This window comes from Trachurus trachurus (assembly GCF_905171665.1).
Source record: "Trachurus trachurus genome assembly, chromosome: 5".
NCBI lineage: Eukaryota > Metazoa > Chordata > Actinopteri > Carangiformes > Carangidae > Trachurus > Trachurus trachurus.
The window spans coordinates 33,051,510-33,167,575 of record NC_139896.1 but is presented as its reverse complement, the minus strand read 5'-3'; the positions used below and the strand labels follow the sequence as shown (position 1 = coordinate 33,167,575).

Here is a 116,066-nt window from a genome sequence, read left to right as displayed (position 1 = left end):
TTCATGATGAATGATTGTCCTATTAAGCCACATTATGTCATCTACTGATGGAGCTTTGACTCAGTGCACTGTCTGTGACGTTTGTCACTGCGAATCATATCTGTTCATATACTGACTCCTAGTGGCCTATTACAGTAAAGAATCAGCAATTACCTCGAGTTAACAAAACGTCCCCCTAGATTTTCTGTTTTTGTTATTTGTACATTTTCCAACATTTTAAAAACATCTTTTAATTCCAGTCTTCTCAAATAAGTCGAATCCACTTTGGATAAAAGTTTAATTCACAAAAATACATTGACCAATATAATGAAAATGTACTAAAATGTACTTTAATAATCCATAAAAGCTGGAACATCATTGACAGAAAAACACAAGAAGCATTATTAGAGTTGGTTTAGTATAATATATTTCAGCTTCAAGAGACATAGAAATCAATCCTTATTTTTCCCCATATTTCTTCTATAAAAGGCCCATTTTTTCTGAAGCATTATTATGCAAAAAATGGCATTAGAATATATTATGGGAGCTATGAAATCCCAGTGACTGAGTATAAAATTAAGTCACATCAAAGAGAGATATTTGCAGAAGAGAAGTCCATGAACAACAGGGCGAACAAAGAAAAAAAATATAATAAAAATAATAATACATATTATAGACCTTGATCTATCATCACTGACTTGACAGGCATGGAGAATAGGTGTATGGCTATAAAAAATGTCTCACTTTTCCACTTGATTTCACTTGAAAACATCTACACTTAATAACTGATGCATTTTTTTCATGCTCATTTTTGAAGAATATTTATAATCATACAACTAAAGAGGTCAACTTCCATGTCTTTCAAATACAATATTGATATTGAAAAAGATGAAAAATACTGAATCCAAGTTCTAACTTTGTTTTCCTTCTTAAACGCTTTTATTTTCCTTTTGTTAAACTGTCAAAAAAAAAAAGAAAAAGAAAATAAGGGGCTGCTCTCTGGCCATGTAGGCGGCTCATGGACACTTTTTTTTCTACTGTCATTATCATCAGTTTGTGGTGTTTTTGTTTTGTTGGTGCAGAAATGGAGACCGTCCGTTCAGGGTTCACACTGAAACTGAGACACAGAGGAAGGTCCTTGGAGGCGAGAGACCAGAGTCTTCTCTCTCTCACTGTCTTTTTCTATCTTTTTTCTCTCCATCTCTATCTTTCTCACTCTTTCTCTCTCTCGTGCAGATCATCCTCATCTTTGATAGGAGCAGTTCAGTCAGCTGATTCACCGTTTATGGCTGATGGAGGGAGGGGTCGGGGGTCGGGGCTGTTGGAATGCTGGCACGTTCCAATCAGGGCAACAGTTCTTCATTACAGCATTTCTGTTTAAAAAAAAAAAACACAAAAACAAAACAGCGCTGTGGTTTAGTCCTCATTTCTGTATCATCTATAACTCACACCAATAAATCTCCCTGACAATGTCTAAACACCAGCAGTTAGCAGTCACTGCCCTCTGCTGGCTGCTCAGTAACATCACATCTTAGGGCACATTTGAACAAGATGCAAAAAAAACAGTCAAAAAAAAAACAGTTAACTTATCGAATTTTTTGGCTTATGCTGAGACTGCAGTGTGAGCGGCGCATTTTATTTATTTATTTATTTTTATTTTGCATTCATTTTTACTTTTAATCTTTTTAGTCTTAGCATATTTATGGTATAATTTTAGTTATTTTTTATCATTTCATTTAATTATTTGGTTTTATCCAATCCCTGGTGTTTCCTCACGGCAAATTGTAGAGTAAGATAGCGCTTCAGTTGCCTTCTTTTAAGCTTTATAACCGAGTGTGTGCGGGTGTGTGTCTGTGTGTGTGTGCGCACGCGTGTATGTAGCTGCGTGACTTTGGGTTTTATTTTTGCTTTGTTTTGTCTGCTTTTATGTCTTTTGTATGAAAAGTGCTCTATAAATAAAGTTAAATTAACGTTACGTTAAGTAAATTCTCTCTAAAAAAAAAAGAATATATCAAAATGTATAGAAATTATCAAATTTTGTTGAGCTTTGTAGCAAACGTGTTCCCCAGGTTCTCTGATGGTTGTGACATATTCCACCTTCGTTTGATGGTACCACCATTGCTATTACTCCTGAGGCTTGAATATTGCACTCTGACATATTGTGATTTGTGATTAACTGTTCAGCTCTACTACAGCGACAGATAAGAATAATTTGTCCTTATTTTCATTATTTCTCTGAAGTACTCCCTCTACCAGCAGAGTGTCTTGCAGCAGAGGTTTGCTTCCAAGTGTCAACACATGGCCTCAGCCTCAAAATTATTTAAGAGGGCTTACGTAAGCTTTGTTGCTGCATTTTCAAGGGGAGAGCTTGCACAGTGAAGCGTGTCAGCATTGGGCCAAACTGATGGGTATTCTTAGCATTGGACAGCGTTTATGAACAGATGGTTCGGTATTGAACACAAAATAACATAAAATTGCATAAACTCCATGTCCGACTTATTTTTTTTTGCTTTCTGATTCCAAATCTAAGTTCACTTAGTGTGTGATTTAGCAGCATCTAGTGGTGAGGCTGCAGATTGCAATGACCTGAAAACCCTAACATCACCCCTTCATCTCCAGGCATCTGAGGAAACCCAGAGTGGCCTCGAGGGAACATTAAAACACACACGACTGTCTCCAGAGCCGGTGTTCAGTGTGTCTGTTCTGGCTCCACTGTAGAAACGCAGAGGAGGATTCACTCCCGTTGTGAATATGAAAAGGCTCATTCTTTGCTAATGAAAACGCAATGATTCTTAGTGTCAGATTAAACAGTAATGAAAACATAATTATGAATATTATATACCTGTTCTCTGCCCACAGATCTAGCCTACACACTGATCCTTTAAGGACAGTTCTTGGACGATTTACACCACCCAGGGTTTTGAAAAACATCTAATGTTCTCTCTGTCTCTGAAAAGACTGTAAAAATTTAGATTTGACTTCATCCCATTTACGTAAATCATATATTTATATTAGTGTCTCTCACACTGGAGCAGGAACGAAGGCTTGCAGTGAATGAGAGAGTTGAGAAGGACGAAGAATGTCCATTTACCAATTTCCTGTTCCATTTAGTAATCCCTTCTCCCCAGAAACACTTTCAGGACAAATGGAGGTGTAAGGAAGCTCAGAGTGAACACTGCTTTATTTTGCTCATAACGTCTGACCAGTTGCCATGGCTTACAGTCCAAGGATCCCTCCTGATACCTTCCAAAAAAGACATAGGAGGGAGTGTGTCGAGCTCCTTCGGGGACGCATAACAAGGGTACATGAGCAACGGAGGAAGATGCCTGTCTGGCTCTGCTTTGGTCCTCCTCCGCATTTATCATTTTCTTACTGCCTGATCTCACAGTAGTGTTCACATTTCATATTCACATTACATATAATTACCTGTTTCATATTTGACAGTGTTTACATCTATATCCAAGTTGCAATTACAGCCACAGAAAGCCACAAGTTACAATGAAATTAAATGAGGATCGATCAACACGTCCGGGATTTTTAACACCGACATGTTCAACAAGGCAGTAAACCATCCCTCAACATCAGCACACATCAAATTACACTATTGTGTAAATGTCCATTAAGTATTTTTTTAGCAATTTCCTTGGCAGTTGTGATGACACTCTTTGAAGACATGAGTGCTTGCAAGTCATAAACATGGGAATCTCTCTCATCTTTACCTTCCCTCCAACATGAGACGAATGCCGTATTAGTGCAGCTGCTTTTACTGCCCTCTCTGCTCAGCTTGACACACCAGCGCTGCTTTTAGCTTCGTCCTTAAAACAAGGTTTGCGTGGTTGGATGTTGAGAGCCAGTGGCGAGAAGGTCTGCGTTTGTCTTATCAAATCCCTAACGGTCTAAAGTTTTTACCAATGGCAACATCTGAGGGTGGGGCACAGGTTGAATAGAAATAGAAATAAGCATATGCAGAATCCTGCAAATCCATGCCCGGCTGCCTCCTGGAGTGGCGGCCTCTCCGGTCATTTATGGGGACTCCCAACTGGGCAGGGAATGCGTTTGACTGGTCTCAGGAAATAGAGGGGGAACTAACTAGGGGATGAACCAAGAGACCATTTTTACTGCAGACATTCTGACTGCTCAGGTCTTTAACAAGAGCAATGGTGGGTGTATTCGATTTAAGAATTGTGCTATTATTCTGCTTATGAGCTTTATACCTGTGACAGGTCCAAATGTCTGCCGTGAAAAAGGCCCAGTGTCCTGTCTGTCAGAGAGTTGGGTACAAAATTCCCAGCTGAAGCGCCATTCAAAGGGTAAAACAGAAAACAGAACTGAGAGCTCAATTACAGAGTCTATAAAGTCTGATGAAGTCTTGTGTCACGGTGATAAAACAACATGTGGGTACATCCGACTCAACATGGTGCCAAGTTAAGGAGTCGCTTTCTGGAACTAAGCCCAAAATGTCTGTCTAGAGTTTTCCAAGAAACATGGGGCAAGTCTGGTCGCTTTTCCGCTGTTTTGCTAACCCTCCTCTCAGCCATGTGCATTTGTTTACAACAAAGCCGGCGAAAAATCAATCCACGGAGCAGTGGATAACGTTATATATCACATACGATTTTACGACATGTATATTTGTGTAGTCTTAACCGTCATAGACAAAAGATTGGTGGTTACGGAGCACGTTTGTATCGTGGTGTGTAGAGACGAGAGCTGGGACACCGGGGCAGCGGCCAGGTACTACACTGATGTTGCAAGGTTGGTTTTCAGACGTGGAAGGCAGAGAGCCTCCGTTCTCACTCGTAACAAGTCATGTAGTTAACTATCACAATTACTCCGGAGCTTTTTAATTAAAGGGACAATGAGGAGTTTTGGAAAAGCGAAGCGTTTTCACACTACATTTATGAGCCTCCGCGCACCGTGAAATTCTTTGACCGGTGCAAGACGGACTCATGTTTTCATTCATCAAGAATTAAAGTCAGAGGTTGGAAGACGATCAGATACCGTCGTAGTTACGACCATAAACGGCGATTCGGCGGTGTTATTCTCATGACTCGCCACAAAACCGAAAGTAAAGAAACGCTGGTCGGCTCGCCCAGCATTTCCACCACCACTAATAATAACAAAATAACGATAGAGAGAAAACGATATATTTATCGAAAATGGGCCCATTAACAAGTGTGGGTAACGTAGATTCATCCACATTAACGTGAGACTTTTTTTTATAACCAAATAGAAACTCCTCGTTGTCCCTTTAAAGTAAAAATGTAGCAAAGCCACGGGAGAAATTCTGCTTAATTTCTCTTTAAATCTGTACTGTCTTCCTTTTGGCATACATCAGAATCAGGTTTTATTGCCAGGTATGTGTGAGCATACATACAAGGAATTTTTCTCCGGTTCTTAGCTACTCTCTAACTGACTACTACAGTACAAAAATAAATAACGTTAAATAAATAAACAAATGTAAGATATCCTACGCAGAGCACAACTATAAATACTCATATCCATCACCTACAGAATAAATATGGCATCCCGCCAGAGGCCCGCTGTCAGTTCCTGGCCCCAGGGAATACAGTACCATCAGACACACAGTTCAAAGCTCATGAGGTCATCAAACAGGGAAGTGGCCACAGAGTGAAATGTCCCTGTAACTTTCTCCCTGCCCCGTCCCAGGCTGGCACTGTAACCCTCTCTCTCTCTCTCTGGCAGTGTATAGTGAGGTAGTGTGTTGTGAGCAGTGGAACAGTGGGGCTGTAATCCCATTAGTGTTGGTTCATTGGGCTGGCCAGCGTGTGAACGGGGGCAGTGGGGACAGACACCGCCCCGGGGCCTGCTGACAGAGTCCCCACTCTCACACACTCTGGACCTCGAACTGCCCACAACACAGATGGATTCAGACGAGGAACGCGGTGGGTGGCTTAGCGACCCTGATGTCTGGGCTGGGCACAATGGTACTGTCTGTTTCGCTAATCCGGTGTTATCGGCAATATCAAAAGTTTTTTCTTTTTCCCCCCACACTGCAAGTTAAAAGTAACTGAACAAGGTAGATGTAAAATCTTTGTCGCGGGTTTGGCAACGCTCAAGCTTTGTCCTGACAACACTGTTCAACTAAATGTGTGAACAGGAACTGAGAGACACAATGAGAAACTACACAATGACCATAACACCTGAAAAAACAAACAAACATCTAAGCTGGTGGTTCAGGTAGAAAAATGTAATTCCTTGAAAAAGAACTTACTTCTAATCAAAAGCACATTTTCATGTAACATCTGAACACCGTTAATTGCATCTGCACATTTAACCAAACTAATACAAATTCTTTTTATTTGCTCTTTATCTTAAAGAGACCCCGAGGAGTTGGCTTTTGGTTATAAAAGAGTCTCACATTAATGTGGATGAATCTACGTTACCCACACTTGTTAATGGCTCCATTTTCGATAATTATATTGTTTTGTCTTTATAGTGATTTTGATATTTTTATTTAGTGGTCGACTTGCCCAGCATTTCCTAGTTTCGGACGTTGCCCGGCGGGAATAACGCCGCCAGATTGCCGCATTCGTCTTATTCGTCTTCGAACCACCGACTTTCATTCTTGATTAATGAAAACATTCTTGGCAAATGCTTTCGTTTTCGTCCGTCTTGCGCCAGTTCAAGAATTTCCCATTTTCCATTCTACTCACTCTTTAGATTAGATTAGATTAGATAAAGTTTATTTGTCCCCCATGGGGAAATTTGTCTTATTCAATGGCAATAGATTGCACAAAGATTCAAGTCTAGCAGAGAGTAAACTATTTATCTGTTTTTATATCGGTGCTGTTTAGATCTGGCTGTTCTGCGGCCTGTGTGGGTGCTTTCTAGAAACAATACAGGAGAGTAAAGCAGAAGAGGTTTACATGAGGACAGAGGAAGCTCCCTATGTGCACCTTATAAGCTGAGGACAATGCCATAGTAACTGGAGATGATTTGTCCATTCAGAGACAGGGATCAGCTAGAGGACAGGATCCCTAACCATAGTTGAGTCTACATCTTGCACGAGGACGCTTCAGCTTCAGATATGACAGCTTGTACTGACGTCCTGCAATCGAAGGTCAGAGTCTCGCCACTCATTCTGCCATCGTGCTGTCCATTAGTCTCACTTACCAAATGAAGTGGTGGTCAAACAGAAGGCAGCCGGAGATTAAGGCTGGAGCGTTTTCTAAAGAAGGTTCTGCATCAACAAGCAGGCCAAGTATCACAAAAGAAGTATCAAGGCCAAAAGCTTCAAGGAAAGAGAAACCTCCATAATCATGAACACTTAACGCAGAAACTGTGTCAGTGTGAGATGAAGCATGTCACCTTTTGCCTGTACATCAGAGTGCAACACAACCATTACCTCATCGAGGGGAGACTGCTCAAATGTGTGCTCCATTATCTCCGTTTGAATGATTCATCGCAGCGAGAACACAGAAACACATTAAGTTGTTGAAACTGATTTTGAGGAAGTGTTGCGATTCGACAGACTTTTCCCCCCCTGACGTTGAATGTGGCCATGGGAAGCAGCTATCATCAGCACACCACTGCCAACAGCAAAACAACCGAGTTGGTTTCGAGCCTTCAGACTTCACAACCTTGAATGTTTGGAAACACTGAGGCCCGACTCAGTAATCGCCATGTGAGGGTGGATGCACATCATAAGATCTCACAAGATTTCCTCAACTGACTGAACCTAAACTGATCTTCTAAAGGAAATTTTCCACATTAGGGTCAAAACATTCTTTACTGTGACTTTCTAAATCACTGCAGGGATGGTTTAACTGGGGTTAAATCTTATCAGAAGCTCGTAGTAAAGAGTAGAGCGAGGAGTTATATATATAACCCAGCAGAGCCAGTGCCTTTACCATTTCTCACTGTTAAAAGGTCATTACTGGCAGAGCTGCAAATCAATAAGCATGACTTCTTTGTGGTGATTTTGGCAGATTTACCGTATTGCGAAACATAATAGGATTTCGATATAAAAATAGAAACCACTGTGACGGGTGATCTGGTTCACTTTGCCCACCTCCAGCTAAAATAACACACATAGTACACACATGGATTTGTAAAAGCAAAACAAATACTCCAACAACAATTACAGTACAAAGGAAAATATATCCACTTTGTCACCGAAGGCCAATTAAAAAATGTGTGACTGCTCAGATTTGGGATCAGGGACCAGCAGCCTGGGTTACTGAACATGACAGTTTTCAGACATCCTCGTCAGCAGCATTCGGCCGAATTGTTAAACAAAAAAATGTATAATACTGTGAGAAAATTGAAGAAAGAATATGAGAAGCAGAAGCGATTCTGATTTTTCTGGAATCGACCTGATGGCAGATCAGGATTTCCTGAAACCAAACCAGCTGCAGCCGTCTGCTGAGGTTCTTGTTTAAATACAGCCACCACAAAGTGACTCATTCACTCAACCATAAAAAGGCTAATGAAAGCACTTGCTTTACCACCCAAATACGTTTTGGGTGGTAAAGCAAGTGCTTTCATTAGCCACAGAAATAATACTGTTTGTTAAAGGATGACAACTGCAGTCATTTATACAAAGTAACAAGACACATCCAAACCATGAGCAAGACGTCCTGTTAATAATTCAGTCAAGGTCAGCTTTTCTTCCATTACAGAAACTTATTTTGTTGTCATTTCTATTTCCACCACCTACAGCACCTGTTGCACCCCCAGCTGCCTGAAGGGGGGGCTAACACTCTGAACTGCATCTCCAAAAATGTTTCTCTGATGTTCCTTAAGCCCTCAGATCCCTGAGCACAAGAAGGCACAGCAAGTGTTGGCATGATGCACAGTTTTCTGGAAACGTATATGGGGCTTTTAAAAAACTATTTAAAAATAAAAAATAAAAATAAAAATCACCACACCAGGAGAGCAGGTGGCTGTAGACAACCGGCCAAACACCGAGGGCAATAACGATAAGTGAAAAACCGTCTCCGCCTGGACAATGGACAACGATTCTATTTTTCATTAGGTTGAATTCAATCCTGTGAAAGGTTGTGCTTCCTAATGAATGTCTGCATCATTTTGAAATGAAGATATTTTGGATTCTAAACAATTTTAAGACATTTTGTATCCTTAAATTAATAAGAAATCAAGTTTAAGGCCTTTTGAGACTTGTTGACCTGTGGATACCCTGTGAGCAAATAAATGTGAGTTGTGCACGATGGTGCTGCTTCATGTCGTACTTTATCTTTCATCAGTTTCTATTATGAGTTTGTCCATCTGTAGTTAAGATGACACAGGAAGAACGAGGCTATTACATGAAAGTAATTAACCTGACAGCATATCTGCACGTCATGTCCTTATATATATGGCAGCTGCTACACACATGCACACGCACACACCTGGCTCAGAGCTGCTGCAGGGGCTGGAGGGGGGTCTTTAAAGCAGGACACAGTTGGATTTCTTTTTTGCCTTCTTCTTTTCCACTGGCGTTTTCCTATTTATCTGTCTGACCAGGTCATAGAAGATCTAAGAGAGACAACAGGAAAAAAGACAAATGACACACTTGTTAAACTCATCTTTCCACTTTCATACAGTACAACCTCTCCACAGCTCTCTTAACAAATCACTTAAAGCATTATCACTAAGTGGATTGATGTCACAGTGTCAATCACTGAGCAGCAGGTTTTCATGCAGTTAAGGGTTATTACTACTAACATCTGAGATAAACCTTACTATTGCTAGGACAAAATATTATAATATACAGTAAAAGTTATTTGGCAATTAAAGGGATAGTTCACCCAAAATTCAAATTTCACTCATTATCTACCCTCATGTCGACTAAGAGCTGTGAGAAGTTTCAGAGTCCTCCGTCCCTTCTCTGAGTTACGGGGGGGTCCCACAGCAGTATTTGTCCATATAATGGTTGTCAATGGATACCAACTTTCTTCGTTGAAAAAGACAAACCAAAAAACATCCAAATACCTCCATACTGCTCGTCTGTAATGTCCCTCTTGTATTGAAGCCCTGACATGATAAATTGTTCCGCCGGTCAGTGCAAATCACGCGAGATTTGCACTGACACAGGAAGAGCAGTGAACTGAGACACTGGGAGCTTCCGCTACAAACAAGCTTAAAATATAGACTTATTTATTTTTTTTCGGAACAATTTCTCATGTCGGGGCTTCAATACAAGAGGGACATTACAGACAAGCAGTATGGAGGTATTTGAATGTTTTTTGGTGTGTCTTTTTGGACGAAGAAAGTCGGTATCCATTGACAACCATTATATGGACAAATACTGCTGCGCCGACCCCACCGTAACTCAGAGAGGCCACGGAGGACTCTGAAACTTCTCACAGCTCTTAGTCCTCATGAGGGTAAGTAGACAATGAGTGAAATTTGAATTTTGGGTGAACTATCCCTTTAAGAGTTATAATCAATTTAATACAATTCTTGCCGGATTAGTATGAATGTAGTGAGGCAGGTGTGAGAGAGCTGGTTGTTTACAGTGCAGACAGGGTCAGCAGTGGTTTGTTTCTGTGCGCACTCACATCGAGGACGTTGATCTTTGACTTAGCAGAGGACTCTAAAAAGGCACAGTGGTTCCACTGTCTGGCCAGGTTCTGGCCCTGCTCCTTCCCCACCACACGCTCATCCTCCAAGTCGCACTTGTTCCCCACCAGGATCATCGGCACCTGAAGACAAAACAAGGAAAAAAAGAAAAGAAAAAGAATTAATCCTCCTGGGGCAAATTATGTGATTGTCTTGTAAAAATAAATTAAACCTGCTTCATGAAAGCAACTAAAATAGATTGAGTTAATTAATTACTTACAACAGAGGAAAACATAATTAAAACACAAAATTATCAGTGAGGGGTGAAGACAAACACCTGATTTGATCAAAGGCATATGTGTGTGACATTTATTTTGAGTGCTAAGTCCATGGCTCCTTAAGTAAGTCTACAAAAATAAATAGAGGAAAAGGAGGGTGAAGAAGGAGAGAGGAGAGGAATATTTGGTGAAGGGGGAAAATGTCGAGTGAGCCAATAGAAAGGATAATAAAGAAAAGCAGGGGTGGTAAGTGAACATGAAATACAAGAAGGAATTCAAGTGGTGAAAACAAGGTGAGTGAGACAGGGAGTTATGGCAAAGTAGCAATTTAAATGTTTTTGGTACAAGTGTTAATATGAGACCTGTGGTTCAATGTCAATTCCAAAATCAAAAGATATAACTGAACACATGGGGAAAATACACCAAAATTCAAAAGTGCCTAAAAACAAAGCACAAAGTCCTGATCACGCTTGGATGCTGCGAACACATTTAAAGCTCCACTGTGGTGGGAAGGTGGTTTATCGAAAAGACGAAATGCAACACAGACTGTTGGAAACGGGCTTGAATAAATTGGCGCTGCAGCGTCTGCTGTGCTTCTGTGAACACCACATCTTTATAGCAGCAGCAGCAGCAGGAAAAGACGGAAGAAAGAAGAAAAATCGACTTGTGTCCAGGTAGTGTGTGCTTTCACACCTCCTGCACTCTCGCACAGGAAATTGAACCAACAACACAATGACTCTCAACAGACCTGAGTGTAGTCACATCAGTGAGTTCAATAATTGCCTACCCATAAAGATCAATATCAGGGCAATTTTTCACAGCAATGAAAGTGAAGTACATGTTCAATCTCAATGTACAAAAGAGGAGATATAATAATTAAGAACCCCATTCATTTCAATCTGGAGCCTGATTGTGGGAAGGTCACAAACAATTCAGAAAAATCGATCCATCCCTCTGGGAAGGCAAAGAAAATCGTTTAGCTTACACAACAAGAGATTTTAAAAAATCAATATGAACTACCCATGAAAGTAGTTTATTTTTGTTTTCTTTCTGTAGAAAGGAAATCCTTTCTTACTTAAACTAAAAGCAAAACTGCCAGACATGAGGTCCAGCTGGTCCTGGAATCTCCCAAACACCCAGTACTTCTTCTTTTGTGCACTCGGCCAGATGTTTGAACAACCAAGGTCAAAAAAACAAAAACTCTCTGAGGAAGAGAGAATATTCTGGGCAAAGCTTCAGCCCTAGCTGTCACACTGGGCAGAGCTGGGGGGCAGTCAGGGTGTCGGGATGCGTCTCATCCTGCCTGCTGTTTCCTGACCGGCTATCTAGGGAGCACGCTGGCCCGGAGGAAGCCATGGCGGCCCCGCCCAGCCGGGATAACATCGCTTTCCTTCCTGAATGTTTTCGAACATTTCAGTTGGATTCCACGCTCTGGCTGCTCCCTGGAATTACATGATAGTGTCAGACTGTTTGTTTGTGAGAGCACGCATTTGCCCATACTCACATTATCACATCTAAACAAGGCTTTACAATAAAGACCTTGTGACAACACACAAAGTGTCAGGGCTCAGGTTGGATGACAGGTCTCTCTAAAGTTTCACAGGATATTCATGCTGATGTTGAAGTGAAGCAATTAACGGACGTAATCAAACTAGTGGAAAACTTTGCTAGTTGCAGCACGTCAGGCGCCAATAACATATCAGCTGGGGAAATCTATTTGTGGTGGGCCAGCGACAAATAAATCCATGCCTGGGAAATCCTGTCTTCACTACCCTCTTCTGAACCAGAAACAGCCCCCAGACTTGTCTTGTGGCTCTGGAAAAACTGGAGTTTTGTAAGCAATATGGTAGTAACCTGACATGCGCTAACTTGCTCATACTTCAGACCCTTCCCCACCCACAAGTTTACTGTTCGGAGGTTGTATTTGACAGCGGTATGCCCACATTCCTGGTAATGCTTTTTGAAGCTATAGAATGAATATTTGAGGGTCTCTTTTTTCCCCCCCTTTTCCCTCTCTCTTGGTCTCTCTGGGCTGTGGGGCAGACGACAGGAAACTACGATGTTTAGATTAACCCCACGGAGGTTGCTGCTTGATGTTTGATATCCAAACAAGCCTTCGCACTGGACTGCTGAATGACATTTCTCCCAGGGGTCCTGGGAGAAGCGGTGGTATGCCCTCCTAATACAAACTCTGAGCCAAGCTGGGATGAAAAGGATGGAGAGAGGGGATGGAAGGATGAAAGTATGCAGGGCAAGAAAAAATGCTCCGTGTCAGCAGCACACGAGGCAGCGTTAGCCTACTTGAAGAATCTGCACAGCCCACAGAGACGCTGCTCAGACGCTGTTAACATGCTACAGACAGGTCCTATCCCGCCCACAATGGCATGCTAGAGATTGGCTTGCGGGGAACGTAGAACAGGACGCTATAGACTAGTTTCAATGAATGGAGCCAGTCGCTCCGAATGGCATGGTGCGTCACAAGCATGGAGTCGGTTATTAGTACCATCCTAGTCAGACAAGCAGAGACTGAGATGGCCCGGAAAAGTCATAAGACCTCTCTTACATAAGAACTGTGGAAGGAAGTAAAGGGAAGTGAGCTTTTAATACACTGGTGACTACTTTATTCTTGACTCCTAACGACTGTATTTAAGGAGATGGAATTTGGCCCCACTGTGTTCAATGTACAGTCATTAAAAGGCTTTTTTAATTGAGCTTGGCAACATTAGGTGCGTCTGTGCATTTTGCCAGCTTTGCGGTAAATGGTGCGTGGCGGTGCCGAGAATGGGAACAGCTGTAGCAGCAACTCGAGTGTCTGCTTCAGCTCTGCAATGGCTTTAAAGCTTTCACTGAATAAGAAATCTGTCCTCCTGGATGAAAAAAAAAAAAAAAAAAAAAGTAAAACATGTTAAGCATTTCCTTTGGTCGTGCATTCCTGCAAGGGGCAAAGAAAGATAAACAGATGTCACTGCCGCCATCATAGGTAAAAAAAAAAAAAGGCTTAAACCACCACTGGACTGATAGCTGACAGAGTGGACGTAATTGCTAGATAAGCACAACTGTTTAAATAAAGGGGATATAAAAAAAGAAGGCAACCGAGAAGAGAAGAAAAAGGGACATCAACTGTTTTCTTGCATGTTGGGGAGCCACTGATCCTGCAATCCATCTGTTAGCCTGAGGCTAACCTCAGCTCCTTAACCACGGTGGCTCTAATGAAGCACCACAGCCTCACGATCCAGTGTGTTTTTGATGAGCTGAGGCTTTCCTTGCACATCATCCCTGACAGTCCAATCACCAGCACAGAGTGCCAGACCACAGTAAGACCACAAGGCAGGCCATAGAGAGGAGGGGGATATGCAGAGCAACAGGCACTGAAAAGGCCAGTCAAAATACAAAAACAGGAGTGGGTGGGGGGGGGGAGTATACTAGCGTTGACACAGATGAAGAGGAGCAAGAGGAGGACAGATAGATAGATAGATAGATGGACAATAAAAACAGACAAAAGTGTGGTGAAAAGCTTCTGGACCACACTGCAGAGGAGCTTCACTGGTGGTTGACAGGGAACAGAGAGCAGGAGAGGGGAGGAAAGAGTGAGAGAGTGAGGGTTATGGTAACATTCATTCCCTCCAGAGATCACCAAAAAAGGGCATCTTAGATTCTGCTGACGCACTGCCCCACCAGAAAAGGGGTTGGAGGGTTTACTCACTCCGACTGCCTCGCAATTTACCAGAGATACGGAAAAATGGAAATGTGTTGGTGACAAACAGCACAGGGGCATGATAATTACATGACACATCCTCTTTTTATTTGCCCTGTCCCACTGTGTATTTCAGAAAGAAAAGAAAAAGCAGTTTAACATCTCCGAGTGAGATAAAGACGTTGCCCTACTTTTTGTTTTACTAGACTGTGATTAAGTTGGGGACCAGTGTTGTGTTTCCATGTTAAACAAAGATGAAGTAAACAAACCACAGGGACCTCCATGACGGTAGTATTAGCTAATGCTAGCCTACATGCAGTGCACAAGTTCCACTCAGTGCTTCACTCATTGTTTGTACTCCACAGACAACACAGACCTAACACCACGACACGGCCAGCATTATGTTGAGGTAATTCAAATTTATAATTACTGGCATAAGATGCAACAATTACAGTGTTGAATAGTATCCATAGCAACAGCGTGATCAGGTCCGTGAACAATGTAGGTGGCTGAGAACATGAAAGTGGGGCACTTGTAACCTATCTGTACTATTTCCCTCTGTATCCGGTGTCTACGACATATCCCGTTATTACATAGAAAAGAATAAAGTGCGAGATAACGATGTTAAAATGTGCTGAGCTGAACTGAGTTGCTACTGCATACTGCGTACTTACATCCTCTGTGTCCTTTACTCGTAGAATCTGTTCTCTCAGGTCCTGGAGGTCGTTGAAGGTGGACTGTGCTGTGATGGAGTATACCAGGGCAAAGCCTTGGCCGTTCTTCATGTACAAGTCCCTCATCGCTGTGAACTGCTCCTACACGGCGGAGAAAATGCAGAGGAAGAACAGGCATCAGCTCTGTCATATTCCTCCTGGTATTTTAGATCCTGTTTGTTGAAGATGATTTACTCAAAGACTGTTACATTTAGCATAAAGTCACAACAGTGTGACCTGCTCCGACATCCGTGACATACAGCAGATGTTTCTGAGCCAAAAATGAGTCAGCTGCTTTTCAAGTCAAGAGAGGGAAACATTTGATGTGTGGGGGACTCACTGTCCTCGTCTTTCTTTATAATAAACTTTAAAATGTGCTCGGGTTTTGGATGGTTTGTCACACAAAGCAAGCATTTTTTAAATTATCTGCAGATATTTTATAGATCATCAGATTTCATCCAATAATCATTGATTAGGTGCAGCCCTAGTTGATGCATAAAAGACTGTTGGCTCTCTGTCAAATTCTTTTCACGGCATTGTGCAGACGTGCAACACTAGCAGCCCCCGCTGACCTCCACCTGTTGCTTGCCCACCATCAAAACAGTAGCAACCTACTTACACCATTTAAAGTATGTTATTTAACAAGTTTGAACTAGATAGACATTAGAACAACCCATACTGAGGAAGCATAGACTTGTGTAGGGGGGAAACGTAAGGTTATGATAACTTGGTTGCTAAATCTTTGAATGTTATTTCTTTACCAGTAAAATCCAACTTCTTCCTTTATCTCTATACGTTTACATCCCATCAAGTGTAAGTTATCTGCACCAGTCCTGTTTTTCCTCAAAGTGAATGACCCTTCTAGAAAGACCAGTGCCTGTTCAATACAGTGACTCATTCCGGATACACAGAAAAGCTGGATATTGACTGAGCTTTTAATGGCAAGGAGCTGACTTACTGTGCCTGCTGTGTCGAGAATTTCAAGCATACATTGCTGCCCGTCTACCTCCACTTGCTGGAAAAGAAAAGAAAAGAAAAGAAAAGAAACACAGCAATACGATTAGATAATGTAAAACTTAATTTCAGGTCACTGGGCACATCATATTCCATGTTTAAATTCCTGCATACAATAAATACAAAGAGACAACTAACCTAAAGCAAAAGAGAGAGAAGAGAGAGAGAGGGGGGAATAAAAAATGCAAAGCAGGAGGAGAGAAAGAGAAGGAAAACAGAAATGAAAGGGGTTACATGAGAGAAAACAAGAGCACAATATCATGACGTGAACTTGCAGAGCAGCTGCTAACAATCAGCTCATTCCAAGCAGGCGCTCGCTGCCTCTCCCTCTCTCCCCCCCTCACGGGACACTCACCTTTCTGTATGAGTCTTCTATTGTAGGGTCATATTTTTCCACAAAGATTCCCTGTACAAACTGAACTGTCTGCAATAGAAGAGACAGAACAAGCCGACATCAGATCAATGTGACCTTTCAGGCACAGGAACAAAATGTCCACAGAAGAAAATCTGACCCCAAAAGCGCCTTGTCTTTAAGCTCAGATATGTGGAATGATGACGTTCATCAGAAGAGTCAAAATAAAGCCACTGTAAATTCATTCTATTAACACAGTGACTATATGCAAATGCAAGGTTTGGACTGAGCTATATAAAGCACTGAGCTTAGTGGCAGGTTTACATTCAGGGTAGACCGAGTTCACCTGGTAACGTCTTAAGGTCTCAACATGTCAGCCTGCCAGTTTGAGGGATTAATCCGACTTTGACACCTGGTCCAAGTTGGATAAGCTGGGCATATAACATTTCACAGAAATGCATGTTGTCCTGACAACTCTAATGAAAACAAGAGACATGAAAGTTTGACATTTTGTGTTTGCTCTTCATCAAACCCATGGGAAAAAAGCTGAAAAATGGATTAAAAAAAAAAAAAAAAAATCTACCTTAATGGAATTTTTTTTACAGTAAAATGGTGCATGATTCCTGTAACTAGAAATCAAGAGATGGATGAGAACTACTGGCTGCAGCAGACGTAGCTAGATGTTTTTTAAAGAGAACTGCATAAAACTGGCCGAGAAGACAGTAGGCGTGTTCAAACACTAGTGAGGAAACACAAGTAGAAAACCAGGAAAAGGACACTTTCATCTGTTCTCTTGTGGTTTCCTGTAGGATAAAAAAAATAAAATAATCCACCCTAATTTGCCTTACCTTCTTTTGCCACCGGCGTTTGTCTGAAAGCTAGTAAAACATTTCATTGCCATTTCACTGACAGTTGTCTGAGAGAGTGTTTAGGAAACACACTGCACAGGAGTAGAGACAGAGGGAGGCAGGAAGGGGGTCAGGGGAGTCTGGATACTCACCAGAGCGGACTTGCCCACACCTCCAGAGCCTAACACCACTAGCTTGTATTCACGCATGGCGGGATCGCTTCACTGGACAGCCCAACAGTCTGTAGTGGACAAACAAGCAGAAGCAGAATGGCACAAACAAGATGAGAAAGGCGTGAGAAGAAAGAGAAATGAAACTAAAAAACTAAAAGTTCTGCTCAAGTCAAGTCAAACTTTCTTTGTCAAACAAAACAAAAGGAATTTTCCCCCTGTCTGGTCTCCGGATTTTTTTCCTCTCTAGTAAAAGAGGGATTCTAGTCATTCCTGGAGGTTATGGACAAGACGCAGCACAACAATAGAGGGAACACCCATAAGTGGAGCTGCTTCAGGGTGGAGGAGGTGAAGAGTATGTGACCCCTCTCTAACACGAACCAGCTGTGAGGTGTACGAGTGCGGGGGGAACTGAAGGGGAGATGATACATGGATCTGGCAGATATTGCTCCTAATGACACAATCATCTGGCCCTCACACACCAAAACACACCCTGCTGTCAGATTTTTAGCCATTGACTCATTTTTGCTATTGTAAAAAAAAAAGGAAGAAAAAAAACGGCAATATAGTGTCCGTCGTTTTGACTAATGACAGAAAACAGCTGAGGGAAGTGGAAACTGCATTGGGGAGGAAATTGTGAAATCACTGGAATATCCCTTTAAGAGACATGCAGGCTTTGAATCATTGGCACACATTGTGGCGTAAAGTCAGACGAGTTAGCCAACTGGGTCACTACAAGCTGGGCAGCAGAGACTGCCTCACTGAAGTTTAGTTGTAGCTGGATGCAGAGCGGGGATTTCTGCTGCTCTGTCTCCTGACCTGACTTCAGATCAACTCATCAAACTGTTGGTTGACAGCGAACAGCGTTTTAAATGAAGAAGGTTAAAACATTTTTACCAAACTAAAGAAATAGATTAAATTGAACAACACTTTTCCTTCAACAATATGAAAAACTGACCTTATTCAGTAATGGATAGACAGTAGGCTACATGCTTATAATTAGACGAGTTGTGACGTGTTGAGAGTGTTGACATTACCCCCCCTACCCCCCCATGTAAACACAATTAATTTGTTATTTTGATTCTGAGATATTTGATGGTTTAAAAACACATCACCACACTCAACTAAGGAGACACTTACAGCTAATGATGATTATATTATGACGATTGAATAACAAGATTCATTTCTTAGATTGTTGATCAGTCGTTCCCATCAATCAGTCCAAGGCCACATCTTCAAATGTTTTGCCTCATCCCACTAATGGTCTAAAGCCAAAATATATTCAGCTTTCAAAGACATAAAAGCAGAGAACTTATCAGATTGGAGAAGCTGAGACCAGAGGCTTTGCTTGATGAATTGCATATTCTTCTGTCGTTTGACTTATCAATTAACAAACTAATCGGTGCTGACGTTGCCAACCCTCGGTACCACACGTTTCAATAATTGATACAAGCTTGGCATGTGCCTTCGTCATTTGCAGACTTCCCTCTGTTGTGGAGAGAAAAGAAACCATGTTAAACCGTTCAGAGAACTGGTGGCTTAGTGAACCTTGGTCCTGAAGAAGAGGGTGTAATTCTTTTGGGTCAGTGAAAGTGCAGCTCGTTTGGCATCATGACCGTGGTGGAAAATCAGAAAGTGGCTTATGTTAAAAAAAAATCAGGCCCCAAAGACGACTGTATAGCCTGGCTTGATAATCAACCCTTTTTTACAAACCATCAAAAGCTAATCGCCAGCCACTGTGGGAAGCAGATGATCCCTCCTACACTGTTCTTTTTACAGCACACTCCATCCAAATACACAGGGGAGGTGGACAAAGGACTAAGGACCTCCAGTTTCAATCACAAGCAGTGACCATGCGGGATATGAAGCCCCGACTGTGAATAATTCATATTCACTAATCCCTCCGCACACAAAGAAGTTCTCCTCGCCTTAGGGAGGAGCCGCTGGAAGGAGAGGAAAAAGAACAGGGCTGCACGAGTGCTATGCAAACGCTCTCTGCTGCGCTCTCATGTAAACACTCGAGTGCAGAGTCAAGTGCATGCACAGTGTCACATATACAATGTCGTACAGACAATGTCACACTTTGATTTAGGCTCGGCCTCACTTTGTCAGCTATCTGCACACATCATGTTTCTTTTGCATGGACGCTGTGGACTGACCCCGGTGAAGACGGATGACGTCAGAGGCCCACTCCGGCTGTTAGATTATTACAGTATGTGACTGCTTCAAAAGGTCGTTAGAAAGGACGGAGCCCCTCCGAAGATGAAGGTGCCATCTTTAAATTCACTCCTTGAGCAAAAGTGAGGTATATACAGGGTTCCTACACATTTGATTTCCAAATTCCATACATTTTCCATACCCTAATTTCCAGACTTCCTGTTAAAAAAAATTCAAATAATTTGTGACATTTGAGTAATTAGATGTGTATCATGTAAATAAATTGTGCAATTAATCTTTTGTTTTCATTATTCTGAATGTGTATGCCATGTCACCAAATAATTTCCAAGAGATTGTAGCTCGGTACAATAGCACATACAAAATAATTAACCCAAATAACGTCAGATAAGACCAAACCCAGATTAAGATAAATATATTTCCATAGTTTCCATTTTCCATACTTTTCCAGACCTGGAAATGTATAAAATCAAAATCAACGTTTCCATACTTTCCATACTTGCGTAGGAACAAAATATGCCATGGTTTTTTTTTTTTGGCCAATAAATTACCCGAGTAGATCCGTTAAATATCTATGTACAACCGTTTAAAAAAAAAAAAAAGTTCTGTTGCTACTTTTCTTTGTTGTCAAAACAAGGACAAGTCACCTTTGGCTCTCAGAATCACTTCTGATAACATTTTCCAACCCCAAACATGCAAAATTATCCAGTGAATCTTATTTTTCCTTTTTGAATAATACCCTGAACAAAAATACGTTTGTGTTTGTTTTAGTACGTTAAGTGAATATGAGCCAAATGCACTCCGTAGTGTTTTTACACCATGTTGATAGTGAAGATAAGTGTCTGAATGCCACTGAGATTCACGTGTTTCGCAACCAGTTGAGTGACTAAATGGGGAACTAATACAGATCATTCTTTCTCCGTATGTAACTTTAAGTGCTCAGCACAGCAGAAAATTGGCCAACCTAAGCATTTTCCTTTCAATTAAGATTTTTTGAAAGTTTGGCATGAAAACAACTTGTTGAACAGCGTCACACAGCTCATCTGTGCAGCAGTGTTGATGAAGTCGCTACTTCAAGAATGTTTCTAACCCCTGCAACATTCACCTGTGTTTTTATTTCATGTGTATGTTATAATGCTGTATGAGGCTTGGCAGGTCATCTGAGGATGAGACGACTTCTGCCTGCAAGTAAAGACAAAGTTTTGAAGCTGTCACGCTTCATTGAGCATCAAACTATTTTTTTTTTTTTTAAAGGCAAGGTTGCAAGTATGTTACCAAGCTCGAGTAGGAGTGAAGGACAAACTCTCTCGGCCTAAGTGTCTTGATTCATGCTCTTGAGGATGGCAAAGTGGTTGTGCTTTCTCCCCGCCAAGACATACCACCTTCCTGAAACCAAATGACAACACTGATCAACACTCAAAGATTTTTTTCCCTTAGCATTCATGCAGTGAACAACACCTGTCTCCTTTGAAATCCTGTCTTTTAGAGCTTTCCATAGCTGCAGCCTTTTCTACCCAAAGGCAAAAACAACACCAGTGGCTGAAGAGGATGCTCTTGCTCCGACACCTATTCTGCATACAAATTTTCATACCAGGAAAACTACACACACATACACACACACGACGAACTGATGTCCAGGCTCGCAAACGCACACAAACACACAAGTGTGCCCCGCACACACACAAGGCCATGTAAGGACATCTCCCTTTAACACCAAACCCTCTCCTTGTTTCCACCGCCCTCGACTACACACTGTCATTCCCAACAAAACAAACACATCGCGGCCAGGCCGGTCCAGTCCTCGGCTCTCGTAGTAACCCCAGCAAATAAGGAGAGAGGGAAAGCCACATGCCACAGAAAACATGCTCCACCATGACATCACTGCATCACTCACCCTCTACAGCCGGAGGTATGTATCCATCTAAGGCTGGGAATTGGACGAGGTGGGTGCTGCTAGCGGGGATATGCGAGTCCGCATCAGCTACAAAACTCAAATTAGAGAGCAGGAGCCTCCACGGCTAGATAGACTACAACACTCGGGATCTACTACTTCCTGTTCTGGTGAGGCTAATCCGACAGCGGAGAAGCTGTCACAGCAACTGACTCAGCAGGCAGCGTGATTGACAGCTGCCCTCTCTATCTTCCACACAGTGCGGATGGTGAAAATGCACACATCCGCTGCTTAAGCTAGCAGCATGATACCAACTCTTGCGGCATCTTATTTGCTTGCTTGTTAACCCACATGACAATTACAGCAGCTACACTGTTAAAAAAAAAAAAAGTGTATCCCCCTGAGGTTTAAGGGTAGAAGAAAACAGCGTGAGATAATAACTGCTCCGACAGAGTGTGTTTTGAAGTTGATAAGCTCCTGGTTACTCATTACCTCTCTACCAAAACCACACTTCACGTTAAATGTTCACAGCAAGCTTAACACGGGAAACCCACAAAGTTTGGGGGAATAACCCAGATGCTACCCACGAGAGAAAACCTGTCAAAGAAAGAGAATGAGCAAAATTTACGGATAACTGACGCTTCACTTTTAAAAGGCGACTCATTTGAAACTTATATCCTGGCCGATTCTTGTAAGTGAGGATTTCCTGCATGGTTTCTATCAAAAGATCTTTTTCTCTCAAACACAAGTTTAAAAGTGTTCAATATTTCGTCATGATGCTTGTGTTACAGCTTTTCCAAAAATAATGTTGAACAGTGTCATTTTGTATTAATTAGAGGTCAAATAAAAAGACACTCACAACCTGCACAATTTAGCTCTTGATAATAAATCAATGAGTGATAAATATTCTCTGTGGTTTACATTTCTTTAACAGAAACTCATATGATTAACTCAACACAGTGAACTGAAATGACAATGACAATTTCAGTCTCCACCAAACTACATTAGTCCCATAATGGAGCTGTAAAACAAAGGTTCATGTTCCTATTCATGTTACACGACTACAGGATTGCCTGTGGTCTACATATTTACATGTCCAGCTGACCTGCTGTGCCCTAGTTTAGCAGTTAATTGGAAACAACTAATTGAAAGTGTAACAATTGAGCTCTGTCTCCAATTTACCTGAAATTAGTCCCACGTTACATAATTCATCCCAGAAAACTTCCCAGAAAGTTAAGAGACGACAAGCCCATCAAATAAAGTGCTAGCAACAGAGCTTTAAAAAAAAAAATAGAAATGTATTCAGTTATTATTTCTTTTTTAAAAAGCTGATCCTCATGTGAAGGGTATGACCTGCCTTCAGGAATCGACTTTTATAGAGACGTTTCCAATATCTACCTTCAAGAGAGTACGGCGACATTTGTTCATCTCTTGTCACACTTAATTAACAACCTAGTCTAAACTAAAAACTAAAAACCTTAAGGCTTAAAGAACCAACTGTTCCTAGTATACAGCCGCATTGTCCCTGCATCTCTTTTGAGGCCCACCACAACCTTGGATGACCCCATGAGTCAGAGCAAAACTTCAGTTAGGCATTCTAAACTTCGCTGTGACTTAATTATGACAAAGATCTGTAACTGACAAACACCATCAGCCAAATGCATCTGTGTCACTGGGGCCTTGACCTGTAACCACATCCTCTTTCCAGAGCACAAGAAGGCTTCATGCTGATAGGATGGAAAAGGAGTAGCTGCCTACTAAAATAGCCTCTTCCAGTCTCTGTTCCTGTTCAAGACTCCAGACAACAGGCTTGTATAGAACAAGGGGAAGTGGTTTTAATAGCTTCTATCTCAATATCAAAACTTTCGGTTATGAAGCGGCAGAGGGCACAGGATGAGGGAGGTGTATTGGCTCCATCTACAGAGTGAAAAACTGTGCCTTCGACCCCCCCTAAGAGAAATGTCTGCTTTATAGAAGCATGGGAGGATCGGCAGAATCGAAATCTAAAACTTTTAAGGACCTTTTCAGCACCACATTAAACCCAAGTGTGAAAGTATGATGGAGAACCAGGAGGGACAATGTGGCTGACAAGTTTTTTTAGCTCCTCGCGTGAGCAGCTGTGACAGTTTTAGCTACAGGAAACTCAACAGAAAAAAGTCCATGAATGCATTATTACAACAATACTACTGATTGTTTAAAATGGTGCATTTTGCTTCCCTGAAGCCCTAAAATTGGATTCAGAGTCAATTTATGACTAAGATCGCTGCCTGTGCGAGGCAACACAACATATTTAAGATTTGTAAATCAAATTTAAGTCTGTCTCATACCTCCCGAGGTCTTCTTTTAAGGGAAGCTGGGTACAATGTTTCATAAGACTTTCTAAGATCTGCTGATGCCCTCCTGGGATAATCCATTATCAATAAAGTAGTTCGAAGATGATGAGTATTGTAACGTTAACACACCTTTCCTGTTTCTCAGCGCTCTCCTCTGCAGCACATGAAAACCTGCAACAGGCTTCAAAAACAAGCTCGGACCCCAGACAAGAGAAAATCATCTGAGCTCTTGTGTTATCTAACTGTGAATCTACCTAATTTGCTTACAGCAGTAGCATATGTTTATCACTCCAGGTCATGCTAAGTCCCTGCAATCTGTGGCTCTGACTAACACCACACACAGACCGACACTCCGTCGATGTGTGTGCTTATAACAAGCGCAGCTTCCCCCAACATTAATCAAAATCAGTTCAAATCAGAAAACCCGCTTACAGATAAATCCTTAAAAAAAAATACCATAATCTATAATCCTGGCCACTGAGCCCAGCATCTGCCCATAAACAGTCCAGTTACACACCAGCATCTACTCTAAGTCCCGTTATCCAGCTCGTTAGCAGGAGGCTGCTAACTAGCTGACTAGCTCCAACTGCCTGCGACGGGCCGACACTTCACGAACCGCTAGCTGCTGCTCGTTAGCAACCGAGCCAGCTAGCTAGCCGACACATTCCCGTCCTCGGTGTGTGGTCAAAACACAGCCGGGCTGTCGGCAACACGCAGCAATCAAACGCATTTCACAGCTCAAACGTCCACCGGGCTTGGCAGGCTCCAAACCGAGCCGCATGTCGGTGTTATTCGCTCGGGAAAGGCAAAGCGACTGCTAACGCTGCCTGCCCTTCCGCCCGGCCTTGACTAAAATGGGAGTGCACACTCCCGTTTTTGTACTTGCGGACAATTCTTCTCGTTTATCCGACAAATAAAACACACGCTGCGCACTCTACCGTGTCTGCTTATTGTCCCGCAAGTGTCGACGTGACTTGCGCCCAGGCAAACGACTTCTTTGACGGCGTCTAGCAGCTGCCAAAGTTTGGTATTTGCACTCACCGTTTCTCGCTCGCTGTCTCTCGCCGCTCCGCAAGTGTCAGTTCGCCTCCGGCCTGTGCGCGCACAGACGTCACTCCCCACTATTTCTCATTTTTCTTAAAAGGGCATGACACATGGGCCACCCGTCCCGCATCATTTGCATGATAACGGACTGCAGAGTAATGATGAGTGTTAATACAAATATACACCCACACACATATACACAGAGATTTTATTTATTTATAGCAAGTGATACATTTCAAATCAGCTGCACATTTGGTCCGGGATTTAAAGGATAAGTCCAGTGACACTCCCTATTACTCTGACTGTCGAGACATCCCATCAAAGGACAAAACCCACTGATGAGCTGAGCCTACAAATAAGGAATTCCTATTCACAAACAGCATCACCATCAAGCTATAGCAAATATATAGCCTATATGACATGTATAAAAAAAAGTGTGGTGATGGCTGCAGGAACAAGTGGACTAAAACATCTGCACCAGAGGTCAGTTGTGAAAAAGAGACAACCTTGTGAAGTGCTCCCATTTTTTAAATTTATATATCATACATGTGCATGCATAATGCATACAGCAGGTGTTGCATTATTGAAATGACCACTGTTACATCTCAGTGTCATAAATGGAATAGAGTCAGCACAAGGCAAGACTATGTTAAGTTGCAAGTCTTCATAAATAGCTGTTTAGTCATTTCATTGACATTTTCCTTGAAGAGATGTTGATTGTGTTTGATATCATCTACTTAGAAGCTCCTCAAGGGAGTGTCTATCAAAAAAGAAAATTAAATAGCAATCATCTTTTATCGCTTGTTAAGTTCTTTTTACAGTAAAAAAAAAAATCTCATGTGACTGCGCTGAATATTTATGAGTTTTGCATTATGGGCTGGAAACAACATCTAAATGTCAAGATGAGATTGTCAATGAATAAATAAAGACAAGCATTCTTCTTGATTTATGGCATTTTTAAGATCAAACTATTACTTTGATTAATCAAGAAAATAAAATAATAGTCAGCTTTAGTTTACTTCCAGACCTAGTAGGTGGATATACAAGATGTGTGGTAGTAAGGTCTTCTGATGGTCTTATCATTCAAGATTTCTATTATTTTTTATTTTTAGGTTAAACCACAAGACAATTGTTCTTTTTAATTTTCTGTGGAAATGATTATCATTATCATTCCATGACGTGTTTGTCGAGAGAGCACTGCCATGCGTGAACAATCCCTGACCCCTCACACATATTGAACTGATGATGTAGCAGTTGCATCATTGTCCCCTCCCCAGCCCGCCAATCATCCAGTGTCCTTCACCTGTACCTACACCAAGCTGGCTTCAAACAGATAACAGGTGGGTGACACAGACACACAGGAATGCCAGAGAAAAGTGTTCCCTTCTGTGTCCTGAGAGTCAGTCACACAGATTTGGGCAGGTGAAGAGAAGCACTGGTGTGTGGATATGTTTGGGAGGAGCTCCCTCTAGTGGAAGATAAACAATCCAGCAGTCACTCTTTATCTAAACCGTTCATTATTCAAACCAGAACTCTACAAGACAGATTTTACAATTCATTTTAATGTACCATAATACAATCTGTCATACAGATTTAATACAGTATATGCATCAATCCCTTGCTCGAGTTTTGCCATCTATTTGTACTGTCTATGCCATCCTTTGTCATTAGCAGTCTTCTTTCACTCCTCTGTGTTGAATGCAAAAGCACTGTCAGATAGAATACAAGAATCCGGTACACCTCTTTACAACCTCAAATAAATAAAACACTTCAAAACAAACTAATATTAAGGAATAGCAATGTATTTGATAGATGTTTGCCTTCATGTTTCGGAATAAAAATCAAAAAGGCCGGCCAAATGTCAGGGGCCAGCACAAGCAGGTGACATATGTTAAGGCAAATAAGGACTAACATGACTGAACACGAGCAGAAAGGTTTTACTGTATATACACATAAGTATTATACTTATATATATATATATAAGTATAATTTATTGCGTTCCATGTGTGACATGTGTTTTTGCAAGATTCAACATCATCCAGAGTTTGTCTGTGCTCGACTCCCTTGTTGGGCTACATGCAGTTTATATGAACAAAATAGAAAAACACGCCCCTAGAAGCACACCCCTCTTTAACAGACAATATTGTTGGGTGAAACAGACGCACATGACAAGGCTGACAATGGCAAAAGGCAGAAATGTACATGGCTCTTGAGAGAAGGAAAATGAAGATGTATTCTGTCCTTCACTTCTGACACAGTCCATATAAAACCAGGTGCAGTTTCTATTGTTTGATGTGTGGTATTTTTTACATCCCAATTTCTTCTTCTAACTTCAGCAAGGAATTCAAAAAGGCCTAGTGGATAAAGACACGGGAGGGGGGTGCGGGGGGTCCTCTCACTGATATTGTCTGTAGTCTCCAAAGGAAGGGGTGGGCATGGGAGCAGGGGCGGGTTCCTCTGCAAACTGGGGCCCTGGAGAGAAACAACAGGTCAACTTCAGAGTGTGAAGATAAGACAGCCGATCAGAGGCCTGTTAATTAAGTGACAATAACCTAATAACAGTCGAGGAAAAAAGCTGTACAAATTAGGGATGTCACAACTTGTTTTCACAATTAATCGTGGTATTAGACACCACAATTAATTAATTGTAAAGATTCCTAAATACCGTCACTTTCCAAAAAAAGATAATATGTCAGAACCATGTCGACAAAGTGAAGGTAAATGCACAGATAGTGATACTGGTAAATTTACATGTATGTACCTACGTAACACTGAATTGGTAGGAATTTAGATGTTAACGTGTCATTTATAATAAAAAAAATAAAAAAAAAGATGCAAATAAACTTAAACATTTGGCATAGATTTGAAACAGTTCCCATGGGGGATTAATAATTGGTCCTATATTAATAGATACTTAAAATATTTAGTGTAAACAATCAGTTATGTAAGTATATTTGAGCTATATTTGATTTTACACATTCATAGTGTTTAAAAGAAATTGATTATTGCATAATAATCGACTCGTAATACCGTGATTATTTCTGACAATAATCGTACCAAGAAAATCTATAATCGTGACATCCCTAGTACAAATATTTTTCAATTTAAGAGGGCGTATAAGCAAAAAGTAGGGAAATTATATAAAAACATGTCATAAAAAGGAATAGATATGGATTTTGATTTGTATATTGTTGGCTGTAAACTGATTCATTATTATGGCATCTGATGTAAGCAGGAATTGTAAATTCTCTTCATCCTGGTCCTTTCCAATCCCAGGATTGGAATGAACAAATAAAATGAACCTTAAACCATTATAACTTGATCAGTTAGTTCTACAGTGCCAACTTAAAATATGTGAAGCTTCACTCACCAGTTGGGAACTGTGAAGAGGCGAACCTAGTGAGCAAGATCCCAGCACCCTCTATCAACGCCAGCAGAATACCTCCCATGGCTGCTGATCCCACCATGGCAACTGGACCGTCTACAGAGGAGCAGTGAAAAGGTCAACCACTGTTCAATTTTCATCATGTTTTAAAAAGGTAAACAATGAAAGGTAACGATAAAGATACAGAGACTGTGGGCTGTTTTCACTCATTTATGCCTGATTAAACCTCTAAAAGCAGAGCAGACACAACTAAGACAAGTTGAACAAAGCCATATATCAATCAAGCCTGATCTGTAACAACCAACATGGTCCTGGGAAGAGCTTGGATCAGGTGAAAAATCAAGTGGGTTGCAAAAGGTGAGCAGAATTTTGATTCAGTTTCCATGTGGACGTATGAAATCACACACAAAGCCCAAACAAAATGCAAGCTCCTCTAATCAAGTGAAAGATAATCTGCAAACAGGCCTTACTGGAACAGCAGTGCCATGATTGTTTCCCAGGATTAGTCTTGTAGTGTAAAACAAGGTGACATCTGATCTGATTTTAATGCTACATGACCACAGCTGAATATAGGGTGCTCCTTGCGACATGGGCTGCTGTTTGCCTTGACGGTCTGTTGTATCAGGTTACAGACTTCAGTTCATACAGTACATAGCAGCTTGGAGGGATTCTAGTTTATAAAACTAGATCATCGATCAGCCTTAATGTTATGATTTCTCCATTCCTATTGGACAGTTTTGAAGTTCACATTGAGGAGCACTGTGCCTCTCTGAGAAGATGAGCTCATTGTATACCAATTACCAAGTTGCCTAAAACAGCATGTGCTTTCTGTTGTTGACTCTCAACTGCCAGCTTCCTCGAGGCTTACTCACTTCTTGCAGCGAGGATAGCTCCCGTCATGGCCCCACTTGTTATTGAGTTCCAGGGATCTTCCTTTCCTCGCACTTTTACTAAACCACAGTCGATCATAGAGAAGAGGCCTCCCCATACGGCGAAGCTACCTGCAATCCAAAAGAAACATGCCTTGTATTCATATTCATCCTTCAGCATCAAATGCTCACCAAACATTCTCCAAAATTATTAAACAAGCACAATTTGTATCTATTTTGCCAGAGGGAAGAGTCTTTAATGGACCCCAGAAAACAGCGTTAAATGTCCATATAGTGTAAGTTTCAAAAAGAGAGCTGCAAATGCAACATACTAAGTCAAATCTCAATGAAACAATGATTATGAATAACACTGAGCATGCAGATGGACAGGAGAAAAGTGGACTATGCAGCAGAAGTTGACTTGTTTTACTTATACCTGTATAATTATTAATCATACAATAAATAGCTAACTGATCCCTAAAAAAAACTTTGTAATTCTAACTAAATAAGACCAAGCTGACTACAGATCTAGTTCTTTGCAAAGGAAGGCAGAGTAACCTTTCAACATTTGTTCTTACCTCCAAGCTGTGGGGCTCTGGTCTTGATGGCAGTCATGCTACCTTTCATTCTGTGGCTCATTCCCTATGAGAGCAATTAGAAACAAAGATCAATGGAAAATATTCCAACACTGTGTATATCGAAGTCATTGATTTATTGTGCAAATGTCATTATGATACAAAGCTGACGATGCAGCACAGTTCCAATTTAGACACATATTTTATGGTGTCAATAATGATCAGACAATCTCAACACTATCGTCTTCTGATTGTGAGTGAGCTTCAGCACAGGCTCATGTTGTACATAGTGGTAGGTCTATATGAAGCCAAGTTATCAATAATTGTTATATAAAACTGGAGGCAATACAGGGAGTTGAACTTACTGAAGGTGCATTTCTGAAACCTTTTACTGCCTGGAATATTCCTCCTCCAATAGCTCCCATGGTGAAGGCCCCCCCACAGTCGTCCACAATCCTCCAGGGGCTACAAGAATAACACAGCCATTAACCAAAGTTCATTGTCATTTAATAGTCACACAAAGACAAATACGTAATAAGTTGTTATTACAGAATAAGAAGACCATAGGCCTATATTACCCATTTTTTACTAAACCACATTTAACTTAATGATCAACTAATTGATCCTTTATATACACCTGTTTGCTTGGATTTAAAACTGAACTTTGCAGATTGTACCACAATATAGGCTAAGAGCTCCATCGCAATCTAATTTAACAAATAGACTATAAATGAGTGGCTTTGGGACCCGCAATCATTTGTTTTTGGCCTCAAGACTCACTGTGAAAGTCACCTTCATGTTGTGATGAGCACATAGTAGAACATTTACTAAGAACAGGTGTGCAGCTGTGCGGCTTGTGTTTCAAAGGCTACCTGATGCACTTAACTTTTACCTGAATGTGAGCAGAGTAGAAATTCAAGCTTTATCTAGCCTAATATTTACTTGGTTCTAACTGTAAAAACAATTATGACAACCTAAGGTAAACAAACCTGTTCTGATGACACCGATTGTAACATCGTCACTGAACCAGAAGTGTCTTACCTACGCTACATGGTACCAGATCATAGCTATAAACGAGTCACTAATCTACCCACAGCACGGCACCGTGTTAAATCCACATCGACACGTGTAATTTTGAAATCCCATGAGGTTGGATTTCTCCAGATGTTGTGCAATGCTCATGTTGCCCCCTTACACATGAGCCCCCACGTCGCTGTCTTACCTAGCTTACACATGCTAAGGCAATATCTTGATCAACCCTCTTTTTAAATAGTTAGGATTTACTATAGTGTCTCACATTCACTGCAGGTCATCCATGAAAGTGAACAGATATTATCTCTGTCAGTGTAATGACACTTGACTCCGCCAACTAAAACACCGACAAGGTCACTAACAACGTGATTTAGCAGCTGCGGTCTTAAGACAGTCCATACTGCTAGCGCAGATCAATGTAAAATTAGCATCTCTGCTAACACCAGCTAACCAGCCGGATCTTCACCGTTTGGAGTAACACACCCTTTATACCGTTAAAGTCATTACACACACTTAACGGGACAGTCACTTCAAACAAAGATGTGGACTGGACTATGGAAAACACAACCGATTAAGCATGTTTTTTCCTGTTTTAAAGACTCACCATGGTTCTCTAGCATATTCCTCCATTTTGTTCTTTCGCTGTTCCCTCTGACGTAACGCTTATCGATAATCTGACGTAACGACGTCACGTGTTGCGTTAAAGGATCCCACTGTCATTCTTTGTCAACAAATCATATGAAAAGTCAAAAATGCGCATTATCCCTGCACCCGAAGTGAAATACGAACGTATACATGGTATATTTAATATTTAATAATGTGAAAACTATTCTGTAATTCGAATAATTTCTAACCTGTTTCTAACCCTAATTTTAGCCTAATTCACTATCAAGTTAATATGCTTAACACCGTAGCCGCATGTGTTTGCAGGGAAATTGGGTTATGTAGTGAACGTGAGTTTGGTTCTGCAACGAGGTGGCGGTATGCAGGCGCGAGCCCGTTGTCAACCACCAATCAAACCAGAAGAAGAAGAAGACATGGGTCTGTTTGAGGAGCGCGCGCGGCTCTGATTTGGCTCCTTGCCTGTGAAAAAGCAAACTGGTCCTTTGGAGGCACGCGACTTGAACCAGCCAAGCACTGATAGGCCTACTAACACCAGCACCAGGTGATTTTGGTAGAAAATTGTATTAGAACGAGTATTATTTGGTATAATAATGGTATTATTATTATTTTTTTACAGTCTATGATTAGAACTCATGGATCTATTTCGACACCGTATCCACTTCTTCAAACTTGTGTTATGGTATATTTGTGACGCGCACGTGCTGATAATTGATGAAGGTGTTCACTGATTTGTCAGATTGTTTGAGTGTAGCCTATGGATGTTTTTTAAAGGTGCAATTTCCTACAGAGCCCTACAGAGAGTCCTATAAATAGCCTATATAAAGAATGTCATTAGGCCTACAGAGCAGAGGGGAAAAGTCGCAATTGGCACAGGACAGCCGAATCCAGAGGCCACAATAAATTAGTTGTTTTGTGGATACCGTGTGCACCATTGAACTATGTATTTTTCTAATTTGATTGCAAATCAAATCACACAGAGAGGAATACTCCAGAGAAGTAGCAGCAAGGGGAAAAGCCTGTCAATTAAGAACATCAACTGGTAGGCTATACTGCAAACCTACTGTGAACACTAAAACAAGATCTACTACACTATAGATATGCACAAGTTATTTTCTGAACACCAGTGATGAGTATTCTCATCTTAGCCCCTTTTCTCTAAACAACCAGTTATCTCAACATTTTCTTTCCCTCTCCTCTTCGCTAACCCTTTCCTCTGTCTGAGATCAGTGCCGTTGGTCAGGGGAGCAACTACAGCCAAGAGACAGACCACTGGCCTGCTGCCCATTATTAGGAACGAGAAAGGAATGACTTGCAGAGCAAAGCCTTCATTGAGAAATGACCAAATATAGGCATTTCATGGATGCAGAGGCCGAGGCAGAGCAATAGACACAAACTGGCCTGTAGCTACTACTGGTGCTGTTCTTCTCTTGTCCTGAACATCCAGGATGACGGCTGTCTCACCAGCTGGTGAGGACACACTAGACAACTCCCACTGTTTCCCTGCAGCCTCAAGGATGTTATGGAAACAGCAACAGATTCTCTAAACATTTTTCATTGCTGGTTGCTGGGACACGTGTGTTTATAATGATGGAGGAGTTCATAAAATGAACTTATGTAACTCAGTTGTCAGAATTCACACACACAGATCACAAGAGTGGAAGCCCTTTAAACCTATTCAGAGAAATGCTTTCTGTTGCAGCTTAGTCCAGTTTTGTATAGTTTTTGTATATCCTCCCGGCAACACCTAGATCTCAGGTTGAATGTACACAGTGGACATATGGAAATACAGCATGCAACATGATGTAGACCACAAACCAAATGAGATAAATGACAGCTCAACATGTATTAATAAACACATACCTTGATTAATATACTCATAAATATTGCCACAGTCATTTAATTTCATTCTGTATATATAGGCTACTACACATATTCCTCTTGATGATGTCAGCCAGGCATAACATTACACATGTGTTTTGTCTTTGCAGACGTACCAGAATCTTTTATTGAAGACATACAGGCTCTGTAAGAAAGGCATGTGTAATCAAATATGGCAGAGAATCTTTCATCACAGTGGTCACATATACAGTATGAGTGCCACTCGGACTTTTGTTTATCACATTAACCTCCTTTAGAAATGACATTCACTTAAAAGTACGATGTAAATCAACAGGAGCGTTGATATAAACCAGTAATGTTTTTTTTTTTTTCAAAATCCCCCAAAAGGTTAAGACATGTAGATGCATTACATAAAAAGTTATTTAAGGTATTCAAACACCCAGGCTAGAATGAATCTGTACACAATATAACATCAGATACTGAAGGACAGCCATTTGCACTTCCTGATAAAAAATGCATTATGTAATTATTTCCATGCTTAAACTCTTTCGTCATGCACCAGGTTTCCACTGGGCTGCTTTCCAATCCATTAAACCCTGCCTGAGATGTCTTGAGATTTGGCAATGAGACACACAAATCAAGGACCACCTTGACCCTTTTTTTTTTCTTAACCAGGTTTTCTTAAGTCAGACCGCCATGTTTGTTAATTCCCTGATATTTCCACCATTTCAGAATTCCCAGTTTGATCAGATTTACAACCGACAAGTATAAGGTGGCTTCCCTCTCCACAAATAAATAAATGGTCAAATTAATGTCCACTATATCAATGATAAACTTTTGTATATTAGAATTTTAAAAAGAGTTATTTGAATCTCTTATTAAGCTCATCGCACACTCCTCACCACGCTGACATTCAGATGCATACACAAGCCAACATGTTATATGATCGGCTTCATATAATCTAGTGCAAATAACCAGCAAAGCGTCAATATGAACATAAGGAGAAGCAACCACAAAAACTCATGGCACTCTCTGCAGTCGGCTAATAGAGAGCCCTGCATCACTCATTCTCCACAGAGTCCTTTTGGTCCAGTGTTTGAGGGGAGAACTCATAGTGAGGGCTTTTCATCCAACCGAAGGGCATCTCGTGTTTCACTTCCTCCTCCATCTGTCCCACAGAACAGCTCTTCAACTGCAGCCGGGGGGGTGAATGTCGAGTTCATCTCCTCGATGGTGGTTCTCCCCCTCTCTCTTCTTTCTCACTTCATATTCCAACAGGAAATGTTACTGCAACCACTTTGGCACCGGCACCTGTGGAGAGAAAAAAAAAAAAAAACCTAAGTATGTCTGCTTGTACCCTGGCTGAGCTTTACTTTAAACCCGTTATACGCACCTTCTTGAGTTGTTTCTTATCGCTCCCTCTGATGGAGGCGAGCAGTTGGTCCCTTGAGTTCTTACCACGAGCTGGAGTCAGAGAGTTCCTCATGTTGTTCACCTCCAGCATAGGAGGTGGAGGGGGTGGAGGTCCACCTCCAGGGGGAGGCGGAGGTGGCGGTGGACCTCCAGCTCCTCTTTTAGGTGTCAGCTTGGGTGAGGGCATGGGTGACGGTATGGGAGAAGGTTTGGGGGAGGCTTTAGGCGAGCTCCTCAGAGATCCTCCACCTCCTCCAGTCTTGGGCACCTCCAGCGTCCCCTTCTTCTCCCCGTTGGCCTGGGCCTGCTTCTGCTCCTGCAGGCGCTTCTGTCTCTGCCGGTCCATGTTGCGACTCAGTATGTTTGTGGTGGTCATTCTGGGCCCGGCTAACTCAAAGTGGTAGCCCAGTTTGAGCAGGGTGGTGTTTTCCTTCAGAATCTTGGTCATCTCCATCTCGGTCTTCCCGCCGCAGACGTGACGCTGGTTCTGGAAGCGAAGCTCGGTCAGCGTGGCGTTGTGCTGCAGCGCCTGGATCAGAGACAGGATGCCTTTGCCCGTGAGGAGGTTGGAGTCGACGTTGATGCTGGTGATGGTCTTGTTTTTGCGTATCGTGCCGCCGATGGCGTAGGCCACGTGGTCGTCTGCGCGACAGTTGGCCAAAGCGAATGTTTTCACGTGGGTGTTGCTCTGCAGAGCCTCCGCAAACTCGATGAGCGTCTTGGTCTTGATGACCTCCGAGTTGTTGACGTTGAGCTCCGTGAGGGTGGGGTCGTTGCTCCGAACCTGCTCCATCAGCTCATCAAACATGCTGGACTCTTCGTCCCCCTCTTCCTCCTTGGCCTTGCTGTTGGGAGTGTTTCTAGCAACACAGTTGCCAACTTTCTCACTTCCCTCAGCTTTAGCTTTTCCTTTGCCGACATCTTTTTCCTTTTTCTCCTCCACTTTCTTCTCTGTGCTAATCACCTTCTCCTTCTCTTTCACATGGTCACTGTGGTTGACCAGCTCTTCTCTATCTGTTCTTTTTTCTGCCTTGTCATTTTTCACCTGCACCTCACCCTTTACAGATGGTTGTCGCTCGAGTTTGACCTCCGGTTTGTTTTTCTCTTCAGCTTTTTTCTCCTCTGCTTTTGGCTTCTTTTCCTCTGTTTTACTCTCTTGGTTTTCTTGTACTTTGCTCTGCTTCTCCAACATTTTAGAGACAAGCCCTGAAGTCCTGAATCCCTCTGATTTCCTCTCCCTCTCCTTCTCTTTGCCCACTTCCTTTTCACTTTTTTCTCGTAGCTTAGAGATAATGTCTTTGGTTTTGCTGTCATCTTTTCTCCTGCAGTCTTCTTTCCTCTCCTTCTCTTTGCTGTCTTCCTTCTTCTCCTGCAGCTTGGAGATCATATCCTTTGTTTTGCTACCTGTGCTCTCTCTGTTGTCCCTCCTGTCTCTTAGCCTGTTGTCTTCGCACTTCTCTTTCTCGCTCGTCTCGTCTTTCGCGCCGCTGTCTTTGCTCTCCTGCATCCTGTACCTACTGGAAAGCCTGCTACTTCGCTCCTCTTTTGAACTTTCAGGACCTTTGCTGTTTCTGTCGTCCACCTTGGTGTCTCTTTCACCTGCGACGCTGCCTTGTCTTCTTAACCCTGCTTTGTTGTCATCGGCCCCCTCCTGGCTCAGGCCCATCTTCCTCAGGTATTCCTGCTTCCGGCTCTCCTTCTTCGGGTCACCCTGTGGGACGGCAAACAGAGAAGTGTGACGTGAGAAGTGATTTTTATATTATGCTGGATTAGGGTCAGACGGGGTTATTTTAAACTATTTCCTACACCAAAGTAATCATAATCCTCAATTTCCAGAGCTGAAAGACACCTTCAAAGACTCACAACTCAAAAGAGTTTGTTGCAAGACATAAAGAATATTCTGCACGACATGTGTAGGATGATATACCACCCGACCATGCAAATACTTGCGTAAATACTATACTTTGTCACTGTAAAACAGCTCCTTCTGCCATCTGCTGATGTAAACACACATTCTCCCTGGCACAATATGGCATGTGTGTTTACAGTCAGCAAAAGGACAAGGAGCCATTTTTATAGCACAGGGATACATTTGCGGCGGGTAGCTTGCTAAGTGTTTGATTTGTGAGTCTCCATCTGTTTTGCTGTGCGAGGCCGCGGCCCTGGCAGATGTATCCTTAAAAGGCAGTGAGTGTAGGAGCAATCAACCAAGGAATTCCATCAGGCCGGGATTAAGAAGCTCCACAGGGCCGACTGAAGTGCCTCTCCTTTAAACACAGAAACTGCTAGAAGTCTGGCTTCGCGACACACAACCGGGAGAAGGCTCTTTGTGTTGAAAAAAAAATCTTTTATAGCGTGACACAGGAGCAATAGAAGTGAATTTCATGAGGCTGTTTCTCTGCTTGTGAGGAGAGTGTTGATAATGTGAAATGGATGTAAGCATGCCTCAGAGGGGGGAAGACAATATTTTTCCTGGCACCAAAGCCAGCTCTTGGGACCAGTATTTATGAGCTGATGGACTGGACTCAGGGTGCATGAGGTCCACTTGGCAGGTTGCTTCAAGTCAAATGAAAAATAGCACACGGAAGCTATCATTAGAATACCTGGGGACACTGGATGTTATGTAACACTGTAATCCATCAGTCATACATTGTTGTTGGATTTTATGAAGCCCTTTAATGTCAACCATTATTCAAGCTGTTTCGACTGGAAACTACAGGAAGGACTGCAATGTATCTTCATAAAACAAAACACGAATCCACAAATCACTCAGTTTCTTTCATTTAAAAGCCACAAGCAGATAAGGAGTAACTTTAATCATCCACTAACCTCAATGGACTGTTCCCTCTGACTGAGCCTCCCTTTAGTGTCACTCTCCCTTTTGCTGTCCAGTTTAGCGTCCCGGACGTTGTTGCTCGTAGGTGGCTGAGCAGGTTGGTTCTCCCCCTGGACAAGGACCTTTCCTTCGTCTGGGTTGATGTCAGGCACTTTCATCATGGTCTGCTCCAGCTCCTCCACTTCCTCAGGGGACAGGGTGGACAGCAGGTTGTCCAGGTCCGGGTCCTCGCTGACCTGGCGCCCCGTACGGGTCAGGCCTCTCACCTTTCTCCTGGACATGGTTGTCTACAAAAGAAAAATCAAACTGAGGTGAAGGCTACACCCGTGGAGGAGAGAAGAGAAATATGATGGTGCTGATGGGAGTCGGCACAGTAAATCCCTTTATTTCAAATCAGACGTGCATTCTCACGGGCCAAAGCTGATGTCCTGCTGTCCCGACGCGTCCTGCTCACCAAAAAGCCACCAGAGGCATCAATCCTGGTGCAAAGAGGGTAGACTCAGTGTTGCACTGAGGGGTACCAGTGACAAACTGCAAGAGCCTCACATCATCAAAGTCGACTGTGAGGCTGGACATTCTTCGAAATCCTGTGAAAGTGCATGTCCATATTTAGTTCAGGGTACACACTCCTTAAAAGGTAATGGGAAGGGCTGAAGTTTACATAGATGCCAGAGCAGAGTTACTGAGACTTTCTATTACACAGTTCATGTTTATATTGGGACCAGCTCCTGATTATCTCCCCTAGTAATGATTAATTTTAACAACTGTGAATTTTACATCAGGTCTTCTGCCATAATAAGAGGGATTCCTGTTACTTTAAAGAATATTTCACAATTTGTTGCTTATTAAAAACAAACAAATCAAATTATGGGAAACAGTTGAAGTTAAAATATAACGTTGTTTCTGCAGGCACTCTTTATCTTCCAGCAGAAAGCCAGTGATTAGAGGGATGAATTACTTCTATCAGATTCACATGCTCAGTTCAATATGTGGAGAAAAATGAAATGAAAATATCCCACTGTTTTTATTAAATTACACGCTCTAGAATTTGGAGGCTGAGCAGCTCAAACCACATATTAGGTCAAAAAACCAATTACTACCTGAAAGTACCCGAAAGTAAAAAAAAATGTGCATGTGGTTTCATTATTTTAAAGAGGTGCATTTATGGAATAGAGAATAATTCAATTGTTAAAGAGAATAACATCAATTGAAAGCTTGAGTGTAAAATAACAATAACTAAGTGATTAGCAATATAAAGTCATATAAACTGAGTAATGTTAATATATGTCACTACATTTTTTTGTCACAGCTATCATGTAAACTATATAATTCAATTTCGCACACACTTGAATACAAATGTAAATGTCAAATAATACGTTTCATAGCAATCAAGAGGTTTTCTGTTTGCTTGTTTTTTAAAATCTGAATGTGTTGGATGTTGCTTGCGGTGAAATGAGTGAAATAAATCAAACCCACCGAACACCTGGAGATATACAACATCAGCTGGAGGTTAATATGGACATCTAGTGGTCAAAATGATGTACACACATGTTACTATAATCAAATTATATATTTCAAATCAACAAATGGACACAGCAGACTGTTGTATTTTACATTCCAAAGTTAAATTTTATGTTAATAGAAATAAAAACATTTCACTTACTGTATATTACAATGTCATACCATCCATATGACAACAGACAAAAAGCCAATCCAGACAAGTTATTTTGCCAACTGACGTCAGTTTCACTAAACACGCTCATGGAGTTGGTTTAGAAGCACAAATAAACAGAAACATCATTGATCAAGTGTCAGGTCAAATGACATAATAAAGCATCTTCCACAGAGAACTCCAGCCGTTCTGTTTGTGCTTTACAAAGGCTCAACAGATCTGTACACATGGACCTCGCCATTGAGTTTATTTCTGTAAACTAGCGGGAATAACTGTCGTCTGATTCATCGCATGGTTAAGAGGTGAGACGAGGTACAGCTCCAAGTCTCAAGGAAATGTTTGAGAAAACCCAGGCTTCTGTAATCAGCACTACAGTATATAACTGTTTTTTTTGTTTGTTTTTTAATGTGCCTCATTTGACTTTCAGGTCGAGATACATTACACCTAAATAAAGATGAATCCAGACATCACGTATTAGCAGTCAGTTAAATATACAACACATGCTTCAGACGTCCTGTTTTACAGTTCAAACATCTTTACAAGAGCACAGGGCTGTTTTTGTCTGGACAAAATGCCAAACTAGACCCAATTACTGATAAATGAATCCACTGTTACAGGCCCTGACCTCACTGGAGCCCAAATCTGTAAGAGCATATTCCAAAAGAATAGTTTGACATATTGGGAAATGCACCTATCGGCTTCCTCACGTCCGAACCACAAGGGTGGGCAGTATCACAGAAATCTGGTTCTGATCTGATAAGTAAACCTAGGGTTGGTACTGACACCTTTTACTGTGAAAAGCAGCTAATGCACAATGCATCATGTACAAAACAGAAATGTATTACCATTTATGAGGTGATTATCACTGAATATATTTGCCAGGCTGAACAAATTTCCTTTTACGATTCTCATTCTCATTTTACTTTATAAAAATGTGTGATTAAGCATTAGTCATTTTTAATGGTAAATAAATCTCAACATGTGAATTCACTTAACTACAGAGCTGAATGACACTGGAATAAGTAGCTGTCTGAAGGTTAAAAAAAAAATAAAAATAAAAAGCCACTCCCTTACACCACTGTGTTAAGTGCATTAATGGCAGTTACTGATATATGGCTTTATACACCAGCCTCTTTCATGACTGGAAGACATACCATTGACTTGCAGCGAGTGCATTCATGTCATATTGTTTAAACCATAATTAAAGGTACTAACTCAGAAAAACCATTAATGTCACACTCAACTTTTAAGTGCAATGAAAACTGGGAAATTCTGACAGTGACAAAATCTTTTCCCAAGTTTAAATAACAATATATTTCCCCATTTTGCCACATTGCATAAATGCAGCATTGCAGAACTTGTACTTTAATTTATATCAACACTATGCTTAACTGTTTTCATTTGACCTCAGGGGACATACTGAACTTGGATGCTAAATACAGTATATTAGACAGGTTTAGTTCTTTGCTTATTCACACTAACACATAATATAATCAGCGAACAAACCATGATGTATTGTAAATGAAGTGATCCAGCAGCTCACAAAGAAGTTGCAATTGCAATTTTGCCGCTGAGATATTTGTACACCGAGTGTAGGACTTTTCATAACCGAATATTTCTACAGAGTGTTATTGCTACATTTATTGAGGTAAAAGATCGGAGCACCTCTTCTCACCGGTGTGTTATCAGTGGTCTCGTCAGCAAGAGAGCAAATAAGCTATATCTCCCAAAATGCCAAAGCTTTAAAGAAAGGTGGTTAACCAAACCTACTCTTTCAACAGTAGTGATATTTGGCTTTGTAGCTTAGTCCAGAAGGTGAGAACCCATTCACAGTAAAAGGTAACCTCAAGGATAATAAATACCAAATGGAAAGATGCCAAAACATCAAATCTTTTGTTACAATAACAATACATTATTTTAAAATAACCTGTTACATTATCATAAAATATTCAGCTGAAGAACAGATTTACAAAATATGTATTTAAATAGTTATTCTCTTGTTTTTTCCCCCCATGGTTAATCATTATAAGGTGGGACATTCTGCTTTCTCAAGCAGCATGGCCTGCAGCTCCCCTGACCTGATATGTTACAAGAAATAAACAAGAGTTATGCCACTATAAAAACACTGTACCTGGCATTATGGGATTAAATCTCAAGAGACTCATTTCTAAATTCATTCAAAATGAGAAAAGAAGCAGGAGGGGAACAGATAGCTTTCACTGGGTAGCATGCCGATGTTGAGATGTTATTAGAACAGTGCAGCTAATATATTACCATGAAGTAAGTCGTCAAAAGGAGACAAAGTTGAAACAAACGAGGCGATCGTACACAGAGTAGGAGAACCATGGAAACCAGTGAGCAAATCTAAGGCAGCATCAACCTGCCTTGAACCTACACACATCACCTTTTTAAATCAATCCTGCGTCCCATATTTCCAATTTGTATTTCAAAACAGATAGAGCAATAAAGACATGGTGTAATCGTAACTTGGAGACTGTGGATCAGTGACTGGGATGACCTGGAATGTCGTCTTAGGCAGTTCAAATTTAGTAGTAAAGGACTTCCGCCTGTGACGAATAAAAAGGGAGCGCATTATCTGTGTTGTAAATCCTTCTTCTTTTCTTTTTTTTGTACCTCTCTTCTGGAATGTAATGAGCCCTCTCTTTAGGTAACACCCTGCCACTGAGGTGAGTGTGTCAGAGGGCAGAGGTGGCAGCACGCAGTCCAGATGGCAGACGGATACCTCCTCACTTTCAACCGGCCCCGGAGCGATCAGACGTCACGTTTCAGATCAGAATTTCATTAACATAAATACTATGTAAAAGTAGGACAACATTGTAAATAAAACATGAAAGAAAAATAAAACACCTTAAAGTGCCTCCTCCTCATTCTCTTTTACAGGCAAACCACTGCTAGTCAAGCTGTAGTGTTTATTGTCGTGTGTCTGTGTTGGAGTGTGTGAGAGTGTTACTGCCTTCTCCTTTTCGAAACAGTCATGTCTCTCAGCGGTTGTTTCCCACTCTGTGTGTGTGTGTGTATGTATGTGTATGTGCGTGCGTGTGTGTAGTAGGAGCCCATCAGTGACCAGGATACTGAGGTGGTGAGTAAGGGGGAGGAGCTGAAACACAAAGAAGTAAAAAAAAAGAGAAAAACAAAGTCAGATGAGGACATTTTAGACACCTAAGAGTTCCAACACAGTTAAAAGGGATAGTTCAACATTTTGGCAAATTGGCCCATTGCCATAATCCCTATTGTTTTAGTAGGTTCATTACCTTTATTTGTCGGTGTAAGCTATTTTTAGAACGGCGGAGCAGAGCCGCTAGCTGCTCAGAGCTACACTACGGAGGCTAATGGGATTTCTTGGTTTCCCTCATCAAACTCATCAAATACACAATCCAACAACTCAAATGCAGAGACTGCTTGCCAAAAAACTGCCCCGATGGAAATGCGCATCAGTGGTTTTGCATGAATTTACCTCTAAAACAACTCTGTCTCATAACGTTACATTATTATCTCACAGCGTGGTGAATGTGCAGGTCACAACTTGTCCACCAGAGCGTTTTGGAGTTGTTGGATTGTGTATTTGATGAGTTTGATGAGGGAAACCAAGAAATCCCATTAGCCTCCGTAGTGTAGCTCTGAGCAGCTCACGGCTCTGCTCCGCCGTTCTAAAAATAGCTTGCACTGACAAATAAAGGTAACGAACCTACTGCTATGACTATAGGGATTATGGCAATGGGCCAATTTGACAAAAAGCTCAGCTTGTCTCACCCTGGCTGTATGCAGGATCCATTGGGTGTGGTGGATACGGTCCAGGCTGCATCATCGGGTAGTGCGGGGGCATTCCAGGGTACTGGGGCGCCATTGGATAAGCTGCATGGGGATAGTCGGAGGGGCCCAGCGGTTTTCCATAAGCATCGTACATGGGCTCCAGTGGGTAGCTGGCCATGGGGATCTGCTGGGCTGTGGGTTCAGAGACACACAGACTTTAGTGAAGGAAAACACCAGGGCCTAAGGAGAAGGGGTGTCACGGCACTGCACAGGGACAGATTTTATGATTCTTGGATATTAAAATTAAAATCTGACTTGATCCAAAGTGTAGAGGTCTTACCATCATAGGGTGTCCTGCCCCGCTGCTGTCTTCTCTGGTAGAGGTAACAGCACGAGCACATGAAGCAGCACACCATGGTGGCAATGATGGCCACAAACAGGAGGATGGAGGAGGCAATGCCGGCTAAAGTGGTGGGGCTGAGGAGAGGAGGAGGAAGAGAAAGAGGAGGGTGAAGGACTTGCTAATCTCACGTTGCCTCTGTCTTGCTAATAAGAGCTCAATTTAAAAGGAGACATATTCTGCCCCTTTTCCACAAATTAAAATAGTTCCCAGGTGTCTTAAAGACATGTCTGTGACATGCTTTGGTCAAAATACCCCAAGGGTTAAACATCACAGCTCTTTTCATCCTCTCTAAACAGCCCTGTTCAGAACGGCTGGTTTCAGTGCCTGTCCCTTTAAATGCAAATGAACCACTGATTGCCCCGTCCCTTCTACTGGTACCAGGTAGGGGTGGGATTATGCAAATTCGAAACCTAGTTACATCACTGGAAGACAACTGAAGGAACAGCTTGTAAAACCACCTGGATTTCAACATAGGGAGCCTGCACATTACAGATTTTTTTTGTCAATTCTCACATTTTGGGGGCTGGAAGGCAAGACAAACACCCAGGGTTTCCCCAAGTGTATTATAAGCCTGGCGGGCTGCCAGGTCTTACTTGCCCCGCCACCAGGCTAAGCATTGTTTAGTTCTTTTTTTAAAATCAGTTTTTGTACTCCATTAACACGTAATCAGGTGTCTGTTTCATCACCGGACAACGTCACAACTTCGTCGCGCATAACGGGACACGTCACAGACATCATGCTCATCAGACCGCTGCTTCACCAGCGGAGAGGAACGCACCGAGTCCACGTTAACGTGAGCCGAGCCGCAGCTCCAAAAGGCTCAGCCAGCTGCTGTAGCACGGCTGGTAGCTGGTAGCTGGTGAAGCAGCACTCTGGTAGCTGTTAGCACGTCAGAGCTCTGGCTTTCACCTGAAAATGATCCACTCCATAGTTTGTTTCATTTTTCAGCTTGTAAGGTTTGCGTTTACACATGTTTGTTTTCACTCTGGTCCAAACAGTAGATTACAGAGTATCTTTGGTAGATCCATGACTGTCTCGTTTCCATGACGACTGACCGGAAAAAGACGCGTGTTACGCCACGTTTGCGTGACTTGAGATTGTAAAAATCTCTGAGAAATAAGGCTAGACCAGGCAGTTGTTTTTTTAGTTTTTAGTGCAGATAGTTGATATAATTTATTTAAATAGTATTTTCATTATTTATTTATTTTTGTGGTTGGTTGGTTGAACAGCAATTCAAGAGTGCAATCGGCTGGTGTTTAATATGTTACATAAATGTCTTATAATAAGACATGATAATGATAATATTTTCACATTTCCAGTCAACTTTTAACATTGATCTTAAGGCCTTATGAAATCACATCTTCTAAATTCTATTACTCCATTAATGAATTTGTTACCTATAGTACAGGGCCCTGCCATCAGTCAGTGGTCAGGGTCAGGCCCCTTTCACAAAAAAACACGCTTGGGCGCCGGTGGGCCGTCGGTGCCACCCTACCAGCGGGCTTAACAAGTTTTCTGGGGGAAACCCTGAACACCCAAACACATGTTAAAGAGCCTTCAAAAAGTGGTATTTCCATAATACAGGTATGTCCCCTTTAAAGAAGCCCCGGCGTGATTCAGACCCACGGAAAATCATATCAGTATAATGACAAACGCCCTTCATCTCCTCGCTCCTCTAGCAGATCTCATCACCTCGCGGTGAAGCAACAAAAGCCCTCCATTTCATCACAGCCCCCCCGCCGCCCACTGATCTCATCTCCCACTGGGCTTAATAAGCTGCGAGTTGCCTGCTTGCTACAGAATAGTGATGGATGATTTCCAGTGCCGAGGAGGAAAACTGTCATGTTGCAACCTCTCAGGTACCAGCGTGCTCAGCCCGGCGTTATCACCATCCCTCGCAAGGGAGAATTAAACACCACTGAACAACGCACAGAGAGCTGATGTGATGGGACGACTAATGAGAAGATATTACACTCTGAGGACCAAAGCAATGTCGTTCTGTCAAATGCAGCCAGTGGGCCATAAGGAACTGGCCCCACATCTCTCAGTCTATCTGTACATACTATTATTACCTCATATAAAGTAGGAATATAACTATAATGATGTTAAAGGGACATTGTGTAACTTCTCCTGTTATCTATTCACGAAAATCGATTATTTCCTTCAAAAGTATGTTTTTCATTAATCAGTAATCATGCCATGACAACATATTGTCACGTGTATTGTTTTGCCTCGTGCTGACGGACCACTTGTTTACATAGAGGCTTGTTTATGCCGTTACATGCAGCGGCTGTCGTCCGTCTGCCGTCTGCCCAATTTCATGTGAATGCAGCATGAAAAATACGATTGAGTTGCTTGTGATATACAACCACAACGCTAGATGGAGTAATTCCTACACAATATACCTTTAAAATAAACTTCAAGCAGAAGTAAGCGATCCGGTCGTTTTGGCTAATGCTGCGTTCCAGGCAGGCTTTTGAAACCGTAAATTACAGCTTCAAGTCACGACTTACGACTTTGTAGCGTTCCAGGCAACCCACTCGTGTTTTTCCGACCTGTTTTACCTGTGAAAGTCACTATAACGGCCACTCGTAACTTCCGACCCGTGAACTCGTACCAGATCGAACTGGTACGACTTCACAGGTCGGAAAAACACGAGTTACGGGACGAACCATAACGTCTTGTCAGCCGATGGAGTTAGCAGCCCCCGTCCTCGTCATGGATCTATTGGTCCTCGTCCCTACGTCACCACATTCAGGCGCATCCCTTGGCTGCACACACAGCCCTTCATGCCGTTCTCTCTCCTCATTGGATAAAACTTGTAGGATACAAGGAAAGTTTTCTCCTCGGCTTACAGCAGAGCAGAGTGACTGACAGACCCGTGTTTCGGTCCAAACACTCTATGTAAGTGATTGCTGTCGGAAGATAGAACTATTTAAGACTTATATTAACACAAAAATATCGCTTACTTCTGCTTTAAAGCACTTTCTTTTTTCTTAAACTCATTTTAATAGCATACAGTGCTATTAAAATGAATGTCTTCAGTTCTTGCAAGATTTATTGCATTGTATATTAATTTTTATTTACACTCAATAACCCATTATTAAAAATCTAAGTGAACTCTCTCATTCAGCAGATGTATTCAGATCCTTTTGTTCTTCATCTTTTATCTTTGAGATGTGTTAACAATTTGACTGGAGACCACTTTCAGGCCCTACTGCCCCCACTAAGCCAGAGCCACATGCTCTTTATTGTTCTTTTGTTATCTTGTCTGTATATACTTCTGTATATACTGTATATATGGATATATGTTCATAGATGTCTTATCTTTGGTGCAGATTGTGCCTGCTTTAAATAAACAAAGGGATGTGTGATCCTGCACTGATAGCGTCGGCATGTGAACACAAACACTGACTCTTGGTTTCGGAGCATGCAGAAATATACTAGTGTTCAATAAAGAGCCAGATGATTGTGTTGTTGTTGTTGTTGTTGACCCCACCTGAACTGGAAGAGCATGCAGCGTTTCTGCTCCTTCTCTGTGATCATCTTGAAGGCGTCCAGGCAGCAGTAGCGCCGGTGGCAGTTCCCACAGCAGAAAGTGATGAGAGGGCAGTCGAAGCCGTTGTGCCAGGTGCCGTTTTTGTCCACATACCACAGACAGTCCTCGTTCCCGCTGACTGCAAGGCGAGAGCAACAAGGGGGATATGATCAGAAGAGCGGAAAGAAGAAAAGAGGGAAGCAGGGAGAGTGGGAGTGATCCTTACAGTACTTCACGTCTCTCAGTTAGAGCGTTTAATCACACAGTTTCCCCCCCAAAAAAGCGAGAAAAACTCCTGAACGTTCGTTTACAGATCCGGCTTTGTCCTGCCCTCGGGAGAAAATAAATATTTATTTCAAACTTGTACCGGCTCTTCTCTCGTCTTTCTTATTCCAGGCCAAACAAAGTCATAATGCATTATTCAACACTTCCCTGTGGCTGAGGTTGAAAACTGATCAGAGCTCAAGTGAGGTAACTAGGAGATTTAAGACTTGACTGTCTGAAATGACAAAGGAGACGATTTACTCATCATAGGACTGCAACTAACAATCATTTCCACTATCAATATTTCTTCTTCTTTTTAAATTGACTACCGGTAATCATTTGGAAAATAGTAAAAAGGTTTAGAGTTTACAGTGTCCTACAGCTGAGGATGATATCACCCCATCCAGGAGATCCAGAGCTCCAACATATTCAATTTATTATGATTTAAGTAAACCAAGTAAACCAAGCAAATCTTCACATTATAGAACCTGGAACCATCAAATATTTGTCAAATTTGTCACAAAAAAGACCTGAATGATTGAGTATGATTGAGGATCAATATCACAATAATCGGCAATAGTAATCCTGCCCCAGGAAATCAGCCTCTGCGTGCGTTTCAAAAGTCAGAAAAGTGGAATAATAACACTCAACTCTCAGTTTGTAATCTCTAGCGTGAAAGACAACGGTCCACGCCTACTGAGAGAGTATTCTGTCTTTCAGAAGAACAAACACATACGTCCTGGACTAAACTGAGAGGAGTATGTGTGATTATGGTCTGAACAATGTATACAGTAATTTAGGGCAACACCACATGTGCAGTACAGGATGCTAAAAGTCACACTGGTCTTGTACATTCAACACAACTTTTCTGAAGCCTGACACCACATACCATCAAGCATCTTGGACCCTACAAAAGACTTTACAGTATGCAAAAACAATGCTACATTACCAGTAGACAAATCTGCAGTAGACGAAATTTTGATACAATTTTTTGCTCACAAAACATATTCTACAGTTTGCTGTAAGCTTTCATATTACACTATGACTATGCAGACGGTCTTGAAATGAGTTTGTCACATACAATGACACAATAGGCAAAGCCTCTTAGTTAACCCTCAGTTGGCAGTTTATTAGTTACGGTTATCTGAACTGATCCAGGCTAATAAAACAACTGTCCAATTTTTGTTTTTGATTCAGCTTTATGGTCGTTTTTGGAGGCTATGGTGCTGTTGTTGAACTGTAATGTCTTATACTGAGGGAAAATTACTGTTCACTTAGGTAATTGATATCACTGAGGATACAGAACAGAAACACCTCCCTTCAGAACATAAGACGGACACATCACAAACTGCATTAGCCAAAAATATTTAGTTGAGTGAAATCACATTAAGAATTTTTTGCAACTGACTATCATTTCAGTTCTACTTCTACTTACTAAAGGTCATTTTTTATTAAACAAATGTCAAAGAAAATCCTGTTTTCACCCTCTTAAGTATTAAGATTTCCTGTTTTCCCCTGATCTCCATCACATTGTTAGGGGTTGTGCTGTTGGTTGGACAAATATGTTTGGACATATCATCAAGAACTCTAGAATGAAGAATTTTTGCTTAATTTTTCTAACATTTTACAAACCAAGCACTTCATCAGTAAATCAAGAAAATAATCTGCAGATGAGACCATAATAAAAACAGCCGCCAGCTGCTGACCTAGTGTACCTAGTACATGTTATGAACTGTTGCTGCAGTCCATGTAAAAGGTAGCCTACTACATAAATAAGGTTTGACAGAGATGTTGGAAAAGAATGAAATATTTGCATTCTTTAAAAATTACATTATTTTGAAAAACAAAAAAAGTGCTAAGGTACATTTAATGTTTTTTTTTCCATGGTTTATTATTGTACCTCATTATTGATTATTCTAATGTATTTTTTTCAAATAATTTAAAAAACTTTTTTTAATTGAAAATAATCCTTATAGTTTATGTCCCCTAAGTTTTGTGAGTAAATCTATTCACAGTGCTATCACAACCTCACTGTAACAGCTTCACATCCGAGATGCTCCCAACAAAAATGGCATCTTTGCTTAAACAATGACTGAACTACTCACTTTGTCTAACATGTTGAACCTGGTTTTGTGGTTCACTAACGTTAGCCTACTTGATGTATCAAACAGCACTGGTGGTGTAGCACCTTCTACAAAAACCCTAACTTACTTACTGCTGTAAATGTTTGAAAATGCAAACAGTTTAAAGGAGTATTATCGCAAAATTCGGCCACTAGATGGAGCCAGGCGGAGCTTATCAGATATAAACAAGTGGGCAGCTGTCAGAGAGAGAGAGCAGCCTCGTTTAGTCCCCCCCGCCCCCCCTCCTTCTCCCTCCCCCCTCCTCCTCCTCCCTCACCAGGCCGAATGAACGTGCAATCGCGGGAAAAAGAAAACTCGCTAGTGGAAGCGGCAGCTCTACGTCGCGCACAACCACAACAAGGACAACAACAACTGAAACGTCCTCCTCCTTAATAACGCTGAGAGGACAGCTGAAGAAAGACACAGGGACGTGGAGACAAAGTGTTCTACCAGCGATTCAGTGACTGTGAGCACCCTAACACTGCTACATTACTTACTGTTGCATATTTGTCCGGTTCGGAGGTCGGATTTGCGAGTTCCGAGTGCATTTTAACGCAGCAAGCGCCGGGCCGGCTTGGATCATAACAAAGACAAATGCTGCATTTGCCCCACGGACACTATACTGTTGGCGATTTTTTTTGTAAATTTAGTTATGGCTCCCCCCGACCCATCTTTTGCATATTTCAGCTTATTTTATGCTATTACTGCTGTATTTGCGATAATGCTCCTTTAAGTTGAACATACATAAAGCGGTGAGACCGGTGCAGGCTAAACACTGAGCAGGTCAGTCTGAGTGGTCCAGGCCTTAGATAAACACCGAGGTTCACTAGTAAACAGCCGGAGAGCAGCATGAGACCCTGTGGGGGGCTGCTGGTGATGTTGGAGGCTCTGGTGGCGGCTGTTGCTTCACGGCCCGGTTACATACATATAACGGCCGAGGACAAACGTTAGCAGCGGACTGCAGCCGGTTAACCGTGAGGCGTCGGGCAGCGGCGGCGCGGCCTGGATGGAGAGCCATAATCTTACCCTGAGAAGAGCTGAGGACGATGGCGAGCAGCGCCACAGTCACCGAGATGAGGGACATGTTGCCCGCCGGAAAGACCATCATCCCCATCCCTGGCTTTGAACCAACCGAGCGATAACAAAATCAAAGGTGAGTCGCTGTGGTCGCTGGAAACAAGCTCGGCTGGGTGTTGAGGCTAGCGGTCGTCCTCAGTCATTATCGTGGCGCTGGAGCAGCACGGGCGACGGGACGGCTCCGACGGGCGGCAGTTTATCCGTCGAAATGACACATCGCGGCGGTGACGCCGTTCAGCGGGATGAGCAGGATGCTGCGTTCACGGGCTGCACGGAGCGTCGGAAATGAGCGCTATTGTTTCTGCAAGGGCGAGTTGTGAGAGGCGGCGTGAAAGTCCAATGCAGAAGCTGCGTCTCAAGATTTGTGATGGTACAAACAAAATAAAAAGTGCAATTAAAGTGAAACTATTTAAAAACAAAACACACATACACAATAGCAGTCTACGTAGTGCCTGTAGGACCTTCAAGAAAGAGGTTTAGGTGTTATCATTGATTGTAGGGCTGGATCAATTGATTATTCAATCACAGAAAAAAGCCCTACATATTTAATAAATAACTAATCACTTCGCCAATTCCCATGCAAAAAGGGTACACTGACATTCCAGTATCACGTGGAAAGATTTGCCGTCTCTCTTTGTCATATTATATCATTGTATTAAATAGAACTAAATGTTTTGGGGTTTGGTCAAACAAAATAGGCATTTGAAGACTTGAGTTTGGACCCTGCAAAGTCATACTTGGCATTGTTTCGTTATCTTTTGACCTTTCATGTCATTGTTATGAATATAATAATATCAGCAGCATTACTTTACATACAGTCTGGCTCTGATATTGAAGCTCTTCGGGTGTGGAGTAATAGTCAATGGGTTACTTGCCCAGGGGCTGCCAGGGTTTACTCCATAGAAATTGGATTGACATGGCATTGAAATCATTTGTTGTAAACTGTTTTACCAATTCTGTGTCCAGGTAATGACTGTAGGAGCTGCTCAACCACATGTTCTCCACACCTAGAATCAAAGACTGACCTTTGCATTCATTCTGTTAGCACACCAATCACCCAACGTTTCTTTTCCACACTGTAGTTAAATCTCCTCTGTGTACTCTACTCTGTCATCCATTCATCTAAACCTACTAAACCTTTTTCATGTTATAGCAAAATATCTTAATATTATATATATTATTTAGTTTTATCTATAGACACTTTGAAGACCCAGTCATTAGCCCACTCAATCATCTTATCCAGACCTTTTCTTTTGGTTGAGGCTCCTCCCCTCACCTCCAGCAGGTAAACCCCACTAGCTACAAATCAAAAGATTTTTCCCAGTTTACTAAATTTCCCATGTACTAAAATGATAAAAAGTCAAGTGATAACAACACTGCTGTAACTCAGGGTTACCATTTCTCACCTCAATTCTGAATACTGAGAGTAGGTTCTCTGAAGAATTACAGATGTGACGTGATGAGTCAAATCTCATTCATTTCCTCAGAGAGGACTTTCAATGAGTGGAATACATGACAAATAAATGACAAACAAACAAACAAAAACATCAAATATTTTTACAAGAAAGAAGTCTGGAACTCGATCTGGAAATGTTGTCCATTTGGGACTTTTATTTAGAAATTTCTTGATCCCAAATTGCAGTGGGCACAAGGAAATGACAAGGCTGTGACTCACCATGGTAACAGTGTGAATTCCCAAATACCCACCGTACCCCGGTACATGATAGCTGGTCTAAGAGCTTTTCATTTCTTGTCTGAAACAGTCGACATATTCTGGACTATAAGGCCGCCAACGCTTCTCTCCCTCTCCGAAGATCGGGATGTTTTTTTTCCTTTCTTTCAATCAGTGTAAAGTCTCTTGGAAGTGTTTTTCATGTTGCATTTCATGTTTTTTATACAGATACACAAAAATAACGGGCTAAGTTACAAACAGGACATGGCAAAATAGTCCGTTCATATTTCATGGTTCACCTGTCCAACTGTGAAGCCTGGAGACTCCTTTTCGATCCTCTTGTCCAGTCTGAAATTACTCCAGAGAGGCGAGTCCTCTGACCTTCTTGTGCAGTCTCTCACCTCCTCATCCTCCTCACTTTAACATCTGCAAGGTCCTTCATCCCATCACAAGTGTGGAGAAACAGGGGAGTTCTGGGTCAAGTGCACCCTGTCCTCTCCTTCTGCCAGGACCGACATCCAAAATAATGTTTTCTTCGTTTCTTTTGCTAGGTTGTAAATTCATCATAAGAGCGTTAAGTGATGGGGCGATAAGAGGAGGGTTTCAGGGCACTGTAGATGGAGGATGATGTCTTGGGGTGGCAGACAGACAGACGGGGGGAGGGGCTAGAGACCTATAGACTGCAGGGTTTGTCTCTCGGCATTGTTGATGTGACCTGAGAACATACTGTAACACGGCTGCTGGGCGAACTGTGTCAGGAAGTCTGTCAGGTAAGCCTGGGAGAGGACACATTCCACAGGTTAGACACTTCACTTACACTGTATTACATTAATAACATCACTCAATATGTGTTGACTCATCACTCAATATGTGTTGACTCATCCAGTACAGCTGCAATTAAATAAGAACTCGGGTCATTTCCGTTATCATTAACAGACATTGAATAACAAAATTCAGTGTCAGAAATGTATTTTACACATGCACCTGATAGTGGCCTCTGAGTGTATATTTACTAGGGCCGGGACTTGATTAAAAAAATTAATTAGAGGCTTTGTAATTAATTAATCACCTTTTTTATCACATATACATATTTGACCTGAGAACAGTGAGAAGCTATTTTTTCACATGTATTTTAGTATACCATTGAATAATACATAAGCTTAACTCATTGAGTGCCAACCACATAATTTCTCGTTTTTCGTTCCCATGCGTTGAGTGCCAAAAACGTAATTTCTCGTTTTTTGCTTCTTTTTTTTTTAATTATGAAACTAGACACTTTAACACACCTTATGTGTAAATTTGGGGACTCTACAACGAGCAGAACTGAAATAGATGACGATCAAAAACTCATGACAGCTCATGATCTGGAAGTTTTCATCATAACTCTGCCTTTGCAAACGGAGTCAGCCACCTCCTCACACCCCACCCTTTGCTTGCTGACAGCTGGACATTGTACAATTACCGATTCAGCGCGTTTAGCGTAAAACTCCACACTGGGATTCGATCCCAGACTGGAACATAGTCCTTGCTCACAGTGCAAGCTGCTCTACCAGGTGAGCTACACCTGTTACACCTTGACAGCTACACCGAGCTGTAAACCCTTTCACCTCTGAGCCAGATGCAGAGCGGGGCAGGAGCTTGTAGCACTAGTGCCCTCCCCTGGAGTTGTGACACATCAACTCCAGTCTCCCCGAAACTGCCAGTTTGCGTCTACCATTGGTTCACAGCAGTTTGAAGGCAGAAAAACTCAGAAATCCAATTCTGCACTTCCTTTTCTGCTGATATGTCCTCTAACACAAGAAAAATGCCACAGGAACATGTGAAAAGCACGAACAACACGATTTTCATGGGAGGGGGTCTTTAACCAAGACCAACAGACTAGGGATGCAAATTATTGATTAATTCATTAATCGTTAGTTTATGGACCTTATCGATCGATTAACGATTAACTGAGAAGCGGCGATTTTCCTGAGAACCTAAATTTAAGGGGAAAATTTAAGCTGAACATTCCTTATACAGGACTCTACACTAGTATTTGTTAGTTTATTTTTAGAGCACAGTACAATGAAAAATGTTTAAGCAACACGTTATTTAACCTTTAAATAATGTTGAGGGTCCAATGTGACCCATTTTTACATTTAGGAACAGTAAAAACACCCTAAACATTTTTCCTCTGACTTTAAGTTGAACTTGTTCTTAATCAACGCGTTAAAGTCCCGGCCCTAATATGAAATAACTAATATACAGTATTCCCCTGTTTTCTTTAGTCGATGCCTGCATGTTTGTCAGATCAGTGCTGGCCTATACTCTGCCTCCCACTTATGTTAAAGCAGGTGTCCATGGTTACAGCTTCGATGTGAGGATGAGGTGGAACTATCCGTCTCTGTTTTTGTCCCAATAATGTCATGTTTGAGAAAAATACAAGTGAAATCAAAGGTTAAGAGACTGTACCTGCAGATCAATCTGATATATGGGGTCTTTCAAGGCATCTGGATCATCCTCTTCATCATCCTCATAATAATCATCATCTGTGGGTAGAAGAAAAAACAGGGCTATGAGGAAAAGTTCAACTGCTAATGTGAAATAAAGCATAAGAAACAAGGAAACAGATGTATATGTATACAGGAGTAGGTGATGCACAGTGGAGACACTCTTACCATATTTGTTGGAGGCAATGAGATCTGAAAGCAGTTGCCCTGCTAGCCCTTCATCCTCATCGTCATCATCTCCCTCGTCCTCCTCCTGCTCCTCCCACATCCCACTGGAGTCTGAAACACAGAACCGTTGATGACTTTAGTGTCTGCTTTGCTATTCTTTAGGTTGGCATTAAATAAGTAACAAACGACTCTTACAGGCTGTATTTGCACAGTTTTTTCTTCAATTGCACAGTGTAAACATTATGTATATTTACTTGGTACAGTTTTCACTATCTATTCTATTTTTTAGTATTTTATCTCGTAACATATTGATGTACATAATTTTATATGGATGTATATAGTGTACTTTTTTTTCTTACTTTCTTATGTTTTATTTTTGCTCTACAATTCCCTTTAATAATATAATATATTGTATTATGTGCCTGCTGGATACTTGAATTTCCTTTGGGATCAATAAAGTATCTCTAAGTCTAAAAGACAATAAAAGCAATGTCTACCAATCTGAGCACTTTACACCCTCTGATCACATCAGACTGTAGGACATGGTAACAGATGTGTAACAGAATCTGTCCCACTGCAGGAAGGCCTCAACTTTGAGAATGTGGAGGAGCTTTAGATCAATGAGTGTAAGAGAAGGATTTGTACTATTTGTACTCACCTTGGCTCCAGTCTGCTGCGTTGGCCCTGCTGGCGTTCGCCTCCACTACTGTCGACAGCTCGTTGATGATCAGCTTAAAGATCTTCACTAGCAAAGGAATGTTGGTCCACCGCTCTGGGTCTGTACGGGAGAAACACAAAGTGAATGTGGTAAACCTCCTGACATCACTGCATATACTGTATATATACACTGTAGCATTGTTGAAGTCTCTTTAACAATACATTGTCACACAACTACACAGCCCTATGTAGTCAAGTAAAGTAGCAGCTCTAGTTTGTGAGGAACTTTACTTTTGGCAGATTTGGATCGTGTGCGGATGCCGTCGTCTGGGCTGTAGATCTCCTCTCCCTTCACCACAATGTCCTGCAGACGCTTGTCGTCGGTGTTGAGGCCGTGCTGCAGCAGCTTACACAGCGCCACCGTGCTGCAGGAAAACACAAACAAAGGTCCCGTTAAGTTTGAAATATGTGGCCAGGGTGGAGAGAAGAGAGAGGAGGGACACTTCTTATCCTTGCTTCAGGTCTGATTTGCCTCATTTCAGTTCTAGCTGTTAGTAGATTTAGATTGGAAGCGCAAACTGTGAATTTATGATTGCGGAGGGGGAAATAAACATTCAAATGCAATACAACTGAAAAAAAAATCAACAACACAAAAAACGTAATTAGTACTGACCACTAGTGCCTGAGCACAGGGCAATCATCAGCACATATAGAAAATGTCGATGTCGCCATCTACAGGAACGGAAAATAACAGCGGCTGCCACACTTGTGCCACCTGCACATAATGAATGTTCTGTGGTTTTTCTCTTCATATCAATACTGTTTAAAGGGATAGTTCACCCAAAATTGAAATTTCACTCATTATCTACTCACCCTCATGTGGACTAAGGGCTGGGAGAAGTTTCAGAGTTATCCGTGGCTTCTCTGAGTTACAGGGGGTCTCGGCATAGCAGTGCATGTCCATATAACGGTTGCAAATGGATACCAACTGTCTTCGTAACAAAAAGACACAGCAAAAAACATCCAAATACCTCCATGCTGCTCGTCTGTAATGTCCGTCTTGTATTGAAGCCCCAAAATGCGAAATTGTCCCGAAAAAAATTTAATAAGTCTATATTTCAAGCTTGTTTTGTAGCGGAAGCTTCACAAAGCTCCTCTTCCCGGTTCGTCAAATTTGGACGAACTGGGAAGAGGAGCTTTGTGAAGCTTCCGCTACAAAACAAGCTTGAAATATGGACTTATTTAATTTTTTTTTGGACAATTTCTCATGTCGGGGCTTCAATACAAGAGGGACATTACAGACGAGCAGCATGGAGGTATTTGGATGTTTTTTGTTGTGTCTTTTTGGACGAAGACAGTTGGTATCCATTTGCAACCGTTATATGGACATGCACTGCTACACCGAGACCCCCTGTAACTCAGAGAAGCCACGGATAACTCTGAAACTTCTCCCAGCCCTTAGTCCACATGAGGGTGAGTAGATAATGAGTGAAATTTCAATTTTGAGTGAACTATCCCTTTAAGTGTGTGGAGGGCACAATTCAAAACACATAAAAACTACTGCTTCTCTAAAGGACATATGACGGACTGTAGATGGAACCTGTTATTACTGTAGATGTGATTATAAATGTCATCTGACCTGACTTTGCCTTCATACTGTCCGTAGAAGAGGTGCTGTCTGCTCATCCACTCTGTCATGACAAACTCCAGAGCGGGTTTCCCTGTCGGCCCGGGCAGACTACATAAAAACTCCAACAGAGGCTCCAGCTGGGAGTGAACCAGGTGAGCAAACACCATGATCAGAGACTACAGAGAGGGAGAGGGAGAGGGAGAGGGCGGGAGAAAAGGGCAGGGGAGGAGAGAAAGTGAGGTGGTGGGCATAACTGCATCTGTTGGAAATTAAACAGTGGTGGCAGCAATAAATAACACAAACAAGGCCCAGGGTCTCGTCCATCATTCATTTGTGCTTCAATGCGCACAACAGGACTTACTACGAGCATCAACAAACACAAAGCAGAACACATTGTGGACGAGCCAATTAAACACACAAATGTTGCCAACTGATAATTTATCACATGGCTCACTGCTGTCAACCATATATTGCAAATTATTATTCTGGGAGATTTGCAAGTTAGTTGGATAATTTCTTTCAGCGTGATCACAACAACATGTCCTCTCACTCCTCCAGCACTTCACCACTGAGAACATGTGATATAAAGGCATTCAGCTGATCTGAATGGGAATTTATCAGTATTAGGAATTAATAAATGTTACATTTCAGTATGGCTAATGGATGATTATGCTTGATAGGGATCGACCGATTATCAGCATAGCCAATAATGCCGGTGGATATTCTGCATTTTACAAAAAATCGGTATCGGCTGTTTTTGTCACCGATATCCAATAATTAGGGGTGCACGATAATTATCGGCCCCATATCAGGAAATTATGACGTCATTGCGATAACGGAACAATTTCTCATGTCGGGGCTTCAATACAAGAGGGGCATTACAACGAGCAGTATGGAGGTATTTGGATGTTTTTTGGTGTGTCTTTTTGGACGAAGAAAGTTGGTATCCATTTACAACCATTATATGGACAAATACTGCTGCACGGACCCCCCCGTAACTCAGAGAAGGAACGGAGGACTCTGAAAATTCTCACAGCTCTTAGTCGACATGAGGGTGAGTAGATAATGAGTGAAATTTGAATTTTGGGTGAACTATCCCTTTAAACTACTAACAAAAGTGTGTACAACACTCACATGATTAATGAGGTTTCAGTGTGATGAACTTAGAGCTGCCGAAGGTAATTTACAACCCAGCTGCATCTACATAATCACATTACAGTCATTAGTTTTCCTCTGCCCTCCTACCTGCATGACGCTCAGAGTCTCTGCTTGCTGCATCTTGCTCAGGATCGCTCGGAGGATCTGGTCCAGCTGTTCCCCGAGCTCGGTTCCCGCCCGAGAGATCAGGGTGGACACCAACCGGCCCACGAAGGCGGCCGTGAACTCGGAGGTGCGGGGGTCCAGCAGCTGGTTGACCACCTGCATGACGTACCAGAGGCCGCTGTTCCCCTGCTCGTCCCTCCACTGGGCCACCTGCTCCAGGGCCACCGACACGTACGCCCGCAGGCACTCGCCGCCGTTCTGGAGACGGGAGGAAGGACGGTGATGAAAGAGGAGTGAAAGCAGGGCGGTGGTTAAGTCAGAGAGTGTTCAGATCAGAGATTTTGGACTCGGCGATGTTTGTTCCTTGTATTTTTATATTCTTTCTAACGAGTCCGATGAGAATCGGAGGTCTTCATGGTTGACAACAATGAACTGAGTTAGACATGATCTAACTTCTACTCGCTGTAATGTGGATCTTGTTTTGCTGCCATTGGTCTGTCAGCATGTTCACATGCAAATTTAAAGGACAATTCCGGGCAAATTCAACTCAGGGCTGTATTTTCCTAACATTTTAGGTCTAAAAGAAGGAATCTGAAGATTTTCAGTTTAATCGCTCCTGTTTTGCGGTAGTTGTGTCTGTCCCCGCATCGCCACGGCAGCGATGAATGGGAGCGGATGCAAGTTCCGCTGCTTAGGCTGTTTACATCCCTCAAAGCTGCAATTTTTTTCCACAGACAGCGTCAGATACTCAAACATGCACCGAGAAGTTTATTTACTTCAAGTAAGTCGACATGTTTGTAAAACTAGATCTAATTCAAAGTCTTGCGTGAGACCCAAGTTGATGCTCGGTGTGTTTACGTGCAGTCGGAAGCTCCCGTTTGTGTCATAAACACAGGAATATCAACTCTTGACTTGCTTCAAGTAAATAAACTTCTCGGCGTATGTTTGAGTAGCCATCTGACGCTGTCTGTGGAAAAAAATGTTTACTTGAAGCAAGTCAAGAGTTGATACTCCTGTGTTTATGACACAAACGGGAGCTTCTGACTGCACCTGAACACACCGAGCGTCAACTTGGGTCTCGTGCGAGACTCCGGGAGACATTGAATTAGATCTAGTTTTACAAACATGTCGGCTTGCTTTTCAGTCTCAGACTAACCTGCTTACATGTATCTTAAAAGTCCAGATTTAGTCGGAGTGACACAATTACTTGGACTAACGCAACATCACATAAACGTAACGTACAACACCACCATCTATCTCCTTCCGTATTCAACGTGCTCATGTGCAAATGAAGTCTTGCTGCACTTGAATGAAAGAAAAAAGAAGAAAAACATGGTTTTACCTGCATTATGGTGTTGTCGTCAGTACGTAGGGTGCACTGTGCCACCACAGGGAACGCCTGGCACACCAGCATCTCTGACAGGGGGGCTTTGGTGTTTCGCACAACTGTGGTCAAGATGTCTATGGACGTCTGAGGTGCAGAGAGAGAGGAAGGGGACACAGTGAGGAGGAGAGTGGGAATGAAGCAATTCCTGTTTTTGAGTAATTGATCGGTGATCAGTCTTCAGACTGAAAATGATTTCATCAGATTACTATTGACAATAGAATATACTGTTGTGAAAAAGTACATAAGAAACATACATGATAAAATGCACTGTGTAAAGTAAATGACAGGTTTCATCTACTAATTACATTAGTCTTTTACTTTGTGCTAGATGAGTGTGGTGACGGCTCCATTTCAGCCTCATGTCCAGTCTATAAACCATCAGTGATATCTGAAACTAACCGAGAGTGTGTGCCAGATGGACGACATGCCCACACTACAATTTGTCTGCCAACAACTGCCGTTTATGATTTTGAAACACATAAATCAGACAATTATTGGCCAATTTACTGGTGCATTATGAGAGGCGATCAATGGTTATTTGTGAAGAGAAGATGATAAAAGATAAGAAGCTGGACAAAGGACGAGGGCAACTGCTGGAGAAACAATGAATTTCATTGTCAGGTTACAATGAACATTCCCTGCAAATTTTTTTTTTTTTTCCCAGAAATTTGGTTATGCACCAGAGTGTTGGTCAAGGGAGAGAGTTTTACCTGACAATGACACAGAGGGCCAGAATTTGACATACAAATGTCAAGGCAACCTTGCCATTTGTTGTTGTTGTATCTTGTCCTGGACCAAAAGGGGAGGACAGAATGTAATAACTTTTGCGACACTTACAGCACAGAGTCCAGTGGGGATCTTGTCGGGGGGAGCCTGCATGATGCTGACCAGGGTGGGGATGAGGCGCATCTGCATGGGGCCCTGGCAGCCTTCTATCTGCGCCAGTTCCTTAAAGATGTCCTGAGCCAGAGACGCCACCACAGGGTCTGAGGAGGAGAGAGGGAGACACGTCCTGAGAAAAGATAAGACACAAATCAAATCTACGTGTCTCTTAACTAAATGTGTGTACGTCTTCTCTGAGAAACACCTTGTTGCAAGAGAAACTGTTTCCCTCCTCTCACTGTATACAGCTAATCCATGTAACAAATATCAGACACAACAATGGAAATGGAAATTCCAATCCTCTGTTTAACATTTAAATATATTAGAACCACTGAAAGACAAACGATGTAGAAAACCCAAAAGGAAAAGAGAACAGTCTGGAAGAGGATGTGGCTGGAGGAGTTTTTTCAGTACCATTGTTATATTTAAGGAAAATAGCAATGGTGAGTGGGCAGATCTTGTTCTCTGCGCTGGTGGTGAAGGCCGGGTCAACGGTGCAGACGATGCACAGCGTTTCCATGACCAGCGTGAGCACCTCCGAGCTGAACTGGGCGGCCAGCTGGACCAGACCCTCTAAGATGCTGGGGAGGAAGGGCTGGAGGACATGGGTGCTCTCCGACAGCTTCAGCTGGTCGCAGTACCTGCAGAATTGGAGAAATGACATGTAAAAATGCTAAGTAGACACCAGATGCTTGTAGCTGCTCACCATACATGTTGATTACTGTCAAAAACATTGACAGAAAATAGTTTCTCTGTAAAAAGAGATATATATATATATATATATATAAATATTTAAAACATATTGATACTAACTGAGATTAGACAAGAATCTAAACTGTCCCATCTACTGTTGGCAAAGTCCTTCCAAGACCACTGATTGTTACAGCAACACTGCCCCACTTAGGATTTATCCAGATGTTGAACTGTGTGTGTGGAGACTTGTAACAACTCATTCTAAGGTACGAGAAAGCTTTCATTTGTATGCGGGTGTGATTCCACTTCAGTGAAATACCTATTTATGAAAGCAATATTTGATTTTTGCAAATAAAAAGCCAAATAAGTTACATACTGGGGCTTTAAGAATACAAACAAGGAAACACATCTGCAAGACACAGCTGTTATTTCAGCAGACAAAATCAACAGTTGCCAGTTAAAATGACGAGCCAGGTTTTGTCGGCCCCTCGCTGCCGTCAGACTGCAGCCTGTTCACGCTGACCGTGTTAGATCACAGAAACATCAACGCAGAGTTTTAAAACCACAAGGCGTGCTCACCCCCAGATGGCCCTGACCGCAGAGATGCGGACGGAGGGCGGCTGGCTGTCGTGAAGCCCGCTGACGGTGGCCTGGAGGAACTGCTGGATGAGCTCGGGAGACATGGCTGCCGTGAAGCGACTGGCCGCCCACAGAGCTCGGCCGAGGAGGAAGGGAGACGCCGCTGGTGAGGGGAGGAAAACAAAACAAAATAAGAGACAGCAGTGAAGACCCAGACAAGACAAAAACAGAGATGATTTTAAGTTTAATTTGATAATTCTCATGTACATTTTTACAGTATTGTGATATGGTCCTTTTGAGGAATGAAAGGGGAACTATGCAAGTCTGGTCGCTTTTCCACGGTTTTGCTAACCCTCCTCCTGACCATGTGCATTTGTTTACAACGAAGCCAGCAAGGTATCAATCATTAGAGCGGTACATAACCTTATATATCATATACAATGTTACAACATGTATATTTGTGTATTCTTATCTGTCGTAAACAAAAGTTTACAGGTTACGGGGAGAGTTTGTGTGTGCTGATCTTGCAAAGTTGTTTTTCAGCCAAAGACGCTAGGTGGAAGGCAGAAAGCCTCCACTTATTTATCACCATCACAGTTACTCCAAAGCTGTTCAATGAAGGTAAAAATGTAGCATAGTTACGCTAAAAATCCTGCACAGTTAATGCACTTACAGGGGCAAAAAATCATCGATGTTAAGTTCCTCAAAATCATCTCTCTCTATTAAACTTGACAAAGTTAGTACATTTTAGACGCCTTCTTGATACATCACTTCTTACACCTCCAAAATCATCAGTGTCAGGCTCACCTGCCAGGTTGAGATCAGCGAGGATAACACTGGCCAGGAAACCGTGCATGTCGAACTGGATACGGCCGTTCTTAACGTTCTCTGTGATGATGGTTTTGACCGAGCCGAGAGCCAACATGCAGGCCTCATGGATCTTCCACCTAGTAGAAAAGAAAGTTCCGTCAAGCTGTCATCAAGTTACAAAGAGTTAACATTAAACCTGCAGTGTCTTGTTTGGCAGCTAGAGACTAAGCACAGGGTTTCTGCAGGTACCAGCAAATCTAATTTAATGCTTTTTAATGCCCTTTTTAATGCCATTTCAAACATTTTTAATGCCCGTGACTGCAAATACTATACGTGTGCGTACATACACTTACCTATATACACATACACGCACCCAATTACTTGGTTCTGCATATTTATCACACCATAGGGGTGCACGACTGCAATTTTCTGGCCGATCACCGATATTTAAAAAGCCTGACCCACCGATTCCAATTTTTGCCGATAGCGATTAAAAAAAAAAAGTCAACAGTAGCCTGCCACCACCTAAAAATATTAATTTAGGAAATTCTCCATTTCTTCACCCACGTTTAATTTTACTGTAGATTAACTGTATAATCCCCCTATTTTTCTGCTCTATGTGCTCTATAGGAATGATATCAAAATCTCACTGTATGAATCAATCAATTTTTTAATGCCTTTGAGAATCGAATGTAATGCCTTTTAATGCCTTAATTTTAGCAAAATGTATTTAATGACTTTTAATGCTTTTTAATGACCCGCGGAAACCCTGTAAGCAGGAATGTGGCTTTGATTCACATTAGACACTGAGACTGAAGACCAGACACTGGGAGGTTTCCAGACAGAGAGCAGAGAGAAGTGTTAGTGCAGAGTTGCTCCTCACCAGTGCTCATTGCCACTGTTTTTGGCCTGCTCTGCCTCCTGGAGGTGTCTGGTCGCCGCTGCTGCCAGCGCTGCTGCGCTTTCATTCTGAAACTCTGCAGCCACAGCCTGGAAGGACAGGTCAAAGATTACCATCACTCTACACAGTCTCAGGGTCGACCAGGGGCCGCACAGTCAACAAAGAGTTGCTACGAAACCACTGCAAAACTTAAAGAAGTTAGGGAACATTTCTAACATTTTACATGTGACTGCACAGCTCAGTCCAAGTTGTAACAGAGTTTGGGCTTTAATTTGTCCATTGCATATTCGTTGGAGAAATTTTCTATGTTCACATTAATAGTTTTTTTTTTTTTTTTACAGTATCTCACCAGCAGCAGGTCCTGAGCAGAGATCCTGACAGAGTAGGAGAAAGTGTCATCATCCTCATCCTCTACAAACTGCTGGGGGTTAGCTGTCCACACTTTGATCTGGAGAAACAAACACGTCAGGCCTCACACCAGCATTTTAAAAGAATAGTAGATATAAATACTGTACTACATACAACTTCACAGTTCCCGTTGGCCATTTGTGGCAGTTATTTCTCACCTGGTCTTCAGTGATCTGCATGTACAGGATGACGTAGTAGATGAGTTCGGGCAGGGCCTTCTTCACCGTGCTCTTGAACTTGTTGTTCTCCAGCAGCGTGTGAACAAACTCAAAGATGCTGAACACAAGATTTTCAAAACCCAGAACCTCACCTGTTAAATAAATAATAATCAGAGGAAAGATTAGAAGTGTTCATACAATACACATTTTATTTATTTATTTATTTTTATCTGAGGTGAACGCAGATAGAAAGACAAAATGGGATAATAGGAACTGTGCTCACCATCTGAGTCTATGGGATCGTCTACTTCCTCTGTGTAGTTGACTTCTGTTCTTACATAAGTGAACATCTGGTTAAGGAATACTTAGTCAAACACTTGTAAATATTTCTAACTTGGATCCCTTCATGTCCTGTGATAAACACAGTACTAACAGCTTGTCAGCAAGAATGCTAACAGATGAATGTAGAAAGGTGCTCTAAAATGTAACCACATCATCTAGTCTATGGGGGCTCCCTGTGGTGCCGGTATGAGGTCACGGATGCCAGTACGATGACATAATGTCCTGCCATGGTACGATCAAATGTAAAGACTTCAGGATTTTTTTTCCCTTCTAACTTTGTGCAATATATCAGATGAAAATGTGTGTAAAGATTATCCAAGGAACAGATTTTATTCTCTGCATACATTACATTCTGCAGCCTAGAGCAACACATTCTTTCTCTAAACATGTCAAAGTGTTTTGATTTTGCTGACCAAGCAGGTGACTTCCATGTAGCTGCTGCCGTGCGGTGGATTAGTGGTTTAGAGAGACTGCTCTGTAACCACAAGAACATGAAGTACATACCACAACAAGCATGGAGCAGCTCTTTCACAGAAAAGGAAGTCAAATCTCCAGTTATATTCTGCTCTTTCCCCCCAAAAATGAAAGCAAATATGTTTTCTAGCGCACAGAAAAGAGCAACGATCAGCCCAGTTTGGTAGTAGCTAATACACAGTTGACTTTGTGAAGGATATAAAGCAGCACTTTCAGTGAGTGTGTTCCACACAATGGGTAGTATTTGCTGCATGGAGGACACCATAGGTTTGGGGAAGTTCTTTACCAACGCTGTCACTGCCTGAGAGAGGAAGAACAAATGCAGGTTTAAAGTCTTATAGTAGTTACAACACGTTTACAATTTGCTTCCAAAGTGCTTATTACTTGAAATGATACATTTCCTAACAATGGTTATATACCCCAACTACTCTGTATAAAAATCAAACAACAAATGACCTCAAATTACAACTTACCAAAGTTAATATCTGAACTAGGCCTGCACGATATCAGCAAAATGTGTGATGTGTGATATCACGGTTCAATAACACGATGACTATATGACTTGCGATAAAAAAGCAAATATTCAAGTGTGCATATTAACCATACAGTTCCTGTAAAGTGTTTATTGTGCATGTTGACACTGCAATGACGATAAAAAAAAATAAGATTAATCGTCTAAGCCCTAATTTGAACCAAGATTTACTGTCCAGGACTCATTTTTAGACTTGATTAGACTCTGATTATGACAAGGAATTCATCAGCAGCTGAATACACAGGTTTTCACTGACAACAGCAGAACCTGATAACCCTCGGGCCTCTACAGTCTCTCACCTTGAGGACTTCCATCTTTAGACCGCTGTCAGACGAGGGTCCATCAGGCATCTGGAGAGCCTGCACAAATGCCTCGGTGAACTGCTGCACCACAGGGAAGATCAACGCTTTGGCTGCACCCTAAACACACAGAGAAACAGTTACATTAATCCCACAGTATTGACACATAACTCATCCAAGTGACTCGTCTAGAAATGTGACACTGTAATTAGTACAGCCAGACAATCTAACACTAATTTAAATAAATCTAAAAACAATCAATCTTTTTTAACGCATTATGAGCTGCAAATCAACAAGGTCAACCTTCATTTATTCATTTATTACATTCCAAACTTAAGACCACAATGTATACCACAATCAATAGTGTATATAACACATAGTACTCCTTATTTATTTGTAGATACTATTCTATACATTATGTATATATGTTTTTATTCAAAAATTGTTTCTATTTTCTAATTTCTATTCTTCTGCTTTTCTATTTACACTGTGTGAAATTTTCTAATTTCTATTCTTCTGTTTTTCTATTTACACTGTGTGTTATATGCCTGCTGCTGTAACAGTAATTCCCCAGCCTGGGATCAATAAAGTATATCCTATCTTATCTCATAATTTCCCATGGTAAAAGAATTTAGATTAAATCAATTATGTAATTATTCCTCCTGAGATAAGATAAGATAAGATAAGATAAGATAAGATATCCCTTTATCAGTCGCATGATGGGGAAACTTACAAAATAAAAGTATCACATGTCTAACTGTGATTGTCTCACCTTTTCAAGCTCTTCAATAGCACAGATGAGGTTGGCACAGGTGGTGAATATCTCCACTGCTCTGGAGCGGGTGCGAATGCTGTAAATCTGCGTCAGTTAGAGCAGATGAATCAACCCAAAGTTAGTGTTTGTCCAGAGACAACAGAGTCAACTTCATGTTACAATCCATACTTTTGCTCTCCGATTCATATCACCATGTTTTCTTTAACCCTGCAGTGAGCAGAAAAGGTCAAACGGTGGCAGTACCTCGGCCATGGTGAAGATCTTGTACATTTCAGGTAGGATGACTGGAGCCACCAGTGGCATCTGTGTGTCTGTCACCTCCCGGGTAAACTCTGGAAATGTGATACCAACAGTTACATAAAATAAACTGGGAATGAATTATTATCCTTGTTCAAAGGGAAAATTCTAAAAGGCACAAAAAGTGAATTGGGGAAGAAAATCGCGGTAATTTCAACACTGTATATTAGCGCATTTTTCTATTTGTCTTCGTCTATTAGCAGTCCAGTGCGACCTGTCCCGCTAGTGCACCTGTGTGTGTGTGTGTCTGTGTGTTTCCCCGCCTGCATGCAAGAGAGAGCGGGAGGAGGGGCTGACTGACAGAGGTGAAAGCCGGTGTTAAAAAAAACATTTTTTTTCTGTGCAAGACTATGGTAAAAACTTTGAACCGGTGTTTATTATGCCAAATGAGCTCGGACCCCGGCGGCTATTAGAGCACAGGAGCGTATTTGCACACGGGCGACTATTTGGTCATCTACGGTATATTTGCACCAAAAAGAAAGTGACAGTACGGGTCCCAATACAGTAAAACCGTGAAGTGACACATCTATTTGTCAAACACAATGTGAAACAGGGGTGAACTCTGCACTGACACCTTTTTCTCTCCCTGGATAACTCTGGCATCAGTCATTACAGTCTACCCGTCCTGAACCACTGGCTCCTTTCCACTTTTTAATTTTAAACCACTGTGTGAAACTGACTGTGACTTTTCTGTGTAATATGACATTTTTATGAGTCACTTAAATGTAAGGGCTTAAACACTTTAAAAACCATGTGTTGCTGTGGTTTGACAACAAAAGATCAGCATCAGATCTGGCACGAGTTCTTATTATGAATTACAACTAACTTTTAAGTCTAAAACTAAACTAAACTAAACTAAAACTTTAATGCATTGTGCAGACTGTTTACATTCTTACTATGCGCAGAGCATTATGTATTATTATTATCAACAGTAATTTATTAGTAGTAGTAGTATGTTTTTATTATTCGTATGTATGTATTACTGCACTATGATGTGGCTAGTGACATGTCGATGTCTTGGATGCTGTTTTTTTGTCTTGTGTTTGTAATGCTTGCTGCAAATCCAATTTCCCTCGGGATATAAATCTGAACTGAACTGAACTGAACTAAAATGCAGTTCAAACCTGTTCACACAAATCACATTATGGTATGTAGATTATTATATGTAAACAAATGTGATATTATGAACTGACAATAATGTTGAAAGAAGTATCACTGCTTCTCCCCTCAGGAAAAAAAACCAACAACACACCTGTGAGGACCCTCATGGCGCCATGCACAGCATTGACATCTCCGCTGACCAGCATCTCCATCAGCAGGGTGAAGAGCTGCGGCCAGGCTTCAGGCCAGTCCCAGTGGGCGATGGCTGACACGGCGTACGCAACACTGGAGCGGACTTTACTGATGGACTCCCGCAGACCCCCCGGGAGCAGCTCCCTGATGGCGGCTTTAGCCTGGTGGAGCAGGTTGGGTGGAGTTTAACGAAATGTGGCTCAAGAGTAAACTTAAGACTAAAAGAAGCAGAAGATGAGCTTACCTGATCTGTGGTTTCAGGAGGCCGGAATTTCTCAGACTGGGAACACCAGTGAGTCTCCACATACTGTTTCAGGATGACTGATGCTAACTGTAACAGTGAGACATAACATCATGTAATCGACGTACACCACAATTGCCTTTTGTGCTCATATTTATACTGTTTCTCTAAAAGCTCCTTAAAAAAAGTCTTTGCTGTTATTTTTTCCTGCTCACCTGACGGATGGCGAGCGCTCCTTGAGTGTCAACTGTGAGTTCTGCCAGGTGGACGCCAAACTCTACAACATGAACATATCAGAACAGAGAATAAAAAATTCATATAGGTATATATGACAAGATATATACAGTATATATATAGTATATATAGGTATATAGGACAGCAGCATAACAGTAGATCCAACACACAGCCTAATTAAAAAAGAAGTAAGAAGAAATATCAATGAAAAGTTGAGGGTAAATAACTCTTAGTTTATTTCTCTTGCTGGTATTGATTAAAGGGTTAGGTGGCTAATCAAAGTTGTAACTGCTGATCAACGATCATAAATGGTGACTTTAAACAAATAATTATCCGATGTTTTTTAAAGGGAAGTAGTTGTAGTATTCAATTAGTTGTTTACAACATCTATTTCACTGTGAATCCATTTTCCTGTTAAGAAATTAAAGTATACAGGGGTGGTTTGGTTTTTCTGTTTTTTTCCCCCCACGAAACCAATTCCATCCCTAGTGAATTCCTGGGAACACAGACACTGAAACGGTGACAATAAGGCACTGTGTGATGCCAAGTGAAATTAGCTTAATTCTCTCAAAGATGTAGGTCAATAAACAATCATGTGATGAGTGCAAAACGCTTCAAATGTCCAGGTGTCATCATCATCATGAGGAGCCTGGGCACCAGGTTTGGCTTATCTAGGTTATAAGTGGTGTTACAATCCAGAAACTATACAGCTGCTAACACCAGCCTGGTTTGAACCTGGCCTGGCCCCCATGCAGAGAGCCAGAGAAAAAAAAAAAAAAAAAAAAAAACAAGAGTTCAGATTCAGCGTCAACCTCAGCTGTGAACCCAGCTCTGTCCCTCTCGCTGGGTTTTAGTAAGAGTGACATCAGGCGCCAGAAGACAATGTTAATGCTGACAGTCCTGCAGCGCGGCTGCCTTAGAGAGGGGCCAGCTGAAAGGGTCGGCCTCGCTGCGACGCTGCCGTGCCGTCGACAGACAGTCTGCACAATTTGCCTTTCACCATGGACACGAGGATCGCTGGACAGACAATAGGAAGTCTAGTGGAGTGTAAGCTACAGTCACTAGGTACTGTATCCATCTGTCCTGGTTTAGTCCTTTGGCAGAATTAAAAAAAAAAAAAAGGCAGTGGTTTGTTAAGGCCGTTATTTTCCCCCTGTGCACCAAGCAGCCATCACAGTAACCTACACAGGGTATGATGGCAATTTCAACATCTAAGGCAATCAGGTATTTGGGAAACTTTAATTACTATTATTTAAACTCATTAATAAATGGCAAAAAAAAACAGCCAGATTCTGATTCTGTTTATTTGCCTACCAGAGGACTGAACTGGGGAGGGAATCACATACATTTCTAGGGCTTTCTTTAACACACCTTTGTAACGGTTTCACTGTTTAGAATCACATATTATTATTATTAGGTTGTAGCCAAAGGTATATTACCACCTCTGTTGGCAGGCACACAACAGCTGTCACTGACTGAGAACTGTACTTTAAGGCTGATTTTCATGCTCCGGTCTGACAGACTTTATTTTCCACAGTGACATATAAAAAGTATGTTTTGAACTTTGTGACACTAGACTGGGGAAGAGCTTTTTCTGATCTGATGATGCTCCACTGCACCAAGCTCAGAACATGAAGGCCACTCTCACTCACCAGAGACAAATGTGACACTGCGCTAGTACATTTAAAATAATACCTGTACACAACTCAAACATTAACTCTAGCCCAATCAGAACAACGAGGCTTGAAAAAGCGTAATGTACATAAACAGATGCTCCCACACAGTGTAAGAATGCTTCGTATTCAGTAATGTTAATGCTCAGTGTGCTTTTGCTTTACCCTCCAGTAAAAAAGAATAAACTGGTAGTACAGTGTTGCTCTTTGTCCTTCTCTCATGTGTATCGTGATGTTGCTGATGATTAGAGCTAAGACTAACGATTATTGTCATAATCCTTGAACTTGCTGATTATTCATTTGAGTCCAAAGTGATGACTTTGTCTGAATGACAATCCAAAACCAAGTGCTATCCAATAAATTATCATACGGGACAAAAATGAGGGGCTCTAGCCCACTGGTGATGATGGAGGACACTGGCAGCCTGTTGGGCGGGATCCCCCCAGGAAGACATCTTCGCGGGAAAATCCATCATCCATACTGTTGCCATAGTGACCATGGAACTGAATAAGAAGGAGTTGGCCACATTTTTTGGGACCACCACTCACTTCCGGCCTCTGTCCATGTGTAACGTTAACGGTCGGGGTGGCTGTAGGACAGAGTAGGACCTGCTTCTGTCATTCCGACGTTCCTGTAGTAACGTGACGTTACTGGACTCGAACGTTACTCGCGTTGCTATAGTTTCAGATTTAACACCAAGAGTTGTCACTTGCCATAACGTTACATAAACATACATTAAGCCGTCACTTAGCAAAATTATGTTCACGTGTTTTACTGAGACAGAGGTTTTTACACCACCACACCGGTGTTCACCGTGTTGCTGTGCTACTGAGGCTACACAGCCCCCATGTGCTGTAACACAACTTTGTGACTGTAGCTAATGATAACACACTATCTGAGCTCTGGTACGACCACCCAGAGCCTCGGTGAGAGCAGCACGTTTCCTGGACTTTCAGGCCAACTTGGTCAACACTAACTTCTGAAAACACGGCCCTAGTGTTAGCTAGAGGGACTCCCCCGGCTAATGTTAACGGTTGGACTATTAGCTAAGTAACTACACCTCAGCCCGGCCGACGCAGTCAAAATAAGCGGCGGTAAAACAAAAAGAAAAAGAAGCGGCAGACAGCAGCTGTGTCCTCAGAGGGCCCACACGCCGTCACAGTGAGTGGGAACATCGGGTAAGTTAAGCTAACCCCCCCCCCCTGTTAACTTAACTACCACCACTCACCCTCTGTCACTTCCAGCACTTTGATCTGCTCCTCCGCGGCGGCGCGCACTTCTTGAACCGGGGACAGGATGGCTGTCAGCGTCTCGATCAGAGCATCTTTCAGTCCCTGCTGGACCGGGCCGGCCGCCGAACCGGACCGCGCACTACCCGCCGCACTCATGCCTGCCAGCCTGCTGTGTTTTCACCCGCAGCCCGCTACACAGTCCGTCAGTCCACCGCCACCACCACCAGCAGCCGGGGAGGAGCAGAAAGCAGAGGAGGGAGGGGGGGGGAGAAGCGCGCCAATGCATGGAAACGTGGAGGCGGGGTTTTTGCGGCAGGAAGCACATTTTTTGGCGTCCGGTTCGACCCACGTGTTTTTCTTTTTTCTTTCTTTCTTTAGAGTTTATCTTTGTTTTTCAAACTGTGGCTCCCTCTTGTGGAGCGGCGGGTGATGAAGTCTTTCACTGTTTGAACCGCAACTTGAGTTCAGTCTCTAAAATGACGCAATGTCAAATTGTCGATTGAGAAGACACGCGGTCAGTTAGACTGTTTACAATGGCATTGCTATAAATACACTGTTATTTATACTTCAGCATTAAATAGGCTATTTGGTAGTAAGTGAATTTAAAATGAGCTATTCACTTGCCTTTAAATTCCCACTTTTAGTGCAATTGTTTGCTTCCATATCTGACAAATAGAAATAGAATAGGCCTACCAGGAAAGTTGATGATGCTTCCACTAAAAGAGATGCAGTCTTGTAAGGGGGGGGGGTGCAAAGCTGGCAAAACATTATGTGTCTTCTTGTCTATGCAAATTCTCATTTGTCCAGGCCAAAGGAATCTCTAGGCAACTGGACTAACCCTTAGTTTTGTCTTGTTGTAAAGATGGATGAACATTTAGCAGTATGGTAAGCCTATTCAGCTGCATTAAGGAAAGACAATAGCTGCTGCTGCCCTGCCCTGCCCTCAGTTTAAATATATGGGTTTACCTATGCAAATATAATGTATGGAAAGGCCTGACTGTACGTTTGGGTTGTTTTTCATGGCTTGGTCTGAGCCCCTTTAGTTCCAACTGAAGCAACTTGCTTAATGCATCCAGACATGAACAAAATGCCTTGTTCTTTTTACTGTAGCAACAGTTTGGGGTGGAGCCTTTCCTGGTTTAACCTGATGAGATCTGACCTCAACCCCACCCATCATCTTTGTGATGATCCAGAACACAGCCAGTAAACCGGCTCTTATCTAACTTCACTGTCCGACCTGGCTGATGGCTGTTCAAGCTGTGTCAAACAGCAGGAATGGTCCTGCAGCCAGGTTTCCTCAATCTAGAGTCCTCCTCAGTTGAGTGGAGGCAGTTGCAGCAGCATATTCCTGCCTATGAAAGGGGACTGGGTGTTTATCTATCACCTGACAGCAGCCAGCTGTTGCTTTACCTCTGGCCATGTTTGAACATTTAGAATCAACAGAAGGTGGTGCATAGAGTCTTATACCATTCAAGTTTCTACCTAGTTACTCACAGACACAATGGGAGGTGCAATGGCTGCAGTAATAGAGAAATCTTGCTGCATCTTCTTGGAACAGGTGTAGCCTAGTTTCACCTGAGGCTTCAGAGGAGCTTGCATGCATTTCTGTAGCTGCATTACACGCCTCTCACTTCTTCATTCTTTGCATAGATGGCAAAAGCATTGCACCATGGTGAAGTGAAACAATAGTGCGATTCTTTGCGAGGCGTGACTCTGCACACGCCGTAGCCCCGGAAGTGGCAGTGGATTCTGTTACTGTGGGAGGAATTACCAGCTTCAACTCATAATCCTGTTGCTCCAAGATTTCCATGAACGTGAGGTGTGACATTGGACTCCACGGTCTCGGCCTCTCTCTCTCTGGATGGTCAATCTGTAGGCCTACCGTGTGCTGCAAATGCTTACCAGTTGAATTTCTTCTGTGTTTGTCAACTCACTTGATCCAGAAGGTTGTTAACAAATCATGGCAGAGTTCGGACGTCTTTTGAAAGCCATTACATCATGTTACTCCTTTTGCAATTCACTGTGTGCCATCAACAATAAACAGGGGCGTGTGCAGGCCTGACAATAACACTTCAGCGTCTTGTGAGATCTTAAAACACATCAGTGCATTGTGCAAAGCTAACCTATGACTCATGACTCAAATAATATACAGTATGTTGTGTGTGTGTGTGTGTGTGTGTGTGCATCTGTGTGTCTCTCAGGAAATGCTAAAGATGTGGAAAAGCAACAAACACTGACAACCCTTGGTTTTCTTCATTTTGAGCTAAAATTAAACTCACTTATTGCTGTAGCCTGTGTGGCATTAAAGAGCTGCAGATTTGAGGGATTATGGCACAGGGGTAAACCTGGAGACTCAGACTTGAGACTCTGAAAAGAAGTCAAGTAATTATATACAGCAATATATCAGTGATATAACATGCTTTCAGCGGGGCCAGTCGGCGTGTTTTGGGAGATAGTGTATAGAAATACTGAGCTGGTCGACAACCCCATCTATGAGCTGAAAACATACTAATTTTCTTCTTAATCATTTGATAAAGTCACCTCTTCTTGGTTTGTGTGTTTAGCGTTTCACAATCTACAATACGCACGTCAGTTTCATCTTTCATACCACAAGGAATAATCATTTTTGAGTGTATAATCCTGAACAATCTAACCCAATCCAACCTTAACAAATTTGTATTAATCGACTGTGTGCTCCAGCGTCCTCCCTTTGTCCCGACCAATAGTGTGTTTGGGGAACGAAGCTCTGACACCAACTCTGTATGTCTCGATAAAATACACCCCATGCACTACGAAAAGTGAGTTGTGTAGGATGAACCATGATGTTCCTCAAGACTGATGAGTTTACACCGCTGCCAGTTTATTGGGTGCCCCTACCTAAAGCTAATGCCCTTTAACGCAACAGGCCTGTAGTTCATCCTTCACTCATATCACTTCTAATAAGTCATACAATTCCATTACTTTGATTAGTTTGTTATCATGTGGTATATATGATTTTGTATTGACAATTATTTTTCCTTGCAAATCACTTTATAATTTCCAGATTTGAACTGTTATGATAACGATTAATGATGATGATAATGCTTATTTACATGTTAACAGAGGTGTTTCTAATATTTAGTACCTGATAAAAAGTAAATATGGTGGACAAAGTATATTGCTAAACATGGCAGAGGTAGGGTTTAATGCAGGCCTGTTGTATTAGACTGCATTGGTTGTAGCTAGGTGTACCTAGTAAACTGATAACTGAGTTTATGTGACGTGGACCTCAGGTGAGAGGGCCTAGTGTACTGAGCCTAGGAATGAACCAAACACTAATACAACCGTTTCTTCTTGTTTAAGCAAAAAGAATTTGGTTTATGTAGAAACAAGCAATGTTTTGCAATTGGATATTTCCCTCTCCTTCAAAAGAGTTAAAGCTAAAATAAAAAAAAGAAATAATTAATACCCATCCCACTGCACCCAGAATCGCCACCTTCTGAAAATGTATGCAGATGTTACTGACAGAAAGCAAAGGAAAGCTGGGGGACAGCTCACAAGGGAGATAGATATAAGTGTACAGTACATATATATATATATATAAAATATAAAATCTGAAATATATTTTATATATATTAAATTGTGTTAGGGTTCAGTATCTTTCACTACACAGCATTAAGGTGGTGTGTCTGATTATCTTTTTTTTTTCTTCATTTTTTTTTCTTCAAATCCTATTATATAAACCAGAGGAGAGTCAAAGCAAAACAAATGAATCAACGAACAAACAAATATGGGGAGAGAAAAAAAAAAGGGAAACTAAGCAACAGACGAAAGGCCTCCGCCCCGATCCAATGCCCCTCCCCCCCCTGGCCCTCAGCGGAGGGGTGAGCTAGCACGGACAAGGTGGGACAGACCCGTCCAGCTGTACAGCGCAGTGAAACATAACTTACATATTAGCTCATTTTTACACGTACAGTCGTGATCAAGGCACAGGGATCTTCTACAAGTTATTTTTTTTTCTTCAATAAAGTTGTACAAAATAATACATTTTACAGTCTGTACAAGAATAATAGTCCAGCAGTAAAATAAAAGACAGATGTACTTAAAGCCGGGAGCGGGAGGAGGAGGAGGAGGAGGAGGAGGGGGGACTGGGAGAGGTGAGAGAATAAGATGAAGGGGTGGGAGAGGGGAGGAGGGGAGGAGGGGAGGAGGGGAGGGGAGAGTGTGTGTGTGTATGTGTGTTCATCTGTGTGTGTGCACGTGTTCCCAGGTTAAGATGTTGCATCCAGTCTCGTTAAGTCATGTCTTTTACTTCATGCTTTTCTCTTGCAATGTTTTATTTCTTGTTTTTTCCTTATTAAATAAAATCTCCTCTTTATTTTCCATATGTTGAGTAGTTGTCAAATAGCAGCAGGGGCTGGGGTCGGGGTGGGGTGGGGTGGGGAGGCCAGAGTGTATAGAGTGCCAAAGCGGAAGCAGGAAGTAACGTCGCTATGGGTCCTCAATTCGGAGAAAGTCTCCATGTAAGTGAACGGGAGTCAAAGTTTTATTTCGTGATCCGATTGAATTGTGTCATGAGAAAAAAATACTATGTCCTCTACCTGTTTAAAACATCACGTTTTATGCCAAAAAATCAGTAGTTTATCGTAAAACGGCAACGGAAGAATGTATTTTGGGTGACGACGAAAATACGTAATTCTTCAGAATTTTATTTTACAATAGTTTTACAACAAACTTCTGATTTCTCGGCATGAAACGTGATGTTTTAAACAGGTAAAGGTCATATTTTTTTCTCATGGCACAATTAATCGGATCACGAAATAAAATTTTGACTCCCGTCCACTTACATGGAGACTTTTTCCGAGTTGAGGTCCCATGGCAACGTTACTTCCTGCTTCCGCTTCGGCTCCCTATATGTGTGTGTGTGTGTGTGTATATATGTGTATGGGTGTGGGTAGGGCAGAGGGGGAAGGGGTGGGTGGGAGGGGGTGGGGGGGTTAAATGGTGCACAAAGGCAGATCACACACACAGTGTACACCAACACACAACATGGGGTAAAAACTAACAAAAACTTAAAAGTTGAATTGTGTTATTACAGGAATATATAATATTTATATTTATATATATACATATTTATATACACACATATATAAATATCTATATATATATATAGCTTGGATTTTTTTGCACTGCATGAAGTTCACTGGTATGCATGAATTTATGCACTGTATGGTTTTTTCTTTTTTTTTCTCCTTTCTGGATTTTTTTTTTCTTCTTCGTCGTTGTTTTCAGCCGTCCCTCTTCGATGGGGTTTGTTGTTGAAGAGCGGGGGCCGGGGTCAACGTGACGTGTGAGCCGTGTGGGTCTTATGTTCGAGTCACGCTCACATCCACAGGCAGCCGTTAGTCAATTAGTCCGTCCTCGGGCACAAAATCAAACAACCAAACAACCAAAAAAAGGCTCGCGGCCCTCCTTTGTTTCAGTTTGCCACCCTTCATGTCCATCTTTCTCTTCTTCTTCTTCCTCCTCTTCTTCTCCTTCTGCTCCTCCTGATTCGTCTCCAGCACGCGGTGAATAAACTAGCTCTCTCTCAGGATGCAACTACTCAATCCAGCCTCTGCCAACCGGTAAAAGCAGGAGGACTTGGTTTCCAAAGGGTCTTTGTGTGTGTATGTGTATGTGTATGTGTATGTGTATGTGTGTGTGTATATTTATATATATGACTGTGATATGAGACATTAAAACCTATCTTAAGGGGTTCTGAATGTCTTTCGCCGTAGTGTGTGTGTGTGTACCTGTGAGTGTGTGTGTTCATATATCAGAGAGAGAGAGAGAGAGAGAGAAAGATAAAAGAGAGAGAGACAAAGAGAGCTAAAAGGAGGGATAGCCTGCACTGAGGGATTCCAGTCTCGACCCTCGTTCCTGGGTCAAAGTGTTAACTGAGTACGGCGATCAGTCCTGGCTAATAGTTGATGAAACTGTTGTTGGGGGGTGGTGTGTATCCTTAACTGTGTTTCCTTTAAAAAAAAAAACACACACACACACACAAACAAACAAACAAACGAACAAACAAAAAAACATGTCTTTCCACTGTTCTGTTTTTCTGAAATCGTATTACCAGGAAACGCTTCAGGGTGTCAGGGTGGAAGGGAGGGAGGGAGGGCAGGCGCTCGGTCAGTCGCTCGCTTGTTCGCTCAGTTGTTTGGTTAAGTTGGTGGAAGTGGAGGGGGGTGTGGGGTGTGGGGGGTGGGCTGAGGGGAAGGGGGAGGGGGTGATTGGCTAACTGGTCGTGTGGAGGCGGGGCGGGGCGGGGCGGGGGTAGATAGGTAGGTCGGTAGGTAGATAAGTAGACTGGACGACGCCGCCCCATCACAAGAGCTCGTACTGCCGTAGGTGCATCCTCTGTATGATGTCGCGGCAGTCGTTGAAGACGCGGCGGATGTTTTCCGTGTCCACGGCGCAGGTGAAGTGGGGGTAACAGTAGTGCCGTCCGTCCCCGCTGGCTGTGCTGATCCTCTGCAGGAGACACACAAGTTAAAGACCAGTTAGCTTATTTACAATTCATCCATTACTTTTCAACAATATATTTACTTTATATACAGCTCTGAAAAAAATGAAGAGACCATTTTAAAATGATCAGTTTCTCTGGTTTTAGTATTTATACGTTTGAGTTTGAGTGAAATGAGCACTTTTGTTTTATTCTGTAAACTGACAACATTTCTGCCAAATTTGAAATAAAAATATTGTCATTGAGGTCATTTATAGATAATGACAACTGGTCAAAATAATTTAAAAAAAGTTCCAGTGTTTTAATTTAGAACTTGAATAATGCAACGAAAACAAGTTCATAGTCATTAAAAAAAAACACACACAACACTAATGTTTTTAATTTAGAAAGATTTCAGAAATCACAGTGGTGGAATAATCTCAATTTTCAATCTCAACAGTGTTTTTTATAATATTCATTAAACATGATGTGGCTCTTTCTGCACTCCATATCAAAAGAGATCATATTCCAACCAGACAGAATGTTGGAGATGTTGTGGAAGCAAAGAGGCGGCTCACTATCATACTGTATATTCTGGTGTTGCCCTGTTGTTGTGACCCCATTTTGGTTGCGAGTACATCAAATTCTTGAGACTGTGTTTTCAACAAAAATAACTTTTTGCTTTAATTTGTTATATTTGATGGATCTAGAGGAACTGGAATGGAGGAACAAAGATAAATACTTGTTGAGAATATTACTGGTGGCTTGTAAGAAATCAATAACGAAGAAATAGCTGAAGAGGGAGGCACCTAGTGTAGATGAATGGATTGATATTGTGTACAGCATCTATGTAATGGAAAGGATTACTTTTAATTTAAGAACACAAAAAGAGGTATTTATTGATAATTGGCAAAAATGGATTACATATGTCTCTACCATAAAACCGGACTTCAGGTAATCTCAGACTGGACTATCAGAATATTTTTTATGTATTTACTTTTTTTTTTCCCTCTCTCTCAATTTCTCGACTGGAGGTGTTTACCAGTCCAACACTGAATATGAGAAGACACATGCACATTACAGCTGATGAACAAATGCATTTACTTTAATTCCCCATCCTATCTACAGCAGTATCTTACACCATATACAAGTTATCATACCAGACATTCATCGCAGCCCTTTTTTTCTGTTCCTAATGTCATTAAATCATTTGGTAGAAGAGCTTTTATGTTTAAAGCACCAGCAGATTGGAATAACCTCCCTCCTAATATCAGATCCAGTTCCTCTCTTGGTATTTTCAAGCTCTGTCTTCTCATCTCATGGTGACCTGTTCCTGTTTCAACTGAAGATGCATTTCTGATTTGTTGAATTGATATTAATCATTATATACTGTCATTTCAGTCTCAGTGTTGGCCATTGTGGCCTTCATACAGTTGTATTGTTCCAATGTAGTAACATTAACTTTGAATTTATGTTTGTCTGTATGTTTGGACCCCCTCAAAAACGAGATGGTACATCTCAAGGGCTTCATCCAAATAAAGAAATTTCAGTAATAATATATTACTATATAGTACTTTATTTCAACTATATATTACGTTTAGCCACCTTTTTCAAATTGTATCTGTTACTTTGATCTGATTCAATGGTTTATCATTAAGTTTATCATATCGTATCGTATTATCCATCACTTTTAGCTTATTATTAAGATTTCTTTTCTCACTTGATAACTAGTTTTCACACATTCTTCATCGCAAGCTGTCATGTTCAGGTGTCACAGCTGACTCCATATGTGGATATATTTCTCTTATTATTGTCATTTTTATTTCATAAAATAAGGGCTGGGCTACACAGTTGGTTGGGAGTCAGTGTTATAGGACATGCTGAGACACTCTCCACTGCAATCTACTGAGAATTTCCTACTGGCAAATATCATTTACACACTGTGACTGAGTGGAACATTTAAGTGGCCATCTGCGAGATTTCCGTTTGGATTTTCGGTGACATCTTTCACTGCTGAGCTGCTGTGGTTTTTGCGCGGCACATCCAAGAAAAACGGTTGCCAGGCTGCACAGGCTTGTGATCACACTGTGATGTCTTTTACTTTAGGTTTCCTGTTAAATGCTTTTTGTTGCTCCTAGATTCATAGAACTCATAGAACACACATCAACTCCTCTCTCCTGGATTTCTGGTAAACAATGTTTTTGTATCTGGAAATGTTAATTTAACGTTAATCAACTCCAGTTTCAGTTTTATATTGGTATATCTTCATCCAGTTCATCTTAATTGACATTATTTAGTAGGAACATCAATTTCTAAAGAAGGGCCAGACCATGGGTGTCAAAAAACTCATTTTAGTTCAGGGGCTAAATCTCAAGTGGGCTGGACCAGCAATATAATATCATAATAACCTATAAATAATAAGAACTCAAAAAATGTCCTTTTGTTTTTAGTGCAAAGAAGCACAAGAATGTTATTAAGATGTTTATAGGTAATGAACTATATTATGTATATGTACATTACTATATAATGATAAACCTGAAATTTCTTGAAAAAATAAGTGCAATTTCAACAATATTATGCCTCTCCTGTCTTCTATGTAATTTCCACACATAGCAAATTCATCCTGCAGGCCAGATAGAACCCTCTGGCGGGCCGATATTGGCCTGGGGGCCGCACGTTTGACACCCCCAGGCTAAGCAAACATAATTATAAGATTATGAAATTCAGTTAAATTAAGAAACTGACCCTTGTACGTACCAGAAACTCATCCCGAATGAAGTACTTTGCCCTTGTGACACGGGGATCCTCACCTGGCTCTGGTATTGCTGTTGGACAAGGAGAAATCTGGTCATATACAAATCACTTTTATTGCCTAGATGTCATTAATACATCCGGCAGCACCGTTTATAATAATAGTAACTAACTTGTGGAAAACAGAGGCAATACAAGAAACAAAAGGAAACACGTGTGGTCGAACAATCCGGCAAGTCGTAAATAAGGTGATTATCTAAAACATAACCCATATGACTGTAATCATCTGTTATTACACATGAAAGCTATAGCAATGTAGGTCAAACCAGAATTATCCTTTAAGATTACTGTACAAGTGTGTAACATGTGTGTTATGTACCGTATGTCCCACAAATAGACATCAGTGCCTCTCTTACCATCATCAGGTGTGGTGTAGCGTGCAAACTCCGGGAAATACTCTTCGATTTTAGATTTCCCTGCCAAAACCTTCTCAGCGAGCAGGTCCTGTTTGTTCAGGAAGAGGATTACCGAAATTGTCCGTAGCCACCTGTGGAGGGAAATGAAGAACGGGTTCAGTGCCAGATTTTCTTCTTTTAGCAGCAAAAAAAAAACAACAACACATGTAACAGGATAGCTGAATATAAGTGGGACATTAAATATAAGCTTTGTCTATATAGCGGTCATAGCTGTGCTCATGTTGTGTTACACTGACATCAGAAAAGCAACTTGTTTTTTTTTTGTAAACAGTGATAATGAATGCTGAAGAGACATTTGTCAGTGTGGGAAAGAAAACAAACAGACACCACTAACATACTGTATTTGCATCCGTTTCTACATTGACACAGTTCACAGCAAAGATCACATTTACCACAAAAGCAGCTGGTGCTAACCTCCCTGCACATGTGCCTTTTGCACGAGCACATGTTCATGTGTTGCTGGTTTAAAGGGATAGTTAAACATTTTGGCAAATTGGCCCATTGCCATAATCCCTATAGTCATAGCAGTAGGAGCTTTAATTGTCGGTGTAAGCTATTTTTAGAACGGCGGAGCAGAGCCGCGAGCTGCTCAGAGCTACGCTATGGAGGCTAATGGGATTTCTTAGTTTCCCTCATCAAACTCATCAAATAAAAAATCTCAAAACTCCAAAATGCTTTCGTGGACAAGTTGTGACCTGCACAATCACCACGCTATGAGATAATAACAGAACGTTACGAAACGGAGCCGTTTTCGAGGTAAATACAGGGTAAATACAGAGTCTGTTTGCTGAAAAACTGTCCCTGAACACAACGTGCATCAGCGGTTTTGCATGAATTTACCTCTAAAACAACTCCGTCTCGTAACGTTCCGTTATTATCTCATAGCGTGGTGAATGTGCAGGTCACAACTTGTCCACCAGAGTGTTTTGGAGTTGTTGGATTGTGTATTTGATGAGTTTGATGAGGGAAACCAAGAAATCCCATTAGCCTCCATAGCATAGCCCTGAGCGGCCTGCCGCTCTGCTCCGCCGTTCTAAAAATAGCTTGCACCGACAATTAAAGGTAACGAACCTACTGCTATGACTATAGCGATTATGGCAATGGGCCAGTTTGCCAAAATGTTGAACTATCCCTTTAATGTTTGTATGAAGGGGAAAAAAGTGCCATGTGTTTGATGTTTGATCATTATCCAATCAGAAACGGAGACAAAGACTCTGAATGTGTGTATGTCAGGAGGCTGACCTGTTGTTCCAGATGTTCTTGAAAAGGTTGAGGGCTTCCTGTAGTCTGTTGGTCTGATTGTCTTCTCTGATCACCATGTTGTAGCTGCTGCTCGCCACCACAAAGATGATGGCTGTCACATCTGGGTCACACACACACACACACACACACACACACACACACACACACACACACACACACACACACACACACACACACACACACACACACACACACACACACACACACACACACACACACACACACACACACACACACATATATACAGAGTTTAAGATAGCAATTAGTGGACAAAAAACCCCTAACATTAAGAAATGATCATACATTACACAGAATTGGAAGTAAAACCTGATGAAAAATCACAACTACCAGCTACTTCTCAGTTTCATCCATACAATAACACAACAATTAAACATCCTACCGTTAAAACACTGGATCCATTTCCTACGCTCATCCCTCTGACCTCCAACATCGAACATACTGTGAGAAAGAGGAGGGAAAGAAACAAGGATGTCTCACTCTAATGGAAGGTTCATTTCTGGGAGAAAACATATATGAATACATGAGGTTTAAGGTTTATTATGATCCGCAGTGAACTACCATCATTTATTAGGATGTTACGTGTCATGTGGACAGTTTATCTTACAGCAAGTGAATAAAATGATGTCTTAACTGGAAATTGACTTTGTCTATTTGAAATCTTGTCTCAAAGATCCCAGATGTCAGTACTCTGCATCTCAATAGGTCCTGGAAAAAAAAAAAAAAACAGGAGGAGCAACAGGTGAGTGGAAGTTAAGAAAACACAACATACAGTAAATTAAATGTGACTCAATAAATCAAAACTTGAAAATTAAAACTGTTCATCTTCAAACCAAACATGTTAATGATGAAAATAAAGAAATTCAAGATCTGATATTAACAAGATACTTGCATCAAGTTGAATATAAAGGTTTTTATATTATATAAATAGACAACTACACCAAATACTGCTCATTTGCAGCTTTTCTGTTTCGTGTTAGTATAATCTGAATAATACAACAATGAATCACAAAACATCATTTTTGGCATTAGCAAAACGGTGATGAGCATTTTTCACCATTTTCTGACTATTTATCATCGAGGAAGGAGCAGCGTGAAGGGAGACAATAATCAGCACATAGCAGCATTAGCTAATTACTTTACCACTTTATCTAAGTACTTGGCAATCATCTATCTATATATATGTTAAAAGAAGACAGTACATTATGATATGATGTATAAATGACCTCTCTTGTGAAGGCATGTATCTAATCAGCCTACACTTAGATGAGCCCATATTGGCAGATACATTAGTAAACACACAGATCTATCTGCTTACAATTGCAGTGTGTTTAAATCTATTTATTGTATGGTTGTGAGTTTCACATAGGAGGGTGTTTTTTTTCTTCTTCAATTAATTGAACTATTGTTTAAAAACTCTGTAAAATGACAATGCAATTATCAAGAGGCTAATGTGATGTCTTCTACAACCTTCAGGTCAAAACCCAACAGTTTATGATGCTGGAAACTGAAGGTTCAGGTTTTTTGCTTAGAAAATTAATGAATCTTTTTCTGTCCATCTTAATAAAAAAAATGAAGCCAGATGATTTTTTTAATGGAGTGTTTGCATTGAACATCTCACCTGATCGGTGGGTGTGTAGTCATTCTGCCTGACCACATCAATCCTGTCTAAGAAGCTGCAAAAAAAAAGAGCAGAAAAACACAGGTGGTTAGATCTCAACACAACAAAACAGTCATGTAGAGTAAATCCACACTAGCAAGTATATTTCTTGTTTTTTTTATTTCCCAGAGTTTTGTAAACAACAAGGCCGCCACACCGGCTCAACTACAGTACAACGCCGTGTTGATGTTCATGGTGAAAACACAACACACACACACACACACACAGACAGAGCAGCAGCAGCAGTACAGTAGTGAAAGCGAGAGAAATGGAGGACGGCAGCGCCTCAACGGCCACCAGGGGGCGTGCGTTTGAATTCACGGTGAGATCTGAGGCAGCCAGTCTGAGTCACCAGCAGCCGTTTGCTCTGTCAGACCGGGAGAAGCCTCGTCAATGGAGCTGCTGTAGTAGTACTTGCACAGGAGGAGAGGTGTGTGTGTGTGTGTGTGTGTGCATCTGTGAGCTGTGGCAGTGTGTTTGAAGCATGGATGGGTCCGCAGGCCTACGGTGCAGAGCTCCTACACAGATGCATGTTCATTTCTTTTGGTCCTACATTAAAGCTGCTCTTCAAGGTGTGCGAGTGGCCTTGATTTTTTTTTTCACCATGACTGTATCTGCGTTACCGGCTGCTGGCCGTGTGCTGCCTGCAACAAGTCAGCGCTCATATAGCAGCCGGCCAGAAAGTGACTACGGATACTTTTGCAGCAGGAGCATCAATCCAGGAAACTACCGATATCATTTCTCGTGTGTGTGTGTGTGTGTGTGTGTGTGTGTGTGTGTGTGTGTGTGTGTGTGTGTGTGTGTGTGTGTGTGTGTGTGTGTGTGTCTCAGGCTGTGTGTTGCTAAGCATGCAAACACAGAGCAAATGTGAGCTGCAGGATGGGCCTTACTCACACACACACACACAGGAGACAGAGGTTTAAACGTCCCAGCAGTCCTCTGCCAGTACTTTCAATGTATAGTCGAAACATGATGTAGGAACAACAGGGAGGGGGGTGGGGGGTGGGGGGGAGTGGTGCTACATGGGGAGGAATTTTGGTGGTTATCTCTAAAGGTACATTGTGTAGGAATTACTCCCATCTAGCGTTGCGGTTGTATATCGCAAGCAACTCAATCGTATTTTTCATGCTGCATTCACGTGAAATTGGGCAGACGGACGACAGCCGCTGCACGTAACGGCATAAACAAGCCTCTATGTAATACACGTGACAATATGTTGTCATGGCGACTTCTGTGACTAAAATTACATCTGGTTTGTTACCGACAGCCGTCTGCCCGACTGCACGTGAATGCAAATCATCGATTTTCATGAATAGATAACAGGAGAAGTTACACAATGTCCCTTTAAGTCACAGCGGCAACTATCATAATTGTCCTTGTAGCCATGTAGCATCCATCAGGTCCAGAGCACTGCAGGTTTTCCCACAACAATTCCTCCGGTTTTTAAGCGATTAGCAGATGACAGCAACTACACAGTCGGTAAGAAACATACACTTTTTGAGTAGCAGCAGACGACAAAGTTCACTAACTCATGAGGATCGACCAGAACGTTTGGCAAGTTAACATCGTTTGACTCATCCAATCGATGATTTGCTGCGGTCAATAAGGATTTGCATAGACAAAGCCAGTGCTTTTGCCTCAGGTGCGTTACTATCGTATATTGCACAATAAATTCAAACTCATCTTAATTCAGTTAGTTCAAATAATTTCAAACAGTAACCCAGCATTTGCCACAGAAAGGAAATCTACAGATACTGGGATTGTGATAATTCATATTTAATTGCTTTTTTATTTTTGTTTTAATATCTGCATTTCTGAACTGAAAATGTAAAAACCATTGATAAAATCACTCGTAGTATATAACAAGTGCCAGATCAAAAATGATTAAAACAGAGTAAAGACAAAATGACTCTGTGGTTTGACTGGCCTGTTTGATTTTGATGAAAGGCTCGTAGTAGTAGTGGAGGTGTTGCCCTCTGAGAAATAAAAATTAGAAAAGAAGTTGTACATTTTCATTGAATATAATCAATAGGTGCTAATTCACAAACCTACAGCCACATGTTTAATGAATGGCGTGGCTGCTCACATGGTAAAGTGCTAACAGGTGATGGTGGGACGAGATGCACCGGCTTCTCACTTGTCCTCATTTTCCAGGGAAAGACCAGTGTTTTAGGGTGACGTTTGGTGCGACAAAAAGGTACGGGTTTGATACCTGCACGGCCCGGCGGTTTGTGACTGATCGCCCGCCCGCCATTCTTCTGACAACCCGGAGAGACGAGACGCTCGCTATAGCAGCTGCCTCTCCGAGCAAAGGTATGTAACCTCCTCTGAGATAACTAGGAATGTGGCAGGCAGGGGTGAAATGTGACAGGAGAGCTGCAGGTAACACACTGAGAGGAACAGGGGGCTGGGTCTGCAGGAGGTACAGTAGTGGACGGATGGACGGACGGACGGAGGGAGGGAGGGAGGGAAAAGACACAGAGTCAGAGAGGAAGGGAGAGAGAGAAACAGTTTGGGGAACAAAGAAACTCAAGTGCATATCTCACACACACACACACGGAGGCAACCCTCGGATGATCCTTCAATTTGTACCACATCCATGACCCCTGGACGCTAAACATGAAAATCATTTTTGACATGAGTTTCAAAGTTTTTAACCCCTTCCTGGCCAGTTGTTTTTGCTGCAAAAACACAACATTTCTATGGGGTTTATGGCTGGTGACAGTATTTTAGTGATAAAACGAGATATCCAAAATCCCCTCGGTGAAAACTTCTGACTATAATATGTCAACAAAATAAAACAAGAATTTTGAAAGGGGCTTTATCCATTGTTCAGATTTCGGTTCTGGAAATTAGCGCATATTTCATTAGATATTGCCTCATTTACATATTTAAACATAAAATTTGACAAAACTTGTAATACAAAAAAATATTTGTCTCAATGCGAGTAATAAACTTGGGAAGTTTCATGGTGATATCTGTTAGTTTAGTTAGTTAAGTTACATTAAAAACCCCATAGGCGGAGGTGGACATTTTTGTCCACTTCTTGAAGGGTCATGGATGTGGTTAAAATGCATTACGGGTCCAAAAAAATGGACTTTCATTCTGAAATTCGGGACATCCAGAGTTTCCCCAAAGATACACCTCCTTGCCAAAAACCAGGCCCCAGTGACCTTTCATTTGACGGTGGGGAGTTGGGAAAGTGTGAGAGGTGGACAAAAATGTACCAGGGGTAACAGCAGCCGACCAGCCCGGTACCATGGGCCCTCTGCAGGGGCCGAGCGGCTGAGCTGTCCCCACACCACACACCCAGGGCCCTCAGCCACGCTGCCTCTCTCTGCCCTCCCTGTCCACAGCTCAGACCCTGCGAGAGTCCGACTTCATCCTCCCACAACATCCTCACACTCAGCTCCAGAAAAACATTTAAAAAAACCAAAAAAAAAACAGGGTTTGCTAGAATCTAAAAGCTGCAGCTCTTGACGGTGACACATGCCTGCCACCGACATCTGCTGAGGCCAAACTCTTGTTGATCTCCAGCTCTGGGCCGAGGCATCGACACGCCCAGGACAAGCACACTGCTCAATTTTTAGCAGTTCTCTCTATTAATAGGAGAAGTGCCAATAATAACCGTGCCTAGTAAGTTGAACTAAATAATAGTGGCTGCCCCAGTAACAGAGAGGTCTGCGGTGTTATGTATAACCTGTCAGGGTTATTCTGGGGTAGCAGACGGGCTGATTTAAACTCTGGAAATACACACAGGACACTTGTCTGGTGATTGAAAATAACCCAGTATTTACACAAAAAGATAAAGTGCTTCTTTTTTTAAACCTTTTTGTTGCATTTAACTTCGGTCTGCTTGTTCAACAATTGTGAGGGAGATGTGGAAATAATCTTAAAAAAGTCACCCATAATACGTATTTTTAATTTTTTTTTAATGATCTATTAATTTATTTCTTTGTTTAATTGTTTATTTATAAACTGCTTTTTTTTTTTACTTTGGGGGAATTTAAAAAGAAACACATAAAGCTCGACTATTTCTAAAAATTAAAAAAAAACAAAAAAACAGAAAGAACAAAAACCTGAAGGATGTTTTGAAAACTACTTTTGTCTTTCACTACTTCCTATGATCACTAGAGCTCCTTCTCACATGAGGCTGATATGAACATAGGACCCCCCCCCCCACACACACACACCTTTCCCCCTTTTTGCATTTACGGTATAAAAATCAAGACAGAAAGAAGAAATTGTCAACAGGCGCACACACACACACAGACATGTTTGTGTTAAGTTGAACTGAGATCTTCACGTGCAGGGAGGAACATTAAGAGGCTGCAGCATCAACAGCCGTGTACCGGCCCAACAAAGCTGATAATACGCACATAATGCATTCATCTTGTTAAAGTGGCAGCATTAGGACAAAGGATTAACTAGATTATGAGCGAGTATACAACTTCAGCTCAGCACAGAATTAGGCTACTCTGAGCTACACACTTTACAGCTGGACTGGGAAATATGTGGAACTATTTAGCTTCGTTTTACTGAGAAAACAAAAAAAAAGCATTAAAATATTGAGAAAACATATAAACCGCACAGGTTCCCAGCTTGCTGACCTTAACATATCTGCTTACATTTTGAATTTATGATTTCGAATTAACCTTGTGTGGATAAATTAAAAACAGCCTGTTACCGTTCAACAATTTACTGTGACGACAAACCCAACGGCGTTTGTTTTTTCAGCGATGTTCTTTTGACATGAAAAGAGCGATTAGCGTTTATGAGTTAAATGTGACACAAACAACATCTAAGGACCTTTGCCCTGAATCTGAGTAGCTCTGCTGATCAGCTGTGTGATACACACACACACACACACACACACACACACACACACACACACACACACACACACACACACACACGCTGGACAGCAGGATCACGTCCCCCCAGAAAGAGCCTCTTTCCACATCTGTCCGAGTTCACTCACGTCCACCAGGTTTTCTACAGTCAAACAAGCCATTTATTCCCATGTTTTATTTGTGCGTTCACACGAAGGGGATACAATGAAACCAAGCCTTGTTTATTAACAAAGAAAACTCATTTTGTATTTCTGTTAAACTCTTAGTAAAACTGGCCACGCTTTAGCAACGTCCCTCACTTGTACATAAAAGCGTCGGCTAATGAGTTAGCAAAATGTAAATGAAAATACAAATACATTTGTTCATGTTACATAAATAAACTTAGGGAACAGATCAGAGTGTTTACAAATAGGAAAAGAAAATAGGTTCCACCTTATTTGTCAATAATTACTAATTTAAATTAAGAATGGTTTTCTATTAATAAAACTACTGGTATTATTTATGCAGTAGGCTAAAGGTGCTTAACATGGAGTTTAATTAAAGGTTTGTTTCATTTTCAAGACGCTTGTAAAGAAGGTGTCACAAAACATGCATGTAAAAAAAAAAAGTGAGTTTCAATAAATTGAATTGCATAAAATGAGCCACATTGCAAAAATTAAAATTCAAAGCAACGTCCAGTTTTACAGGCAAACTGGGAGCAAACAGAGACTTTTACACCACTTTGCTTTGTCGTTTCAGGAAACTGAAATCAATCTGTGCGTGAGAGAAAAGCTGCAGCTTCACGAGCAACGAGTCAGATCAGAAAATGGTCTTGGCGCTTCCTCAAAAAGGGGGAAAAGATGGTGCAGGGCCCGCCGAGCAGACTGATTACTGCTCCTCTGCACGTTCACAGGGCGAGCCGACCAAACCAAAAGCTTCACCAGCCGATCCTTAATCAAACACACACACACACACACACACTGCACATTCACACACAGGGAGAGAAGGAGAGAGAGAAAGAGGAGGAAAGAAAAGAGAGAGAAGGCTGTGTCTGACATTACAGCGCTGCTCCAAAAATAGCTCCCTGGCGCCCTGGCCTCCAGCTTGGTTGTCATGGCGACAGAACCACAGGCGCTATAAATAGACAATCGGCTCCAAATCTTGTGTGACTGGAGTGAGGCCAGAGAGAGGGAGAGACAGACAGGGAGAGAAAGGAGAAAAGAAAGGAAGAGAGAACGACAGAGAAGAGAGGAGAGAAAGAAAGAACGACAGAAGACAGGGGGAGAGAGAGAGAGACAGAGGGAGAGAAATGCAGGGAATGGAGTGGGTTAGAGAGACAAGCACGACAGACAGAAAAGGGAACAAAGAACAAATTAAAGACGTTAAAAATGAACAAAAGAAAAAAAAATACACAAATTAAGAACCAACAATTTAATGAAAGAAAAGTCAGAAAGATAGAAGCAAGAGAGACACAAAACAAAAGGAAAAAGACAGAAAAGAAACAAAAAATAAGGAACAGAACAAAGTCGACAACTCAGAAAATACGGAAAGAGAAATAAATAAAGAGCAGACAGAAAGACAAAAAGTAAAGATAGAACATAGAAGGAGGAATATGCACATATGGAAAAGAAATAATTTAGAAAAGAAGACAAATTGAGAACAGATGAATTAACCAAAGAAAAGAAAAGTCAAAAAGCAACAGACAAAAAAATAAATGTAACATGTAGAGATTACGATTGAAAAAAGAAAGAAAGAAAGAAAGAAAGAAAGAAAGAAAGAAAGAAAGAAAGAAAGAAAGAAAGAAAGAAAGAAAAAAAGAAAGAACGAACAGATCAGCAGAGACAGAAAGGAGAGAAGGAACAAAAGAGAAAAAGAAGGAGAGTACAGCTGGTACTGGGAACAGTGGTGTGGAACAGCAGCTGAACTGGGAGCGGCTCAGTCACACGGCAGAAAGACCATCACAGTCCAGTCAGACGACAGCAGCACAGAAGTTTCCTAAAGACAGATGAGCCTGACTGAAAGTACCTGAGTCACACCACACACACACACACACACACACACACACACACACACACACACACACACGCTTTTAGAACATACTGAGAATAACACCACAATAAGATATTACACTACACCCCCCCCCCCCCCCCACCACCACCACCACCACCACCAAAAATAGCCAGTTTGTCTTTGCCCATCCCTTCTTCTTCTCCCCCCTCTCTCTCTCTCTCTCTCTCTCTCTCTCTTCCCCTCACTCCCTCACTCCTCGCGATGACTCAGACTCCATCCCAGCCATTTTCTGTCCCTGCTGAAACACCACTACACATCATAGAGGGAGCGAGAGAGAGAGAGAGAGAGAGAGGAAGAGGAGGATGCCGGAGAAGTAAATCAGGGGGACTCCGGCACATGACGGCACATTATCGCAGGGACAAGATTTCAAAGAATCGACAGATAATAAACACGCCGGCTGCAGTATCACAGCTGGAGCGACACGTAACGCAAACAGGAGGGATGGAGACGTGCCGTCGTCACGTCGCTCCTCTCATGTTCACACTCACAGGGCCGGCCCTAGGATTTTGGTGGCCCTAAACAAGATTTTTGTTTGTGGCCCTGCACTCAAAGCGCAAACACCAAATCACTGGTTAAAACTGAATACAGACGTGTTTATGCCCTCTGAGGTTTGAGGCCATTTTCTCGACTTTTACATATTTTCTTAAATTGATCTTTTTAAGATACTTGCAGATGTAACAATACTCAAGTGTTTTATGTCTAAATATTAGAACCTCCGTTGTAAGCACACTGAGGCCAATTTGTCCTAGAACACTGTATAAAGAAATAATTTAGGCCAAATGCTGGAAATTTGAGGTCTGCTTTTTGAAAAATGTCAAATCCCTTGTGAAAACACTCCTTCAGTCATGAGAATGAACTGTTTTGGTGCTTGAAATAGGATATGAATACAGTAATATAGAAGTGTAGAAAACAAGTCTAAAATGAAATTGCTTTTTGAGCACAAATGTTGTCATTCTGCCGTTCTATTTTCACCAAATGTCTCAAATGTGAGATAAAAGAAGCTGAATATTGACTTCAAATTACATATAAAGCTTGTAGCGTGAACATGCAGACCTCAGGATGTTTAAATGACTTGAATGAACCCCGGTACCTTTCTGATCATGTGGCCCCCCACCTAACGGCTGTGGCCCTAAACAACCGCATGTTTATGCCAGGGGCCGGTCCTGCACACTCATACTTCAGGGACAGAGCTCTACTACACTAGGGATGTCACCATTAGACATTTTCTTGGTGCGATTATTGTCAGAGAAATAATCACGGCGCTACGATTATCACGATTATAAATGCATTAATTCATTTCACAACACTATGAATGTGTAAAATCAAATATAGTCAAAATATAATTACATTACTCATTGAAACACAAAATATTTCAAGTATCTATCAATATATGACCGATTATTAATCCCCAGGGGAAATGTTTGAAATATTCAGGTCATAAATTGTCATCTGTACCAAATGTCTGCGTTTATTTTAATCGTTTTCTGTTTTGTTTTGTTGTTTTTTTAATTAAAAATGACACGCTAACATTTAAATTCCTACCAATACAATGTTACGTTAGTTAAATGGACCAGTATCTGTGCATTTACTGCATTTTTTGTGTAAGTAACAGTATTTAGGAATTTTTACGATGAATTAATTGTGGCATCTACGATTAATTGTGAAATTAAAACTACTGACGTCTAAACGCTGTGGTCTGTTATTTCAAATTTCAACTTTATCGTTTACTGTATAGAATGACAAAGACAAATTCTACTAAAAAAGTCTATGGCCCAACCGACACCAACACTTAATATCGTGATAAAAAATATTCTTAGTGATGAAATTCATCTATTCACATCATCATCATCATTAACCAATTATGAAAAAAAATAAAATAAAACTAATTAATTTTTATTTAATCTTTAAGTTGACGTTTGCCTGTTGAGAGTTGATGACATGTTAAGCTTCAGTGGCTGGCAATAATAAATATAATCATAATGATAATAATAAATGGTAGAAATGGCCAAAAATGTATTCAATTTCAAATGTTCTTTTTTTTTTTTACATTCAAGTTTTTTGCTGTCAGTTAATTTTCTTCCTCTTTAAGTTCTAGCCCAGACCTGCAAGAGCTGCTTTTTTTTCAGCTACTATAAACATGATGCCAATATGTCAACACTTAATATTGTTGATAAGTTAATATGATGAATGTGGCAGCAAGCTGTTGCTCATTCACACGTCCGGTCCGGCAGACTCAGAGAGCTACGTCATCATTCATTTACAGGCCTCCTGGTGGTGGCGCTGGTGAGACTGAGGCCGTAAAAGGCTTTTAGCGCTTTTGGCTAAAGGATGATAAAAGACGGTCATGACTCAAGGTTGCTCATACAACCTGACATCAACTACATGACTCTTTAAGTTCAAATGTTCTATTTGTGCCCACACTGTGATGACGAGGTTTCCTCAAAGCAGAGATTTTACACATCTAACTGAACGACTTAACAATGAGCGCCCGGTGCGTATGACAATCAGTGCAAATGCATGGACAAATGCAAACGCAAAGATGAGTCACATAAACAGTTCCACAACATCACATGTCACTGCATTTGTCTATAAGATGCCAAAAGTGAGACAGTTGAGAAGGTTGAAGGGTCAAGTTGTAGGTTAGCACGCTGCTTTCACATGACTTTGTTCAATGTCTACAAAAACATAATCGTGTGCGCAGCGTCTATTTCTGGATGTGTTTTTCACAAGTTCCTTTTTGAGCCATGTGTTTGCATTTATTTTCTCTCCTCTTCTCATTTAAAGGAATAGTTCGGCACTTTGGGAAACGCTCATATCTGCTTCCTTGCACAGAGACAGATGAGAAGATTGATGCAACTGTTTGTCCTGTTAATATGAAGCAGGCACACGGTTATATCAGCTCAGCACCATAACTGGAAATGATGTGATTTGTTTCATTCTTAAAGAGGTGTTAGGGAAATATGCATGTCCATATTGTAATAAAAACACAATATTTTGATACTGACTGATATTTTAAATAAGCATTAACAGTTCTTTCATGTGTTTCTGAAAATCCTGTCTCCCAAATATGACTCAGCAGCATGTCTACATTTGTACAATAGTTATTTAGTGGTGCATTTAATGACAATGATTAGGGTACGATACATTTACAGAAATAAAAGTCTGCAAGACTTCAATGTGTCCAATGTTTTCAGAATCATTTTCAAGCGCCTTGCTTATAGGTGGCTCCTTGCAGAGAGAGATTTCTTCTCAAAGATCTCAGACCTGATTTACAATTGAGAGGAATGCGCAAATATTTCAGGATCTCTGTGTATCCATACAGATATCCAAACATAGAAACCTGACAAACAGGCCTCGTCTTCTGGGACAAAACAAACCCCTTCGCCTCTGTCACACTGTTAAAGGAGGATGCACTCGCACTGTTTGGACCTGGCATGGCGAGCGAGTTTTTCAGCAGTTAGCAGCAGCAGCAACCTTACCGACAGCCCCTGAACTCAACACATCCACATGTGATCAAGGTCGACAAACGTCCTCACCAAAAAAAAAGAAAAAAGAAAAAAGAAAACCCACAAAGGTGTCACGAAGTGTTCATAAAAACACATAAATACCAGTGTATGACGGAGCATAAAGACACTCAGGGAAGCTTCAGTGACTTCCCGCTCGTCACACACAACAAAGCATCACCGCCCCATCAACTTCTTCTTCCCCTTTTTTTATTTCTACCATGACATGAACTGGATGAGATTCTTCGTTTATTTAAAAAGGGAGAGGCTGGAGGGGGGGGGAGGGGGGGGGGGGGGGGTGCGGGGTGGCCTTGACTTCTCCCGCACTGATCGAGGATTGACATTTTCATTTAATGCTAACAACCTTCATCAATAATGCTGAAGTTGCCTCTCTCCTAACACACACTCTCATTCTTTCTCCTTCTGCAGCCTGCCCGGGTTAAAAATAGCTCTCCCCTCTCTCTTTCTCTGCTTCTCCGTTTACATAAGCACACAGAGGGGGGAGGGGAGCACTTCCGGTCTGGCCACCCAGCCCAGCATCTGATCCATAACACTGGGGCTGCTGGGTGTGGGAGGGGAGGGGAGGGGAAAGGAGGAGAGGAGATGAGGGGAGGGGAAAGGAGGAGAGGAGAGGAGAGGAGAGGAGAGGAGAGGAGAGGAGAGGAGAGGAGAGGAGAGGAGAGGAGAGGAGAGGAGAGGAGGAGGATCCTGCAATGGAAGCCCTCTCTGTTTCGCGATTTCAGTCCATCTCTTTCAGTCCTTTCTCTCTTTTAGTTGTTCTCTGTCAGACCACAATCACATTTCTTACGAACACAGACAGAGAGCCTGAACTGATGGCGCACAACCCCCACCACCCCCCCCCCCAAAAAACCATACTGCACACACACACCTCACACAGTAAGCAACAAACACCTGTGGCCATGCACAGGGCCATGCATGCAACGCAAAAGCTACAAGGACACACAAAGTCAGCAGTGTGAAGTAACCAAGTACAACATGAAGGTGCAGAACAGCAACTAATTATTTTCATTATCTTACATGCATGTAAGATAACATTTGGATCATATAATGATTATACAAAAGAGGACTACATTTTACATCCACATTTCCTTTCAGTTCTCTTTTTGAATTAAGGCTTAAATCTGAAAAAGGTTAAGCGCCCTTTTTATTAATTTTTTTTACCATCAATGAATAAAACTGTTTTTTAAAGCAACATATATACAATATAAAATGCAGTTGTGCAGTTGATTTATTTCCCTCTTCTATCGATCATCTCATGACCCCTTAGATTAATCCTGGGAGGTCTTAGGTTGGGGGCTGATGAGTTGAATTGGTAACTACTTTGGTAATCAATTTGTTTAAGCCCGCATGTTCACCTCATGGCAGGATTCGCTGCTTCTCCGTGTGATTGCAGATTGAACTCCTTTAGGCTGCTGGGACTTTAGGTCGGACAGAAGAAGACATTTAAAGCAGATATCAGCTTCACGGCCGTTTCGGCTAATGCTGCGTTCAAGGCAGGCTTTTGAAACCGTAAGTTACAGCTTCAAGTCACAACTACGACTTGGTAGCGTTCCAGGTAACCCGTAGCTCGTGTTTTTACCATCCTGTTGTCTGTGAAAGTTCCCTATAACGGCCACTCGTAACTTCCGACCCGTGAACTCGTACCAGATCGAACTGGTATGACTTCACAGGAAGGAAAAACACAAAGTACGAGTTTCTTTGAACGCACCATGAGTTAGCAGCCCCCGCCCTTGTCAGGCATCAATTGGTCCTCGTGCTACGTCACCACATTCACGCGCATCCCTTGGCTGCACACACAGCCCTTCATGCCGTTCTCTCTCCTCATTGGATAACACTTGTATCCCACAAGGAAAATTTTCTCCTCGGGTTACAGCAGAGCAGAGTGACGGAGAGACTCGTGTTTAGGCTGAAATACTTCATGTAAGTGATTGCTGACGGAAAATAGGACTATTTAGGACTTATATTAACAAAAACATTCCACTGATATCTGCTTTAAGCCCCGGTATGTAACTTATTTGGCTTTTTATTAGCAAAAATCTAATATTGCTTTCATAAATACGTATTTCTCGTACCTTAGAATGAGTTGTTACAAGTCATTACAAATACATAAGGCACTGATGTTGCATTCAGGTGCAATCAGGCAGATGGCCGTCGGCAAACCAACCGGATGTCATTTTACTCGACGAGAGAAAGACGGTAAAATGTGGGTCAATTAACAATACGACAACATCACCATGACAACATATTGTCACGTCTGTGTTGTTATGCCTCGTGCTGGCGGACCACTTGTTTACATAGACGCTTGTTTATCCTGTTACATGCAGCGTCTGTTGTCTGTCTGACATCTGCCCGATTTCACGTGAATGCAACATCAAGAATACGTTCAGATATGCAGCTGCACTGCTAGATGGGGGGAATTCCTACATATTATACCTTTAAAGATGTCAACAAGTTGGCATGTTTTCGATTAATGGGAGAAATCATCAACAGATTCATCAATAATGAAATGACATGCTAGTTGCTGTTAGTTGCAGAGCAGTAAGTCAAGTCTGTCTCTACCTTCACCAGCTGTTTAGATAAAAATGCCACTTGTGACCTGATACACCAGTATGAATGAACACTCTCTGATGTCAGTACGTCTTGAGTAGAGATACAGAGAACTCCTTCTACCGCTGCGTAAAGTCACATGTACAAAAAAAACCCTGTCGACCTCGCACATGCATGTGGACACAGCAGCACATACTGTACACAAACATGTACACATGGAAGAGAGTCAGTCAGCCTCCACCCTCCACCAGCCCCAGCTTCATGTGACTACTGCATGCCTTATAACAGAGATAAAGAGGTGGATAAATACCACAATATAAATACCAAAGAAAAGACAGAAAGAAAGAAAGAAAGAAAGAAAGAAAGAAAGAAAGAAAGAAAGAAAGAAAGAAAGAAAGAAAGAAAGAAAGACAGAAAGAAAGAAAGAAAGAAAGAAAAGACAGAGTCAGTTCAGGAGTCATTCAGTCTGCGTTGCTGTTACCAACAACATCCACACCGATCACAGGGTCGACGCCATAGTTGTTTGGTGAGAGTGCTAACTAGCCTGCAACCCAGCAGAAGACCAATACATAAACAGTGCTGTCTTAACTCCTGCTCAACACACAGCAGGACCATCTGGGAATGAGCGCCACAAATTCTTCACTTTTTGTGATAGCGTCCATTTTTCTTTTCATCAAAAAAAAAATCCCCAAAACATAGCAAAACAAACACCAACATCTGGCAAACAAATATCACGTATCTCCTTTGTGTGAGTGCACGGCCACGCCAGGGACTCTGTGATGCCTAGCCGTGCTTTCAGCTAAATGTCACAACGTTGATGCACGGTGACGATTAGGGCTGCCACTGACTTTTCAGCAATCTATTGACTATTACTATTTAAATAAATATTAAAGGGATAGTTCAACATTTTGGCAAATTGGCCCATTGCCATAATCCCTATAGTCATAGCAGTAGGTTTGTTACCTTTAATTGTCGGTGCAAGCTATTTTTAGAACGGCGGAGCAGAGCAGCAGGCTGCTCAGAGCTACGCTATGGAGGTTAAAGGAATTTCTTGGTTTCCCTCATCAAACTCATCAAATACAAAATCCCCAAACTCCAAAACGCTTTTGTTGACAAGTTGTGACCTGCACATTCACCACGCTATGAGATAACAACAGAACGTTACGAAACGGAGCCGTTTTCGAGGTAAATACAGGCTGAAAAACTGTCCCTGAACGCAACGCGCATCAGCGGTTTTGCATGAATTTACCTCTAAAACGGCTCCGTCTCGTAACGTTCCGTTATTATCTCATAGCGTGGTGATGTTGTACTCTCTACGACAGCGTTTTGGAGTTTTTGGGTTGTGTATTTGATGAGTTTGATGAGGGAAACCAAGAAATTCCTTTAGCCTCCATAGCATAGCCCTGAGCAGCCTGCTGCTCCGCTCCGCCGTTCTAAAAATAGCTTACACCGACAATTAAAGGTAACGAACCTACTGCTATGACTATAGCGATTATGGCAATGGGACAATTTGCCAAAATGTTGAACTATCCCTTTAAATCAATTTAAATCATTCTTTTTTTTTTTCCTGAAATTTTACATAACATCTAGACTCACTGGTCAGTAGTCATGATTGACAAAAGTTAACTGAAGTATTGGAGAATTTGAAATTTTGACCCCATGATTGTGCTGGATGAACTCATACTTGTTATTGTTCATCCTCTGGGAACCATGAATGTCTGGAAAAGCTGCGATTTGATTTTTTATGACTTTTTTTATAGATTTACTTCTTCAGTGGGTGTGTAGGTAAAAAAAAAAAACATTGAGATGGACCAACACTTTTTGGGCTCTGGTGCTTTCAAAGGATTTGGTAACAACAAGAAAAACACTGAATATTTCCGGCCTTGTCTTTATATTATTTTCACTCCTCATTTGAACATGTAATGAACCAAACCAGAACAAGACTGTGATGAGGTGCAGTCATCAGAGCTTCATGTCGGATGTTCACCATCACCTCATCAACCCTTGCAAACACCTTGCGCTCACGAAAACCACGTGGCAAAACACCCAGACGCTGCACACGCTGAATTTGCGGTGAGCGCACCGAGATGTGTGAACTCATCCGCCAAAAAGAGCAAAGGGAAACAGGCCTCTGTGAGCCCCTTGAAATATGTTCAAACCGAAGTGTATATACGTAGCGGTGGACAAGAGAGACTTACTACTGTGCACAGTCGATGAGCTGATATTCGTTGGACCTTTCCCAGCAGGCCCGCACGCCCTCGTCCTGCCAGAGGATCTTCGCATGGTCATAAAACTCCTGGAAAAGAGAAAAGAGAGGACGTGGATGAATGACATACCGCACAGACAAATAACTGCAAGCCTGGCTCTGAAATAAAGATGTGACGTCACCAACAGAGGTAGTAGAGTACATGCGAGTAAAACAGGAATCTTAGCAATAGCAGTCTTCCTAAACAGTTTCATTCTTACACTCCATCTTTTTCTTTTTTCTTCTCTTTCCAGAGAAGAACAGATCCATTAGTCAATCGGGAGAAAATTCATCACTGACCAGTCCAACAAATAAACAATAAAAAGAAAAAAGCCAAATATATATTGGTTCAAAAGTGAGGTTTGGATGCAGCTCCTTACCATACATGACGGCTAACTCCAGTTTATTTAGGTTTTTACACTGTTGTTAGGACAGAACAAGGCATTTGAGGACATCGAGAGCAGCTGTTGGAAACTTTCAACAGGCATTTTCTGACATGTTACAGACAAAACCATAAACCAGTGACTCAAGAAAACAATCAGATTAGGCAGATTAATGGATAATGAAAACAACCATCGGCCGCAGCCCGAAAAGAGAGGTGATTTCAGGAGGAAAGGAAAAAAAAAAGTTTTTCATAATCAAACATAAACTACAGTGCACGCAGCAGGCAGTTAATCATCCACTTCTAATACTGTTGGTCGTAAATGAAAAAGCCAGGCTCTGGGTGGTATCTCTGGCTTGTTGCGACCGTATTTCTTTCTCGTCTGGATGTGGAGGGGTGAAAACTTTTTTTTTCTAAGGACAGATGGAAGGAGGCAGCGATATTCCCTCGCTTCGTTTGGAGTAGCAGCAGATGAGCGGGCTCCGACAGAGGCAGGAAACAGGGCAGTTCACCGAGTTCATGAAGAAATGGAGAGCTTTGTACTGACACAAGGCTTGGCTGTCACTACACAGGGGCCTATCTCCTCACTACGATCTTCACTCGGTCACATTCAGCCGCGGCCAGGCACAAATAAGCCATTATGAGCCCGAGAGTTAAACTGTATACTCTTAAAAATTACTTCTTTCAGCCAAAGCTTTAGTGGGATTTAGCGATGCAATGCCCCCACCATGTCGGTGACTGATATGGACACAGGAACTGGATGAAGTTACGCCGCTTGTCGTTGGACCACGATGCAATGCTGGGAGAAATACCGTTTAGTCATGGCTGCCAAGTTGATCTTTTAAGGAAAATCATTTGTTTTTCAGTGTGTTACCACTGTTATTTCTATTGACGAGTGGATTTTTGGCTAAAATATAACAGATTGTACTGAAGATGATAATCAGAGAAAGTTCCTGGGTTAATTTACAGCAGAGGAGCATAAAAGGTTTCAATGTTCAGTAAGTTACATGTAACATAAGATTATTATTCTCAACACCACACAGAGCCCAGTGTAATGCTTGTTTCATGATCATACATAACATGTCAGAGGACATCAGTCCAAACCAGTAGGGTTGACAACGCCTGTTTACAGAGTGCATGAATTTACTGACATTGATGTCAGTGCTTCATGTAACAGCTGAGGTCATTATACAACTAACTCATACTTAAAAATCAATGCTACTCCATCCTATCAACATTATAAAAATATCATCTCAAACCTCTTTACCACAGTCTGTAACTGTTTTTAAAATTTGAAATGAATCAGATGTATTTAACTTTTGTAACTGTGTTTTATCCTAACTATATGTGACTTGTGCTGTGCATTGTGTTTCGCTTTGAATATTGCTGTGATCTCGACGACATTGCAAATGAGGGTAAAACCTCAATGTCCTTTCGAGAATAAATAAAGGTTTGAAATTATCTGATTAAAGGTCCAGTCACAGTGTGTAGTATTTGTCAAGGTTTATTGGCAAAATCTGAATATACTACCAATGATTATATTTGTATGTGTATAATCGCTATTGGTTTTCATAGCCTTATAATTCTTCTTTTATATAGCAAGGGTCTTGCTTTGAGAGCGTCGCCATCTTGCGCTGCCATGTTTGTAGGCTACGGAATGGAAAATCCAGCCAACCAGAGAGCACGTTTCAGGAGTTTCGTGCTCATAAATAAACAATAGAATTATTTAATCAATAAATAATAGAATCGGAATGCTAGATGTCACTGTTTTCCCCTCATTTTACACACTGGACCTTTAATAGTCGAGAACTATTCTAATAATTTATTATTCACTGATAAATTAACATGACAAACATTTGATAACCTCTCAAATATGAGAATCCTTTCTTGTCTCACATTGAAAAACAAGAAACTTGACAACTTTACTTGAGCAATAGGAAACTGTGATTGGTTTTTGTCATTAATCTATTAATCTATAAATCTATATTAATCATTCCCTGCAGCCTTGATAAACTATTATTCCTAATAACAACACAATTGCAGTGGGGTCTTTGTGGATAGTTTCAGCTAACATCACATATGCAAACATTTCAGGATATAAAAAGTGTTGACGCCTTTTGGAAATGGAGAAGATAACACTTTCAATACCTGCAGAAAACCTCAAACTGTAGAAAGTGAAACAGACAGTAGAAAATGGTACAAGACTTCATGTGTGCTATTAATAATCAATTTCAGGATACAGCTTGTAGGAGCTTCGTTTAACACTTTTCTGATATTTACTGAGTGATTAAATCACAAGCTTTTTTTTTTTTTTTTTAAAGATGGAATACAACAACTGTTGCAGCTGTAGTTTTGTTCAACAGTAGCTATTTATTACTAAGAAAGCAGCAAGAAGAAGTATTTTGTTTCAACTTCTGAATGATCGCTCCGTCAACACAGTGGTTGGCTGAGTAATGAAAAAAATAAAATGAGCACAGATGAGCTGCGGATTTAATCATTACAAAAATAACAAGTCAGTGATTCACATGTGACTGTGAAGAGTGACAAAGCTTTTGTAATTAACAAATCAAAGGAAATCAACAGGAATTTCAGCGCTGAACCGAGGTGATTTTTGCTCTATTGAAAGGAAGGAGGAATCAGGAATCAAGAACCAGAGTCACAACAGAGTAAAAAAAAAAAAAAAAAAAAAGAGACACACAGTAGATAGTGAAATTTCAAGAGCAGAGGTCAACAGGGTCAACTTCTGTTTCTGTTTGTCACCGCCACAGTTGTTTTTCTCCTGCGGAAAAAGTTTATTCGCTGGGACGTGTCAGAGTCAGAGAAGTGTAAAAGCAGCTGATGTCAAAGCGCCTCTTCTAATATGAAATCAAGAAACATCTGAGAAGCCGGCCTGTCCGCAGATGTGCCGACCAAGCTCTGAAGACACCCCCGCATGCAAAAAATCATACCATTTATTTTGAATTTAATTCCTTTTTTTTTTTCCTCCACTTTGTAGAATTAGATTGAGGGAAAGGTTTTTTGAGGCGAGGTGACACATCAGCGGTATGATTTCACTTACTGTATGTCTGGCTGTTGGGTTTTTGTGGCACTTAACCTGTATTAAGAGAAGAGAAATCTGTCAATCCCTAGCGCTCTCCTCACAAATCTGATGATTGTCTCCCTGGGAGGTTAATTACAAATCGGGATACACTGATTCTTTTTTTGCGAAAGTGGTATCAGGCCCAACGCTGACCATAACTCTGCTTTTAAGTCAAAGCGGAAAAGTAATGTTTTGTTTTGGTAATATTCTCGAAACCTTCCTCATGATATCCTTTAAAAAAAAAGTTGTTGATCACAGTCAAGGGTATTGCCTAAAAGAGCCTTCATGATTGGGAAAATGTCATTACACTGTGGCAGCTTGTTATATTCAAGGTCGGTCACGAAAAATAGCACATTATAGAGGTGATAAGTAAAGAATAGTTCATAAATTTAAGTCAACATCCGTCAGAGTTTCCAAGAAAGACTCATGAAATGGTGCCACACATTATAAATGGAGAATATTCATCAATTCAATGAGTATTTATGAATTTACCAATGCAAATCTACAATGTACAGCAGTTTTGAAGAGTCCAAATTTTTCGTTTATCTTTTCAGGGAAATTTTGATTTTGCCAGTAAATGAACATTTTTCACTTGGCAGCCACACAGTCATCAATTTTTTTTTTGTTTTTTTTGTACTTGGCTATAATGAGCAGACACTGCATAGTATACTACACAAACCGCCTGTGCATAACTCTGTGTCAGCGAGGAAATATTTTTTAATTGTCTTCCACGTGCAGCTGGAATCGCTGCCACACATTATTTCACAACACGGCAGCAAAAAATTTGGATTCGACACGTGAGCGAACGAGACGGAGCGCATCGGTTCCATTTATCACAGTTACAACTTGTGGGTTATGTAATGGAGAGAAAACATCCACCGCAGTATTTTTATAAATGAAGAGGCTCTGATTACGTCGTCCGCTATCTCAATCTGATGCTGAACGCTGAGCAATGTGGCGCATCATAAAGAACTAGGACATGCATTTTTTTTTTAAATGTCCAACTATTTGACTGTAACCAACCGAAAGAGACACGCCGACTCTTCAGAAACGGTGCTGCAGTGTGTAGAGGGTTGGTGGAGTGTTGTCTGTATATACACACAACACCTACAGCACAGAGACAGATCCCTCCTCTGTTCCTCTTCATGAGGGCTTTTTTCATTTTAAAGGATTTTTATCAAAATAAAATAAAAGGCGTCTTGATCACTCACTTCTCGCTTCACGCACTGGGGGCGACAATCAACAAGAAATAAAACGGACTGAAAAACAGTTTTTTTTATGTGCAGAAAGATGGTCTGTTTTATTATTAATATTTTAGGAGAAAAAAAAATATTTTTGGTGAATAATAACTAGGTGGATTATTGATTAGACACGAAGCTCAAAAGGAAATCAACAAGAGACCAGGGAGATTGAGTCCAGGCCTTAGTCTCTGTGTCTCTTCCTCCCCTGCTGAAGGCAGAGTCAACCAGTCCAACTGGTTTCCAGTAGGCCCTAAGGCCAGGAGAGGGGGAGCGGGAAGAGGAGGAGGAGATGGTGGAGGAGTCAGAGGAGAGGTTGAGCCTATCGCAAACTTTTCTACTCTGTTCTCTTTTCCTAAACATTCACTTCAACGGGACGAATCCTTCCAGACAAAGAACTATTTTGCCTTTGATGCTTCAGTTAAAGGTTTAGTAACCAATGACAGCACAGGCTCCACTGTTTCAAATGACAGCAGGCGTTCTATCTGCAGCCTCAACGGCATTTACCACCACGTTGACACCTGCTCCGACACATCAGAGAGACCAAAAACCCGCGGTCTGATCAAAAAATTGCGATAGCTGGTCTCGTCCCTCCGTGGAGACCCTGCAGGTCTTCAGTGGAAGTCTAGAGACGGAGCGACAGCCCGAGGGAAGGGTCAACTGGAGATAGGCCCACATAATAAATTTGCCATGACGTAACAAGAGACAACATCAGGAGACTTCCTTTTGCTTACACACAAATACACAGTCTTCACTGGAAACTCAGAGACACTGTGAAAAAAACAAGAAAAAAAAAAAAGTTCTGACACTGAAGCTGTCATGCTGGAAAAAAACAAGGTAGACTTCCTCCGCACAACCTTTCTTATATTAGGAAACAAATGCATTGCAATGCAATAAGAACTTCCAATAATGTTATAATCTTTTCCTACCATAATCTTTATAATAACATTTAGCTATAAAGAAGAAGAGACCATTTCCCACAGTTTGACAAAATACACCAATAAATATTCTGTAATTGTTTGCTGGCAAAAAAAAAACAACTTTTAATCTTAACAACAGTCAAAATTAAAATATTTTATAAACTAAATTCTTTTTTCTATTAATTGTTTTATGTGTCTACAAAATGTCAGAAAATTGTCATGAATACCTGTCACAGTTTCTTAAAGCACAACACGGAACACTCAAATGTCTCATCTTGTTCAACCCACTGTTCAGAAATGTTTCATTCACAATGAAATAAAACAGAGAAAACCACCACGTCGTCAAATGCAACAATTTGACCCAGAAAGTGTTTTGCAACTTTGTTGGAAAAAGGACAAATCACTTATCATTATTATATTGACCAACTTCTAATCAATAACTCAACCAAACTGTTTCAGCTGAATTGAAGTTTCATCATTGACGCAACAGTGAATCCCTCAGATTGTCATCCTCAGTGCTCATTCATACTGGCAGCACTCAGTCTGACGGAGCCTCGTGATAGTAAAACCATTTGTGAGAGATGATCAATGGACTCATTGATTAAGTTCTTGATCAGTGGTATGGGCTCTATGCACAGCTCAACTACTTCCTGAACTTAAAGGGACAACGAGGAGTTCTATTTGGTTATTAAAAAGTCTCATATTAATGTGGATGAATCTACGCTACCCACACCACACCATTTTCGATAAATATATCGTCTATATATTGTCTCTATCGTTATTTTGTTATTATTAGTGGTGGCGGAAATGCTGGGCGAGCCGACCAGCGTTTTTTACTTTCGGTTTTGCGGCGAGTCATGAGAATAACGCCGCTGAATCGCCGTTTATGGTCGGAACTACGACGGTATCTGAACCTCTTTGAACCTCTGACTTTAATTCTTGATGAATGAAAACATAAAGTCCGTCTTGCGCTGGTCAAAGAATTTCACCGTGCGCGCGGGGGCTTATAAAACTCCTCGTTGTCCCTTTAATGCAGCTCCTTTATTTCCTGTCTTACATTATTGGACAAACTGATTAATCCAGGTGTGTCTGAGTAGTCACAATGGTCAGACACACCTGGATTAATCAGTTTGTCCAATAATGTAAGACAGGAAACAAAGGAGCAGCCTTAAGTTCAGGAAGTAGTGGAGCTGTGCATAGAGCCCATTGTGTCGGTGCTGGAGTATAAACTGCAACGCCATTAAATTATTTCTCCTAATAATAATCCAGGAGGTGTGGGTAAATGAATACACAAACATGGTCCAGCAGTGGGAGCGGCGGCGGCGGCGGCTGCCTAACAGGCCGCCGGGAGCAGACGGCGGCTCAGGGGGGAATTCCTGAGAGTCTCTGTGTTTCTGGAGGACAAGTCCCTCTAGACACATTTAGGATTATTACAGACAATCAGTGTTAATAGGCGGTGTGCAACTCTCAGGTGAGAGGCTCATTCAATCGACGGCCTCCCAGGCGGGAGCACACACCTGCTAATTACTGAATCACTGCGCAAACACACCTGGCAGACTCACACAGGCCGCCGTGTGAGGCACCTCGCCCTCCTCCAGACCTGCAGGGTTCAGCAGGCCACACTTCATGTGCTACAATCACATTTTCATAGTAACATGACCACAAAACATCTCATGAATATTTTTTTTTTTTTTTTTTAAATAAGTCTGCGGCGCAAATGTAGCTGATTTACATTATCAGCTGCACAGAGCAATTGGAATTAAGTTTATGGCAGCAGTACTATCAGTTCATCTTCAAATAAAAATATCCATCAATTGTGTAAAATTCACCTCACAATCAACCAGATTGAAGAAGTTTACGACTGTTATTCTGTCCGACAACAGTCCAAGACCAAAACATTTGGAGTTTTATAAGGTAAAGACTTAGAGAACCAGCAAATATTCACATTTAAGGCTCGGGAAATGTAACACTTTTCTTAAAATTGCTTTAATTTTCTGTTGCATGAATTGCTTCAGCTTTGATTGAAGTGAAATAAAAATAACCCAATGCAGGACCTGCTGCAGTGACAGTGGGTGAAACACCACTTTTGAAGAAATCTTAGCACTTATTGGTAAAATTACATCTAAATTTACCAGAACTTTTGCTGCCTCGGGTAAAAAAAAAAGTATATATATAAATATAAAACTGTGATGACAGGAAACTTTCATGGAGGAGACCTGAGACTGAGGTGGTTGGACTTGCAGTTGAATGAGGAATGAAACAAACTGCAGTCTGAGTCGGAGCGAGCTCGTGTATGTTCGAACAATAAGGTGCAACTTACCGAAGGAAAGTCAAAATCCTTCTGGTTTACTTGGTTCAGGACATAATCGATTCGGCACTGGTTTGCAGGACAGGCTAACTGGCAGGGCGGTGTGAGCGTATTCATGGCGGCCACAATCGTCTGCACGGAGAGGACACAGAATCACACCATGTTATCAGTGATAATTAATAATGACTTTAGATTTTAATGATTAGTTTTTACTAATACAAAGACACAAGCTTTCAGACGGGGAACTGGTTGTATTGTGGTCTACGATTTTCCTTTTTCTTTCACCAATAATGTCAAAAATGATCAAATGCTGTCACCATGATAGGAAACTGTATTAATAGAATCTCAAACATCAAACTTTATCATTTAAAAGGAGTCCAAGGTTCAGTTTCTTACCTCTATAGCTTCTTTAATGTTGTTTTTAATATCATGAATTTTCTGTTTTTTCTCCCTGTGAAGAACAAAGAAAAGCTCATGTTATTTTTCTCAAACATAAAAGCATGAATGACTAGAGTCATGAACACAACATGATGAATATGGAACAACGAGGCAGATATAAGTCTACTACAAAATACACATGCTGCTGAACAGGATCCTATTATCTAAAGAAAACACAGATTATTCCAAAATAATGTTAAAGAAATGTTTTGTTTCTTCTGTTTTTTTGTGTGTCTCGGTAGGAATGTGCTGTGTAACATCAACTTGTCCAGGATCTCTGGAGATAAATGATCAGACATCAGTATCATAGCTGCTCCAGATGCACAGACACTTTCATTTTGCTGAGCAGGTGCAAGTCCTGAATTCTGTGCAGTTGCTGATGCCATATGAGAACAGTACAACTGGTCCTGGTTCTGTTTAGCAGGGGGTGATTTAAGTCGGGTTTTTAACTACAACTGACCACGAGCACAAAGCAGAATCCGAAGTATTGCCCAATACGCTGATAGCCTCTGTGTTTTGTCCATTTTACTGTTGTAAAGACAAACTGACTCCCAGCATCACCACACAGCACGGCTGTGACTCGGGTTATGCAACCTGTGGCTGATAGCAGCTACGGTCCAACGTCACGCGGCTTTCAAACGTCCTGACAAAAGACAAGTTGGATTATTGAAACTCAAGATTTGATACTGAAATTCCCCTAAAATCAAACAATCCCAGAGCTGTTGTGTTGACACAACCCAGGAACCTGTATGGTGTGATTTATCTATTTCAGAGCAACAGGCTACAACATACAGCATCCTCCTCCTCCTCCTCCTCCTCCTCCTCTTCCTCCTGTGCACAGTTGTGTTGCAGTGTATTTAGTTTACATTACGGGAGCAAAGACGACCAAAATCTTTTGATAATGAATGTGTTCTGTCCAAAGTGACTTTGCTGAAAAAGCAACACTATCAGCATCACAGCGTGCTGCTGTAATCGAAACGAAACCCTGACTAAGGAAATCACAGAGGACAACACCAAGTTTCAGCTTGGAAACGCTGTTTAAATTTGCTTAATGGAGACAGACACGTCTCTGTGTGTTGGTGAACTGCTCCGACTGTCTGTTTTTGTTTGGTTATGGTGACAAAGTGAAATAAATCTCCTTAGTTTTCACCTCAAACCTCCATTTCAATTATATGAAGACGTATCAGATGTGACCACTGAAGAATTATCATTAATCATGTGGAAGGACGTCTCGTCTCGTATCTTTTCTTTTTTTTTTTTTGGCATGTGAGGTTCAAGACATCCGAATCGTCACCCACACTTTTTTTTACTTCCAACAAATCTGATTGTCCACAACAGAAAACAGATGTTGAGCTGATGTTGCTGCTGCAGTGGAAACATTCAGCCGTTGACAAGCCAATTAATTCATTAGTCGATTGACAGAAAAATGAAATGGCATCAAACTAAATAGACAATTAGTTGTTGTTTTTAAAAAAAATCCGAAATCTAAGCTTCTCAAATGTGAATGATTTACTTTTGGTTTCTGTGATAGTAAATTGGATCACTTTGGGTTTTTGGATTTCTCTAAAGACAAAACCAGACTATCTGAAGTTGTCACCACAAACTCTGGGAAACTATGACTTTCACCTCTTTCTCACAAGAGTCGGCCAATTTCATTGATTAAATGATGGGATTGAAGGAAAAATTAGCAACTATTTTGATAAATGATTCATCTTTAAAGTGATATTTCAACATTTTGGCAAATTCGCCTATTGCCATAATCCTATAGTCTTAGGAGTAGGTTCATTAGCTTTAATTGTTGGTGCAAGCTGTCTTTAGATCGGTATTTTTGCCTTTCCCTCATCAAACTCATCAAATACACAATCCAACAACTCCAAAACGCTCTGGTGGACAAGTTGTAACCTGCATATTCACCGTTCACCGTTGTATTCGAGGCAAATGCATAGCCGAAACTACATCCCAGATATGGCTGCTGTGCTGGGCAGAATGACTTCAAAAGCGCAAGTTGTTCCAAGTATTTGCTTCATGTGTCGTAATGTTACATAATTATACGTGATTATTTTATATTGTGGCGAATATTCTGGTCACAACTTGTCCACGAGAGTGTTTTGGAGTCGTTGGATTGTGTATTTAGTTTGATGAGCGAGACGTGGAAATGCCGTGCACCTCCGTTGCGTTAGCTGAGCAGCTCGCGTCTCTGCCCCGCCGATCAAAAAACAGCTTGCACCGACAATTAAAGGGAATGAACCTACTCCTAAAACTACAGGGATTATGTGAATAGGCAAATTTTCCAAAATATCCCTTTAAAAGTCTTTTCTAAATAGTGGAACCACTCTCCTCTCACCCCCCAAACTAAACACAACACCTACCTGCCATAACAAATCTCTTCTCACCTCAACCCTCAACTCCTTCTTCTTATCCATCTCCTATATTACTGTGTCACTCCCTATCATCTCCTCCTGTCCTCATCCTCCCAGCACCTTGCACACACTGGCACCGACCTGCACCCGGAGGGGAAACCCAGCAAGGTTAACCCCACCACACACCCCCCACCCCCCCGGCCCAAAGAGAGCAACAACCCCCCCCCAGGCTAAATACGACCGGGGGGGAGTCACAGCCGACTGTGGATTCGTCATTACACCAGAGCGTCTGCGTCTGCGAGGAGCATCTGTTCGACATGACCCAAAAATAAGCGCATGATGATGATGCCCTACTCGTCCTGATCCTACTCCAAAACCCCTTTCTAGGAAACAGATGATTAAGAATAGAAAAATGTGACTTTTGTTTCCATTGCATCAACACGGTGGGATCGGGCAAGAAAGGATAGTTTGAAAATATACCCCAGGCAATGTTTCCATGAAAACCTGAAAGAGATAAAGCATTCTTCTTGTGTCATGCAACTTTGACTATTTACTCCAAAACACTATAAAAAACCTGCCCCAATACACTTGACTTCTTTTTCTTTATAGACCGTATTGTGCAATTTCTTAAAACAGTGACAAGTGTCCATCGCCTCCATGCCAATGGAAAAAAAAAAGAAGTCTACCAGCAGAGCGAGTCGGCATATCTAGACTTTTCATTGTGTGTTTTCCTACTAGTAAGCAGCCGATTATATGTGAGTGTCATATTACAAAAAAGGAAGAAAAATTTTCTCCTCCGTCTGACCGAGAAGGACAGCTGCTAATTGACATTACACTGGCCCAACTGTCGGAGGACACAAGAATATACGAGGTACGAGCAATGTGTGCTGTCACAAAAATGTTCATCATATTTCAATTGATTTATCCACTCAACCCCAGAAGAAAAAATATTTACTCCGATACCTATCCCTAGATGTTATATGAACACACTGAAACCAAAGAATAATAGAAATGAATATAAAAATGGTTGCAGAGTATTTTCATTTAGTGTCCTAATGTTAAATGAATGCAGTTTGAAGTTGAAATGTACTTGTTCTACCTGCCAAAATACAATAGGGGTATTGAATTTTTTCCATGTCATGTTGTCTGTTGGTGTCCTGATGACAGTTTTTCCACATCGTGAAGATGAACTTCCTCAGACTTGTTCTCTACCTGCTTGGCGTCTGCACCATTGAAGGTCTTTTCCTATCATTTGTATTTGCTGAAACCACCAATTATCCTTCCCAAGTCCCATCATCACATTATCAAGGATGTAACAAATATTTTTCATACCTAATCCTGCCAAAACCACCTTAACTGTGTGTGTTTGTGTGTGTAGTGAATTGTGGGGATACAGAATGAGGGAAACCAACACTTACTCTGCGTTGAAGCCATTGACATGCAATATTCGCATCTGTTTGACTATCGTGCTTTTCCCGGATTCACCGGCCCCTGAAAGTAGAGAGAAGACAGACAGATGTTTATAATCACACAAACTCCTTTAAAAACACGGGCACAGTCAAAATCCCCAAGCCCCCAACCCGTCTGAACATTTAGTGGACGGTGGTGTTTTGGTGTCCAGGTAGAAGATCAGGACAGGAGAAGACTGGACTGTAAGACCTGCCTTTGAAAAGTTGGGGCTTTGTTTCTCCACACAGATGTCCTGTCCCACACTGTCCCACACTGTCCCACACTGTCCCACACCTAAACCCCTCATTCATTCACTGAGCTCTACGTTCATTCAAAAGCAATACTGCTGGGGCCAAGCAAGATGGTGAGTCCTCAAAAGAGCCAATCAAAGCAGCAGTTGAGGCCTGCCTGTTCTTCTGGTGGAAGAAAAAAAAACTCACTAATGAGTGAAAACATTCACCCATCAACTTCCACAATGCTACTTTATACTTGAACTCCATTACATTAAAGAGTGATATACTGCTCTTTGTTCTTCAATAAAATTAATTTGACGCACTGTGAGATTTTAGACTGAAAAATATGATAATGATCCAATATAGGTAAAATGCACTGTTTCTGTCGTCTACATGCAGTTACTGATATTTCTCCTCTAAACTTCTCAGGCGGTTTCACTAAAACAACTGTTTGCAGTTGTTTAAAGAGGTATAATTGTCCGTTATTTGATAGAAAGACAAGAGAAAAGTACAATATTTTTTTTGAAAATGTGAATTTTTCTTCTCATGGCCCTGCAGATATGACTAAAGTTATATATTGTGTCCTACATATTTGGCTACAACAGGGATATGATATTTTTGCTCTATAGAGTCTTTAAATGCATTTTGCTAATTTTAGCATCTGTACTTTAGGTATGGGGTTTACAAGAGTGGGTTTTTTCCATTACTGATGGATCTGAAGAACAATCATGGAGTGACAAGAAGAGAAGAGGGATCAGCTGGTTTTAGGTTTTTTTCCCTGTCAACCAGGAGAATATGGACCAAAACTGTTAAACCTTCAAAAACACTTTAAAGAATCCAGAAAATGCCCCCTATCCACAATTTCAGTTTGTTTCAAGGAGAAGAGACAAGTCCTAAATGTGTCCTTGCAAACTGAAAATGAAAGGAGCCAGGCCACAACATCCACTAGCCCAAACACTAGAGAAGCTATAGCTAAGGCTACAGGCCTGCTATTGGTAATGTGAGTGAGAGTGTACAAAGCTAGGATCAATTTCAGATTAGAATGAATGGGACAGTCATTCAAGGGAGGCTAGTAATCCTAATAGTAATCCCAATTTGCCCCCCGTACTCCAGGAGGCTTAGCAAGACACTAGCCCTGCCTGGCCTTAGGTCCATCCACTGTAGCATGACATAGAGGCCTAGATGATGAGGCTACAAATAGCATTATGAACAAGAGGAAAATAGTTCTCAAGGACTGACTGGAGAATATCCATCTCCAGATAGGGCGGGATGAGGAGGATTATTAAAAAGGTGAGACTGAGAGACAGCATCACACATCAAGTCTACAGGCCTGAATCACTCAAGGTGAAGGCATCCGGCGTGAAAGCTGCACCCAGAAAACACAACACGGTGCTAATTTTGCAGTTTACATTTACACATGTGGAGAAAAGAAACAATGCCAAAAAAAAAAAAAAAAAAAAAGCCTTATTGGTAGCCTCCCGGCCTCTGCACGTCTCTCCGTCTCTCCGTCTGTCCACGCTCGTCCCTCACATGTTCTGTAATCATGCTCCATAATAACCCATGAATGCAGGACACAGGCCTGGTTTTCAGCTGCCCCTGTGTCAAGACGCTGCAAAGGCAGCCGTGTAGTGACTTCATGTCATTGCATCATTTGTTGATGCCTCACTGTTAAAGGGTGAGGAAGTTGTCGTAAAACAGTTTTTTTCAGCAGTGCGATGTGAAACAATGGCTATTATATGTGTATAAACAGGTGAAAATACACTTGTATGGTTTTGTGGCTGCAGCACTTTAGCACAAAATGGACCTCCAGGCCTAAAACGAACACACACACACACAGAGAGAGACACACGCATGCACATGCACATACACTCTCACACAAATATTAAAGATAAATTTCACAAGACCTACCTAATAGTAGTAGCCGGTGAGTGGCCCGGTATATCTGTTTGTCTTTTTGGAGCTGCTTCTCTATCTTTTTGTTGGCTTCCCTCTGTGCCTTCTCCTCATTTCGTTGGTCTTCGGTCTTGCTATTGCCAAGACAGCCCATCTTCCCAAAAACCCAGTGTTAGGTTCAGGGGGGAGGCAGGGTGGTTGGTTGGGTGGTGGGTGGGTGGGTTGGGGTGGGTAGGTAGGTAGGTAGGTAGGTGGGCGGGTGGGCTGGTGGGTGCAGGGAGAAAGGAAGGAGGGAGGGTGTTGATCAGAAGGAAATCAATGGATCCTAAATTCCTAGACTGGCCCAGCAGAGGAACACCTGGCTCAAAATGGGTGACATTTATGTTGCCAGATGCAAGATGAAACAGATGTTTAAAAAAAAAAACGAACCAAAAAAAAAAAAAACCTGGAAGGCAGTAGAGACGGTGGGCCCCACCAGGCTTTGGCACAAGATATGGATGGATGGATGTGGCTATTTACTGGCAATTAATCAACAAGAGATCAGTCAAAAAAGAGGGGGGAGCAGGAGCAATGATGCCGCCCTCTCAGCCGCTTGATTCCTGTGTTTTTCCCTGTAAATCCGCAATGAAGTCATCAACATTGATATGAGGGTGGATGTGAAATTTCCAGCCTTGCGATGCACATGAATGAACGTCGGTGGTCCTGTTTCCTCAACGGTGGGTTTTTTTTTTTTTTTTTAATTCAAACGCTGGCGTGTTTAAAATACAGAGATTTTCACGCTATTTACTGTATGTTTCATTTCTTTTTTTTCCTCAGCAAACGTCTCCTCCGGAGCCCATCTTCGGCAGATATCTCACACTGCCATTCAATTCATTTCCACTCACAACCAAAGCCCTATTTTTTCTCGACCTTTTTTTTTTCTCCCCACCACTCTTTGAATATATAGGATCTATATTAGATTATTCTTTTTCAGGGGTTGGAAGCAATCCGTTCACCCTCTACATTAGAGGACGGATGAAGAGGAATTAAAAAATAAATATTTCCTCTTAAAATGACGGCATGTGAATCATCAGGCTACACCGGGGCTTCTTTCTCTATCGCAAATCCGTCACATTATACACACACCGTTTTTTGTTTTTTGGAGGGTGGGGGGTGGGCTGTAAGCAACCTTATTAATAATATCCTGTTTTAGCCGATGACAAAATTATTTCACGTCTCCGTCAACAGATGCTGGTGCTTGCCTTTTCGGAGGGTTTGACCAGACCCAAAAAAAAGGCCCCTTCTTCGTCCTTTTTCTCTCCGTAACGTTAATTTGTATTTCTCCTCACATCGGAAAGCTTCTCCGGGCGAGCAAAGGCGGTTTTTTTGGCAGCTGGATGTCCTTGAGTGTAACGCAATATCCAGGTGATATTCGTGGAAATCCTCCGTTATTTCCCCGTTTGGCGCAGGTACAGCCCGCTGTCAAGTCTCTCGGCTTTTTGTATTCCCTTTGAATCCGTATGGTAGATTATGGTTACATGTGCATGATACATGAACATACCGCGGTGTTTTCAATCACTGGTCCAGCGGCGACACACTCATCTTTAACTGCCGAGAGGCCGCGTCCGCTCCGATCAACCGGTCGGGGAGAGGAGAAACGTTTCTTTGCAGAAATACTCTGAATTATTTTTGCCCCCGTTTTCTCAGAGAATTGTACATTGAGATAGATAGCGTTGGAGGGGTGGGGTGGGGCAAACGGCTCTCACGGAACCCTGGGAACGAAGAACGGTGGTCAAGTTTTCCGGAACGACAAACTCAGCTTCCGGTTGCAACTTTCACAATAAAGCTCCGACCGACCACGGCTTCGTGCTGCCAGTCTGTCAGGGTCGACTGGTTTGAACTAATGCGGTCTGTTCCACTGCCATAAACTGTGCGTTTTTATTGATTGTTACTATACATAATGGAAGTAAATGTACCACTGCTTTATAGAGGAATGGATGGATTATTCAGCAGGCCAGACTGGACACAGGCCCACAGGATCAGAGCATCCCATAGGCTATGAAGTGCATATAAATATTTCTTTTTTTTGTTAGGCAAAGAGCTCAGTTAAGATAACAAAGGTCACATAGTAATGCAAATTGAGATGTAAAACTACCACAATACAACAACAAATACGTGCAAAATGTCTGCAAAGACCCACGCTAGAGAAGATCAAAATGGCCACAAAGAGAAGCAAACCTTCCCCAAAAGAGATGCAGAACTACCACAAAATAACTACAAAGACAAGCAAAATGACTGCAAAGACACAATGACCACAGAGAAGCACAAAATGGCTTCGAGGAGAGGCAAAATGGCCCAAAGAGATGCAAAACAGACACAGAGGGGCACAAAACAGTCACAAAGAGATGCA

General features: G+C 41.6%; 6 protein-coding genes across 11 annotated transcripts; all 6 read right to left on the bottom strand.

Moving 5' to 3' along the window:
* Positions 1 to 787: 787 nt before the first annotated feature.
* Positions 788 to 25,073, bottom strand: LOC310985732 (ras-related protein Rap-1A-like). Of its 2 annotated transcripts, none has more exons than XM_083971359.1 (8): positions 25,013 to 25,073; positions 17,555 to 17,643; positions 16,558 to 16,626; positions 16,147 to 16,203; positions 15,150 to 15,290; positions 10,503 to 10,646; positions 9,351 to 9,477; positions 788 to 1,352 (listed from the first exon to the last, which is right to left on the bottom strand). In XM_083971359.1, the coding sequence occupies exons 2-7, from the start codon at positions 17,609 to 17,611 to the stop codon at positions 9,388 to 9,390; spliced, it is 558 nt and encodes a 185-aa protein (XP_083827485.1). In that variant the 5' UTR covers positions 17,612 to 17,643; positions 25,013 to 25,073; the 3' UTR covers positions 788 to 1,352; positions 9,351 to 9,387. The 2 variants fall into 2 exon arrangements, with proteins under 2 accessions (XP_083827485.1, XP_083827486.1); XM_083971360.1 differs by lacking the exon at positions 25,013 to 25,073 and adding an exon at positions 24,910 to 25,005.
* Positions 25,074 to 26,557: 1,484 nt separating this feature from the next.
* On the bottom strand, positions 26,558 to 31,535 carry timm17a (translocase of inner mitochondrial membrane 17 homolog A (yeast)). Its single transcript, XM_083971178.1, has 6 exons — positions 31,481 to 31,535; positions 30,210 to 30,309; positions 29,848 to 29,911; positions 29,273 to 29,401; positions 28,386 to 28,496; positions 26,558 to 27,487 (listed from the first exon to the last, which is right to left on the bottom strand). The coding sequence occupies exons 1-6, from the start codon at positions 31,504 to 31,506 to the stop codon at positions 27,411 to 27,413; spliced, it is 507 nt and encodes a 168-aa protein (XP_083827304.1). The 5' UTR covers positions 31,507 to 31,535; the 3' UTR covers positions 26,558 to 27,410.
* A 2,004-nt stretch (positions 31,536 to 33,539) lies between these two features.
* Positions 33,540 to 38,134, bottom strand: lmod1b (leiomodin 1b (smooth muscle)). 2 transcript variants are annotated; one of them, XM_083971461.1, is made up of 4 exons: positions 38,000 to 38,134; positions 37,582 to 37,875; positions 34,733 to 36,463; positions 33,540 to 34,650 (listed from the first exon to the last, which is right to left on the bottom strand). In XM_083971461.1, the coding sequence occupies exons 2-4, from the start codon at positions 37,867 to 37,869 to the stop codon at positions 34,624 to 34,626; spliced, it is 2,046 nt and encodes a 681-aa protein (XP_083827587.1). In that variant the 5' UTR covers positions 37,870 to 37,875; positions 38,000 to 38,134; the 3' UTR covers positions 33,540 to 34,623. The 2 variants fall into 2 exon arrangements, with proteins under 2 accessions (XP_083827587.1, XP_083827588.1); XM_083971462.1 differs by having other exon boundaries at positions 37,582 to 38,103.
* A 4,140-nt stretch (positions 38,135 to 42,274) lies between these two features.
* Positions 42,275 to 50,634, bottom strand: shisa4 (shisa family member 4). Its single transcript, XM_083971790.1, has 5 exons — positions 50,386 to 50,634; positions 46,934 to 47,111; positions 43,372 to 43,508; positions 43,032 to 43,223; positions 42,275 to 42,378 (listed from the first exon to the last, which is right to left on the bottom strand). The coding sequence occupies exons 1-5, from the start codon at positions 50,471 to 50,473 to the stop codon at positions 42,338 to 42,340; spliced, it is 636 nt and encodes a 211-aa protein (XP_083827916.1). The 5' UTR covers positions 50,474 to 50,634; the 3' UTR covers positions 42,275 to 42,337.
* Positions 50,635 to 52,021: 1,387 nt separating this feature from the next.
* ipo9 (importin 9) lies at positions 52,022 to 71,751 on the bottom strand. The gene is made up of 24 exons (XM_083972109.1): positions 71,522 to 71,751; positions 68,602 to 68,663; positions 68,390 to 68,476; positions 68,105 to 68,306; positions 66,799 to 66,887; positions 66,553 to 66,639; positions 65,781 to 65,900; positions 65,150 to 65,250; positions 64,417 to 64,475; positions 64,134 to 64,285; positions 63,917 to 64,015; positions 63,550 to 63,656; positions 62,664 to 62,803; positions 61,857 to 62,019; positions 60,999 to 61,225; positions 60,540 to 60,688; positions 59,658 to 59,786; positions 58,298 to 58,573; positions 57,062 to 57,228; positions 55,714 to 55,847; positions 55,424 to 55,543; positions 54,766 to 54,876; positions 54,560 to 54,636; positions 52,022 to 52,884 (listed from the first exon to the last, which is right to left on the bottom strand). The coding sequence occupies exons 1-24, from the start codon at positions 71,679 to 71,681 to the stop codon at positions 52,774 to 52,776; spliced, it is 3,129 nt and encodes a 1,042-aa protein (XP_083828235.1). The 5' UTR covers positions 71,682 to 71,751; the 3' UTR covers positions 52,022 to 52,773.
* A 4,750-nt stretch (positions 71,752 to 76,501) lies between these two features.
* gnas (GNAS complex locus) lies at positions 76,502 to 115,416 on the bottom strand. 4 transcript variants are annotated; one of them, XM_083972100.1, is made up of 13 exons: positions 113,693 to 115,416; positions 111,521 to 111,593; positions 107,701 to 107,755; positions 107,317 to 107,436; positions 102,818 to 102,853; positions 99,331 to 99,428; positions 84,121 to 84,175; positions 83,134 to 83,207; positions 82,882 to 82,940; positions 82,461 to 82,581; positions 81,159 to 81,289; positions 80,737 to 80,816; positions 76,502 to 78,020 (listed from the first exon to the last, which is right to left on the bottom strand). In XM_083972100.1, exons 1-13 carry the CDS (start codon positions 113,829 to 113,831, stop codon positions 77,874 to 77,876), a joined length of 1,188 nt encoding a protein of 395 aa, XP_083828226.1. In that variant the 5' UTR covers positions 113,832 to 115,416; the 3' UTR covers positions 76,502 to 77,873. The 4 variants fall into 4 exon arrangements, with proteins under 4 accessions (XP_083828226.1, XP_083828227.1, XP_083828228.1 ...); XM_083972101.1 differs by having other exon boundaries at positions 80,749 to 80,816; XM_083972102.1 differs by lacking the exon at positions 102,818 to 102,853.
* Positions 115,417 to 116,066: the final 650 nt, after the last annotated feature.

What these genes read in the sequence shown, in the direction of transcription:
- LOC310985732 (XM_083971359.1), bottom strand. Translation starts at nt 17,611, where the DNA reads ATGCGTGAATACAAGCTAGTGGTGTTAGGCTCTGGAGGTGTGGGCAAG. An exon ending in TAGAAGACTCATACAGAAAG is followed by an intron (nt 16,204 to 16,557) that starts GTGAGTGTCCCG and finishes TTTCTTTTCCAG; the next exon opens with CAAGTGGAGGTAGACGGGCA. An exon ending in GAGTAAAGGACACAGAGGAT is followed by an intron (nt 10,647 to 15,149) that starts GTAAGTACGCAG and finishes TTTTGTCTTCAG; the next exon opens with GTGCCGATGATCCTGGTGGG.
- timm17a (XM_083971178.1), bottom strand. Translation starts at nt 31,506, where the DNA reads ATGGAGGAATATGCTAGAGAACCATG. An exon ending in AGCTATCCTCGCTGCAAGAA is followed by an intron (nt 28,497 to 29,272) that starts GTGAGTAAGCCT and finishes GCTCCTCTGTAG; the next exon opens with ACGGTCCAGTTGCCATGGTG. An exon ending in CTCTTCACAGTTCCCAACTG is followed by an intron (nt 27,488 to 28,385) that starts GTGAGTGAAGCT and finishes GTTTCTCTCCAG; the next exon opens with GGCCCCAGTTTGCAGAGGAA.
- lmod1b (XM_083971461.1), bottom strand. Translation starts at nt 37,869, where the DNA reads ATGTCCAGGAGAAAGGTGAGAGGCCTGACCCGTACGGGGCGCCAGGTC. An exon ending in AGAGGGAACAGTCCATTGAG is followed by an intron (nt 36,464 to 37,581) that starts GTTAGTGGATGA and finishes GCCGTCCCACAG; the next exon opens with GGTGACCCGAAGAAGGAGAG. An exon ending in ATAAGAAACAACTCAAGAAG is followed by an intron (nt 34,651 to 34,732) that starts GTGCGTATAACG and finishes TTCTCTCCACAG; the next exon opens with GTGCCGGTGCCAAAGTGGTT.
- shisa4 (XM_083971790.1), bottom strand. Translation starts at nt 50,473, where the DNA reads ATGGGGATGATGGTCTTTCCGGCGGGCAACATGTCCCTCATCTCGGTG. An exon ending in TGCATGCTCTTCCAGTTCAG is followed by an intron (nt 43,509 to 46,933) that starts GTGGGGTCAACA and finishes TCCTCTCCTCAG; the next exon opens with CCCCACCACTTTAGCCGGCA. An exon ending in GGGCAGGACACCCTATGATG is followed by an intron (nt 43,224 to 43,371) that starts GTAAGACCTCTA and finishes CTGAACCCACAG; the next exon opens with CCCAGCAGATCCCCATGGCC.
- ipo9 (XM_083972109.1), bottom strand. Translation starts at nt 71,681, where the DNA reads ATGAGTGCGGCGGGTAGTGCGCGGTCCGGTTCGGCGGCCGGCCCGGTC. An exon ending in CTCCTGAAACCACAGATCAG is followed by an intron (nt 68,307 to 68,389) that starts GTAAGCTCATCT and finishes CTGCTCCACCAG; the next exon opens with GCTAAAGCCGCCATCAGGGA. An exon ending in ACGACAACACCATAATGCAG is followed by an intron (nt 58,574 to 59,657) that starts GTAAAACCATGT and finishes TCCCGTCTCCAG; the next exon opens with AACGGCGGCGAGTGCCTGCG.
- gnas (XM_083972100.1), bottom strand. Translation starts at nt 113,831, where the DNA reads ATGGGCTGTCTTGGCAATAGCAAGACCGAAGACCAACGAAATGAGGAG. An exon ending in GTCAATGGCTTCAACGCAGA is followed by an intron (nt 107,756 to 111,520) that starts GTAAGTGTTGGT and finishes TGTTCTTCACAG; the next exon opens with GGAGAAAAAACAGAAAATTC. An exon ending in AAGAACATCTGGAACAACAG is followed by an intron (nt 81,290 to 82,460) that starts GTCAGCCTCCTG and finishes TTCCCTCCACAG; the next exon opens with GTGGCTACGGACAATTTCGG.